Raw genomic sequence first — 130,528 nt, 5'->3', positions numbered from 1 at the left:
GTCTTCAACTCTGCATACTGTAATTCAGTGACAGAGTTCCCTAATTCCTCCTGTATGGCTTCAAGTCCAGCTACATCGCCGCTGTCTTCTTTACAACTTGCAAGATGATGCTGCTACTGCACTTATCTGCTGTATGAGATTTACACTTGTTTTAAAGCAAAACTTTATTTCACGTAGGCTAATGGCCAGGCAGGCTACACTAGTCAGTCAACAGTGAGACAGTTCCTCATGGGGGAAAGGCTAGGTTGAGGCTGAGGGTCCTTAATCCAGATGTATAACAGAGTTGCTACGAGGCAACGGAAACCACAGTGAGTGCTGCAGTGTTCTTATCTGTCTCTCTTCACCATTTTTAGCTGGCAGGATTTGAGCATTTTAGGGCTTGTGAACATTACTAAATCTACTGAAATATATCACTGATCCTTATAAGCTTTGGCCAGCTGTTGAGCAAAATAACTTCAGAACAGTTCTATATGGCCCCCCACATCTTAGAACCTGTCAGCTGACCCAAAACATCCGGGGATCTTTGTGCTTTTGACACTGATGACTATGCTGGTCTGTAGGAAGATGTGCCTATAACTGCTCTGGGTTATGTGACCATGGAGGTCACTTTATGGTGATGGGCAGAGTCTGGGATCTCTCAGGCTCAGTGCTTTAGGGCTTGTACGTGAATGCTGGACTCCCTGCATGGTGATGAACACCCTTGTGACTGAGGCATAAGTGCATGTCAGCATTGGGCCACACACCTGAGCTCATGTTTTGACTTTTTCATTCAGGAGCTCAAAAGCTGGGGCCACTCCCATTGGCCCTTCAGATTCTCCACCTGAGCAGTGAGGGTAATAAAAAGTGGCTGTGGCATGGGTGAATGAGTCATGTATAGAGAGAGTAGAACAGGGATGGATTTTACTTTTTAGAAGTAGAGACTGGCAATTGTGCTGTGTAAATGTAAAATCTCTCCTGAGAAAACACACAGCCTCCCCTATACTAAAACACACACAATCATATCACACGATGCAGACTCATAAGACACCAGGCAAGCACACAGCCCAGTGCCCCCATAGGAGTGCAGCTGCTTCATCAGATGGAGACATTTGGTCATAATGTTTGCCTGGAGAACTTAAAAAAAAAAAAGTCCACTACCCTTATTCCTATCAGAATCCCAGAATCAGGGTGGCTCTTCACATTGAAGCCAGCAAGGATGTCACACCTTTCTTGGCATCCAGACTTTTCTTTCTCAGCAAGTAATTCCAGAGTACTTATTGGAGTCACACCTCAGAGGGGCCGCCTGCACGACCTGCAATACAGGAACAAAGCTGTAGGAGGGGCACATTGAGCTGTGGCTTGTTTGCACATGGCTCTGTTTCTCTCAAAGCGCATTAAAAACTTGATCAGAAACTGTAGTCAACTCCAAGGCCCCCAAAACAACGGTAGAATGCACACTGGAAAAGACATGCGCTTTTCCTAGAAGGTGTATCTCTTAGGTCCGTTTAGGTTGGCAAGTGCAAAATGCTTAATCCAAGAAGACGTTGCTTCCAAGAACAAGGACCCCAGGGATACAGTCTATAACCTGAGGCCATCATATGTAAATGTCATTTTGGATTACATATCAGTTGCTAAGAATCTCTTCTTCCACCACCCCAGAAAACAGTATTTAATATCTATAATGCACATTGTTATTTTTTTCACATGTAAAGTTAATTGAAAAAGCAACCAAGAAACGAACATGTCTATTTTAGGGAAAGCAAGGCAACCTCACCCTCACATCGATCGGCCTCTCTTCATCTCCTCTGCCCTCGTAAGCTGAAAACTCCTGAGAAGCTAGAAGGACACAGAGCAACTGTCGGTCATAGATGCTTCTGTTCGTGATTTATTCAGGGAGCTCCACTGAATGTAGACAATAGGACAGTGTGTGTGGATGTGTTCGGTTTAAAGCACAGCTTGGACTGCGCTAGAAAATTTTTCCTCATGAAAAGACAGGCAAGAAAGAGGAGTATGAAAGGAGTAAGAAACTGAGTCCCTGGCATTTTGCTAATGGCTACTTAAGGCAACAAGAATAAGTCAGTCTACAAACAGTACTGAAGTACATGCTGTAATTTGATGAGAATCCCATTACTCACACTGCTGGTTTTGAAACCCAGCTAAATGGTTTTCTAAACCCCGTAAAACAATATTAGCTTGTAAGATTTACGTCCCAAGACCAATTTTATGTCTATGGATCCACATTGGCTGTCACTGCAGTTATTATGTGTTTTAGGATTTTGCACTTGAATAAAAGCAAAGTTTAATAGACAGATTGGATTAAATTCCAGGCAAAACAGTCTTTTGTATTTATTCACTAATCCTTTTGTTATAACCAATGACAGAATTAGAAACACTGAAATTATATCCTTTAAAATAACCATTATTAATAACACACTATTTTTTCATCCAGACCTCCTTTTGTCATGTATGCATATGAATTGAGTATGAAGAATATCTGTGCTTGTTCTGGCCAGCTAATGTTGGACAGTTTATTTCAGGAGAGGAGATGTGGGTTGAATACTGGTATGTTTTAACTCTGCAGTACAAACAGTTGCAACAAGTTTGGTGAACTAATCACCAAATGGCCCTTTGCTGCCTTGTCGTTGTGCCTTCCTAGCTTGCAGGATTTGATCACTCCTAGGTCTTTTGGTGATAATACACTCTACTGTTTCAAAAATATTTCTTCAATCTTACCCGTTTGGGGCCAACTGCTGAGGAGTGTCCTCAGCACTGAAAGAAGTTCATGAAAGTCTCCCAGTGCTGCTTCCCAGTGGCCAGAACTTGTGACCTGGCCATGGCATGAGAAGTATCTGGGCCCTCTCTGTACTGCCCACACCAATGGCTATGCCCAGTGATACAGTTACATTCACTGATGTCTGCCCTAAGCTATGTGATTACTGTGGCCACCCTGTAATCACAGCCAGTGCCTGGGATGTCTGCAGACTCACAGAAATCTAGGACACACATGAGTGAAGGAGCCACCTATGGTTACAACTCATGGCAGGGTTGAGAGCCACTCTTCTCGGAGTGATAACTGCAGTTCAACGACTCACTGCATCAGCCTTGGGGCCACATGTCTAGGTTCACATCTTGTCTCCTTCACTTAGGAGCCTGCAAGTTTGGGCACATTCATTTAGCACCTCAGTTTCTCCATCTAAGGAGTCCGGACAGTAAACTACCACAGCTTAGGTGAAGTTTGTAGTGAGGGTTGAATGGGATACTAAAAGTAAAGTGTGTGTTGTGTATGGTCAGCAAGGTCAATTAGAGGTGAACTGACTTGCCTGAGGTCTCACAACTTAGCAAGATTCAGAGCTGCTTTCAAACCCAGGAGATAAGCTTCCAAGTCAGGGCTGATTCCATAACACAGATCTGTTTTGTCTAAAAATAACCACTTCAGCTTAGCCCAAACTTGGTTTTGAAGGAATCAGATAGCTCTAGGTGTCAAAAATGCTTTTGGTCACATCCTGATTCCATGCAGTGGCTACTTCCAAAAAAAAATTTTTTTTAAGTGCGTGCTGTCTACAAAATGAGCCAGTAACCTGACAAAAAATCCACAGATACCTGGTCCAATGGGATGAACACCAGTTTACCTGGAGATGAGAATGACCTTCTATGTCATCTTGGTGTTCTAAACTCATGATATACTATTATCTCATATGACTTATTCCTCCCAAATGTAAGTGGCTCTGCCTGAGCCCACTGCCCAGCTACGGAGATGAGCACAGCCCAGCCTTGGAGCAGTGCTCGGGATGAAGTGACAGGAGAACCATTTTGGGCATCTCTTACCTCTGAGGAGGGCAATGGGTTGGGTGAAAGTATATTATTGATATGTCTGTAAGTAGAGAATTCTGGGTAATACACAAAAATATGTTTAGGAATCATGTTGTGGTAGATAAATGGACCTAGACACAGAAATTGTCATTAGATATTTGGGAAAACTCATGATATGAGGAGAAGCTAAAGCGACAGGCTCTCACATGTCATGAGCTCAGTACACATTTCCATCTCGGGAAAAGAAGGAAGCCATGTTAAAAGGAAGGTCAGGCTTCCTTCATTTGTGAAATGCTTCCCTGCACATTTCCTCCACTCCAGATTCACAGCAAATTTCTGATATTAGTAATTAAAAAGGTCATTAATGATGTTAAAGCAAAAACAAAATAGACATTGCCATATTCTTCCAGTTACTAGCTAACAGGGAGCCTTGGTGTGCAGAACAGAATGAGAAATACTACATATTACTAAAAGGAAAAAAACAAAGACATCATCATGAAGAAAGAACTAAAACTATAAATTGTGGAATAAGAAGACAAATTATTTTTTGAACAATCTAGGCCATTTGGAGGGACATCATTCAGTAGGGAGTATGAATTTAACTGTACAGTAGCAATATACATTTCATATCTTGAGAAAATAGATATGAAGCCAGTAACTTCTCTAACTTTTATATATAGAAAATATGAAATAATCTATAAGAATGTATTAGTGTTAACAAGTTCAAAGTTGCATAGTATAAGGTTGACACTCAAATGGCAGCTATGTTAATACACACCAACAATGAGCAGTCCAATAAGAAAATTGCGTATGTAATTCCATTTATAATCACATGTAAAATGATTATGTACTTAGTAAGATAGCTAACCAAGGAAGCAAAGTACTTATACCTCAATAAGAACAAAACATTGCTGAAATAAAGTAAAGAGGATATAAATAAGTAGAAAGGCACCCTGTATTCATGGACAGGAAGACTAAACATTATTCAAGTGCAATACTATACAAAGTGATGTACAGATGCACCACAACCCCTGTCAAACTGCTGACAACCATGTTTGCAAAAATGGATAAGAAAACCCTCAATTTTGAATGAATTTTCCAGGGGTCTCAAATATTCAATAATAACATTGTAAAAGAATAGTGTTGGAAGACACACATTTATGAGACTGAAATGTACAATACAGTTACATATACTCAAAAAGTATGGTCCTAGAATTAGGGCACCCATAAGGACCATTGGGATTGATAGACAGCCCAGAATTAAACACATACATATACAGCCAAGTGATCTTCAACAAAGTGCCATAAATATACAATGGAAAATGGAAAGCCTCTTCAGCAAATGATGTTGGTAAAACTGCACATTCTCATTCAGATAAAAAAACTGAATGCTTACTTTACACCATATAAAAAATTAACTCAAAATGTGTCAGAGACCTAAATATAAGAGCTAAAATTATAAAACTCTCAGAAGAAAATATTGGGATAAGGTTTCATAGCAGTGAATTTAGCAACCTTTTAATGAATATGACACTAAAAATAAGGCAATGCTTAAAAAAATCAATTTTTATCCCAGAACTTAAAGTATAATAAATAAATAGAAAAAAATCAATTTTATACAAATTAAGGAAGTTTGTACATCTAAAGTTCTAAACAAAGGGAGAAATATTTGCAAATTATACATCTTGTAAGAAATTAAAAATTAGAATATATTCTAAAACTCCTAAAAATCTACAACAACAACAAACAAAAGACAAAAGACAGCTCTAAAAATGGGCAAAGTACCTGAATATATAAGTCTCTAAAGCAGGTATACCCAGCAGAGGAAAAGCTGCTCGGCATCATTAGTCATCAGGGAAATGCAAGTGAAAAGCACAAACAGGTGCCAATATACAACTACTAGGATAATTTTCTTTTTTTTTTAGACGAAGTCTTGCTGTGTTGCCCAGGCTGGAGTGCAGTGGCTTGATCTTGGCTCACTGCAACCTCTGGCACCCAGGTTTAAGCGATTCTCCTGCCTCAGCCTCCGAAGTAGCTGGGATTACAGGTGCGTGCCACCATGCCCAGCTAATTTTTGTACATTTAGTAGAGACGGGGTTTCAGCATCTTGGCCAGGCTGGTCTTGAACTCCTGACCTTGTGATCCACCCACCTCAGCCTCCCAAACTGTTGGGATTACAGGTGTGAGCCACTGTGCCTGGCCTTAGGATAATTTTGTTTTGTTTTGTTTTGAGATGGAATCTTGCTTTATCGCCCCGGCTGGAGTGCAGTGGCACGATCTTGGCTTACTGCAAGCTCCGCCTCCTGGGTTCACGCCATTCTCCTTCCTCAGCCTCCCAAGTAGCTGGGACTACAGGCGCCCGCCACCATGCCTGGCTAATTTTTTTTCTATTTTTTAGTAAAGACGGGGTTTCACTGCGTTAGCCAGGACGGTCTCAATCTCCTGACCTTGTGTTCCACCTGCCTCGGCCTCCCAAAGTGCTGGGATTACAGGTGTGAGCCACCACGCCTGGCCGGGTAATTTTTTTTTTAAAGGAAAATAGTTTAAAATAAGTGTTTAAAGGAAAACAAGAAAATGTAACTGTGATACATTGCTGGTAGAAATGTATAAAGTTGCAATCACTGTGAAAAACAGTTTGCAGTTGCTCCAAAGGTTAAACATAGAATTACCATTGGGCCCAGGAATTCTAATAGTAGGTATATACCAAAAAGAATGGCAAACAGAACTCAAACAGATATTTGTACACTAATGTTGATAGCATCACTATTCACAAGGGCCAAAAGATGGAAATAATCCAACTATCAGTGAACAAATGAATGTATAAAAACAAAGTGGTATATACATGCAATGGTACATCATCCATCTGTAAAAAACAATTTTGATATATGATACAATGCGGATGGATACTGAAAACATTGTGCCTAATGAAATAAGCCAGACACAAAAGGAATATTGTAGGATTCTACTAAAATCAAGTGCCTAGAATAATCAAGTGCATACACACAGAAGATAGGATAGAAATTACCATGGGCTGCTGCCAACCAGTCTTGTAAGGTGCAGTTGGAAACCAGGGACATGGCAGCACCCGGCGCAGTGCTCTGCCTTTTGGATGTTTATGGGACCCTGACCACCCCACAGCAGAAAATTACCAAAGAAATGGATGACTTCCTACAAAAATTGAGGCAGAAGATCAAAATCGGAGTGGTAGGCAGGTTGGACTTTGAGGAAGCACAGGAGCAACTGGGAAATGATGTGGTTGAAAAATATGATTATGCGTTTCCAGAAAATGGCTTGGTAGCATACAAAGATGGGAAATGCTCGTGTAAATGGAATATTCAAAGTCACCTGGGTGAGGTCCTAATCCAAGATTTAATCAACTATTGTCTGAGCTGCAATGCAAAAATTAAACTCCTGAAGAAGAGGGGTACTTTCATTGAATTCTGAAATGGGATGTTAAACATGTCCCCTATTTGGAAGAAGCTGCAGCCAAGAAGAATGCATTGAGTTCTACGAATTCAATAAAAAAGAAAATATAAGAGAAAAAGTTGTAGCAGATCAAGGAAAGAGTTTGCAGGAAAAGGCCTCACGTTTTTCATAGGAGGCCAGATCAGCTTTGATGTCTTTCCTGATGGATGGGGCAAGAGGTATTGCCTGTGACATGTGAAAAACGACAGTTATAAGGCCATTTATTTCTTTGGAGACAAAATCATACCAGGTGGCAACGACCATGAGACCTTCACAGACTCCAGAACCGTGGGCTACTCCATGACGGTGCCTGAGGACACACGCAGGATCTGTGAAGAGCTTGCCTAATGTGTGAGTGGGAGGGGCAGGGGTGGTCCCGGCTGACTAGCCAGCAAGGGGCATTCGGTGGCCAAAGCCAAGGGCCCTCCCGCATATGCTCACCCACCCACAGCCCAGCCAATGCCCACCCACCCACAGCCCAGCCAATGCTCACCCACCCACAGCCCAGCCAATGCTCACCCACCCACAGCCCAGCCAAGCTCTGCGTACTGTGCCAAGTACATGTGGTCTTGACCTGCACCCCTGACATGCCATGCCTCCACCTCCAGTGCCAGAAGCTTCCAGAAGGGAGGAGAAAAGAGTTGTCAAGAATTGCTTAGAGGAATACCTCATATGAAAGATTTTCCCCACCCATCCGCGGCCCCCTAGTCTAATATACCCACCCCAATACATGCAATCACAGTACACATGGTTTTTGGGGAAATTTCCCCATCACTCCAGGGTGATACAGAAAGAAAAAATGTGCCTGGACCCTCCCTCTTTGTGGGTCCTGTGAAAACGTCAGCGATTTTAACGTCTGGATGCGTCAGCACCAAAAACGGGGATTTGGTGATGAGAAAGCAAGGACAGGCCATCTGCAGTGGCCCACCCCAGGACCGAAGTTTACAGACACCTCCTGGAACCAAGCTCCCGCCTGCAGGTTGCCTCGATGCAGGTGGTGGCTGTGAGCGGGGGCAGTGTGACGCCCAGTGAGTAGATGCACTCCTTCTGTTTTCCTGTTTGTGAAGCTGAGGCCTGCTGGACAGATGGCTGGCGGAGTGACAGCAAACCCCATGGAGTCTGCACCTCAGCTGGCCCTGCCTCAGCCAGCTCTGTATTTACTACACTAGGAATAGCCTGGCTGCTTTTCTGTATCCATGATGGGAGGCAGTGGGAACCAACAGCCCAGCTGGAGAGTTGGCACTGGCAAAACAGTCCTTCCCCTGGGGGCCGGTTCTCACCCAGGTCCAGAGAAACTAATGTAGGATGTCAGACTTCACCAAAAGGCCCTTCTGGTTGGCCCTGGCTGGGCTTCCCGGAGGCGTTCCTCTCTAGTTCCTCAGGGACGTGTGAGAATCTGGCTAGGGAAGAGGAACAGGGGCTGCCCTCCTGTCAGCACCTACCCAGCCCCTCCCCCGGACTTTATGACTGAGGGGCCTGAGTGCAGCTGCAGCTGGGCCTGCGTCCCGCACTCTTTCCACCTTCTGCACATTCTTTGTGAAACTGGAAGGAGCTCACGGACCTCATCCAGAACACGGTGGAAGAGAACTTGCCTAGGAAACAGTTCACGTCTCACTTTTCAGGATGTGGAAATGCTGGGACCCACAGACCCTACATTGGTTGGTGCCGGGGCCATGTGGCCTCCGCTGGGCACTTGCTGATCTGAGTAAGGGGCCAGGGGAGCCCAGGCTGCCCTGCACTCCCACCTCCCAGCCCACAGCAAGGTGCTTTCATCACAGCTAAACCTGGTTCCCTCCAAACCTCCCAGCCACTCGGGCCTGTAGCTGTCTGAGCCCCAGATCAGGTTGGGTGAAAGCAAGCAGCACCTCATCTCAGTGACTCCCAGAACACGGCCATCCACAGGCATCTTTTCTTGTTGAGTTTTGCAAATGATACTGTAATGACTTCAAAATGAAAAGCAGCACATTAAAGTGATTTTATTGTTTCCTAAAAAAAAAAGAAAAGAAAAGAAAAAGAAATTACCATGGGCTGGAAATAGGGGGAAAGGAAGTATATTGCTTACTGTCGTCAAGGTTTTGTTAGAAATAATCAAAATCTCAGGTGTAGATAGTAGTGTTGGTTATGCAACACTGTGAATATATTGAATGCCACCGAGTGCACACATTGGTTAAAAGGTTAAAATAAATATTGTGTTATGTATATTTTCCCAGAATAGAAAACATGCACAGCCAAGCCCAGATGCCAATCTTGCTAGGTGCTTTCCTTTACCTTCAAGAGTTGGCCAAGGCTCATCCAATCCCTCAAGGCAGCTGGGAAGTCTAAGACTGAAGTCTGCACTGGAAGAGAAATTAATGGAGGGAGGAGAAAACTTAAGAGTCCATACTACTTGCTCCTCAGGGCCAAGAACTCTCTCTCCTGCACTTTATTGATCCAGCTCAGTATCTCCTGTGACCACCTCCTTTTTTCAACTGAAGACTTTGCACCTGAAGAGACTCCCAGGTCTTTTGCCTTGGCCCTTGTCAGGGCTGATCCTCTCAGCTACTGTCCATTTAACCTCCATTCATGTCCATGCCACATCAGGCTGTGTTGTCTAGGTGGAATGAATCCACTGTGAGACAGGAGCCATTGGTGCTACCCCAAATGTCCCTTTCTGGAGGAAGCCACCATTATGCTGTACCTCCAACATGTCCACACACACCGAGGCATCTCATTCACGCAAGGTGTGTGTCCTTCGACGAAGTTTCACACTCTAAACCCAGATAACTTTTGCAACTTAAGTTTGTTGAGTCCCCTTACTTAAGTTGTTCATTTGTCTACAAAACACTGCCCCAATTAAACTGCCAAAAATGTCTTGCAGAATTTGTATGTTAATTCTGACATTGTTATTACAAGTGTTTTTCTCCCTGAAAATGTATGTCTTTGTTACTGATAAAAGTATATAACTACTAATGCTGTTTTCAGCTATGTTGCCAAGCACATTTATATAAAAATATATTCTTAATTATTTTGAGAATCTGACAAAGACAGCAACAATAATAATCTCATTTGCTTTATACTAATCTTCATATGTGTTACTTTATTCATTTCTTACATGCTGGGGCTTACCATACAGTGTACTATGAAATTGGTACTATGCAGCATGGTAGGACTGTACACTGGCACAGCTCATTTAGAAGATAGCTTTCTTGTTTCTTAAAAAAAATTAAATTTGAACTTACCATTTGGTCCAGCAAATCCACACCCAGGAATGCTCCAAGTGAACTGAAAGCATATTGTCCAAAGTCATTTGTACAGACATGTGTCTCTTAATGACAGTGATGTGCTCTGAGAAATGCATCATTAAGTGATGTAGTAATTATGCAGACATCATAGAGTGCACTTACATAAACCTGGATGGTATAGCCCCCTATACACCTAGGCTGTATGATACAGCCAACTGCTCTGGGCTTCAAACTGTACAACATGTAACTGTACTGAATACTGCAGGCAAAGGTAACAAAACGGTAAGCATTTATATATCTAAAATCTAAATATAGAAAAGCTACAATAAAATATGGTATAAAATATAAAAATTAGTACATCTGTATAGGGCACTTTACCATGAACAGAGCTTATAGGACTGGATGTTGCTCTGGGTAATTCGGTGAGTGAATGGTGAGTGAATGTGAAGGCCTAGGACCTTACTGTACACTACTATAGACTTTATGAACATCGTATCTTTAGACTACCCTAAATTTATAGAAATATATTTTTATTTATTCAACAATTAACCTTAGCCTACCGTAACATTTAAAATGTATAAACTTTAACAATTTTAAAAACAACTATTTTGTAATACCACTTACCTTAAAACATAAACATATTGTACAGCTGTGCAAATTTTTAAAATATTATTCTATATTTTTTCTATTTTAAAATTTAAGTTTTAAATTTTAAACTTTTTTTGTTAACAGCTGAGGCTCAGACACACACATCAGCCTAGACCTACACAGGATTAGGATCATCAATGTCACTGCCTTCTGACTCCACATCTTGTCCCACTGGAAGGGGCAGAAACACACATGGTGCTGTCATCTCTTATGATAGCAACACCTTCTAGCATACAACCTCAAAGCCCTACTTGAGGCTGTTTTACAGGTAAGTGGTTTGTTTTAATATGCAGATAGAATATATTCTCAAATAATTATAGAAAGTATAGCACAGTAAATACATAAACCAGGAACACAGTCATTTGTTTTCACTACCAAGTATTATATACTGCACATAGTTGTATGTTCTATACAGTACTTTAACATAACTGGAAAACCAGTAGATTCCTTTCCATCGGCATCATCACTGATGCCTGTGTAATGTGTTACACTACACACTTGTGACAGCTACAAGACACTAGGTGATAGGAATTTTTAAACTCTATCATAATTTTATGGGACTGCCATCATACATGCTATCCATCATTGACCAAAATGTTATTATACATTACATGATTGTATTATGAATGCTCAAAGCAGCATTATTCATAATACAAAAAACAGAAATAATTAAATGTCCATCAACTGATGAATGAATAAACACTGTTTATATATCCACACAATGGACTATGAAGCAATGAAAAGGAAAACACATGACCGGCACATGCTAAAGCATCAATTAACTTCAAAAATAGTATCTAAATGATTAAAGTCAGACCCCAATATAATATACTGTATGATTCCATTTCTATTACACAGATGGGAAATTTATACAGACAGAATATCAGAGCAGTATTGCTTAGGGCTGGAGATGGGAGTAGGGATTGACATGGGCAAGAGAGAACTTCAGTGAGAGAAACATTTTTAAGTTAGATCATGGTGATGGCTACACACAGTGTCAATTTAATAAATCATCAATTGTATACCTTTATAGTTGGGTGAACTTTATGATAGGTTCACACCCAATATGGTGTTATAAATAAATTAATGTTATGGAAATTCTTATCTGGTTTTTAACCAGCCAAGATACATGCTGTTTAAGCAACATTAATTCAGATGGTTGCGATAAGTCATTTAAAGTTTATAAGGTAGTTGTCCTGTAAATATATGGTGAATGTTATTCCATGAGTTTCCTGTATCTATTGCAATAATCATATTTTTTCTCTATTAACCTCTTATGGTGGCTAATTTTATTTATTGCATTTTCAATGTTAATCTACCACATCATATTTTGAAATCATATTGGTCAGAATTTATGGTATTTTTATTCATCACATACTTCAATTTACCTTATCTGATTCTAGTTTCAAAGCTATGCTGCCATTTTATTTAATTGCACAGTATAGAATTTTCTAATTTATAGAAAATTATTATGTCCTCCTTGAATTTTTTTTTAGAACTTAATTCTAGGAATTTATATGAGGTACAGTCCATACAGAACACCGCATGTTCTCACTCATAGGTGGGAATTGAACAATAAGAACACATGGACACAGGAAGGGGAACATCACACACTGGGGCCTCTTGTGAGATGGGGGGAAGGGGGAGGGATAGCATTAGGAGATATACCTAATGTTAAATGACGAGTTAATGGGTGCAGCACACCAACATGGCACATGTATATGTATATGTATATGTATATGTATATGTATATGTAACAAACCTGCACGTTGTGCACATGTACACTAAAACTTAAAGTATAAAAAAAAAGAACTGTTTTAATTTCTCATACATGTCTTCAGTGGGTATAGAATTGGTCATATTTTTCTGCTCAGATTTCAACAAGAAACTTACCTCTTACCCCCTTGGCAGGTAGGCAGACGTGACTTTTCCCGTTTTCTAAATGGAGACTATGTGGGCAAATGCACGTAAGTTCTTGGGGTATGTGAAGGGACCTCTCTTGCTCTCAAAAGACAACCTAAGAAGAAGGGCAGAAGAACTGCTATCGATGCCACCTCAGCTAGATTCCAGAACAGACATACACCTGTAGACAACTGAGGTGTAGGAAAACAGTGGAGCACCCAGCACCCAGCAGAGAAAGCAATGCCTGGGGACAGGGAGGCACTGATTGTAGCAAGGGGAAAAAACAGCTGCCAGAAGGCTGTTCACACAAGGGTCTCAGGCTGCACAGACACCCACACCTGCTGAGGGGTTCTGGTTTTCATAAAGGATGTGGCTCAGCCAGGCCACCAACAAGCAATTAATAAACAGTAACATGACACTTTCCAAAGATCTTACATGAGTAACGTGGTGATCCTCACAAATTTCCTAACAGGATGGTAGTACAATTCCTCCTGAACAGGGTGAGGAAACTGACCACAAGGTCATGGAGCCTGCTTGTGGCCACGTGGGGTGGGTGCAAAGCTGGACGTTGAACCTTCCGCCGGGACTGAGTGCTGTCCTCTGAGCTCTGTCTACTAGGTGCCTCTGTCCTGTCTGCTGACCACAGGTCAGAGGTGCAGACTGCAACGGGGAGTAAAAATGTCACCTTCTCAATGTTGGGAAAACTCCCTGCCAGAACTGCCAATGGCCCTTTCTAAGCAGTGGGCAAGCTCAGACCAAAGAAGGAGGCAGACCATGTCAGGCTGGCAGACTGCCAAAGATTCATTCAAGGAGAACCCATATCCTGGGCCATCCTGGGTTGGTGGCAAGATAAGCTAGATCACTGCTTTTGCAACACATCCCTGTCCAGCCTTTTCTACCATGAAAAGAAAAGGGAACAGGGAAAAAAAGACACAAAAGTCACTGCTGGGCTCGCTAACTCATCTGGCTACTTTCTTAATCTATTTGCTTTCTGCTTGAAAAGGTTGTTTGGGTATCCTACAATCTGCTCGACATTTCTAAGGTAAGGACAGTGTTCCAGGCAGCAGCAGTTAGCTTGGTCCTCAGGTCACTGTTTTAGGCGAAGATTTGCAGGTGTATCTGCCACTGTAGTGAAGGACTGCTTTGTGTAGTGTCTGTGGAGAAATGTTTTAAAGGACATAGTTAAAACATTGTGCTACAAACCAACACTTGAACACCAATTGTTTTGTCCTACCCCTCTGTCACAGGAGACGGGACTGTGCTCTTGGCAAAGGTCATCTCTCTGTCATGATTCTGGAGCTCCTTCTGTTCTCCTGATTATCTGTCACTCAGTTATCCCCACTCTCTCCCACAATTTTAACCTCGGCTTCTGTATTCTAGGAGACGCTTCTCTCAGGCTCAAGGCTCTCCCGCCCTCCACTGTTCCTCCCTCCACCCCATACACCCTTCCAGCATGTGTCCCAGCTGATCTATCCTTTAGCCAAACTTCCTCAGAAAGAGGCCTCACCCTGCTGTCCCTGCCCATCTCCTCTCTGATTCACTCAACTCCATGTCTGATTGCCGGTTTCTTTTCCTTGCCTGTTGTGACTTCCTGTGGACGTGGCCAAAAACCACATAGTCCTCCTGTTGTGCAGCGTCCCCTCAATCTTGAGATGTCCTCTCCCTCGGTTCCTATGTCACCACACATGCCTGGCTTGACTCCTCCCTCTAGTTTTTCCTTCCCTGTCTCCTGTGGACTCCTTGTTGTCTGCTCTCGCCACTTCAGTGTTCTCGCAGGGGCTTCCTTCCCTTCTCAGCTGACACCATCACCTGGGGGATCACACTCACCTGGCAGCCTGGGGCCTCTCTATCTCTATGCTGGTCATGCCCACGTCTGAGCTGCAGACCCAAAGCCATTTCCACTTGTGCATCCCATGCCCAGCACACACTTCTCCAGTCTCAAACACAGCTGTTTAGCCCCACCTCACCCCTTAGACAAGATCCCCCCTGTGGATCTTCTTTCTCATTGATTAGTACTGAGTTGTCCAAATCAGCAACCTGGAAGTGATCTAGACTCCTCACACATCCAGTCCATCACTCACCAAGTCTATTGATTCTGTCTGCTAAATATACCTCGATTATATTTACTTACATATATGCATATGTCCCCTTCTTCACTGCATTTCATATTGTGGGCCACATTTACCCTTCAGGTAACAACAACACTGGCCATTCTTGCCCTTTCAGTCAGAAGTGCCAAAACAACTGCTCTAAGATGCAAATCTGATCACATTACTCCTCTGGTGAAACCTTGCAATGGCTTCCTGTTGATCTTAGAATACTGTCTGGCCTCTCGTGTTCAGAGGTCCCCATCACCAGCCCTCTGCAGACTTTTCACTCACACTCCATGCTCTGGTGGTGGGGATCACTTCAGTTCCTGGAGTTCCTCTTCTCTTTCCCACTGCTCCCCTCAATATGCTATCTGCCTTTCTTGGAACACCTGTCCCTCTTCCTTCCTCACCTCCCCAGGTAATTGGGTTTGTCTTTCAGGTCTTGCCTTACACGTCACTTTCTCCAGGAAGCTCTCCTGGCCTCTCAAATTTGGGTCAAAAATGTCCCCTGGATGGACTTTCATGCCCGTTCTAATGCTTCTTATGCTCTTCTTATGCTTCTTCTCATGCTTCTTATGTGGATCTTTCTATTGGCACATCTCTGTCTCACGATGCAGTGAAATTTCTGTGGCAGCAAGATCAGGCTTTCTTGTCTCTCATGAAAGCACATTCCTGCCTATATCCCCAGCACATACCAGTGTCTGGCTCCCAGGATGATCTCAATACATTTTGGTGGACAGAAGAAATGAAGGGATGGGGGAAGAGAACAACCCGCCAAAGTCTAAGAGCCTATGGCTGGGCTACAGCAAAGTCTTGGCGTGTCCTACAATGTATGTCGCCACATTTGTGGAAACACACAACTGCCTCTTCTGTTCAAAGATGACCCTACTTATGGGAAACAGATGGAATTTTCTCCCCATGTGCAGGTACAGACACAAACACTGATGTCATAGCTGCCACCCTCTCCTCTCACTGTTGCCCATGCCCAGCTGGTGCTGAAGGGACATCTTAAGCTGTTGTGACTCCATGGCCCCCAAAGCCGTGGAGCTCAGAGCTGCTCCTTGAGGAATGTCCTCCCCATTTCCTTCTCCCTGGCTCCTCTCCTTGCTGGTGTCCACTGGTGTCTCCTCCTGTGGCTTCTCGAACATCATCCTCTGTTCCTCACTGTTTCAAACTTTACTCTCCCCATAGAAGGTTCTTTTCCACATCTCTGTCACTGGATGCTCATGAGAAGGCTGATAGGGTCATTTTTTGTCAGGACAAATAAACTGTATAAAACCTACCTGAAGCACACTAGCACTTCTGAAATGAAGCTTAAATATTTTGTAGCCCTGTGGAGTCAGATTCCTGGTAGGAATATGTACATGCATGTCCCATTTTTTGAGCTTTTTTCAGAAATTTAATGTCCCATATAAGCCAATGTTCTAGGTACCTGAGTTAAGCTCATAACGGCTGGACTCATTTTAACTATTTTGGTTAACATCCTTCAAAAATCTTTACATCGTTTTCCTACCTTCTTAGACCATATGAAAACCTAATTATATTTTTTCATGACAATGAAGAGTCATCATAATAGCTATTATTAGATCATGATATAAAGATGTCATGCTTTCAAAGTTTACAAAGGCAGGATAGACTCAATTATACAAGATCATTGTGCTTTTACAACCACAGGAAGATCATTCCTCACAGCACTATTTCTGCCCACTCTTCTCTAGATGGTCAAGTTTGTTTAAAATGTTGGTAAACACAAGAGTTATTGATTCACATGAATAAGTTGCAGTAGGCAAGGCCTTTTGCTCTCCTGACTCTGAAGTCAGAGGCTGTGTTAGCCACACCCTTCTGGGGGCTACTTCTCAACTACGCTCTTTGCAAGCTCTGGCTCAGAAAGTTGAACTTTACTGAACTTTCAAAAATGTAGCAACTATTTTTGCTATATTTTACAGCTATAATAACAACTGAGTGTGCTCTGTTTTGTTTTTCAAAATTTCTGTGGGATAAAGTTGCACAGAGATTTTCAGGGTTCTATGTTTAATTTTAATTTTCAAACATAGATTTTAACTACTTTTTTGCAATTATGATTAGAATGCACTCTCAAACATGTTACAGAAAGTTTAGTCCATTGAGAGATCTCTTGGAGGTTTACTCAATTTGGGTGCATGCTCTGGAGGACACCTTGTCCTGCCATTTAGGTTTAATTTAAAATCCTGTTTAATTTTTTTTTCGTTTTTGAGAAGGAGTCTCGCTCTGTCACCCAGGCTAGAGTGCAGTAGCACAGTCTCAGCTCACTGCAACCTCTGCCTCCCAGGTTCAAGTGATTCTTCTGCCTCAGTCTTCCAAGTAGCTGGGATTACAGGCATGCACCACCATGCCCGGCCAATTTTTCTATTTTTAGTAGAGACAGGGTTTCACCATGTTGGCCTGGCTGGTCTTGAACTCCTGACACCTCAAGTGATTCATCCACCTCGGCCTCCCAAAGTGCAGGGATTACAGGTGTGAGCCACCGTGCCTGGCCTAAAATCCTGTTTAATTTTTAATTAAACAGCATCCTGAGATTGAAAAGTGAACTATTGGGGGAGAATACAATTTGCAACTCCCTCACTATGTGTGCCTAAGTTTCCTCCACGCAAGGCAAAAACAAATTCTATTTATATGCTAATGAACTTCACTTGCTGCCCATTCCACTAATTTTAAGTCATCATTTCAGGAAAATAAATTATTCTCACCATTTGACTTTACAATCTGAAAGTCCTGGGGCCCCAGCCTGGTCATGCCTGCTTGCAGGGCAGCCTTGGGTCATAGCTTCTGTGCTGGTGGACCCTGCCTGACTGGAAGAGGGCTCCAGCACAGGGAGGCATCCATGGCAAAGCACCAGCCCACATACTCCCTCCCCAAACTGTAGTTTCCCTTGGGCCCACAGCAACTCCCCACATCGCTTGGCTGGAGCATGTCTGTGGGGACGGGTTTTGCTTTCCTTGTCCGACCCACATGCATGTGTGCATACACCCCACCCTGTCACTGCTGCAGCAAGAGTGCAGTCAGCCGCCCTCCCCCTGTGACCACCATTTAGAAAAAGCCTTGGTGGGCACACAGCCAGCGAGCTCCACTCCCACCACCAGTGCCCTGCCCTGCCCTTGCGCCAACACTGCCATGGGAGTGAAACTAGGTACAGAGAACAGCAGATCCTCTTCTGCCCTGAGTGACCACTCCTGCTCATGCAATACAGAGAAGGCACAGACCTGAGCCCACCAGTGCCCCCAAGGCAACACCATCACCAATGCAACCACATACACAGTCGCCAGCAGCAGCCCCCTACCCTTCCATGAGCTGTGTTGCCTCTGCCACTGTGGTGAATGTCCACAGGGAGGCAGGCACGCCGGCACCCACTAGCACCCTGCTGCAGTTGATGAGTGTGCACCCCACTATGCTGCTGCCACTGCTGCTGCTGGCACATGCAAATGAGAATCCTGCTGTCACTGCACTATAAAACTCTTTGGCTGACACCACCCATTGGAGTGTAGTGACCAACATTCTGCGAGCACCTTACACCCCCCAGAGCAGTGAATTCTTAACCTCAAGGAGCCAGAGAACAGTCTAGGCCCAATAAAAATTCCCCAGAGTTAGCACAGGTAGTTCAGGAGTTGGGAGCCGAACATTGGCCCCATAAAATCTTCCAGAAATGAAGCCAGTGGGCTGAAGCCACCTTATACCACACTCAAACCCTTAAGGTCATCAACTAGGATAAGAGAAGAAAATTCAAAGGTCAGCGGCCTCAAAGATTGAAGGAAAATAAGCCCACAAAGATGAGAAAGCACCAGTGAAAGAACCATGGCAACTCAAAAAGTCAGAGTGCCTTCTTTCCTCCAAATGACCTCATTACCTCTCCAACAAGGGTTCTGAACTAGGTTGAAATAGCTGAAATGACAGAAACAAAATTCAGACTATTGACAGAAATGAAAACCATTGAGCTACAGGAGTATGTTGAAACGTAATCCAAGGACTCTAGGGATCACAATAAAACAATGCACGAGCTGACAGACAAAATAGTCAGTATAGAAAAGAATGTAACTGACCTGATAGAGCTGAAAGGCACATTAAAAGAATTTCATAATGCAATCCCAAGTATTAATAGCAGAATAGAGCAAGTGGAGGAAAGTATCTCATAGCTTGAAGACTGGCTTTCTGAAATAAGACACTCAGACAAGAACAGAAAAAAAAAACAAGAATAAAAAGGAATGAACAAAACCTCTGAGAAATATGGGATTATGTAAAGAGACAAAATCTATGCCTCACTGAAAGAGATGAAGAGAATGGAAGCAACTTGGAACACATATTTCAGGATATTATCCATGAGAACTTCCCCAACCTAGCTAGAGAGGCCAATATTCAAATACAGGAAATGTACAGAATGCCAGTAAGATACCCCATAGGAAGACCACCCCGAAGTCACATAATTATTAGATACTCTCTGAGGTCGAAATGAAAGGAAAAATGTTAAAGGCAGCTAGAGAGAAAGGTCAGCTCACCTACAAAGAGAAATCCATCAGACAGGCCTTTCAGCCAGAACCCCTACAAGCCAAAGAGATGTGAAGGCCAATATTCAACATTTTTAAAGAAAAGAATTTCCAACCCAGAATTTCATATCCAGCCAAACTAAGCTTCATAAATAAAGGAGAAATAAGATCCTTTTCAGATAAGCAAATGCTGCGAGAATTTGTCACCACCAGACCTGCCTTGCAAGAGCTCCTGATAAGAGCACTCAATATGAAAAGATTGTTACCAGCCACTACAAAAACACACTGACATACACAGGCCAGTGGCATTATAAAGCAACCACATAAACAAGTCTGCAAAATAACCAGCTAACATCATGACGACAGTATTAAATTCACACATATTAATACTAACCTTGAATATAAATGGGCTAAATGCCCTAGTTAAAAGGCACAGAGTGGCAAGCTGGATAAAAACGCAAGACCCATTGGCATGCTGCCTTCAAGAGACAGATTCCACATGCAATGACACACATAGGCTCAAAATAAAGGGATGGAGAAAAATCGACCAAGCAAATGGAAAACAGAAAAAAGCAGGGGTTGCAATCTGAGTTTCAGACAAAACAGACTTTAAACCAACATAGATCAAAAAGGACAAAAAGACATTGTTGGTGGGAGGTTCCAAGATGACCGAATAGGAACAGCTCCAGTCTACAGCTCCCAGCGTGAGCAACAGAGAAGACAGGTGATTTTTGCATTTCCAACTGAGGTACCGGGTTCATCTCACTGGGGCTTGTCGGACAGTGGGTGCAGCCCACGGAGCATGAACCAAAGTAGGGTGGGGCATTGCGTCACCCAGGAAGCACAAGCAGTCAGAGAATTCTCTTTCCTAGCCAAGGGAAGCCGTGACAGATGGTACTTGGAAAATTGGGACACTCCCACCCTAATACTGCACTTTTCCAATGGTCTTAGCAAATGGCACACCAGGATATGATATCCCACGCCTGGCTCAGAGGGTCCCACGCCCATGGAGCCTCGCTCACTGCTAGCACAGCAGTCTGAGATCAAACTGCAAGGTGGCAGTGAGGCTGGGGGAGGGGCGTCTGCCATTGCTGAGGCTTGAGTGGGTAAACAAAGCCGCTGGGAAGCTTGACCTGGGTGGAGCCCACCGCAGCTCAAGGAGGCCTGCCTGCCTCTGTAGACTCCACCTCTGGGGACAGCGCATAGCTGAACAAAAGGCAGCAGAAACTTAAACATCGCTGTCTAACAGCTTTGAAGAGATCAGTGGTTCTCCCAGCACGGATCTGAGAACGGACAGACTGCCTCCTCAAGTGGGTCCCTGACCCCCGAGTAGCCTAACTGAGAGGCACCTCCCAGTAGGGGCCAACTGACACCTCATATGGCAGGGTGGCCCTCTGAGATGAAGCTTCCACAGGAAGGATCAGGAAGCAACATTGCTGTTCTGCAAGCCTCCACTGGTGATACCCAGGCAAACAAGGTCTGGAGTGGACCTCCAGCAAACTCCAACAGACCTGCAGCTGAGGGACCTGACTGTTAGAAGGAAAACTAACAAAAAGAAAGGACATCCACACCAAAACCCCATCTGTACTTCACCATCATCAAACACCAAAGGTAGATAAAACCACAAAGATGGGGAGAAACCAGAGCAGAAAAGCTGAAAATTCTAAAAATCAGAGTGCTTCTTCTCCTCCAAAGGAACACAGCTCCTCGCCAGCAAGGGAACAAAGCTGGACGGAGAATGATTTTGACAAGTTGAGAGAAGAAGGCTTCAGGTGATCAGTAATAACAAACTTTTCCGAGCTAAAGGAGGATGTTCGAATCCATCACAGAGAAGCTAAAAACCTTGAAAAAAGATTAGACGAATGGCTAACTAGAATAAACATCACAGAGAAGACCATAAATGATCTGACGGAGCTGAAAACCATGGCATGAGAACCACGTGACACATACACAAGCTTCAGTGGCCAATTTGATCAAGTGGAAGAAAGGGTATCAGTGATTGAAGATCAAATTAATGAAATGAAGTGAGAAGTTTAGAGAAAAAAAGGGTAAAAAGAAACGAACAAAGCCCCTAAGAAATATGGGACTATGTGAAAAGACCAAATCTACATCTGAGTGGTGTACCTGAAAGTGACAGGGAGACTGGAACCAAGTTGGAAAACACTCTGCAGGATATTACCCAGGAGAACTTCCCCAACCTAGCAACGTAGGCCAACATTCAAATTCAGGAAATACAGAAAACATCACAAAGATACTCCTCGAGAAGAGCAACCCCAAGACACATAATTGTCCGATTCACCAAGGCTGAAATGAAGGAAAAAAGGCTGAGAGCAGCCAGAGAGAAAGGTTGGGTTGACCCACAAAGGGAAGCCCATCATACTAACAGCAGATCTCTCAGCAGAAACCCTACAAGCCAGAAGAGAGTGGGGGCCAATATTCAACCTTCTTAAAGAAAAGAATTTTCAACCCAGAATTTCATATCCAGCCAAACTACATTTCATAAGTGAAGGAGAAATAAAATCCTTTACAGACAAGCAAATGCTGAGAGATTTTGTCACCACCAGGCCTGCCTTACAAGAGCTCCTGAAGGAAGCACTAAACATGGAAAGGAACAACTGGTACCAGCCACTGCAAAAACATGCCAAAGTAAAAAGATCATCGATGCTAGGAAGAAACTGCATCAACCAATGGGCAAAATAAACAGCTAACATCATAATGGCAGGATCAAATTCACACATAACAATATTAACCTTAAATGTAAATGGGCTAAATGCTCCAATTAAAAGACACAGACTGGCAAATTGCATAAAGAGTGAAGACCCATCAGTGTGCTGTATTCAGAAGACCCATCTCACGTGCAGAGACACACATAGGCTCAAAATAAAGGGATGGAGGAAGATCTACCAAGGAAATAGAAAGCAAAAAAAAAAAAAGTAGGGGTTGCAATCCTACTCTCTGATAAAACAGACTTTAAACCAACAAAGATCAAAAGAGACAAAGAAGGCCATTACATAATGGTAAAGAGATCAATTCAACAAGAAGAGCTAACTATTCTAAATATATATGCACCCAATACAAGAGCACCCAGATTCGTAAGGCAAGTCCTTAGAGACCTATAAAGAGACTTAGACTCTCACACACAATAATAATGGGAGACTTTAACACCCCACTGTCAACATTAGACAGATCAACGAGACAGAAGGTTAACAAGGATATCCAGGACTTGAACTCAGCTCTGCAACAAGGAGACCTAATAGACATCTACAGAACTCTCCACCCCAAATCAACAGAATATACATTCTTCTCAGCACCATATTGCACTTACTCCAAAATTGACCACATAGTTGGAAGTAAAACACTCCTCAGCAAATGTAAAAGCACAGAAATTACAACAAACTGTCTCTCAGACCACAGTGCAATAAAATTAGAACTCAGGATTAAGAAACTCACTCAAAATCACACAACTACATGGAAACTGAACAACCTGCTCCTGAATGACTACTGGGTACATAATGAAATGAAGGCAGAAATAAAGACGTTCTTTGAAACCAATGAGAACAAAGACACAACATACCAGAACCTCTGGGACACATTCAAAGCAGTGTGTAGAGGGAAATTTACAGCACTAAATGCCCACAAGAGAAAGCAGGAAACATCTAAAATTGACACCCTAACATCACAATTAAAAGAACTAGAGAAGCAAGAGCAAACACATTCAAAAGCTAGCAGAAGGCAAGAAATAACTAAGATCAGAGCAGAACTGAAGGACATAGAGACACAAAAAACCCTTAAAAAATCAATGAATCCAGGAACTGGTTTTTTGAAAAGATCAACAAAATTGATAGACCACTAGCAAGACTAATAAAGAAGAAAAGAGAGAAGAATCAAATAGATGCAATAAAAAATGATAAAGGGGATATCACCACTGATCCCACAGAAATACAAACTACCATCAGAGAATACTATAAACACCTCTATGCAAATAAACTAGAAAATCTAGAAGAAATGGATAAATTCCTGGACACATACACCCTCCCAAGACTAAACCAGGAAGAAGTTGAATTGCTGAATAGACCAATAACAGGCTCTGAAACCGAGGCAATAATAGCCTACCAACCAAAGAAAGTCCAGAACCAGACAGACTCACAGCCGAATTCTACCAGGGGTACAAAAAGGATCTGGTACCATTCCTTCTGAAACTACTCCTATCAATAGAAAAAGAGGGAATCCTCCCTAACTCATTTTATGAGACCAGCATCATCCTGATACCAAAGCCTGGCAGAGACACAACAAAAAAAGAGAATTTTAGACCAATATCTCTGTTGAACATCTATGCAAAAATCCTCAATAAAATACTGGCAAACAGAAACCAGCAGCACATCAAAAAGCTTATCCACCAAGATCAAGTTGGCTTCATCCCTGGGATGCAAGGCTGGTTCAACATACGCAAATCAATAAATGTAATCCATCACATAAACAGAACCAAATACAAAAACCACATGATTATCTCAATAGATGCATAAAAGGCCTTCAACAAAATTCAACAGCCCTTCATGTTAAAAACTCTCAATAAACTAGGTATTGATGAAACGTATCTCAAAATAATAAGAGCTATCTATGACAAACCCACAGCCAATATCATACTGAAAGGGCAAAAACTGGAAACATTCCCTTTAAAAACGCACAAGACAGGGATGCCCTCTCTCACCATTCCTATTCAACATAGTGTTGGAAGTCCTGGCCAGGGAAATCAGGCAAGAGAAAGAAAGAAAGGGTATTCAATTAGGAAAAGAGGAAGTCAAATTGTCCCTGTTTGCAGATGACATGATTGTATACTTAGAAAACCTCGTCGTCTCAGCCCAAAATCTCCTTAAGCTGATAAGCAACTTCAGCAAAGTCTCAGGATACAAAATCAATGTGCAAAAATCACAGGCATTCTTATACACCAATAACAGACAAACAGAGCCAAATCACGAGTGTACTTCCATTCACAGTTGCTTCAAAGAGAATAAAATACCTAGGAATCCAATTTACAAGGGATGTGAAGGACCTCTTCAAGGAGAACTACAAACAACTGCTCAACGAAATAAAAGAGGACACAAACAAATGGAAGAACTTCCCATGCTCATGGATAGGAAGAATCAATATCGTGAAAATGGCTATACTGCCCAAGGTAATTCATAGATCCAATGCCATCCCCATCAAGCTACCAATGACTTTCTTCACAGAATTGGAAAAAAACTACTTTAAAGTCCACATGGAATGAAAGAAGAGCCTACATTGCCAAGACAATCCTAAGCCAAAAGAACAAAGCTGAAGGCATCATGCTACCTGACTTCAAACTATACTACAAGGCTACAGTAATCAGAACAGTATGGTAATGGTACCAAAACAGAGATATAGACCAATGGAACAGAACAGCGGTCTCAGAAACAACACCACACATCTACAACCATCTGATCTTTGACAAACCTGACAAGAATAAGAAACGGGGAAAGGATTCCCTATCTAATAAATGGTGCTGAGAAAACTGGCTAGCCATATGTAGAAGGCTGAAACTGGATCCCTTCCTTACACCTTATACAAAAATTAATTCAAGATGGATTAAAGACTTAAATGTTAGACCTAAAACCATAAAAACCCTAGAAGAAAACCTAGGCAATACCATTCAGGACATAGGCATGGACAAGGACTTCATGGCTAAAACACCAAAAGCAATGGCAACAAAAGCCAAAATTGACAAATGGGATCTAATTAAACTAAAGAGCTTCTGCACAGCAAAAGAAACTACCATTAGAGTGAGCAGGCAACCTACAGAATGGGAGAAAATTTTTGCAATCTACCCATTGGACAAAGGGCTAACATCCAGAACCTACAAAGAACTCAAACAAATTTACAAGAAAAAAAATCAAACAACCCCATCAAAAAGTGGGCAAAGCATATGAATAGATAGTTCTCAAAAGAAGACATTTATGCAGCCAATAGACACATGAAAAAATGCTCATCATGACTGGCCATCAGAGAAATGCAAATCAAAACTACAATGAGATACCATCTCACACCAGTTAGAATGGCGATCCTTAAACAGATGCTGGAGAGGATATGGAGAAATAGGAATGCTTTTACACTTTTGGGAGTGTAAACTAGTTCAACCATTGTGGAAGACGGTGTGGCGATTCCTCAAGGACCTAGAACTAGAAATACCATTTGACCCAGTGATCCTATTACTGGGTATATACACAAAGGATTATAAATCATGCTCCTATAAAGACACATGCACACATATGTTTATTGCGGCACTATTCACAATAGCAAAGACTTGGAACCAACCCAAATGTCCATCAATGATAGACTGGATTAAGAAAATGTGGCACATATACACCATGGAATACTATGCAGCCATAAAAAAATGATGAGTTCATGTCCTTTGTAGTGACATGGATGAAGCCAGAAACCATCATTCTGAGCAAACTATCACAAGGACAGAAAACCAAACACCACATGTTCTCACTCACAGGTGGGAACTGAACCATGAGAACACTTGGACACATGGCGGGGAACACACCAGGGCCTGTCACGGGGTGGGGGAATGGGGGAGGGATAGCATTAGGAGAAATACTTAATGTAAATGATGAGCTAATGGGTGCAGCAAACCAACACGGCACATGTATACATATGTAACAAACCTGCATATTGTGCACATGTACCCTAGAACTTAAAGTATAATAAAGAAAAAATAAAATAAAATAAAACTTAGTATAACCTAAGAAAATAATATGGCACATGTACACCATGGAATGCTATGCAGCCATACAAAAGGATGAGTTCATGTCCTTTGTGGTGGCATGGATGAAGCTGGAAACCATCATTCTGAGCAAACTATCGCAAGGACAGAAAACCAAACACCACCTGTTCTCACTCATAGGTGGGAATTGAACAATGAGAACACTTGAACACAGGGCGGGGAACATCACACACTGGGGCCTGTCATGGGGTGGGAGTTGGGGGAGGGATAGCATTAAGAGAAATACCTAATGTAAATGATGAGTTAATGGATGCAGCAAACCAACACAGCACAGGTATACATATGTAACAAACCTGCACGTTGGGCACATGTACCCTAGAACTTAAAGTATAACCAATAAATAAATACTTAACTCATCAATGCCCAAACAATGATAAACAGCTACAAGTATCAAGACCTTTTAGGAAAAGAATGACCTCACCAAGTGAACTAAATAAGGCACCAAGGACCAATCCTGGAAAAACAGAGATATGTGACTTTTCAGATTGAGAATTTAAAGTGGGTGTTTCGAGGAAACTAAAAAAAAATTCAAGGTAACACAGAGAAGCAATTCAGAATTTTATTAGATAAATTTAACAATGATATTAAAATTATTAAAAAGAAGGAGAAATTCTGGAGCTGAAAAATTGACATACTGAAGAACGTGTAAGAGTCTCTTTTTTTTTTTTTTTTTTTTTCCTCCAAGTTAGAAACATGTTTATTGCTTTTTCTGGATTTACAGTAATAAATATCTGCTTTATGAAATCTAACACCAGAAAACAGTACAAAGCTATAAATGAAAGGCCTTTTCATAATCTTCCCTGAGCAGGATATTCACTCTTAGCCATTTTGTATGTACTTTTGGAGATATCTGTTCTACACAAACCTTAATGAGAGCATATAGCATGCTGCATCAGACTGTTTTTGTTTTAAGAGACAAAATCTAACTCAAACTAGCTTGAACATAAAAGATCTCACATAACTAACTCCAGGTGTACATCTAGCTAACTTCAGGCATAGGTTGATCCAGACTCAAATGGTATCACCAGGACTTGGTTTCTATCCATCTCTCACCTGGGCCATTCTCAGACTCCACATGGTAACCTCCAGCAGCTTCAGGCTCACAGCCCTTTGAATTACATTCCAGCAACAAAAGGCAGAGAATCTCTTCTTGCTAATTCTTTTTTTTTTTTTTAATCTTTTTATTATTATTATTATTATTATTATTATTATACTTTAGGTTTTATGGCACATGTGCGCAATGTGCAGGTAAGTTACATATGTATACATGTGCCATGCTAGTGCGCTGCACCCACCAACTCGTCATCTAGCATTAGGTATATCTCTCAATGCTATCCCTCCCCCCACCCCACAACAGTCCCCGAAGTGTGATGTTCCCCTTCCTGTGTCCATGTGTTCTCATTGTTCAATTCCCACCTATGAGTGAGAATATGCGGTGTTTGGTTTTTTGTTCTTGCGATAGTTTACTGAGAATGATGATTTCCAATTTCATCCATGTCCCTACAAAGAAGAGTCTCTTAATAACAGAACTGATAAAGCAGAAGAAAGAATCAGTGGGCTTCATGATAGGATGTTTGAAAATACAATCAGTTAAGTCAAAAAATTAAAAAGAATAAAGCACACATACAAGATACAGAAAATAGCCTCAAAAGGGCAAATCTAAGAGTTATTGGTCTTCAGTAGGAGGTAGAGAAACAGATAGGGTAGAAAGTTTATTCAAAAGAATAATATCAGAGAACTTCCCAAAACTGGGAAAAGATATCAACATCCAAGTACAGAAAGGTTATAGAACACCAAGCAGATTTAACCCAAAACAGACTACACCTCCAGGCATTTAATAACCAAACTCTTGAAGGTCAAGAATAAAGAAAGGATCTTAAAAGCAACAAGAGAAAAGAAGCAAATAACATACAATGGAGCTACAATACATCTCACAGCAGATGGAAAGCTTTCAGTGGAAACCTTACAGGCCAGGAGAGAATGGTATGACATATTTAGAGTACTGAAGAAAAACAACTTTTACTCTAGAATAGTATATCTGGCAAAAATATCCTTCAAGCATGAAGGAGAAACAAAAACTGAGGAATTTCATTAGCACCAGACCTGCCCTACAAAAAAAAGCTAAAGGGAGTTCTTCCATCTGAAAGGAAAGGACATTAATCAACAATAAGAAATCATCAGAAGGCCTCTCCCTCTCCCTCTCCCTCTCCCTCTCCCTCTCCCTCTCCCTCTCCCTCTCCCTCTCCCTCTCCCTCTCCCTCTCCCTCTCCCTCTCCCTCTCCCTCTCCCTCTCCCTCTCCCTCTCCCTCTCCCTCTCCCTCTCCCTCTCCCTCTCCCTCTCCCTCTCCCTCTCCCTCTCCCTCTCCCTCTCCCTCTCCCTCTCCCTCTCCCTCTCCCTTTTTTCGGTCTCCCTCTGTTATCGAAGCTGGACTGTACTGCCGTGATCTCGGCTCGCTGCAACCTCCCTGCCTCGGGCTCCGGTGATTCTCCTGCCTCGGCCTGCCGAGTGCCTGGGATTGCAGGCGCGCGCCGCCACGCCTGAATGGTTTTTGTATTTTTGGTGGAGACGGGGTTTCGCCGTGTTGACCGGGCTGGTCTCCAGCTCCTGGCCTCTAGTGATCTGCCCGCCTCAGCCTCCCGAGGTGCTGGGATTGCAGACGGAGTCTCGCTAACTCAACGCTCAATGGTGCTCAGGCTGGAGTGCAGTGGTGTGATCTCGGCTCGCTGCAACCTCCACCTACCAGCCTCCTGCCTTGGCCTCTTAAAGTGCTAAGATTACAGCCTCTGCCCCGCCGCCACCCCGTCTAGGAAGTGAGGAGCGTCTCTGCCTGGCCGCCCATCGTCTGGGATATGAGGAGCCCCTCTGCCCGGCCGCCCTATCTGGGAAGTGAGGAGCGCCTCTGCCCGGCCACCCATCGTCTGGGAGGTGAGGAGCGCCTCTGCCCGGCTGCCACCCCGTCTGGGAGGAAGTGAGGAGCGCCTCTGCCCGGCTGCCCCGTCTGGGAGATGAGGAGCACCTCTGCCCGGCCGCCCCGTCTGGGAGGTGAGGAGCCCCTCTGCCCGGCCGCCACCCCGTCTGGGAGGAAGTGAGGAGCGCCTCTGCCCGGCTGCCCCGTCTGGGAGATGAGGAGCACCTCTGCCCGGCCGCCCCGTCTGGGAGGTGAGGAGCGCCTCTGCCCGGCCGCCACCCCGTCTGGGAGGAAGTGAGGAGCGCCTCTGCCCGGCCGCCCCGTCTGGGAAGTGAGGAGCGCCTCTGCCTGGCCTCCACCCCGTCTGGGAGGAAGTGAGGAGCGCCTCTGCCCGGTTGCCCCATCTGGGAAGTGAGGAGCGCCTCTGCCTGGCCGCCACCCCGTCTGGGAAGTGAGGAGCGCCTCTGCCCGGCTGCCACCCCATGTGGGAAGTGAGGAGCGCCTCTGCCCAGCCACCCCTTCTGGGAGGTGAGGAGCGCCTCTGCCCGGCCGCCCCGCCTGGGAGGTGAGGAGCGCCTCTGCCCGGCCGCCCCGCCTGGGAGGTGAGGAGCGCCTCTGCCTGGCCACCACCCCGTCTGGGAGGAAGTGAGGAGCACCTCTGCCCAGCTGCCCCATCTGGGAAGTGAGGAGCGCCTCTGCCCGGCTGCCACCCCCTATGGGAAGTGATGAGCGCCTCTGCCCGGCCGCCCACTCTGGGAAGTGAGGAGCGCCTCTGCCCGGCCGCCCACTCTGGGAGGTGAGGAGTGCCTCTGCCCGGCCGCCCCGTCAGGGAGGTGAGGAGCGCCTCTGCCTGGCTGCCACCCCATCTGGGAGGAAGTGAGGAGCATCTCTGCCCAGCTGCCCCATCTGGGAAGTGAGGAGCGCCTCTGCCCGGCTGCCACCCCCTATGGGAAGTGAGGAGCGCCTCTGCCCGGCCGCCCACTCTGGGAGGTGAGGAGTGCCTCTGCCCGGCCGCCCCGTCTGGGAGGTGAGGAGCGCCTCTGCCTGGCCGCCACCCCGTCTGGGAGGAAGTGAGGAGCGCCTCTGCCCGGCCGCCCACTCTGGGAAGTGAGGAGCGCCTCTGCCCGGCCGCCCACTCTGGGAAGTGAGGAGCGCCTCTGCCCGGCCGCCCACTCTGGGAGGTGAGGAGCGCCTCTGCCTGGCCACTCCGTCTGGGAAGGGAGGAGCGCCTCTGCCTGGCCGCCCCGTCTGGGAGGTGAGGAGCACCTCTGCCCGGCCGCCACCCCGTCTGGGAGGAAGTGAGGAGCGCCTCTGCCCGGCTGCCCCATCTGGGAAGTGAGGAGCGCCTCTGCCCGGCCGCCACCCCATATGGGAAGTGAGGAGCGCCTCTGCCTGACCACTCCGTCTGGGAGGTGAGGAGCGCCTCTGCCCGGCCGCCCCGTCTGGGAGGTGAGGAGTGCCTCTGCCCGGCCGTCACCCCGTCTGGGAGGAAGTGTGGAGCACCTCTGCCCGGCTGCCCCGTCTGGGAGATGAGGAGCACCTCTGCCCGGCCGCCCCGTCTGGGAGATGAGGAGCACCTCTGCCCGGCCGCCCCGTCTGGGAGATGAGGAACACCTCTGCCCGGCTGCCCCGTCTGGGAGGTGAGGAGTGCCTCTGCCCGGCTGCCACCCCGTCTGGGAGGAAGTGAGGAGCACCTCTGCCCGGCCGCCCCCTCTGGGAAGTGAGGAGCGCCTCTGCCTGGCCGCCACCCCGTCTGGGAGGAAGTGGGGAGCGCCTCTGCCTGGCTGCCCCATCTGGGAAGGGAGGAGCGCCTCTGCCCAGCCGCCACACCGTCTGGGAAGTGAGGAGCGCCTCTGCCCGGCCGCCCCCTCTGGGAGGTGAGGAGCGCCTCTGCCCGGCCGCCCCGTCTGGGAGGTGAGGAGCACCTCTGCCCGGCTGCCACCCGGTCTGGGAGGAAGTGAGGAGCGCCTCTGCCCGGGCGGCCCCGTCTGGGAAGTGAGGAGCACCTCTGCCCGGGCAGCCCCGTCTGGGAAGCGAGGAGCGCCTCTGCCCGGGCGGCCCCTTCTGGGAAGCGAGGAGCGCCTCTGCCCGGGCGGCCCCGTCTGGGAAGTGAGGAGCGCCTCTGCCCGGCCGCCCCGTCTGGGATGTGAGGAGCGCCTCTACCCGGCTGCCCATCGTCTGGGATGTGAGGAGAGCCTCTGCCCGGCCGCCCCGTCTGGGAGGAGAGGAGCGCCTCTGCCCGGGCGGCCCCGTCTGGGAAGCGAGGAGCGCCTCTGCCCGGCCGCCCTGTCTGGGACGTGAGGAGCGCCTCTGCCTGGCTGCCCTGTCTGGGAGGTGTACCCAACAGCTCCAAAGAGACAGCGACCATCGGGAGCGGGCCATGAGGACGATGGCGGTTTTGTTGAAGAGAAGGGGAGGAAGTGTGGGGAAAGGAAGGAGAGATCAGATTGTTGCTGTGTCTGTGTAGAATGGGGTGGGCATAGGAGACTCCATTTTGTTCTGACTAGGAGAAATTCTTCTGCCTTGGGGTGCTGTTGATCTATGGCCTTTCCCCCAGCCCCATGCTCTCTGAAACATATGCTGTGTCAACTTAGGGTTAAATGGATTAAGGGCGGTGCAAGATGTGCTTTGTTAAACAGATGCTTGAAGGCAGCATGCCCTTTAAGAGTCATCACCACTCCCTAATCTCAAGTACCCAGGGGCACAAACACTGCAGAAGGCCGCAGGGACCTCTGCCTAGGAAAACCAGAGACCTTTGTTCATGTGTTTATCTCCTGACCTTCTCTCCACTATTATCCTATGACCCTCCCATATCCCCCTCTCCGAGAAACACCCAAGAACGATCAATAAATACTTCATAAATTTAAAAAAAAAAAAAAAAAAAAAAAAAAAAAAAAAGAAAGAAATCATCAGAAGGACCAAAACTCACTGCTAATAGTAAACACACAAAACCCCCCAGAATAGTGTAACACTGTAATTGTGGTGTGAAACTACTCTTATCTTAAGTAGAAAGACTAAATGACCAAACAAAATCAATAACCACAACTTTTCAAGACATACACAGTAAAATAAGACATAAAGAGAGGCAACAAAAAGTTAAGAACTTGGGAGATAATGTTACAGTGTAGAGTTTCTATTAGTTTTTTGTGTGTTTGTTTATGCAATTAGTGTTGTCATCAGTTTAAAATAATGGGTTTTAAGATAGTATCTGCAAACCTCATAATAACCTTGTATTGAAAAACACAATGGATACACAAAAAATAAAAGCAAGAAATTATACCACCAGAGAAAATCACTTTTACTAAAAGGAAGATAGGGAGGAAGAAAAGAAGACTTGAAAACAACTAGAAAACAAATAACAAAATGGTAGGTGTGTTTACCTATCAATAATAACATTGAATGGAAATGGACTAAATTCTCTAATAAAAAGACACAGAGTTGCCTAATGGATGAACAAGCAAGACCCAATGATCTGTTGCCTACAAGAAGCACACTTTATCTATAAAGATACACATAGGCCAAAAATAAATGAATGGAAAAAAATATTCCACGGCAAAGGAAACCAAAAAAGAACAGGAATAGCTATACTTATATCAGACAAAATAGATTTCAAAACAAAAATTGTAAGAGAAAAAAGTCATTATATAATGATAAAGGGGTCAATTCAGCAAGAGGATACAATGGTTGTAAGTACATATGCACCCTCCACTGGAGCACCCAGATATATAAAGCAAATATTATTACAGTTAAAAAGATAGACCTAAATACAATAATAGCTGGGAACTTCAACATCCCACTTTCAGCATCGAACATACATCCCAGACAGAAAATTCACAAAGAAAAATCAGACCTAGTATGGACTACAAAATAAATGGACCTAATAAATATTTACAAATGGAAATTAAACAATATGTTCCTGAAGAACCAGTGGGTCAATGAAGAAATTAAGAAGGAAACTGAAAAACTTCTAGAAACTTGTGATAATAAAAACATAACATATTACAACCTATGGGATACAGCAAAAGCAGTACTAGAGAGAAGTTTATAGCTATAAGTGCCTACATCAAGAAAGAAGAAAAACTTCAAATAACACAACAATGCATCTTAAAGAACTGGAAAATCCAGAGCAAACCAAATTTGAAATTAGTGGAAGATATAAAAATGATCAGAACACACATTAATGAATTTGAAATAAGAATACAAAAGATTAAACAAAAAGTTCTTTTTCTGAAAGGATAAACAAAATTGACAACCTTTAGCTAGACTAACAAAGAAAAAAAGGGAGAAGACCCAGGGAAATAAAATCAGAGATGAACAAAAAGATATTACAACTAATACTACAGAAACTTAAAGACTGCTAGTGGCTACCATAAGCAACTATACGCTGCTAACTTGGAAAATGTAGGGGAGGTGGATAAATTCCTAAGCACATACAATCTACAAAGATTGAATCATGAAAAAATATCTACAACCTACCAATAACAAGTAATGGGATCAAAGCCATAATAAAAAGTCTCCCAGTAAAGAAAAGCCCAGGCCCAATGGCTTCACTGCTGAATTCTACTAAACATTCAAAGAATTAATACCAATCCTACTCAAACCATTTCAAATAATAGAGGAGGGAATACTTCCAAACTCATTCTAGAAGGCCAGTATTAAACTGATACAAAAAGCAAAGAGGTGTCAAAGAAAGAAAACTATAGGACAATACCTGTGATATACATTGATATAAAAAATTTAACAAACTATTAGAAACCAGAATTCGACAATATATTAAAAAAATCATTAATCATGACCAAGTGAAATTTATCCCAGGGATGCAAGGATGGTTCAACATATGCAAATCAATCAGTGTGATACATCATATCAACAGGATGAAGGACAAAAACCATATGATCATTTCAATTGATGCTGAGAAAGCATCTTGTAAAGTTCCCTTCAGCATCCCTTCATGATAAAAACCCTCAAAAAAGTGGGTATAAAAGGAACCTACATCAACATAATAAAAACCATGTATAACAGACCCACAGCTAGTATCATACTAAATGAAGAAAAACTGAAAACCTTTCCTCTAAGATGTGGAACATGGCAGAGATGCCCACTTTCACAACAGTTATTCAAGATACTACTGGAAGTTCTGGCTAGAACAATCAGACAAAAGAAAGAAATAAAGTGCATGCAAATTGGAAAGGAAGAAGTCAAATTATCCTTATTTGTAGATGATATGATCTTGTCTTTGGAAAAACCTAAAGACTTCACACACAAACAAAAACCTATTAGAAATGACAAACAAATTGATTTAAGTTGCAGGGTGCAAAATCAATATACAAAACTCTGTAGCATTTCTATATGCTGACAGCAAACAATCTGAAAAAGAAACCAAAAAGGTAATCTCATTTTCAATAGCCACAAATAAAATTACATACCTAGGAGTTAACCACAGAAGTGAAAGATCTCTATAATGAAAACTATAAAACACTGATAAGAAGAGGACACAAAAAATGGAAACATATTTAATGTTCTTGAATTGGAAGAGTCAATGTTGTTAAAATGTCCGCACTACCCAAAGCAATCTACAGATTCAATGCAATCCCTCTCAAAATACCAATGACATTCTTCACCGTAAAAGAAAAAACAATTCTAAAATTTACATGGAGCCACAAAAGACCCAGAATAGCCAAAGCTATCCTAAGTAAACAGAACAAAACTGGAAGAATCACATTTCCTGACCTCAAACTATGCTACAGAGCTATAATAACCAAGAGAGAATGGTACTGGCATAAAAACAGACACATAGACCAATGCAACAGAGTAAAGACCCAGAAACAAATCTACGCACCTACAGTAAACTTATTTTCAACAAAGGTGCTAAGAACATACACCAAGGAAAAAGACAGTCTCTTCAATGAATGGTTTTGGGAAAACTAGATGTTGATATGCAGAAGCATGAAACTAGACCCCTGTCCCTTGCCATATACAAAAATCAAATCAAAATGGATCAGACATAAATCTAAGACCTCAAACTATGAAACTACTACAAGAACACAGGGAAACTCTCTAGGACATTGGATTGGGCAAAGATTTTTTTGAGCAATGCCCCAAAAGCACAGGGAACCAAAGCAACATGAACAAATGGGCTGGCATCAAGTCAAAAAGCTTCTGCACAACAAAGGAAACAACAAAGTGAACAGATAACTGACAGAATGGGAGAAAATATCTGCAAGCTACCCATCTGACAAGACATTAATAACCAGAGTATATACGGAGCTCAAAAAACACCATAGGAAAAAAATCTAATAATCCAACTTAAAAATAGGCAGAAGATTTGAACAGACATTTCCTCAAAAGAAGACATACAAATGCCAAACAGGCATACAAAGAAGTTCAACATCACTGATCATCAGAGAAATGCAATTCAAAACAACAGTGAGATATCATCTCACCCCAGTTAAAATGGCTTTCATCCAAAGGACAGGCAATAACAAATGCTGTTGAGTATATGGAGAAAAGGGAACCCTCTACACTGTTGGTGGAAACATAAATTAATAAAACTACCATGGAGCACAGTTTGGAGGTTCCTCAAAAAACTAGATCTACCATATGATCCAGCAATCCCATTGCTAGGTATATACCCCAAAGAAAAGACATTAGAATATCAGAGATGTCTGCATTCCCATGTTTGTTGCATCACTGTTCACAATAGCCAAGATGTGGAAGCAACCTAAGTGTCCATCAACAGATGAATGGATAAAAACATGTGGTACATATACACAACGGAGTTGTGTATATTCAGCCACAGAAGAGAGTGAGATCCTGTCATTTGCAAACAACACGGATGGAACTGGAGGTCATTATGTTAATTGGAATAGGCCAGGCAAAGAAAAACATTGATGTTCTCACTTATTTGTGGGATCTAAAAGTCAAAACGACTAAACTTGTGGAGATAGAGAGTAGAAGGATGGTTGCCAGAGGTTGGGAAGGGTAGTGGCAAGGAGGTGGAGATGGGAGTTGGTTAACGGGTACAAAAAATAGAAAGCATGAATAAGACCTAGTGTTTGGTAGCACAACAGGGTGACTATAGTCCATAATAACTGTACATTTTAAAAGGACTGTAAGACTATAATTGGATGGTTTGTAACACAAAAGATGAATGCTTGAGAAGATGGATACCCCATTCTCCATGCTGACTATTATGCATTGCATGCCTGTACCAAAATATGTCATGTACTCAATAAATATATATACCTACTATGTACTCACAAAATAAAAATTTATAAAAAGAACCGTTAAGGAAAATGGCGTATTATATGAGAGAATGAGATAAGCTGGAATTTTTTCCCTTGAATAAAAAAGGATGTTTAAAAATTTAAATAAAAATTTCCAAGAAATTTTGTAAGGTATTAACAATTTGCAAAAGTAATCCTATTTGCATTATCTTTTCAGGTGTGTAAAACTGTATAAATAAAAAAATACATCAAATGTTTTAAGACTCAGATGGTAACATGAGTGCATCAACAATTTTACACATTTTCACTGATTTCAGTTTGAGGACTGCCTGAGGAATCACTGTTTAATAGGTAGACACATTTTAAGATAGTACCTTTTTTACATGTTAGGGTAAATCTGGGTATTTTCTACCAAATAGAATCACTTAAGTAAAAACTTGTTAGTGTGTCATGAGCACTTTTCAGCATCAGCCACAGACATATCATAATTATAATTATCATGAGCCTGACATTCTTCCAGGATCTTCGGGTCTAACACGCTTCTTGAGCACATCTTCCTATGGCACTGAGGCATTGTCTATTCATGAATTTCCTTCCACCGCCATTTTTTGTTCTTAATTTTACCACTAATTTTCTTCCCTGTAGCACCTCCACAACTTACATATAATGCCTCTCTCTGGTTGCAAAACATCAATTTCATGATTAAAGAAATAAAGAAGGTGAATTACAGCAAGTAAATGGGGAATACCCTTCAGAAAGGAGCCTTATAAGAGCTGCTGATAGATAACATAAAAACAAAAAATGGATTATGATAATGTAGCCCTCTCATACATGAAATACAAGCCCCAGCTGAAAGGAGTTACAGAACCTCTAAAGGGCAGTCAGTAACCTGTCTAAAAACTTACCAAATTCTCTCTCTGGCTCGAAGGGTCAAACTACTTGCCCCCTGTTGATTTACTTCCTCAGCAGGACTCCATTGAAACTTCTCTCATATAAAAGGAGGCATTATCAAAGGCATTACATGGTAAACCTGACCTACCACACTATGAAATGCTTATCAGCTATTGGAACATGTCACCTAGATTTTGAATTATGGTATAAAAGGTGAGAAAGTAACACCCACCTACACATGTACATGCACACACACACATTGTTTAAGAAAAATATGAATATGAGCTTATGGTAAAGGCCTTACACTGTTGATGACACTGATCAAGGGAATATACAAACAAGGAAATGTGTGACATTGAGCAGCCCTATGATTTGTACCCCAGAACACCAAATGGCACTATTAATTACAGCCAAGAGGAACACAGGTAGATTTGGGACTCAAGTATCTAAGACATGATTATAGCCTGAAAAATATCAAAACTAAGTTTATAAGAAAACAGAATATTTGAAACACAAGAAAGATCACGTTCCATTCCTTTGTTAAAGGTACTAATAAATATTGTACCGATTAAAAATAATTAAAACCTAAAGAGTGGGTGAAAGCACAAAATAATTCCATTTCTTAAAAAATACCTACACAAAACTAAAAATGCAGTGTTTTATTCAGCTATATATTTTCCATAAAAACGTTATAGTCTCACAGATACACTTATGGTAAAAAATAATAAGCTAAATAAACTCTGAGAAACTAGTAACTAGTAATAATAATTATGAGAAACACCACCACCACTGGCATAATGATCTATGCTTAGCTCACGTGCTATCTAATGTGCTCAGGGCAGACAGTACTCATCACATTTCTCTGCAGAGTCCAGAAAAGATCCAACATTCTTCTCAACACAGATATCCAGGCAACTGCTACCAAACATCCTGAACCACAGGACAAATCTCTTTGTAACCTATACACTCTACTTATTGGACAATTCGCAGATTAGTTATTTCCTAACTTTCTGTACATAAAAGCAGTGTCAACTGCCAATCTAACTATTGGCCTCCACTATGGAATTAGAAAGCTATCCTTGGGGAGAGGGAGAAACTGTCTAATGCATGTCAATTTGTTAAGTACCAATTTTGTACATTAAATTCATTTAAATATGATTTTTCAGGATAGACAGAATGAGGGCAGGGGAGAAAATTACCCCCAAAGCACCATCTTTTACACCAGTATGTGTTAAAGAAAATGAACTAAATATCATGAACAATGTCACCTACTGTATCCCTGACTATTCTCCTCACCTCTTCCAAGCAATTCAAATCACTTTTCTTCCCTCGATACCCCAAAGCAGGGTCTAACTACAACATATATGCACTCTTTTTTAAATACACGTTTTCCTGGTCATTTATTATATAATTAAACTAAAACTCAATAGGTTGTTATACTTCTGCTGTGTTCAGTGTCTTGCATGAGGAGAAAGATGTCCAGCTTTAAACTTTTTCCATCACAGGTTAATAGCATAGGAAGAATTTTGTGGAAGGTCTCTGAACTAGGCCCCATATTTAAAAAAAAATACACTTATAACCTTTAAAATCATATATATTCACTTCCAACTCAAATGGCAAACGAAGCACTTCCCACTCAAAGCCCAACTGAAATATTTTTAAATGGGTGTTAAATAAAAATTTCTGGCCGGGCGCGGTGGCTCACGCCTGTAATCCCAGCACTTTGGGAGGCCGAGGCCGGCGGATCACGAGGACAGGAGATCGAGACCATGCTGGCTAACACGGTGAAACCCCATCTCTACTAAAAATACAAAAAAAAAAAAAAATTAGCCGGGCATGATGGCAGGTGCCTGTGATCCCAGCTACGGGAGGCTGAGGCAGGAGAATGGCGTGAACCCAGGAGGCGGAGCTTGCGGTGAGCCGAGATGGCACCACTGCACTCCAGCCAGGGTGACAGAGCGAGACTCTGTCTCAAAAAAAATAAAAAATAAAAAATTTCTAAAGCAATTTTGTAGGGTATTAACAATTTGCAAAAGTAATCCTATTTGCAATATCTTTTCAGATATTCACATACAGAGGAAGAGAGATTGTTTAAAATAATAAAAGCATTGATGGTAGAGACAAAAGAAGGAAGATACCTTAGCTGATAGTTAACAGACAGAAACACAATGATGAAAGAACACAACAGCCAAAAATACCAGACAGAAGGGGACTCTGGAAATGTCACCAAAGCCACAATGACCAGGCTATTCAAAGAGGTGTGATCAGCATCAGCTGGCTACTCAGGTCCCTTGCCTTCTCATTTACTACCTCTAAACAAAGCACGTTCCTCTGGCAGGAGAGGTATTTATACCCCAGCATGGACCTAGGCCTGTCTCTGAATAGAGTGAGCCACCTGCTTATGTGGGGACACACCTTGTCTTGTGGCCTGAGATGAGGAAGGCAGGCCTGGAGGTGACTTGTGGATCTCCAAACCTGACGCTGGAAGGGGGAGCCAACACTACCCAAGGGTAAGATGTTCTAAAGCTCATGACCCCCAGATACAGCCTCCCTGCTTTTGTTTGTTCCAAGAACATAAGGGGTTCACCCTAGCCACTCCCACCTACGCACCACAGGGAAGCTGGTCTGTTGACATCCCTGGCCACTGGCAGCACTTGTAGAAGCCCATAGTTGCCCATCCCAGCCAAGACCTTGAAGACCTGCTCAGGAATCAGACCTTTCCAGCTGCAGTGGAAACCCATTTGGCCACCTATACTATTCAGCCTCCTCCTTGTTCATAAAAATGAACAGACAGCCATTGACCACCCAGTCATTTAAGGAAATCCAACAGCAAGAAAGGAAAGGACAAAGATGTAAATAGAAAGCGAGGCAGAATCTGAGCCCAAGCGAACACACTAGCCCTGGGAGAAACAGATAATTCATGGATGAGAAACCTTCAAACAGATAATTCATGAACAAAAAACATTCAAAGGATATTACATCATATTATGTTAAATATTACAACACAGTCTAGTTCACCAAAGAACAAAAGTGGCAAGGCAAACAATGGAAATCAAAAATAATCAAAGACCTACTGAAGAAGTAAAAATAAAACCTGTTGAAATTAGTAATTTACATGGGCCAGGGGTGAGGATGGGGGCAGGTTCATCACAAAGGGGTCACTCTGAGTGATGAAATGTTCTACATTTTGATCATGGTCATGTTTACTTGACTACAGGGGTTTGTCAAAACTCATAGAACCATATTCTAGAAAGAATAAATTTTACTCTATAAAAAGTCTGAAAAGTGATTTTTAAAAATGCTTGTTGAAACAAATGCCCAGCAGAACAAGCAAAATATCTTTATCAGACATACCCTAGAGAGATTTCAGCATCCAAAAGTAGAACTTCAGAAAGCTTCTGGAGAGGGAGAAAAAAGTTTGCCTATAAAGTTATCTTGGGCTGGGCACAGTGGCTCTTGCCTTTAATCTCAGCACTTTGGGGGGCCGAGGCGAGCAGATTGCTTGCCTGGGTAACATAGTGAGATGCCGTCTCTTAAAAAAATGAGAGACAGCGAGCGAGAGAGGGCGAGAGAGTGAGAGAGGAAGTTATCATATATCTTATCAGCAAAACTATGCCTTTAAAATTTAGAGGAAAAATACTTTTCTACCCTATGAAGAGAAAAATGTCACATTTTCAGTCAAGCAATGACTCAAAGTTACAACCCATGTACACCATATTTTTAAAAATTAATATAGGATATTTTCTATGAAAACAAAGATATTCAAGAGAGAACTAAATGGAATAGCAAATTCAGTGACAGCTAAAAATGCCCTAAAATGGTGTTTTTAAAACTCTGATTACAGCCAACAGTAAGAGATGCATCTCCTCACAGCTTAGGACACACACAGATGTGTATAAAATGCAAGCTTCAGAGTAATATCTAGACTTATATTATGTGATGCTCTATAAGTTTTCCCATTCTATTCTAGTATATTCCTTTTTAAAAAAAACTGTTCTTTACCCACTAAATCAACGTCCTGACTCAGTAGTGGATCCAATCCATAGATTAAAGAACAGATTTCACAGAAGCAAGCAAGCAGAAACAAAACCATGAAGAATATGAGGATCTACTAGTCCATGACATGTGGGATACTCCTTCTGACTGGGAGAGGTTTAATGGATTATGGAGTTGGAGAATATTTTTGAAATACCTATTGTGTTAGTTCTTCTCATGTTGCTACAGAAAAATGCCTGAGATTGGGTAATTTATAAAGAAAATAAATGGGGCCGGGCGCGGTGGCTTATGCCTGTAATCCCAGCACTTTGGGAGGCCGAGATGGGCGGATCACAAGGTCAGGAGATCGAGACCATCCTGGCTAACACGTGAAACCCCGTCTCTACTAAAAATACAGAAAATTAGCCGGGTGCGGTGGCGGGCGCCTGTAGTCCCAGCTACTCGGCAGGCTGAGGCAGGAGAATGGCGTGAACCCGGGAGGCGGAGCTTGCAGTGAGCCGAGATGGTGCCACTGCACTCCAGCCTGGGCGATAGAGCGAGAGACTCCGTCTCAAAAAAAAAAAAAAAAAAGAAAAGAAATGTATTTGGTTTATGGTTCTGCAAACTGCACCGGAGGCGTGGCACCAACATCTGCTTCTAGTCAGGCCTCAGGAAGCTTCCAATTATGTGGAAGGCAAAGGGGGAGCAGGCAGGTGTGTCACATGGTGAGAGAGGAGGGAAGGAGAGAAAGGGAGGGAGAGGGAGGGGGGAAGGAGAGAGAGAGAGAGAGAGAGAAAGAGAGAGAGAAGGTAGTGTCAGCTCCTTTAAACAATCAGCTCTGGCCTGAACTAACAGAGTGAGAACTCACTCATTACCACAGAAGGGCAAATCTCCAACACTGGTGATCACATTTCAACATGAAATTTAAAGGGGGCAAATATCTAAGCCATATCACCAATTGACTTTTTCTTCCTCCCACTATTTCCCCCTTTCTATCTCCCCAATGTCTCACTGAAGGAAGTACTCTTTCCAGGGTTCAGTCTTAGGAGGGATGACAGTGTAGAAAATGGAAGTGGCCAGCTAGGTTCTGCTTTGGTATTTCCTAACACCTAAAGACATTAGGTAGAATATACTAGGAGCTCCTTGTGGGGAAATCATTATAAAGAAAATGGCTCTAAGAGATTACCATTGAGATTAAGAGAGGAAGGGAATAAAGAGAATAAAGAAAGGGGAACTTTGTACACCTAGGCCTGGCTCAGATCCCCCAAGCCCAGGCAAATAGGTCATTGACAGCCTCAAGAACAGTGGCCCATGGGGACCGGGAAGCACATGTCCACAGGAACTTCATGTGTGCTCCATGGCAGGAGTCTAGAAACACAGGAGTCAGAAAACGAAAAAGGCAATGGAAACAGGAAGAAGGAATCTTTCACAATAAACTATGTAGGCTTGGGATTGAGAACCAGGCAATAAAGCCAAGATGTGGCCTCCTGCAAGGTCCTGGCACCATGCAAGTCCCCAGTGATTTAGCCACTATTTAAAGGAAAAGGATGTGGAGACTCACATTTACTCATATTAAATTTTCATAAAACAAACTTATGTTAAGTTTTCAAGCCAGAATAAGCACTAGAATAAAAATTGTTATGGGAAAATAAAATTACATTTCTGATACATCTTAGTCCAGGACTGAGAGTTACACTTCAGACAATTACATTTTCTTTTGTTGTTGTTAACATCTATTTTAGGTTCCAGGGTACATGTGAAAGTTTGTTACACAGGTAAACTTGTGTCACGGGGGTTTCTTGTACATATTTCATTACCCAGGTATTAAGCCTAGTACCTGATAGTTATCTTTTCTACTCCTCTCCCTCCTCCCACCTTCCACTCTCAAGCAGATCTTAGTGTCTGCTGTTCCCTTCTCTGCGTTCATGAGTTCTCATCATTAGGCTCTCACTTATAAGTGAGTACATGTGGTATTCAGTTTTCTGTTCCTGCATTAGTTTGTTAAGGATAATGGCCTCCAGCTTCATCCATATTCCCACAAAAGACATGACCTTATTCTTTTTTATGGTTGCATAGTATTCTGTGGTGTATATGTACCACATTTTCTTTGGTCAATCGGTCACTGCTGGGCATTTAGGTTGATTCCCTGTCTTTGCTATTGCTAATAGTGATGCAATGAACGTTCACATGCATGTGTCTTTATGGTAAAATGCTTTGTATTTCTCTGGGTATGTACACAGTAATGGGATTGCTTGGTGGAATGCTAGTTCTGCTTTTAGCTTTCTGGGGACTCACCATACAGCTTTCCACAATGGTGGAACTAATTAACACTCCCACCAACAGTGTATGTGTTCCCTTTTCTCCACAATCTTGCCAGCATCTGTTGTTTCCTGACTTTCTTATAACAGCCATTCTGACTGGTGGGAGATGGTATCTCACTGTGGATTTGATTTGCATTTCTCTGATCATCAGTGATACTGGGTTTTTCTTATATGCCTGTTGGCTGCATGTAGGTCTTCTTTTGGAAAGTGTCTGTTCATGTCCTTTGCCAACTTTTTAATGGGGTTGTTTTCTCTTGTAAATTTGTTTAAGCTCCTTATAGATGCTGGATATTAGAGCTTTGTCAGATTCATAGTTTGCAAATATTTTCTCCCATTTTGTAGGCAGTTTGTTCTGTTGATAGTTTCTCTTGCCATGCAGAAGCTCTTAATTTTAATTAGACCCCATTTGTCAATGTTTGATTTGACTGTCATTGCTTTTTGTCTTTCTCATAAAATCTTTGGCCATTCCAATGTCTGGGATGGTATTGCCTAGGTTATCTTCTGGGATTTTTATAGTTTTTGGTTTTACTTTTAAGAGTTTAATCCATCTTGAGTTGACTTTTATGTATGGTGTAAAAAAGGGTCCAGCTTCAATCTTTTGCATATGGCTAGCCAGTTAGTCAAGAGACATTTACTGAATAGGGAATCTTTCCCCCAGTGCTTGTTTCTGTTAGCTTTGTCAAAGAACAAATAGTTGAAGGTGTGTGAGCTTATTTTTGGGTTCTCTCTTCAGTTCCCTTAGTATATATGTCTGTTTTGGTTACTGTAGCCCTATAGTATAGTTTGAAGTAGGGTAACCTAATGCCTCCAGCTTTGTTCTTTTTGCTTAGGATTGCCTTGGTTATTCCAGCTTTTCTGATTCCATATGAACTTTAAAATCGTTTTTTCCTTTCTTTTTTTTTTTTTTTTTTCCAGACAGAGTCTCGCTCTGTTACCCAGGCTGGAGTGCAGTGATGTGATCTTGGCTCACTGAAACCTCAGCCTCACAGGTTCAAGCGATTCTCTTGCTTCAGCCTCCTGAGTAGCTGGGGTTACAGGTGTGCACCACCACATCCAGCTAATTTTTATATTTTTAGTAGAGATGGGATTTCACTGTGTTGGCCAGGCTGGTCTTGAACTCCTGACCTTAAGTGATTCACCCCGCTTGGCCTCCCAAAGTGCTGGGATTACAGGCATGAGCCACCATGCCTGGCCCGTTTTTTCTAGTTCTGCAAAGAATATCATTAGTAGTTAAACATAAATAGCATTGAGTGTACAAATTGCTTTGGGCAGTATGGCCATTTTAATGATACTGCTTCTTCCTATCCATGAGCATGAAAGTTTTTTAGCTTTTACATTTGTTTTGTCATCTCTGATTTCTTTAAGCAGCGGTTTGTAGTTCTCCTTATAGAGCTCTTTCGCCTCCCTTGTTAGCTATATTCCTAAATATTTATTTGTGTGGGCATGGTGAATGGGATTGAATTTCTGATTTGGTTCTCATCTTGACTGTTGTTGGTGTATGAGTGCTAGTTATTTTTGTACACTGATTTTGTGTACTCGGACTGCTATAGTTGTTTATCAGCTTAAGGAGATTTTTGGCTGAGACTATGGGGTTTTCTTTTCTTTGGAAATGGAGTCTTGCTCTGTCACCCAGCTTGGCGGGCAATGGCACGATCTCGGCTTCAACTATGGGGTTTTCTAAATATAGAATAATGCTGTCTGCAAACAGGGATAGTTTGGCTTCCTCTCTTCCTGTTTGGATGCCCTTTATTTATTTCTGTTTGATTGCTCTGGTGAGGGCTTCCAATACTGTGTTGAATAGGAGTGGTGAGAGAGGGCATCCTTGTCTTGTGCTGGTTTTTGAGGGGAATGCCCCCAGCTTTTGCCCATTCAGTATGATCTTGGCTGCAGATTTGTCATGAATGGCTCTTATTATTTCAAGACATGTTCCTTCAACATCAGTTCATTGAGAGTTTTTAACATGAAGGGTGTGGAATTTTGTGGAAAGCCTTTTCTGCAAATATTGAGATACTTGTGGTTTTTGTCTTTGGTTCTGTTTATGTGATTAATCACATTTATTGATTTGCATAGGTTAAACCAACTTTGCATCCCAGGGATGAAGCCTACTTGATTGTGGTGGATTAGCTTTTTGATGTGCTAATGGATTCAGTTTTCAAGGATTTTGTTGAGGATTTATGCATTGAAGTTAATCAAGGATAACAGCCTGAAGCTTTATTTTCTGGTTGTGTTTCTGCAGGTTTTGGTATCAGGAGAATGCTGGCCTCATAGAATGTGTTTGGGAGGAGTCCCTCCTCCTCAGTTTTTTTTTGGAAGCATTTCAGCAGAAATGGTATCAGCTCTTTTTTGTGCATCTGGTCAAATCTGGCTGTGAATCCATCACGTCCTGGGCATTTTTTTTTTTTTTTGGTAGCTTATTTACTCCTATTCAACTTTGGAGCTCATCATTGGTCTGTTAAAACATTCAATTAGTTCTTGATTCAGTCTTGGGAGGGTGTACGTGTAGAAAAATTTATCTATCTCTTCTAAGAAGGTTTTCTAGTTTGTGTGCACAGAAGCATTTAGTAGTTACTCATGTTACTTGTATTTCTGTGGGATCAGTGGTCACATTGCCTTCATCATTTCTAATGGTGTTTATTTGGATTGTCTCTCTTCTCTATTAGTCTAGCTAGTGGTCTATCTATCTTATTAAATTTTTCAAAAAATCAACCCCTGGATTTGTTGAACTTTTGGATAATTTTCTGAGTCTCAATTTCCTTCTTCAGTTAAGCTCTGACGTTGGTTATTTCTTGTCTTCTGCGAGCTGTGAGGTTGATTTATTCTTGCTTCTCTAATTCTTTCAATTGTGATGTTAGGTCGTTAATTTGATATCTAACACTAATTTTTATTGCGTTGTGGTTCAACAGTATGTTTGGTATGATTTCAGTTCTTTTCATTAGCTAAGGATTGTTTTATATCCAATTATGGGGTTGATTTCAGAGCATGTGGCATGTGGTGATGAGAGAATGCATATTCTGTTGTTTTCAGGGACAGAATTATGTAGAGGTCTATCAGACCCACTTGGTCCAGTGTTGACTTCAGGTCCCATATATCTTTGTTAATTTTCTTCCTCAGTGATCTAACGTCAATGGAGTGTTAAAGTCTCCCACTATTATTTTGTGGGAGTCTATGTCTCTTTGTAGATCTCTAAGAACTCACTTTATGAACCTAGGTGCTCATGTGCTGGATGCATACATATTCAGAATAGTTAGGTCTTCTTGTTGAATTCAACACTTTACCATTCTTTAATGCCCTTCTTTGTCTTTTTTGATCTTTGTTGGTTTGAAATCTGTTTTGTCTGAAATTAGGATCGCAAGCCCTGCTTTTTTCTGTTTTCCATTTGCTTGGTAGATTTTCCTCCATCCCTTTATTTTGAGCCTATGGGTGTCATTATGTGTTAGACATGTCTCTTGAAGACAGCATATGATTGGTTCTTGTTTTATATCCACCTTGCCACACTGTGCCTTTTTAGTGAAGGGTATTTCACTCATTTACATATAAAGTTAGTGTTGATATTTGTGGATTTGATTCTGATGTTGTGTTGTTAGCCAACTGTTATGCTGGCTTGCTTTATAGTGTCAGTGGTCTGTGTATTTAAGTGCATTTTTGTACTAGCTGGTGGTGGTCTTTCTATATTTAGTGCTCCTTTCAAGATCTCTTGTAAGGCAGGTCTGGTGATAACAAACTCCCTCAACTTTTGCTTGTCTGAAAAGGATCTTATTTCTCCTTCAGTTAGGAAGTTTACTTTGGCTGGATATGAAATTCTTGGTTAAAGGATTTTTTTCTTTAAGAATGTCAAATATAGGCCCCCAATCTCTTCTGGCTTGCAGGGTTTCAGCTAAGAGGTCTACTGTTAGCCTGATGGGGTTCCCTTTGTAGGTGACCTGCCCTTTCTCTCTTGCTGCCTTTAACATTCTTTCTTTCATTTGGACCTTTGAAAATCTGATGATTTTATGTCTTGGGGGATGGTATTCTTGTGTAAAATCTTGCAGGAGTTCTCTGTATTTCCTGAATTTGTTTGATTCTCTAGCAAGTTTGGGGAAGTTTTCATGGACAATATGCTGAAATACGTTTTCCAAGTTGTTGGCTTTCTCTCCGTCCCTTTCAGGAATGCCAATGATAAATAGACTTGGCCTCTTTATATAGTCCCATACTTTTCAGAGGTTTCGTTCATATCTTTTGGTTGTTTTTATAATTTTTTGTCTGACTGCCTCATTTCAGAGAGCCAGTCTTCAAAAGCTCTGAAATTCCTTTCTCAGCTAGATTTATTCTCCTGTTAATACTTGCAATTGCATTGTGAAATTCTTGTATTGTGTTACTCAACTCCGTCAGGCCTCTTAGTGGTGGTGTTTTTTTTTTTTTTGTATGGTGGCCATTTCATCCTTCAGCTCCTGTATTATTCTATTGTGATTCTCGGTTTCCTTGCATTAGGTTTTGCCAGCTTCCTGAATCTCAACGGTCCTCATTCCTGCCCACAGTCTGAATTCTATTTCTATCATGTCAGCCAGCTCAGCCTGGGTAAGAACTCTTCTTGGAGAACTGTTGTGGTCATTTGGAGGGCGTATGACACTCTGGCCACTTGAGTTACCAGAGTTCTTGCATTGGTTCTTTCTCATCTCTGCATGTGGGTGTTCCTTTAACTTCAGTGTAGACTGAGTACAGTCAATAGACTTCTTTTCTGGATGTTTTCACAGAACTGACACTTTATTCGGGTCTTGATTTGAAGCTGACTTCTGATCTTTGGTTTCAGAGGGGAGTATGTTAGCAAGGTACTTTTGGTGTTGAGGTTCTAGGGTGTGATCCAGTAGGTGGCGCTTAGGAATATTGGTCAGTTGGTAAACTCTTGCTCGCTTGTGTGGCCCCTCTATGTTGAACCACACTTGCAGCCCTGTTCCTTCCCAGTACTCTGAAAGCATGTGTTCCTCTCCCCCTTGAGTGCTGGCTGTAGATTGTGGCTTGGCACTCCTGGGCTGCCCACCGCAGCTCTGGGGCGATCTCAGTGTTTATGTTCCTTCCCCAACTTGGAGGCACAGAGAAAGGGACCTTAGCAGTGGTTGTGGCCAAGGGTCTTTCGCATTGTCTCCCGGGGGCTCCACCCAGAGAGAGGCAGGTCAGCATTCACTCAGCGCAATCAGCCCAGGTTGGAGGGTCTGTGCTGTGGGACCAAGCCGGGGGTTCCCTGTCTGGTAGTGAGCAGAGGGGAGCGTGTGGGGCCCATGGGAGATGGACTGGCCTCCTCTCCTTGGGTCAACTGCAGCTTATTGGAGGTGTGGATCAAGGACATAGGGTCTTTGCTCCTTCACTAGTCCAAGGGTAGCAAAGGCAGTTCCACTGCAGAGGCAGTGGCAGAGAGGCTTTCAGTTGCCCCTGGAGGCTGCGTCAAGGGAGTTGCCGAGCTGCCACTGGCTCCATAGGTCTGGCGAGGGGTGGCTAGAGGTCCAGGCCTGAAGGACCTGCCAGGTGAGGAGTTTCGGGAATGGACATCCATGTAACAGTGTGGCCACTTTCTGTAGGGCTGCTGCAGTATGCTGGGGGCCTGCTCCAGTCCCTAGTCACCTTGGATTTTTCAGCACCTGGAGGTATGAAGTTTACAAAACCAAAGATGGTGGCCTGCCCCTCCCACTGGGAGCTCTGTCCCAGGGAGGTATGAAGCTGTTGACGGCCTGAATGCATCTGTAGGAGGTAGCTGGAGAGACCTCGGTTGACAGGTCCCGCTGAGTGAGGAGAAGCAGTATTGGGGCCACTTTTCTTTTTTCCTTTTTTTTGAGACAGAGTCTCACTCTGCCACCCAGGCTGGAGTGCAGTGGCACAATCTGGGCTCACTGCAACCTCTGCCTCCTGGGTTCAAGCTGTTCTCCTGCCTCAGCCTCCCGAGTAGCTGGGACTACAGGTGCACGCCACCACGCCTGGCTAACTTTTTGTACTTTTAGTCAAGAGGCCGTTTCACCATGCTGGCCAGGCTGATCTCCACCTGCTGACCTCATGATCTGCCCACCTCAGCCTCCCAAAGTGCTGGGATTACAGGCGTAAGCAATTGTGCCTGTTTTTAGAAAACAGCACTACGTTTTTTTCAAAAACCAGTCTGTGCATCGTTCTGTTGAGAAGCTACGCTGTGCGCTGCGCTGTGCTGTGCTGTGCTGGGGGTGTGCTTCCATCCCCGATCTCCTTGTTCACTCCTGAGCCCGAAGGCTGGAAGGGCTAAGTTGCCCAAATAGAAGAGATGGTGGCCTACCGCACTGCCTGGGAGCTCCATCTCAAGGAGGTTTGGGACTTCTGTCAGCCAGAGAACACTGGCAAGGGTGGCTGGACACCCCAGTTGAAAGCTCCCACCCAGTGAAGAGGAACGGGATCAGGGACCCACTTGAAAAAGCAGTCTGACCACGTTTTAGTAGAGCAGCCCCCAGCTGACCCTTTTAAGCGGGTCCCTGATCCCAGTGTTTTCCACCTGACAGAGATCTGAAACCTCCCCAGGATGAACCTCCAAGAAGGAGAGGCGGGCCACCATCTTTGCTGTTGGGGCAACTTAGCCATTGCATCCTGCAGGCTTTAGAGGGTTCAAGCCGATCGGGGGTGGCAGCGCCAGCCTAGCCCAGCCACACGCCATCCTCACTGAGCGGGACCTCCCAACTGCAGTCTCCAGGCACTCTTGCCAGTGCTCTCCAGCTGACAGAGGTTTGAGGCCTCCCTGCGACAGAGCTCCTAGTGGGAGGGGCAACCTGCCATCTTTGCAGTTTTGGTGGCTTGGCGGATCCAGCTTTCTGGCTTGGAAGTGAACCCCGTGACCAGGAATGGGAGCGTACCCCCAGCATAGCACAGCTGCTCGATGAAAATATGGCCAGACTGCCTATTTTTTTTTTAAGCATTGAGAGATGGACTGGCCTCCTCTTTTTGGGTCAACTGCAGCCTGCTGGAGGTGTGGGTAAGGCAGGTAGGGTCTTTGCTGCTTCATTAGTCCAAAGGTAGCAAGGGTAGTTCCACTGTAGAGGCAGTGGCAGAGAGGCTTTCAGTTGCTCCTGGAGGCTCTGTTCAGGGCGTTGCAGGGCTGCTACTGGCTTGGTATCTCTGGTGGGAGATTGCTGGAAGCCCAGGCCCAGAGGACCAGCCCCCTGAAAAGATACGGTAACGGGCATCCACGTGACACTCTGGAGACTTTCCTGTAGGGCTGCTGCGGTATGCTGGGGGCCCGATCCTGTCCCTAGCCAGCTCGGATCTTCCAGTACCTAGAGGTAACACGAGTGAAGGCTGTGAAACAGCAAAGATGGCGGCCTGCCCCTCCCTCCAAGAGGTCTGTCCCTGGGAGGTATGGACCTGTTGGTGGCCCAAACACACCTGTAGGAGGTGGCTGGAGACCCCAGTTGGGAGGCCCTGCCCCGTGAGGAGGAACAAGATCGGGGCCCCCTTTAAAAGGCAGTCTGGCCTCGTTTTTGTAGACCAGCTGCGCTGTGCTAAGGGTCCGCGCTTCAGCCCCCAGTCACCTAGAACACTCCAAATCCCACAAGCTGGAATGGCTAAGCCACCCAAATGGCAAAGGTAGCGGCCTGCCTCTGCCTCTGGGAGCTTCCTCCCAGGGAGGTTGGAAACCTCTGTTGGCCGGCAGACACTGGCAGGGGTAGTCGAAGACCCCTGCCAGGAGTTCTCACACATTAAGGAGGAACAGGATCGGCAGCTCACTTTAAAAAAGCAGTCTGGGCTGGGCACGGTGGCTCACCCCTGTAATCCCACCACTTTGGGAGGCCGAGGCGGGCGGATCGCTTGAGATCAGGAGTTCGAGGCCAGCTGGGCAACATGGTGAGAACCCGTCTCTACTAAAACTCCAAAAATTAGCTGGGCATGCTGGCCTATGCCTGTAGTCCCAGCTGCTCGGAAGGCTGAGGCTGGAGAATTGCTTGAACCCAGGAGGCGGAGGTTGCGGTGAGCCAAGATTGTGCCACTGCACTCCAGCCTGGGAAGCAGAAGGAGATTCTATCTCAAAACACACACACACCCCAAAAAAAGTCTGGCCCCATTTTCATAAGCAAGTGTGCTGTGCTGGGGGTCTGCTCCAGTCTCCAGATGCCTCTGACTCTCCAAAGACTGAAGGCGGAAATGGCTAAGTCATCCCAACAGCAAAGATGGCGGCCTGATCCTCCTCCTGGAAAGTCCCACAGAGTGAGGTTTAAGATGTCTGCCGGCCAAGGAATACCAGTGGAAGTGGCTGGAGACCCCGGTTGGGAGGTCCCAGAAAGTCAGGAGAAACAGGATCTAGGACACTCTTAAGAAAGAAGCCTGGCCATGTTTTCATAGAAGAGCTGTGCCATGCTGTGCTGTGCTGTGCTGGGGGACCACTTCTGCCCCAGGTTGGCCTGCACTCTCTGAAGGCCGAAGGCTGGAATGGCTAAGTTGCCCAAATGGCAAAGATGTGGCCTGCCCCTCCTTCTGGGAGGTCCCACAGAGCAAGGTTTAAGATGTCTGTCGGCCAAGGAACACTGGTGCGGGTGGCTGGAGACCCCATTTGGGAGGTCCTACAAAGGGAAGAGAAAAGGGATCCAAGACACGCTTAAGAAAGCAGCCTGGCCCTGTGATGAGAAACGGGATCCAGGACACATTTAAGAAAGCAGCCTGGCCAAGTTTTCGTAGAGCAGCTCTGCTGTGCTGTGCTGTGCTAGAGGAACACTTCTGCCGCAGGTTGGTCTGCACACTCTGAAGGCCAATGGCTGGAATGGCTAAGCCACCCAAATGGCAAAGATGGCCTGCCTCTCCCTCCGGGAGCCCCATCCTAGGGAGGAGTCAAATCTGTGTTAGCTGGAGACCACTGGCAAGAGTAGCTGAAGACCCCAGTTGAGAGCTCCCTCCCAGTGAAGAGAAACAGAAACAGGGACCTGCTTACAAAAGCAGTCTGGCCTCGTTTCACAGGGCAGCTGTGATGTGCTGGGGGACCCCATCCACACCCACCTCTCTATAGGCTTAAAAAAAGCAGCCTGGCCATGTATTTGCAAAACAGCCCCTTGTTGACTTTTTTTAGTGGGTCCCCAGTCACGGTATTCTCTGGCCAACAGAGATCTGAAACCTTTCTGAACATACCAGAAGGAGAAATGGGCTGACATCTTTGTTGTTTGGGCAGCTTAGCCATTGCATTTTTTCGAGCTTTGGAGAGTCCAAGCCCATGTGGTGGGGGGTGGTGGCAGAGCAGTGGGACCTCCCAAAAGGAGAGGCAGGCCAACATCTTTGCCATTTGGGCGACTTAGCCATTCCAGCCTTTGGTCTTCAGAGAGTGCAGGCCAACCTGGGGCAGAAGTGGTCCCCCAGCACAGCACAGCACAGCACAGCACAGCACAGCACAGCACAGCACGACACAGCTGTTCTAAAAAAACATGGTGCAATCTCGGCTCACCGCAACCTCCGCCTCCTGGGTTCAAGCAATTCTCCAGCCTCAGCCTTCCGAGCAGCTGGGACTACAGGCATAGGCCAGCATGCCCAGCTAATTTTTGGAGTTTTAGTAGAGACGGGTTCTCACCATGTTGCCCAGCTGGCCTCGAACTCCTGATCTCAAGCGATCCGCCCGCCTCGGCCTCCCAAAGTGGTGGGATTACAGGGGTGAGCCACCGTGCCCAGCCCAGACTGCTTTTTTAAAGTGAGCTGCCGATCCTGTTCCTCCTTAATGTGTGAGACCTCCTGGCAGGGGTCTTCGACTACCCCTGCCAGTGTCTGCCGGCCAACAGAGGTTTCCAACCTCCCTGGGAGGAAGCTCCCAGAGGCAGAGGCAGGCCGCTACCTTTGCCATTTGGGTGGCTTAGCCATTCCAGCTTGTGGGATTTGGAGTGTTCTAGGTGACTGGGGGCTGAAGCGCGGACCCTTAGCACAGCGCAGCTGGTCTACAAAAACGAGGCCAGACTGCCTTTTAAAGGGGGCCCCGATCTTGTTCCTCCTCACGGGGCAGGGCCTCCCAACTGGGGTCTCCAGCCACCTCCTACAGGTGTGTTTGGGCCACCAACAGGTCCATACCTCCCAGGGACAGACCTCTTGGAGGGAGGGGCAGGCCGCCATCTTTGCTGTTTCACAGCCTTCACTCGTGTTACCTCTAGGTACTGGAAGATCCGAGCTGGCTAGGGACAGGATCGGGCCCCCAGCATACCGCAGCAGCCCTACAGGAAAGTCTCCAGAGTGTCACGTGGATGCCCGTTACCGTATCTTTTCAGGGGGCTGGTCCTCTGGGCCTGGGCTTCCAGCAATCTCCCACCAGAGATACCAAGCCAGTAGCAGCCCTGCAACGCCCTGAACAGAGCCTCCAGGAGCAACTGAAAGCCTCTCTGCCACTGCCTCTACAGTGGAACTACCCTTGCTACCTTTGGACTAATGAAGCAGCAAAGACCCTACCTGCCTTATCCACACCTCCAGCGGGCTGCAGTTGACCCAAAAAGAGGAGGCCAGTCCATCTCTCAATGCTTAAAAAAAAAATAGGCAGTCTGGCCATATTTTCATCGAGCAGCTGTGCTGTGCTGGGGGTACGCTCCCATTCCTGGTCACGGGGTTCACTTCCAAGCCAGAAAGCTGGATCCGCCAAGCCACCAAAACTGCAAAGATGGCAGGTTGCCCCTCCCACTAGGAGCTCTGTCGCAGGGAGGCCTCAAACCTCTGTCAGCTGGAGAGCACTGGCAAGAGTGCCTGGAGACTCCAGTTGGGAGGTCCCGCTCAGTGAGGATGGCGTGTGGCTGGGCTAGGCTGGCGCTGCCACCCCCGATCGGCTTGAACCCTCTAAAGCCTGCAGGATGCAATGGCTAAGTTGCCCCAACAGCAAAGATGGTGGCCCGCCTCTCCTTCTTGGAGGTTCATCCTGGGGAGGTTTCAGATCTCTGTCAGGTGGAAAACACCGGGATCAGGGACCCGCTTAAAAGGGTCAGCTGGGGGCTGCTCTACGAAAATGTGGCCAGACTGCTTTTTCAAGTGGGTCCCTGATCCCGTTCCTCTTCACTGGGTGGGAGCTTTCAACTGGGGTGTCCAGCCACCCTTGCCAGTGTTCTCTGGCTGACAGAAGTCCCAAACCTCCTTGAGATGGAGCTCCCAGGGAGTGCGGCAGGCCACCATCTCTTCTATTTGGGCAACTTAGCCCTTCCAGCCTTCGGGCTCAGGAGTGAACAAGGAGATCGGGGATGGAAGCAGACCCCCAGCACAGCACAGCACAGCACAGCACAGCGCAGTGCAGCGCACAGCGTAGCTTCTCAACAGAACGATGCACAGACTGGTTTTTGAAAAAAACGTAGTGCTGTTTTCTAAAAACAGGCACAATTGCTTACGCCTGTAATCCCAGCACTTTGGGAGGCTGAGGTGGGCAGATCATGAGGTCAGCAGGTGGAGATCAGCCTGGCCAGCATGGTGAAACGGCCTCTTGACTAAAAGTACAAAAAGTTAGCCAGGCGTGGTGGCGTGCACCTGTAGTCCCAGCTACTCGGGAGGCTGAGGCAGGAGAACAGCTTGAACCCAGGAGGCAGAGGTTGCAGTGAGCCCAGATTGTGCCACTGCACTCCAGCCTGGGTGGCAGAGTGAGACTCTGTCTCAAAAAAAAGGAAAAAAGAAAAGTGGCCCCAATACTGCTTCTCCTCACTCAGCGGGACCTGTCAACCGAGGTCTCTCCAGCTACCTCCTACAGATGCATTCAGGCCGTCAACAGCTTCATACCTCCCTGGGACAGAGCTCCCAGTGGGAGGGGCAGGCCACCATCTTTGGTTTTGTAAACTTCATACCTCCAGGTGCTGAAAAATCCAAGGTGACTAGGGACTGGAGCAGGCCCCCAGCATACTGCAGCAACCCTACAGAAAGTGGCCACACTGTTACATGGATGTCCATTCCCGAAACTCCTCACCTGGCAGGTCCTTCAGGCCTGGACCTCTAGCCACCCCTTACCAGACCTATGGAGCCAGTGGCAGCTCGGCAACTCCCTTGACGCAGCCTCCAGGGGCAACTGAAAGCCTCTCTGCCACTGCCTCTGCAGTGGAACTGCCCTTGCTACCCCTGGACTAGTGAAGGAGCAAAGACCCTATGTCCTTGATCCACACCTCCAATAAGCTGCAGTTGACCCAAGGAGAGGAGGCCAGTCCATCTCCCATGGGCCCCACACGCTCCCCTCTGCTCACTACCAGACAGGGAACCCCCGGCTTGGGGCCACAGCACAGACCCTCCAACCTGGGCTGATTGCGCTGAGTGAATGCTGACCTGCCTCTCTCTGGGTGGAGCCCCCGGGAGACGACGCGAAAGACCCTTGGCCACAACCACTACTAAGGTCCCTTTCTCTGTGCCTCCAAGTTGGGGAAGGAACATAAACACTGAGATCGCCCCAGAGCTGCAGTGGGCAGCCCAGGAGTGCCAAGCCACAACCTACAGCCAGCACTCAAGGGGGAGAGGAACACATACTTTCAGAGTACTGGGAAGGAACAGGGCTGCAAGTGTGGTTCAACATAGAGGAGCCACACAAGCGAGCAAGAGTTTACCAACTGACCAGTATTCCTAAGCGCCACCTACTGGATCACACCCTAGAACCTCAACACCAAAAGTACCTTGCTAACATACTCCCCTCTGAAACCAAAGATCAGAAGTCAGCTTCAAATCAAGACCCGAATAAAGTGTCAGTTCTGTGAAAACATCCAGAAAAGAAGTCTATTGACTGTACTCAGTCTACACTGAAGTTAAAGGAACACCCACATGCAGAGATGAGAAAGAACCAATGCAAGAACTCTGGTAACTCAAGTGGCCAGAGTGTCACACGCCCTCCAAATGACCACAACAGTTCTCCAAGAAGAGTTCTTACCCAGACTGAGCTGGCTGACATGATAGAAATAGAATTCAGACTGTGGGCAGGAATGAGGACCGCTGAGATTCAGGAAGCTGGCAATACCTAATGCAAGGAAACCGAGAATCACAATAGAATAATACAGGAGCTGAAGGATGAAATGGCCACCATACAAAAAGAAAACATCACCACTAAGAGGCCTGACAGAGTAGAGTAACACAATACAAGAATTTCACAAAGTCTATAGCTCCCAGTGTGAGTGACACAGAAGACAGGTGATTTCTGCATTTCCAACTGAGGTACTGGGTGCATCTCATGGGGTAGTGCCGGACAGTGGGTGCAGGAAAGTGGGTGCAGTGCACCATGCGTGAGCCAAAGCAGGGAGAGGCATTGCCTCACCCGGGAAGTGCAAGGGGTCAGGGAATTCCCTTTCCTAGTCAAAGAAAGGGGTGACAGACAGCACCTTGAAAATCGGGTCACTCCCACCCTAATACTGTGCTTGTCCAAAGGGCTTAACAAACGGCATACCAGGAGATTATATCCCGCACCTGGCTCGGAGGGTCCTACACCCATGGAGCCTTGCTCATTGCTAGCACAGCAGTCTGAGATCAAGCTGCAAGGCGGCAGCGAGGCTGGGGGAGGGGCGCCTGCCATTGCTCAGTCTTGAGTAGGTAAACAAAGCAGCCGGGAAGCTGGAACTGGGTGGACCCCACCACAACTCAAGGAGGCCTGCCTGCCTCTGTAGGCTCCACCTCTGGGGGCAGGGCACAGACAAACAAAAGAGAGCAATAACCTCTGCAGTCTTAAATGTCCCTGTCTGACAGCTTTGAAGAGAGAAGTGGTTTTCCCAGCACGCAGCTTGAGATTTGAGATCTGAGAACGGGCAGACTGCCTCAAGTGGGTCCCTGACTCCCTAGTAGCCTAACTGGGAGGAACCTCGCAGTAGGGGGCGGACTGACACCTCACATGGCCGGGTACTCCTGAGACAAAACCTCCAGAGGAACGATCAGGCAGCAGCATTTGCGGTTCACCAATATCTGCTGTTGTGCAGCCACCGCTGCTGATACCCAGGCAAACAGGGTCTGGAGTGGACCTCCAGTAAACTCCAACAGACCTGCAGCTGAGGGTCCTGACTGTTAGAAGGAAAACTAACAAACAGAAAGGACATCCACACCAAAAACCCATCTGTACGTCAGCATCATCAAAGACCAAAGGTAGATAAAACCACAAAGATGGGGAAAAAACAGAGCAGAAAAAACAGAAACTCTAAAAATCAGAGCGCCTCTCCTCCTCCAAAGGAACACAGCTCCTCACCAGCAACAGAACAAAGCTGGACACAAAATGACTTTGATGAGTTGAGAGAGGAAGGCTTCAGAAGATCAAACTACTCCGAGCTAAAGGAGGAAGTTCGAACCAATGGTAAAGAAGTTAAAAACTTTGAAAAAAAATTAGACGAATGGATAACTAGAATAACCAATGCAGAGAAGTCTTTAAAGGACCTGATGGAGCTGAAAACCAAGGCATAAGAACTACATGACGAATGCACAAGCCTCAGTAACCGATGCGACCAACTGGAAGAAAGGGTATCAGCAATGGAAGACGAAATGAATGAAATGAAGCGTGAAGAGAAGTTTAGAGAAAAAAGAATAAAAAGAAACGAACAAAACCTCCAAGAAATATGGGACTATGTGAAAAGACCAAATCTACGTCTAATTGGTGTACCTGAAAGTGATGGGCAGAATGGAACCAAGTTGGAAAACACTCTGCAGGATATCATCCCAGAGAACTTCCCCAATCTAGCAAGGCAGGCCAACATTCAAATTTGGGAAATACAGAGAACACCACAAAGACACTCCTCAAGAAGAGCAACTCCAAGACACATAATTGTCAGAGTCACCAAAGTTGAAATGAAGGAAAAAAATGTTAAGGGCAGCCAGAGAGAAAGGTCGGGTTACCCACAAAGGGAAGCCCATCAGACTAACAGCTGATCTCTTGGCAGAAACTCTCCAAGCCAGAAGAGAGTGGGGACCAATATTCAACATTCTTTTTTTTTTTTTGAGATGGAATCTTGCTCTGTCGCCCAGGCTGAAGTGCAGTGGCGCGGTCTCGGCTCACTGCAAGCTCCGCCTACCGGGTTCACACCATTCTCCTAGCTCAGCCTCCCAAGTAGCTGGGAATACAGGTGCCTGCCACCACGTCCGGCTCATTTTTTTTGTATTTTTACTAGAGACGGGGTTTCACCGTGTTAGTCAGGATGGTCTCGATCTCCTGACCTCATGATCCACCCTCCTCAGCCTCCCAAAGTGCTGGGATTACAGGCGTAAGCCACCGTGCCCAGCTTTGGCATTCTTAAAGAAAAGAATTTTCAACCCAGAATTTCATATCCAGCCAAACTACGTTTCATAAGTGAAGGAGAAATAAAATCCTTTACAGACAAGCAAATGCTGAGAGATTTTATCACCACGAGGCCTGCCCTACAAGAGCTCCTGAAGGAAGCACTAAACATGGAAAGGAACAACTGGTACCAGCCACTGCAAAAACATGCCAAATTGTAAAGACCGTCAAGGCTAGGAAGAAACTGCATCAACTAATGAGCAAAATAACCAGCTAACATCATAATGACAGCATCAAATTCACACATAACAATACTAACCTTAAATGTAAATGGACTAAATGCTCCAATTAAAAGGCACGGACTGGCAAATTGGATAAAGAGTCAAGACCCATCAGTGTGCTGAATTCAGGAAACCCATCTCATGTGCAGAGACACACATAGGCTCAAAATAAAGGGATGGAGGAAGATCTACAAAGCAAATGGAAAACAAAAAAAGGCAGGGGTTGCAATCCTAGTCTCTGATAAAACAGACTTTAAACCAACAAAGATCAAAAGAGACAAAGAAGGCCATTACATAATGGTAAAGGGATCAATTCAACAAGAAGAACTAACTATCCTAAATATGTATGCACCCAATACAGGAGCACCCAGATTCATAAAGCAAGTCCTTAGTGACCTACAAAGAGACTTAGACTCCCACACAATAATAATGGGAGACTTTAACACCCCACTGTCAACATTAGACAGATCAACGAGACAGAAAGTTAACAAGGATACCCAGGAATTGAACTCAGCTCTGCACCAAGTGGACCTAGTAGACATCTACAGAACTTTCCACCCCAAATCAACAGAATATACATTCTTTTCAGCACCACACCACACCTATTCCAAAATTGACGACATAGTTGGAAGTAAAACACTCCTCAGCAAATGTAAAAGAACAGAAATTATAACAAACTGTCTCTCTGACCACAGTGCAATCAAACTAGAACTCAGGATTAAGAAACTCACTCAAAACCACTCAACTACATGGAAACTGAACAACCTGCTCCTGAATGACTACTGGGTACATAACAAAATGAAGACAGAAATAAAGATGTTCTTTGAATCCAATGAGAACAAAGACACAACATACCAGAATCTCTGGGACACATTTAAAGCAGTGTGTAGAGGGAAATTTATAGCCCTAAATGCCCACAAGAGAAAGCAGGAAACATCTAAAATTGACACCCTAACATCACAATTAAAAGAACTAGAGAAGCAAGAGCAAACACATTCAAAAGCTAGCAGAAGGCAAGAAATAACTAAGATCAGAGCAGAACTGAAGGACATAGAGACACAAAAAACCCTTCAAAAAATCAATGAATCCAGGAGCTGGTTTTTTGAAAAGATCAATAAAATTGATAGACCGCTAGCAAGACTAATAAAGAAGAAAAGAGAGAAGAATCAAATAGACGCAATAAAAAAATGATAAAGGGGATATCATCGCCGATCCCACAGAAATACAAACTACCATCAGAGAATACTATAAACACCTCGCCGCAAATAAACTAGAAAATCTAGAAGAAATGGATAAATTCCTCAACACATACACTCTCCCAAGACTAAACCAGGAAGAAGTTGAATCTCTGAATAGACCAATAACAGGCTCTGAAATTGAGGCAATAATTAATAGCTTACCAACCAAAAAAAGTCCAGGACCAGATGGATTCACAGCCGAATTCTACCAGAGGTACAAGGAGGAGCTGGTACCATTCTTTCTGAAACTATTCCAATGAGGCCAGCATCATCCTGATACCAAAGCCTGGTAGAGACACAACAAAAAAAGAGAATTTTAGACCAATATCCTTGATGAACATTGATGCAAAAATCCTCAGTAAAATACTGGCAAACCTAATCCAGCAACACATCAAAAAGCTTATCCACCATGATCAAGTGGGCTTCATCCCTGGGATGCAAGGCTGGTTCAATATACGAATATCAATAAACATAATCCAGCATATAAACAGAACCAAAGACAAAAACCACATGATTATCTCAATAGATGCAGAAAAGGCCTTTGACAAAATTCAACAGCCCTTCATGCTAAAAACTTTCAAGAAATTAGGTATTGAAGGGACATATCTCAAAATAATAAGAGCTATCTATGACAAACCCACAGCCAATATCATACTGAATGGGCAAAAACTGGAAGCATTCCCTTTGAAAACTGGCACAAGACAGGGATGCCCTCTCTCACCATTCCTATTCAACATAGTGTTGGAAGTTCTGGCCAGGGAAATCAGGCAGGAGAAGGAAATAAAGAGCATTAAATTAGGAAAGAGGAAGTCAAATTGTCCCTGTTTGCAGATGACATGATTGTATATCTAGAAAACCCCACTGTCTCAGCCCAAAATCTCCTTAGCTGATGAGCAACTTCAACAAAGTGTCAGGATACAAAATCAATGTGCAAAAATCACAAGCATTCTTATACACCAATAACAGACAAACAGAGAGCCAAATCATGAGTGAACTCCCATTCACAATTGCTTCAAAGAGAATAAAATACCTAGGAATACAACTTACAAGGGATGTGAAGGACCTCTTCAAGGAGAACTACAAACCACTGCTCAACGAAATAAAAGAGGATACAAACAAATGGAAGAACATTCCATGCTCATGGGTAGGAAGAATCAATACTGTGAAAATGGCCATACTGCCCAAGGTAATTTATAGATTCAATGCCATCCCCATCAAGCTACCAATGACTTTCTTCACAGAATTGGAAAAAACTACCTTAAAGTTCATATGGAACCAAAAAAGAGCCCGCATTGGCAAGTCAATCCTAAGCCAAAGGAACAAAGCTGGAGGCATCACACCACCTGACTTCAAACTATACTACAAGGATACAGTAATCAAAACAGCATGGTACTGGTACCAAAACAGAGATATAGACCAATGGAACAGAACAGAGCCCTCAGAAATAATGCCGCATATCTACAACTATTTGATCTTTGACAAACCTGACAAAAACAAGCAATGGGGAAAGGATTCCCTATTTAATAAATGGTGCTGGGAAAACTGGCTAGCCATATGTAGAAAGCTGAAACTGGATCCCTTGCTTACACCTTATACAAAAATTAATTCAAGATGGATTAAAGACTTAAATGTTAGACCTAAAAACCATAAAAACCCTAGAAGAAAACCTAGGCAATACCATTCAGGACATAGGCATGGACAAGGACTTCATGACTAAAACACCAAAAGCAAGGCAACAAAAGCCAAAATTGACAAATGGGATCTAATTAAACTAAAGAGCTTCTGCACAGCAAAAGAAATCACCATCAGAATGAACAGCCAACCTACAGAATGGGAGAAAATTTTTGCAATCTACTCATCTGACAAAGGGCTAATATCCAGAATCTACAAAGAACTCAAACAAATTTACAAGAAAAAAACAAACAACCCCATCAAAAAGTGGGCGAAGGATATGAACAGACACTTCTCAAAAGAAGACATTTATGCAGCCAAAAAACACATGAAAAAATGCTCATCATCACTGGCCATCAGAGAAATGCAAATCAAAACCACAATGAGATACCATCTCATGCCAGTTAGAATGGCGATCATTAAAAAGTCAGGAAACAACAGGTGCTGGAGAGGATGTGGAGAAATAGGAACACTTTTATACTGTTGGTGGGACTGTGAACTAGTTCAACCATTGTGGAAGTCAGTGTGGCGATTCCTCAGGGATCTAGAACTAGAAATACCATTTGACCCAGCCATCCCATTACTGGGTATATACCCGAAGGATTATAAATCATGCTGCTATAAAGACACATGCACACGTATGTTTATTGCGGCACTATTCACAATAGCAAAGACTTGGAACAAACCCAAATGTCCAACAATGATAGACTGGATTAAGAAAATGTGGCACATATACACCAGAGAATACTATGCAGCCATAAAAAAGGATGAGTTCATGTCCTTTGTAGGGACATGGATGAAGTTGGAAACCATCATTCTCAGCAAACTATCGCGAGGACAAAAAACCAAACACCGCATGTTCTCACTCATAGGTGGGAATTGAACAATGAGAACACTTGGACACAGGAAGGGGAACATCACACACTGGGGCCTGTTGTGGGGTGGGGGTAGGGGGGAGGGATAGCATTAGGAGATATACCTAATGTAAATGACAAGTTAATGGGTGCAGCACACCAACATGGCGCATGTATACATATGTAACAAACCTGCACATTGTGCACATGTACCCTAAAACTTAAAGTATAATAATAAAAAAAAAGGAAAAACAGATGAGAAAGGCAGGGACTATAGTTATGTCAACAGGGACAAACACTGCAGTTTTAGTCAAATACGTGCCATCTTGGTAGTAGATTTTGACAGGTAAATTCTAAATTATTTTCTTCTTGATAAGTAAATGTGATGCTTAATGACATGGCAGCTGTTAGTATCTTACGCCATTTATTAAAGGTCTACTAAATCCTTTCAAGGCATGTGAACCAGTGCTCCTGAGGAAAGCAGTGACATACATGCTTTCTCCTGATGTCTCCAAGTATGTAAAATTCATTAAAGCTATTCCTGAACAATATAAAGGAAGTTCCCTCAGTAAGATAAATCTTCCCAATCTTTTGCCCAGGAGAGAATGTGGATTACAGAAAAATAGTGGGTGTGAGTAAAGTGGGAAATTATTTGGGTAATGAGAATATATTTTTTTCTTTGGGGCAAGGAAGCAAATCATGAAAACAAGACTGGAATACAGAAATATGATACTAATATATATGGTAAATTCTTGAGAAAAGAGGCTGATAAAACAAAATTTTAAAACACAGAAACAATAAAGAATACAAGATTTAGTACAAAGTTTATGAAAAAAGTGTAAAAAAAAAACATTCTTGTTCAGAATATATAAAGAACTCTTACAAATCAACAACAAAAAGGCAATCAATTAAAACATGGTCAAAGGATAACGACCAGGTTTTTCATCTAAGAACATAGACAATGGCCAGTAACCACATGAAAGGATGGTCAAAATCAAAGGGAAAGGCAAATCAAAACCACAATGAGGTACCACTTCACACCACTAGAATGCCTATAATAAAAAAGATGAAAAATAAATACTGGAAAAGATGTGGACAAATTGGAACCCTCATACACTGCTGGTGGAAATGTAAAATTGTACAGCTGTGTTGAATAACAGCCTGACAGTTCCTTGAGATTAAACACAGTTACCATTTGACCTCGATTCCCACTTGAGTATTTACCCAAGAGGAACATATGTCCACATATGTGTCCACAGTACATTATTCGTAACAGTTAAAACCTGGAAACAATCCAAATGTCCATCAACTGTTAAATAAAATGTGGTATTTCTCTGCAATAGAAAATTAATTGCAAATAAGAGGAAATAAACTACTGATACATGATGTATGATATAGATGAGCCTTGAAAACATTATGCTAAGTGAAATAACCCAGACACAAAAAGCCGATGTTTTATGATTTCACTTATATAACATACCCAGCATAGGTAAATTCATAGAGACAGAAAGTAGAATACAGGTTACTAGGGATGAAGGAAGGATTATGGGAAGATATTTAATGGGTACAGAGTTTCTATTAGGGATGATGAAAAAATTCTAGAAATGGATAATACTGATTGTTGTATGACATTGTGAATATATTTAATGCCACTGAACTATGGAGTTAAAAATTGTTAAAATGCTAAATTTTATGTTATGTATATTTCACCAGAACTTTCAAAAAGAATTGACAAAGTTTAGAGCATTTTAAACAGAATACAAGATTTGAACTAAAAAATTCAAGAAAAAACTACATTTAAAAATTATTTTAAATTAAATATCAACTTAACCTTCTCCCCCAAATCAATTAATCTTATAATTATATTAACAACATAAAAACCATATGATTATGTATTAGATGCAGAAAAAGCATTTGAGAAAATTGAACATTTTTCATTAAAGAAAAAGTCTCAGCAAACTGGAGATAAAAGAGAATTTCCTCGACATGTCAAAGGGCATCTTTAAAAAACCTAATGCTAACATTCTATGTAATGATGAAAGACTGAATACTTTCCCCTAAGATCGAGAAGGCATGTCAGCTCTTACCACTTCTATTCAACACTGTAGTGCAAATTCAAGCCACTGTAATCACTTTTTAAAAGGGAGTTGGGAGAGGGAAGAAAGGAAGGAAGGAAGAAAAAAAGGAATAAAGAAGGGAGGAAGGAAGAAATGGAGGAAAACAAAAGGCATCTAGACTGAAAAGAAATAGGTAAAACTATCTTTATTCACAGACATAATCATCTATGTGGAAAACCAAGTGAAACCAATTATGTTACTGGCACCAATGATCAATATATAAAACATAACAATTATGTTACTGGCACCAATGATCAATATCCTGATTGCAGGATACATGATCAATATATAAAAATCAATTGTAATTCTATATGTTAGAAATAAACTGCTAGGAATTGAAATTTTAAAAATAATACTATTTATAACAGCATTAAAATATAAAATTCTTGGGAATATATCTGACACTATGCAAAATATCTGTACGATGATAACTAAAAAGTATCATTTGAGAAAAATCAAAGATCTAAGAAAATACCTTATTCACGAGTTGAGAGACTCATCATTGTTAAGATGTTCATTCTTTCTCATGACATAACGCAATCACAGTCCAAATCCAAGCAGGTATTTTGTAGAAATTGACAATTGACTTTAAGACTTTCATGGCATGTAGATGACACAGAAATGCTCAGTAACTCTGAAAAAAACAAAAGAATAAATTTAGAGGAAAAATACAACCCAGTTTGAAGAATTATTACAAAGCTACAAAAATCGTAGCAGTGTGATTTTGGCATAAAGATAAAGAGATCAATAGAACAGAACAGAGTCCAGAAACCAAGTATACATAAAACACATACACACAGACACACACGCGCGCGCGCACACACACACACTCTCTCTCTCTCTCTCTTAAAATGACTGGTCAAGTGACTGCTTATGAACTGTAATTGCTTGATACATGAGTCTAGCATCTCTTGGCCTTAAATCACTACCATAACCTTGAGAAGCTGATGATACTTTTGTTTTCTGAGAACAGTTTCAGTGGGCAAGCTGACAGTTCCATAGAGATGAAACAAGTGTAGAGCCAGAAAAAAAAGGGATACACACAGACTTCTTAAGACTTTTTTTAAAGCTATGGAAGATGATAAACTAATGAGGCATAAATATACTTTTCGTTATGTTTACGTTTTCACATCTTTCAGTAATGTGTATAAGAAAACGTATTTAATGTGGTATTTGTTAACCAAGTAACCCATTCACTATTTATATTTATTTCAGAAATCCATGATTTAAATTTAATTCATAATTTTTGGCAACATACCTTCATCTACTTCTGCAGTTATGTTTCCTTGTATACCTGCTGCATCTGAAACAGTCAAATATTATTAATAATGTTTAAGTTAAACAGGAGACATTATCATGTAGCCCTATAGTATGTCAAGGAGGGTTGATCAACACTAACTTGAAAATCTGAAATCCAAAATGCTGTACAATTTGAAACTTTTTGAGCACACGCATGATACCACAATGGGAAAGGTCCACACCTGACCTCATGTGACAGGCTGTGGTGGAAACAGTTAAAACTTTGTTACATGCAAAACATTTTTGTAAAACACTGTACAGGCCAGATGTGACGACTCACACCTGTAACCCCAGCACTTTGGGAGGCTGAGGCAAGTGGATCACCTGAGGTCAGGAGTTCAAGACCAGCCTGGCCAACATGGTGAAACCATCTCTACTAAAAATACAAAAATTAGCCTGGTGTGGCTGCACGCACCCATAGTCCCAGCTACTTTGGAGGCTGGGGCAGGAGGATTGCTTGAACCTGGGAGGCAGAGGTTGCAGTGAGCTGAGATCACACCACTTCACTCCAGTCTGGGCGACAGATCAAGACTCTGTGCCCCACTGCACCCCCCAACCTCGGGCAAAAAAAAAAAAAAAGCAAAACATTGTGTAGAATCATCTTCAGGCTACATGCATAAGGTATATATGAAACACAAATGTATTTCATGTTTACTCTTGGGTACCATCCCTAAGGTATTTCATTAGGTGTATACAAATATTCCAAAATCTGAAAAAATCCACTTTTGGTCCTCCCAAACATTTTGGACAAGGGATATTCTAGAAAAATAAAATTCCTTTTCAGTGTGACAGAAAATAAGAGATTGACTTATTGAACTTGAACTTACCAAAATTTTCTGAAGCTGCTCAATTTTGTCCACTCGGTTTTTCATTCTAATTTTTAACATGGCATTTCCTATTTTAAGCCTAAAATATATATTTTAAAATAATTATTCTCAGACATAATTTTTTTTTTAAATCATATAAATTCTGAACAAACACCTGAAGGAATAATTATATAAATTCTGAGACATTTGAAAAGTAGAAAATTGAGAAACTGTTGTTATTTTTCTACCTTTGTTTTGTGGATGATGTGTAAAATTAAAAATAATGTGGAAAATTTATGCATTTCAAAATAGCCTAAAGCTGAAATTTTTCCTTGGCTTCACATAGACATCCTTATTATCTTAACGGATGCAATTCTCCTACTACACTACTCATTTGCTTTATAAATACTCAAGATATTTTGTATGTTGCTTTAAATTGTACTTTTGCATGTGGTCTGGCATCTCCTCAGCACATCTTAGAGTCTCTGTGTGTTGATCCCGCATTTCTTGCAACTAAAACAAAGAATTAAAAACAACCTTTAGGTGTGGAAATAACCCAAATGCCCATCAATAGGTGAATGAATGAACAAAATATGGTTACATATAAAATACTGTTTTTAGACTACCACAATCTATTTTATTAAAAAATGATAATCTAGGACAAATCGACCTATTACCTTTTTTTTTTTTTTTTTTTTTTTTTTGAGACAGAGTCTCGCTCTGTCGCCCAGGCTGGAGTGCAGCGGCACCATCTCGGCTCACCGCAAGCTCTGCCTCCCGGGTTCACACCATTCTGCCTCAGCCTCCCGAGTAGCTGGGACTACAGGCGCCTGCCACCACGCCTGGCTAATTTTTTGTGTTTTTAGTAGAGACGGGGTTTCACCGTGTTAGCCAGGATGGTCTCGATCTCCTGACCTCGTGATCCGCCCATCTCGGCCTCCCAAAGTGTTGGGATTACAGGCGTGAGCCACCGCGCCCGGCCCCTATTACCTGTTTTTTAACTAAATTTTACTGGAATGCAGCCACACCCCTTCAGTCTGCATACTGTTTACGGCTACTTTTGTGCTGTAACTGTAGTGTTGAGTTGTTGCAACAGGGATCTTATGGCTCACAAAGTCTCAAATAATACTACTTGGCCCTTTACAGAAAAGTTTACTGCCTATGCTCTAGGATTAAAACACAATATTTTTCTTTTTTAATTTATATTTTATCAGATACTCAAATTTACAAAATTGGTAAAATGGGGAAACATAGGAAATTATAGTAAGCATTTATATTTTTCAATTCCAAACACCACTATATCAACTATAATTTCATTTCTTTTTTGTCTGTATGCACTTAATTTTTGTTGTAGCAAGAAAACTTGCACTTTTTTTTTTTTCTTTTTTTTTTGAGACGGAGTCTTGCTCTATGGCCCAGGCTGGAGTGCAATGGCACGATCTCGGCTCACTGCAACCTCCGCCTCCCGGGTTCAAGGGATTCTCCTGTCTCAGCCTCCTGAGTAGCTTGGGATTACAGGCGCCTGCCAACACACCCGGCTAATTTTTGTATTTTTAGTAGAGATGGGGTTTCACCATGTTGGTCAGGCTGGTCTCGAACTCCTGACCTTGTGATCCACCCGCCTCGGCCTCCCAAAGTGCTGGGATTACAGGCGTGAGCCATCGCGCCCGGCCGCACTTTTTTTTTTTAAGACGGAGTCTTGCTCAGCCACCCAGGCTGGAGTGCAGTGGCACCATCTTGGCTCACTGCAACCTCCACCCCCGAGGTTCAAGCGATTCTCCTGCCTCAGCCTCCTGAGTAGCTGGGACTACAGGCGTGCACCACCACCATGCCCAGCTAATTTTTGTATCTTTTTTAGTAGAGATGGGGTTTCACCATGTTGGCCAGGATGGTCTCAAACTCCTGACCTCAGGTGATCCACCCGCTTCAGCCTCCCAAAGTGCTTGGATTACAGGCGTGAGCCACCGCGCCCGACCCATTTTTAACATTTAAAACTAAGCATCATCTTTCCTTTCCAGGGAAACCACAAGAAAATTTTAAAATAAACAGAAAAATAATTAAAATAGATAGATTATCCTATTGAGTGGCAGGGCTCGTGTCATCATTAGGAGAGAATTTATTTAAAAGTGTCATCTTAAAATGCAGAGATGTCCATTGACATGCCAAAGGAGAAACCACGTTGTCAAAATGCCCACTTGACCCACCCAAACATCTCAAACCTACCCTTTGCTGACCTTCTATAACCCAATTTGTAAAGTTTTTTGTTTTTGTTTTAAACAAGAGAAAGTAGACACATACATGTTGGCAAATGCTAACTGTCCATAGTCACATGACTATGACTATAGCCCGATATAAAGTCAGAGTAAGGATTTTCATCAAAATACTAATTTATTCTGCAGAATGGCCTTTCTGTACCAGTTAACCAGAAACCCATGAAATAAGTAAGCACAAGTCTTTATTCACACAGAAAAGTAGAGATTAAAAAAAGAAAATTTTCTGAAATATTCCATTAGACATTATCCTCTGAATTAATCTGGCTTGTCTCCACGTGGCAATGAAAGAAATCACTAAAAATATACTGTAAAAAGAAAAAAGAATTCTCTAATCTTCTGTGAGAAATGATGTGTAATTCTCAACTTTCATAAGGGGAAATAATGTAAGAAAAATATTTATAATTATAAAACATGGCAGAGATTGAGAAATGGGTGTATTATAAAGATAATTAAATTTTAATAAAATTAATTATAATGAAAATACAAAAGAAAGCTCTCCACTGAAACTAGTGTCCTGAAACACTTGATATTATTTAACCAGCTACAGAGTAACTGTTGACATGCTAAGTTTCATACATACTTGACTTCTGATCTGGCCTAATTTCCTCTTTGAACTTCGCATCTCATCTTCTAAATTAACACGACTTTGTGATGAAATCTCTAGCATAGCTTCTGACAGCAATTGTTTGTTCAGGGCATCATCCACTTCTCGTTGAAGCTGTCTCACGACTACCTGGTAAGATGTTATTTTTGTTACTGATTTTACATATCACCTTATTATTAAATTTTGTTAATAATATTTAACTCTAATATATACACTTTGAAAAATACCACCACACACTGATTCTTCTTCTCCTCCTCATGTGAACACACTCCTGTTTATTACGGAATCCAGTTAAGGATAAAGAAGGTGTTATCTTTGTGCCAAACTGGTGCTGTGTTACTCATACAACACATTCAGCGCACTGATGAATGTGCAATGCTTAAAAACCTTCTGAGGTCTCAAAAAATACAGGTATGTGGGTGGGACTGGTGGCAGTGAATTTTACACTGCAATATTTTCCCTCTTTTTTATAAGCAGCAGCTCAAAGCAACCTCAGAGTTCCTCACATATTCAGTCACCAGCTCAAATCCTTCCAATAGATTTCCATTTCAGAAGAAAACTAACATTCCAATGGCCTTAGAGGCTCTAGTTAACCTGGCTTCCACTTCCCTCACTGACCCCAGCTGCTGTGTCTCTTCCCTACTCCCACCGTTCCTACCACCCCTCATTAGTCTAAAATGAGGATCCAATGTGAAACTAACAAATCACAGACAGCTAAGCTGATCTTTGTACTGGACAACCTTATATCCAAATGAGAGTCATTGAGCCTTGAAATAAAAATTATGACCATATTTTTGACTGAAAAATTGAAAGTAAGTTATAAATGCCAGAGGGAAGATTAAATCAAATATGGTTGGGCTAACATTTACCACATTTTCCCCATATTATAATGTAAGAAAGATGTCTTTAAAGAATGGAACGGTTGTATCAATATATAATTTGAGACTGAATTATTTTCAGATTTAAGTCACATTGACGTGAATAAAAATACAATTATACCAACGAAGATACTTTAAAAGCTATTGAGGAAGAATAATTATAAAATAGGAAATACACTTTAGTTCATCTGGGAAATCTGGAATTAACTGTCAAAGTATTCTAATTAATTGAATCTATTTCAAAATAACACTTTAGGTATGAATATTTCTTTATATCTGCTTTATCATAATCCTAAAATGTGGCAACATACAGACATTAAAATTATTTCAGCAGTGTAAGACTACATTATAAATATTAGTCTATATTAACATTTTGTAACTGAAACGTTTAAAATTTCCTAAGTGTCACATTGTCTTTACTCAAAGGAAAGCATCTCCTAGCTCTAACTTTTATTTGCTGGAAACAAATTCCGTTTCTAAGGTGATATAGCAGAACTGTTTATCATGTATATATTTTGATATTCAACTAGATTCAGTGTTTAGCCATAACCAACTATACTTTAAATTTTACTTCAGGAAGTTTGAAAAATACTTATTTTTCTTGATACTTACTTCTCTTTCTTCTTTCTCTTTTTCATATTGGCATTGTCTTTCTTTTAAAAGAGTGCATTCCTTCATCAACACCTTATTGTTCTCTTCTAGCTTTCTACACTCAGCTTGAAGTTTTTCTATAGTATCTTCACATTTGACTTGGATATTAATTATTGTTTTTTCCTGATTGTCAGCTTTCTTGTGAGCATCATTACATTGCTGTTGATACAACAGATTTTGGCTTTGTAGTTGAAATAGTCCATCCTCTACAGATTGCTGCTTTCTCACGTATTTTTCCAAAATAGGTTGGTCATTTTGGTACATGTGTTCAATGTCCTTCAATCGACACTGTGTTCGGCTTAGGACTCCTTGCATGTGTTCTATATCCAACGTCTTTTCTTTGAGAGCCTCTCTTTCATAACGGAGCTCAGTTTCCAGGCCACTGGATGTACTCTCAGCTTCAGAAAGTTGCTGAGAAAGAATCTGAATGTGAGAATTAGTATTTTCTTGTAAATGACACCATTCATTCACTGTGCTCTGGAAACCAAGCTGTAGGTCTCTTTTTGATGACTGACATTGATCATGATCACATAGGGCTGCAGCCAGTCTACAACGGTATGATTCCATTTCTGTTTCCAGTCTTGGCGTGCTTTGTTTTTCCTTCTCTAGCTCAAAATTGAGCATTGTATTCTCATCCATCAGAACATTAAGCTCTTTACTATACCGGGTTATCGTTTTTGTTAATGTTTCCTCATTCAACTTTAGAGTCTTTTCAAGGTCTTCATTGTTTTCCTTTATAATTTCAATATCTTTGAAATATTTATTTTCAGTTTCCTGGTTCTGATGTTTTATTGTGTCTATTTCCAGCCTGAGTCTGGCAATTTCATCCCGCATCAAGTGATTTTCCTGCCACGGGTCTCTTTCTTTTTCATGAGTATGAGAATTCTAAATAAAACAAAGAAAACTTTCAACTAGCAACCAATAAAATGACATATTATGATTTCTTCTGAAACTAAATAAGTAATAACCTGTACATTTATACAATGAAAGAGTTGCTATCTGGATATCCAACTGGAAAAAAAAAGTTGAATCAAAACCTCAAACCTTTTAGAGCGTAAATTCTCAAAAGTTCAAAAACGTATTTGAAGACAATGAATCTATGAAAGCAAAAAAAAAAAGAAACCACTAGAAATTCTTTAAGAATCTGATTTTTTTTAAAAAAAGGCTTTTACTGAATTTCAACAAACCCAAAAACATAAATGATTAATAACTATGATTACATTTAGAAACTGGGTTTACACACTAACATCTAACCTTTACTTTCCCTATAGTAAGAGCCTTAGCTCTGCAGATATCTGGACAGATAAAATTTTCCAAATTCCTTAAGTTTCTTTTTCGTGTGAATATTTTATAGATAATTCTACTTTTCTTACATTTTTAGAGTCAGTTTTAACAATGACATGTATTGATAAATGACAGATCTAGGCATTGTACTAAGCACTTTTGTATGCATACATCAATAAATTCATTTAGTTATCACAATTCTGCAGGGAAAGGTTAAAAATAGAAGCAAGCTGCTGGATTTTTCCTAGGTCCTCTAACTCTGCTTCTAGTGCTCCTCCACCAGATCACAGTTATTTCCATGGGGGTAGATATACAAATACAATAGAAACCTTTTCTTTCAAAACACCAAAGAAGATAAAATTTATAAAGCTCTTCTTAGGAAATCCTGAGATTATATACTATTATGATAACTTTTATTTCCTTTTCACAATGTTTGAAACCATAATTAATGCAAAATAGGGAAAACTACACTGAACTATGTCACTAGGAACAAATTACTTACCAACAAAATATCACTAAGTATATATATTATGGGATATCATTGTTTTCCAAAGGTCTTTGAGCTGAAATAAAATATAACTTTGAGGCCAAGATTTATAATAAATAATTGTAGCTATAAGTATCATTTATTTTTAAGACGAAATAAAATTTGTGGTTTGTTTTAGAACTAAGTCAAAGGGATATTCTAAGTAATATTAATTAAATAAAATTAGAAATGTAAAATTTTACCAAACATTAATTTACCTGATTTGAGTTACTTCTTACGGTCTTCAATGCCACTTCCAATGATTTGAGAGTCAGTTTAAGTTGTTTTTTCACTTCAGTTTGTGTCCTATACTGCTCTTCCATTATTTTTAACTCTTCTGTATCCTTTTCATACAACTCTTCAGCCTTTATTCTTTCTTCTTCTTGTTGTTGTAAGATGAATCTGTAGTTAAATATACTTATCTTAAAATCCTTGAAAAACAAAACACTCATATGCTGGTTTATTATCCTAATAAAGTGCCCATGTTCTTGAATATTTTTTCTTTCTAGTTTTCATGTTAATTTCTCACTTCGATGTCTTCCAAAGAAGACATATAAATTGAAAGGTAGTAAGGAATGAACATCCTGCTAATTGATTAGCTTCTGTTACTAGTAATTCTAGTAAATATTATGGAAAAGGATGTTGAAAATTATTAGGTAAAGTTACAAGTTAAAAATTACCTTTTCTTCACACAGTAATAATTACTCCTCAGTCAGGATGAATCATTTAGAGTTAGCTAATTTAAAAAAAAGTTATTTTTTATAAACAAGTTGATACCTTCACCAGAAATAAATTTTCATCTTCATAAAATACTGCAGGTATCCCTAAAGATGATTTACATTGTAAGATAGCACCTTCAGATGCCTTCTTGCAATGTGTATCTCCAGATGACAATAATCCAAGACTAAGCTAAGGAATCTAAGATGTTACCCCATACCTTTTATGTTTCTTTTTCTGCTAACACTTTTGACTTATTCTGTTGATTACTATGTATTTTACAAACAATTTTAAAATCCATTCTCAAACAAGACAAGATCTAATATCTAAACAATAAAGAATAATATCTGCCTTCTGCATAGAAGTCTGAATTAATTTAAACTCTGTAGCAGAGACAGATGTTCACTAAGCTAATCAGTAATCACTTTCCATTTTACTTTTCATTCGCTGCATATTAAGAGTAAAACTGGGCCAGGCGCGGTTGCTCACACTGTAATCCCAGAACTTTGGGAGGCCAAAGCCAGCAGATAACTTGTGGTCAGGAGTTTGAGACCAGTCTGGCCAAAATGGCAAAGCCTCATCTCTACTTAAAAAAAAAAGAAATTAGAAAGGCATGGTGACGTGTGCCTGTAATCCCAGCTACTTGGGAGGCTGAGGCACAAGAATCGCTTGAAGCCGGAAGCAGAGGCTGCAGTGAGCCGAGATTTCGCTGCTGCACTCCAACCTGGGTGACAGCGCAAGACTGTCTCGAAAGGACAAAAAAAAAAACTGGTTAATTTTAAAAATAATTACTCTGGGTGGAGAAAAGTATACATTTCATACTCAAATTATAAATTATAAACTTTCTTAAGAACAACTTAGTAATAGTAATCAAAGATCTCTTTTAAAAAGCTCCTATACTCTAACCAGATAGCTCTATTTTGAAAAATTTATCTGAAGTAAAGAAATAGAAATGTAGAAAGCTATGGATATGTAAGATGTTTCTTACAGCATTAATACAAAAAATTAAAAACCCCAATTTCAATTTATTAAATAATGAAATTTCCATAGGGTGGAATTCCATATAGCCATTAAAATAATGATTTAAAGGAATATGTAATTAATTATTAGAGAAGTATTCACAATTAACTTGTGATTTTTTATCCAAAAATTTCACATTCCACAATTTTAAGAGGTTTTCTTCTCTATTAAACCCTAGAAGGTAAGTCAGCTATTACAAAAATTATCCTACATATCCTTAGTATAAATAGTTCAAATATTTCTTTAAAACTAGAATGTGATACCTCAAATTACAGAGCTTTTTTTTCCTTTCAAGATTCTGATGCTCTAACTGTGATTTGGTTTTGTCTGTTTCAGATAGTACCTTTTGTAGTATGCTAATATTATTTTTCATTTTTTGAAATTTTACTTTAAGTTGTTCACAGTAACCTTTTTTATCCTCTATTGATCCTTCACATGCAGCTGTTGCATTCTTGATTTTCAATAGGCTAACAAAATCTGTAAGCGGGAGAAGACAAAACAGAGATAAAATACATGAGTAGGTTTTTAAATATAAAGGACTATGCATTTCAACATGGCACTCATTCATACACTGAATGAATATGTACATATTAAGTGCTTGCAATGTGGAAAATATTTCAGAAAGCTCTTCAGATAAAACAGAAAACACATCTGATCTTGTTTAGCTTCAAGTGTAGTAAAGAACACAGACAAAAATGTGACAATTACAAATTCGGAGAGATGCTATAAGAATACATAGTTGTTTTAGTCACGTAAGAGAATCTGACCTATACTTGGCTCAGGGGAGATTTCCCTGAGGAAGAGAAGGATACACTGAGAAATAAAAAATGAGAAGGAAGCGGTTGAGCAAAGGAGGAAGCAAAGCACTCTGGCTAGTCTGCTGCACATGCTGGAGCTCTGCGGCAATCTGCTTACAGCCAAGAGGGAGCAACGGGTGCTGATTTTCCTCCTTACCTGAAACAACCAAAAACAACACAGACAAAATATATTCAACAATGATTTTCAACACAGTGGACTTCAGATAATGAAGATGGTCATCACTAAAAGACAGGAAACAAATGTAGGCCTTTTTGTTGACAGAGCTTCTTTTGTTGACAGAGCTCCCAGGCCATGACAAAGCGAGAAAATCTGACATAGATTCCCTGAGCTGGGGCGGTGACCCTAAGAATCCGGTAAAACAAAAGCAGAGAGAAATCACAGGACAGAACACTGGAGAGGAGAAAGCAGCAGAGGAAACAAACCCTGGAGATCTGCAGAGGTCCCCTCTGAAGTATTTAGTGGAATAATGAAAAAAATGGATGTGTGCTAGGAAACTTCCTAAGACCAAGGGGTGGCGAGCGGTGGGGGGACACGCTAGAGAAAGATGAGGAGAAACCAAGCCTGTTGTTCACAAAGTGCCCAGAAGAGGGTCCAATCCCAAGAGCCAGGCCCAAAACACTCATACTTCACAGGACAATAAATAATCCGAAAACTCTTGCCTCAGGAGTGGCAAATTACTCAAAATCTAAAAGCAAGAACAAAAAGAATTCTGTTTATAAGTAAATCACTGTACCCCAAACAAAGCTCAAGACAATAAGTGGAGGCATGAAAGGTATTTCTTTAAAAATCAAACCACACTTGCAGAAATGTAAATTACAATGTCAGAGGTAAAAACTACAGTGGAGGAAAAGAAACACAGATCACAATTGTAAATCTGTCATGATGAACTATGAGAAACCTTCAAGCAACTAATATATAAATCCCCAAATAGAAAGGAACAAAGACAGAAAAGAAAATTGAAAAATAATTGGCCAAAAACATTCTAAACTTGGCAAAATCCATATTCCCACAGATTCAGGAAGGAACTGTCTGGGACAAAATAATTAAATAAAAGTGTACCATTCTCATTTTCTTATACCATCTATGATGTGGTATGACATTACTTGAAGGTAGACTATGATAGGTTAAAATTACATACTATAAATCCTAAATAAACCATTGAGATAGCAAAGAGTTATATATAAAAAACCAAAAAAGAAATATGAAATTAAATCATAGAAAATAGCTGATTAATCTAAAGGAAAGCAGAAAAAGAAGGGGAACAAATAATAGCGAGACTAACAGCAATCAAACAGCACAATGACAGACAAACTTAACTATATTGAATATCACATTATAAATGAAACTGGTCTACAAGCCTCAATTAAAAAGCAGACTGACAGATTCGATAAGAAAGCAATACCCAATTACATGCTGTCTATAAGAAATGTACATTAAATGTAAAGACATAAATCGGCTGCAAGAATAGAAAAAGATATGTGCTAATACTTGACAGAAGACTACTGAGAAGAAATGGTTCAATTAATATCAACGTAGATTTCATAGCAAAACAATTTCCAGCAATAAATAAGGTCATGTCACAATGATACAAGTTTCAGTTAATCAAGAAGATATAATAGTCCTAAATGTTTATGCCCCTAATAACATAAGAAATTCAAAATACATGAGGCCAGAGTAGACAGAACTATAAAAAGAAATAGACAATTTCTAGGTAATCTGAGGTTTCAATACCCTTTACTCAGGAAGTGATAGAACAAGGAGGCAGAAAATTAGCAAGAATAGAGCAGACTTAAACAACACCATGCCTTTCTTTTTTTTATTTTTTATTTTATTTTATTTATTATTATTATTATTATTATTATTATACTTTAAGTTTTAGGGTACATGTGCACAATGTGCAGGTTAGTTACATATGTATACATGTTCCATGCTGGTGTGCTGCACCCATTAACTCGTCATTTAGCATTAGGTATATCTCCTAATGTTATCCCTCCCCCTTACCCCCACCCCACAACAGTCCCCAGAGTGTGATGTTCCCCTTCCTGTGTCCATGTGTTCTCATTGTTCAATTCCCACCTATGAGTGAGAACATGCGGTGTTTGGTTTTTTGTCCTTGTGATAGTTTACTGAGAATGATGATTTCCAATTTCATCCATGTTCCTACAAAGGACATGAACTCATCATTTTTTATGGCCGCATAGTATTCCATGGTGTATATGTGCCACATTTTCTTAATCCAGTCTATCATTGTTGGACATTTGGGTTTGTTCCAAGTCTTTGCTATTGTGAATAGTGCCGCAATAAACATACGTGTGCATGTGTCTTTATAGCAGCATGATTTATAGTCCTTTGGGTATACACCCAGTAATGGGATGGCTGGGTCAAATGGTATTTCTAGTTCTAGATCCCTGAGGAATCGCCACACAAAGTACCTATGGAACACTTACCAAAATAGACAATGTTTTAGGCCATACAATAAATCTCATTAAAAAGATTAAGTAAAAAGAATGTAAGCCATACAAAGTACATATCCTAACCACAAATCAATGATATTAGAAACCAATAACAAAAATAATGCTAAGAAATACTCAAATACATGAAAACCAAGAAACACACATCTAAATAACCCTGGTTCAAAGAGATGATGAAAAAAGAAAATATTTTGAACTGAATAAAAATGAAAAAATAACATATCGGGGTTGGTAGAATGCAGCAACAACTGCACTTAAATACAAATTTTTAGCATTAAATGTCAATATTAGAAGAATCTCAAATCAATAACCCTGACTTCTACCTTAAGAAAATGAAAATAAATAAATAAATAAATAATAGAATAAAATCAGAGAATTAAACCCAAAGCAAGCAGAAGGATAAAAAACAAAACCACCTGCTGTGGTCTGAATGTTTGTGTTCTCAAAAGTTTATATGCTGAAACCTAATCAAAAGGGCAGATTTTTAGAGGTAGTCATATCATGAGAGCCAAGCCCTCATGAATGGGATTAGTGTTCTTATTCCATTAATTATGGGATTAGTGTTCTTACAACACACCCCAGAGAGCTCCTCCGCCCCTTCTGCCATGTGAGGACACAGAGAAAAAGAACACATCTATGATCCGGGAAGGTTCCTTACCACACAGCAAATTTGACAGCACCTTGACCTTGGACTCTGCAGACTCCAGAACTGTAAGAAATCATTTTCTCCTGTTTAGAAGCTACCCAGTCTATGGTATTTTGTTATACTATTGGTTTCAGAACAACAACAAAAAAGGAAGATCAGCAACACCAAACACTTTGGGAGACTGATAAATGTGAGAAATCTCTATTTACCCTGGCTGATCAGGAAGAAGAGAAGATACAAATTACTCATTTCAGAAATGAGTAAATGTCACATGATTACAGACCGTACAGATACAAACAAAAAAACAAGGTGACATTATAATTTTTATGTGTAAACATAACAAAAGAGATAAAATTAAGAAATTCCTTAAAAGGGGAAATTACTAAACCTTAACCAAGAAGCAATAAATAACCTGAATTGCCCTAAATATAAAAAATAAACTTCAGTCATAGCTGAGGACCGTCCTAGCAAAAGAAATTCAAACTCAGCTAGCTATGGCAGTGAACTCCACTAAACATTTTCAGAAGAAATAATACAACTCAACACTAACTCTCCAAAAAGAAACAAAAAAGAGTACACCCCAATTCACTCTTTAATGTTAGCATTACCCTGAACCAAAACCAGACAATGATATTACCAATAAAAACTCCCTCATGAGCATGAATGTAAAAATTGAACCAATCTGTGAAACAACCAAGACATCCTCCGATACGTGAATGAATAAACTGTGGTTAAACAGCCAAACAATGGCATATTACTCCATGCTAAAGAGATATGACAAATCAAACCATGAAAATACATGAAGGAACCATACATGCATATTACCAAGTCAAACAAGCCAACCTAAAAAGGTTACTTTCTTTTTTTTTTTTTTTTTTTTAAGACAGAGCCTTACTCTGTCTCCCAGACTGGAGTGCGATGACGCAAGCTTGGCTCACTGCAACCTCTGCCTCCCAGCTTCAAGCGACTCTCCTGCTTCAGCCTCCTGAGTAACTGGGATTAGAGGCGCCCGCCACCACACCCGGCTACTTTTTGTATTTTTAGTACAGACAGGGTTTCGCCATGTTGGCCAGGCTGGTCTTGAACTCCTGACCTCAGGTGATCCACCCATCTTGGCCTCCCAAAAGTGCTGGGATTACAGGCGTGAGCCACCGTGCCCGGCCTAAAAAGGCTACTTTCTGTATGATTCCAACTATATGACTTTCTGGAAAATGTAAAACTATGGATATGGTAAAAACATCAGTGGCTGCCAGAGGATGAGGGACACCAGGAAAGGATACACAGGCAGAGTACTGAGGATTTTTAGGGAGGTGAAAATAATGTATATGACACACATACATGTCAGTGTACCTTAAGACCAAACCCATACGATGTACAGCACCAGTGTACAATGCACACTACGGGCTGCAGGTGATTCTGATGTGCCAGTGTAGGCTCATCCATTATAGCAACTGCACCACTATGGGGAGAGCTACTGATAAGGACGGAGGCTACATATGTGTGCAGGTAGAAGGTATTTGAAAAATCTCTGTACCTTCCTCACAATTTTGCTGTGAACATAAAACTGGTCTGATAAATAAAGTCTTTATAATAAACCAATAAAGACTTTATCATAACTTCTTTAGCAAATTGAATCCAACAGTATAATAAAAGGACAGTACATCACAAACAAATGGGGTTTTTTCCCAGGACTGCAGGGTTGGCTTAACATTCAAACATCGTTGTTGTTTGCCAGATTAACAACGGAAAACAGTAGATCCACAGAATCATCTCGACAGATACAGGCATTTGATACAATTCAACACTCATTTCTGATTTTGTAAAAATGAAAAAGTCTTAGCAAAATAAGAATCCAGGAACCTTCTTCAGCATGATAAAGAACATCTATGATGAACCTACAGCTAACATGTATGATGGTGAAAAACTGAATATGTTCTCCAGAAGATGAAGAACAACACAGGAATGTCTGCTTTCACTGCTTTTATGCAGCATTGTTCTGAAGATTCTAGCTAGTGCAGTCAAGCAAGAAAAAGAAATAAAAGTCATCCCAGTTGAAAAAATAAATGAAACTGTCTTTGTACACAACCATGACCACACAATAGGTTTGGGTAAACTCTAACCTGTGGGCCAGCTTCTTGTCTTCGTCAATGAGCACAGCTGTGTTCATTAATTATACAGGTTGTCTATGGCTGCTCTCATATTACAATGGCAGAGTCTATCAGCTACAACAGAGACCCCTTTTGCCACAAGTCTTTAATAAGAGGGTACTTTGAAAAAGAAAAGGTTCGAAAATCTTTGGTCTATGTAGAAAATCTGATCAAATCTACCAAGAATTAATAAGTGAGTATTATTAGTACCAGGACTAATAAGTGAGTTCAGTAAGACTGAAGTATGCAAAACCAACATACAAAAATCAACTGTATTTCCATACACTCGTGATAAACAATCAGACTAAATTTTTAAGCATATGATTTACAACTACATCAAAAACTGAAACAGATAAATCTGATAAACTACAGAAAGACATACACTAAAAACTACAAAATATTACTGAGAAAATTAAATATGACTTATATAAATGCAGACATCCATTTTTTTTAAAGAGTACAAGGATTCATTATTGTTAAGAAGTCCATTCTCCATAAATTAATCTATAAATGCAACACAATTCTAACCTAATGTCCAACAAGCCAGCACTTGCTGGACATTTTTAAATGACGAGGTGATTCTAAATTTTTTTAAATTGACAAGCTGATTCTAAAGTTCATGTGGAAATGCAAAATCTAGCATAAGCAAAACACAACGAAGAACAGAAAAATCAACTTCAACAATTATTATACATCAACAGTAACCAAAACAGTTGGCCACTGGTACAGGATGAATATCCCTTATTAAAAATGCTTGGGACCAGAAGTGTTTCAGGTTTTGGATTTTGGAATACTTGCATCTACATAATGAGATATCTTGGCGATAGGACCCAAGTCTAAACACAAAATACTATTTCACAAAGACAGATGGTAATTAAAAAAATTCTTTTAATAATTTTGTACATGAAACAAAGTTTGGGTATATGAGGTGAACATGTTTAGTCATTAGGATCATGCATATTAACCACACCCATAAGAACGGCTACAAATAAATACCGCAATACTTAGTGTGACAACACAGTAACCGCAACTGTCCTGTTGTGCTGATCAGATGGAAATGGTACACTTTTTTTGAAAACAATTTGGCAGCTTTTTCTAAAAAGGGAACATAAAGCAGCATAGGACACTTTTGTGGATTATGGATAACTATCTTGATTATGGTGACACTTTCACACGTGTATGTATCTGTCAAAACTTATCAAACTATACACTTTACATATGTGAACTTTAACATGTATCAGTTATACCTCACTGAAGCTACTGACTGTAGGAGCAAACACCTGGGGCACTGGCTGTGACACACAGAGAAACAAGGGTATGAAATGAAGCAGTATAAAGCTAGAGCATTGTCATCTTTACCTTATAGCAATGACAAGTGGCAGTTGGGTGTTAAGCAAGCAGGTAACATGATCAGATGTGAATTTTAAAAATGTATATAATTATGATTGCAGAATAGACCATGGCTTTGGAAGGTGGGGCAGTAGGGAAAAGAGTTGTAAGGTTATCACAGTATTCCAGGTACGAGATAATGACAACCTGACCCTGGGTAAAGGCATAGAAGAGAAGCAGAGTCAACAAATAGATTGGGAGTGTCATTCACACTGAGAAAGGTACAGTGGAATGATCACAGCTCTTTGGCTAAGAGTATACAAGATAGAGTAGGTCTCATTCTATGTTCACAAGAAGCATATTTCCGAGATGAACATCCCTATTAACACATCAGTGTTCTATGGTACAGTGCTAAGCAATATGTGCATAAATTACTATAGGATAGGGAAAGAGTCTTATATTTATGCATTGGTCCTACCTTTACACTCCTTTTCACTTTGTTCAATGAGTAACATAAAATTCTTATCATCAGAGTAAGGCAACTCATCATCCTCTGAGGTTTTTTCAGATGACCCAGTTATGTCATTAAGATCATCCCTGAAATATATTTGGCTTTTAACCTATAAAATAAATAACACTGTTTCAAAATGCCCTCAAAATATTTATAGCATATACTAAATATACACCAGCGGGAATTATTCATCTTTTTACATGAGCAAAAACACAGGTACTTCTTAAAATAACTGACTTTGGTTAAAAGGGTGCTTTTATGAATGGTTACCGCTGCTTTATCAAAGTCAATGTCTTTACAGCAAAAGATTTTCTGTTTTTTACCGTGATCTTTTTTAAGGTATGTTCAACAGCATTCTTGACAATTTACTTTTATAATACCTTGCTCTTTTCATTAGAGGTTTTCCTTGCAAGCCTAAAAAAAAAAACAAAAAATTCCAATCAGGCAAATAGTAAATATGTAAAATACAAAGAATACCTAAAACTTTTTTATATAAAACCTCTGTGTTTGTAGTTTCTCTCTCTTATTTATAATGTTTACAGGTAATGCTTTTACAGGTGATGCAAAATACAATTTTTTTTTTACAAGGGGAAAAACTATAAATGGAAAGGGTAGCACTACAGGACAAATGAAATATACTAATATCAAAAAATTGAGTTTAAATCAAGCTTTCTGATCATCAAAGACAGAAAAAAACATGTTATTTGCAGTATTTGATAGAAAAATATGTATCCTGGGGTTTTCTCTCATCGCCCTTTTCAATACAAACAAAGTTTTACTGGTACTAAGACCTATTTGATAAATATTACTTACGTAACCAAATCCCTTTTTTAATGATAACATTAGCTAGGCTTTTCAGGACATACTGTGCAAGTCTCTACTGTGCACTATTCTAAACACTGTACACGTATTTAAGTCATTTAAATCCTCCCAGCAATTCTGTAAAGTAGGTAACATACTAGATATTTTATAAAGAAAGAAACTAGGCACAGAAAGGCCACATAACTTGCCCAAACACATAAAACTGTTCAATAGCAGACTAAGCATTCAAACCCAAGAACTCTGGCTCCAAAACATGTGTTTCACAATATGCTATGAAAGTAATATTTACTTTCAAGTAATATGATAGCAGATGAATTCATATTATCTTTCCATTTCTGAATATAAGTAATAATTTCTGAATCTTGCAATATTTTAAAAATAAGATTTTAACCTTGGCATTTTTTTTAAGTTCAGTGGTACAACTGCAGGTTTGTTATGTATGTAAACTTGTGTCACGGGGGTTTGTTGCAGATTATTTCATCACACACGTATTAAGCCTAGTACTAATTATTCTTCCTGATGCTTTCCCTCCACTCATCCTCCACTCTCCACCTTCCAAAAGGTGCCAGTGTGTTTTGCTCCTATCAATGTGTCTATGTGTTCTCACCATTTGGCTCCCATTTTTGAGAGAGAACATGTGGTATTTGGTTTTCTTTTACTGTGTTAAATTGCTAAGGATAATGGCCACCAGCTCCATCCATGTTCCAGCAAATGACATGATCTCATTTTTTATGGCTACCTAATATTTCCTGGTATATATGTACCACATTTTCTATATCCAGTCTATGAGCGATAGGCACTTACTTTGATTCCAGGTCTTTGCTATTGTGAATAGTACTGCAACGAACATATGCATGTGTCTTCATAACAGAATAATTTATATTCCTTTGGGTATATACCCAGTAATAAGATCGCTAGGTTGAATGGTACTTCTGTCTTTGAGGAAATGCCACACTGTTTTCCACAATGGCTGAACTAATAATATACACTCCCACCAACAGCCATACGCATTCCTTTTTCTGTACAACCTCACCAGCATCTGTTATTTTTGTACTTTTTTTTTTGAGATGGAGTCTCAGTCTGTCACCCAGGCTGGAGTGCAGTAGCATGATCTTGGCTCACTGCAACCTCCGCCTCCCAGGTGCAGGCAATTCTCCTGCCTTAGCCTCCTCTGTAGCAGGGATTATAGGTGAGTGCCACCACGTCAGGTTAATTTTTGTATTTTTAGTAGAGACGATGTTTCACCATATTGGTCAGGCTGGTCTCAAACTCCTGACCTCGTGATTCATCTGCCTCAGCCTCCCAAAGTGGTGGGATTACAGGCGTGAGCCACCATGCCCAGCCTGGACTTTTTAATAATAGCCATTCTTACTGGTGTTAGATGGCATGTTAATAGGGGTTATGATTTGCATTTCTCTAACGATTAGTGAAGTTGAGCTTTTTTTCCATGTTTGTTGATCTTGTGTATGTCTTCTTTTGAAAAGTATCTGTTCTTGGCCTGGAGCAGCGGCTGACATCTGTAATCCCAGCACTTTGGGAGGCCAAGGTGGGCAGATTACCTGAGGTCAGGAGTTCGAGACCAGCCTGACCAACATGGCAAAAACCCATCTCTGCTAAAAATAAAAAATTAGCAGGGTGTGGTAGGGCATGCCTGTAGTCCCAGTTACTCGGCAGGCTGAGGCATGAGAATCACTTAGCCTGGGATGGGGAGGTTGCAGTGAGCGGAGATCACGGCACAGCACTCCAGCCTGGGAGACAAAGCCAGACAAAAGAAAAAGAAAAAAAGAAAAGTATCTGTTCATGTCGTTTGCCCACTTTTTATGGGGTTTTCTCTTGTATTTAAGTTTCTTACAGATGTTAGATATCAAACCTTTGCCAGATGCATAGTTTGCAAAAACGTCTTCCCTTGTGGAGGTCGTCTGTTCAGTTTGATGACAGTTTCTTTTGCTGTGCAGAAGCTCCTTAGTTTAATTAGATTCCATTTGTCAATTTTTGCTTTTGTTGCAATTGCTTTGGCACCTTCATAATGAAATCTTTGCCGGTGCCTATGTCCAGAATGGTATTGCCTAGATTGTCTTCCTGGGTTTTTATAGTTTTTGGTTTTACAGTTAAAACTTTAATCCATCTTGAGGTAATTTTTGTTTATGGTGTAAGGAAAGGGTGAAGTTTCAATCCTCTGCATATGGCTAGCCAGTTATCCCAGCACCATTTATTAAATATGGTCCTGTCTTTGTTGCTTTTTGTCAGGTTTGTTGAAGATCAGAGAGTTGCAGGCGTGCGTTCATATTTCTATTCTGTTCAACTGGTCCATGTGTCTGTTTTTGAACCAGTGCCATGTTGTTTGGTTTCTGTAACTCTGTAGTATAGTTTGAAGTCAGGTAGTGTGATTCCTCCAGCTTTGTTCTTTTTGCTGAGGACTGCCTTGGCTGTTCACACCCTTTTCTGGTTCCCTATGAATTTTAAAATAGTTTCTTGTAGTTCTGTAAAGAATGTCAATGGTAGTTTAATAGGAAGAGCATTGAGTCTACGAAATGCTTTGGGCAGTATGACTTTTTTTTTTTTTTTTTTTTTGAGATGGAGTCTTGCTGTTGTCGGTCTGGGCTGAAGTGCAATGGCATGATCTCTGCTCACTGCAACCTCCGCCCCTGGGTTCCAGCAACTCTCTTGCCTCAGCCTCCCGAGTAACTGAGATTACAGGCGACTGCCACCACGCCCGGCTGATTTTTGTATTTTTAGTAGAGGCGGGGTTTCACCATGTTGGCCAGGCTGGTCTCGAACTCTATGTCTGAGCAGTGTTTTGTAGTTCTCCTTGTAGAGATCTTTCCCCTCTCTACTTAGCTGTACTCCTAGGCTTTTATGTTGTTGTTTTGGTGGCAATTGTGAGTAAGAGTTCGTTCTTGGTTTGGCTCTTCACTATTGTTGGTCTATGGGAATGGTACTAATTTTTGCACATTGATTTTGTATCCTGAGACTTTCCTCAAGTTCTGTCAGCTTAAGTAGATTTTGGGCTCACACTATGTGGTTTTCTAGGTATAGGATCACGTCATCTTCAAACTAAGATAGTTTGACTTCCTCTCTTCCTATTTGGATGCCTATTATTTCTTTCTCTTGATGGATTACCCTGGCCAGAACTTACAATACTACGTTGAAAAGAAGCGATGAGAGAGGGTATCCTTGTCTAGTGCCACTTTTCAAGGGGACCGCTTCCAGCTTTTGCTCATTCAGTATGACATTTGCTATGGGTTTGTCATATATGGCTCTTATTATTTTGAGGTATGTTCCTTCAATAACTAGTTGAGAGTTTTTAACATAAATGTTGAATTTCATCAAAAGACATTTCTGAATCTATTGAGATGTGATTATCTCAATAATAAACAGAATAATTCTGTTTATTTGATTAATTACATTAATTGATTTTTTTTTTTTTTTGAGACGGAGTCTCGCTCTATCACCAAGGCTGGAGTGCAGTGGTGCAATCTTGGCTCACTGAAACCTCTGCCTCCCGGGTTCAAGCGATTCTCCTGCCTCAGCCTCCTGAGTAGCTGAGACTTCAGGTGTGCGCCACCACGTACAGCTAATTTTTTGTATTTTTAGTAGAGACAGGGTTTCATCATGTTAGTCAGGATGGTCTCAATCTCCTGACCTCATGATCCATCCACCTCAGCCTCCCAAAGTGCTGGGATTACAGGCATGAGCCACTGTGCCTGGCCTATTGATTTGCACATGTTGAAACAATCTTGCATCACGGGGATGAAGCTAAATGCTCACATCAAAAAGAAAGATCTTAAGTTAACAACCTAATGTCACAACTAAAACAACTAGAAAGGCAGGAGGAAAATCTAGGTGAGTGACTGACATTCTGAAAGCCAAGTGAACAAAGTGATATGGTGGAGAAAGTTCTCCATGGGGTCAAATATTGCTGATAGGTTAAATAAAATGAGATCTAAGAAATTATGTCTAGATGTATTACAGTGAAAAAATGACAAGTTTGAGAATAACAATTTTGGAGGAGCGGTGACAGTGAAAATTACGGCAGTGAGTTCAAGAGTGAATGGAAGGGAAGGTTGAGTCCATGAGTACAGACGGTTCAATTTCAAGGATATCATACCTAAGTGGCATTATCGTGGATGACCTAATTTTCTTCTTGTTCAGCTGTATTTCCCAATCCTTTTATAATGATTAATTAGCTAGTATGTTTTAACACCTTAAGCATTTTAAAAATTATACACATATGGCATTTTTATAAGCCAGACCATGGTATAAATGAATAAAGCCATAAAATTATAGAACCAGAAGTCCCCTTGAGCATTTCTAGATTATATAAAAGTGATTATCATTTTGCTCATGCTTATAAAGACCACAGAAAGACTAATGATTTCAAGGACAGTATTTCTTACTTGAGAAAACTCACCCAACTCTGAGACATTTTATACTCATCAAATACACAAAGCAATTAGTCATACTAAAATACTCAATTCTGTAACAGGAATAAAAAGCGACAATGCAAAAATATCTTATTTTGTAAACTTAATTTTTGTAATTTATACAATATGAAGTCACTATTGAAAAATATTGTGTGGTGCATACTTTTCAAAGGAAGAGTAATGACATGCATTGAGAGTGCCTCTAAACAGGAAATACACTGCATTGGCAGCACCTTGGTTTTAAGCACACAGGTCAGCAAATTAATAGTGTGTGCCAAATTCAGCCTACTACCTGTTTGTGTTTTTCTTTTTTTTGTAACAGTGAAACCTATTCTTTTACTGAACGACAACAAAACCTATTCATTTATTGAATGACAGTAATTCATTTATCGAGTGACAGAGTGACACCTATTCATTTATTGTCTATGAAAGATGTTGGACTACAACAACACAGACCCTCTGGTCCATAAAGCCTAAAATTGTTACTATCTGGTTCTTTACATAAAAAGTTGGCCAACTCCTGGCTTGGTAGATCAAAGGTCCTTTGATATACTTCAATAACGTTTAGCAATATTGTAAATATTTATATAAAATATGGATCCCCATGTGCAATCCCTTGGCAATATTCAGATTATTATAAAGGTCCAATATTTGAGCACTTTTGCATTGAGAAAAACAATTTTATAACTAACGATTATGTTGGTAACAAAGTGAAGTGCCAACGTAGCATGTAGCTTCCTTTTCTAACTCAGTAAACACTATAAGCATTAAGATCATACAGTATTGTATTCCGACAAAATTTGCTTAAGAGAACTAGTACTTGCAGAGTGGGGTACTGCTATAAAGATAACCTGAAAATGTGGAAGAGACTGCAACTGGGTAACGCACAGAGGTTAGAACAGTTTTGAGGGCTCAGAAGATGACAGGAAGATGGAAAAGTTGGGAATTTCCTAGCGACTTGCTGAATGGTTTTGACCAAAATGCTGATAGTGATACGGACAATGAGATCCAGGCTGACATGGTCTCAGATGAAGATGAGGAAGTTATTGATAACTAAAGTAAAGGTCACTCATACTATACTCTAGCAAAGAGACTGGTGGCATTTTGCCCCTGCCCTAGAGATCTGTAGAACTTTAAACTTGAGAGAGATGATTTAAGTATCTGGCAAAAGAGATTTCTAAGCAGAAAAGCATTCAAGATGTAACCTAGCTTATTCTGAAAAGCATTCATGTGGTCACAAAGATGGTTTGGAATTGGAACTTATGTTTAAAGGGAAAGCAACCACAAATGTTTGGAAACTTTGACGCCTGACTATGTGGTAGAAGAGAAAAACCTGTTTTCTGGGGGAGAAATTCAAGCCTCCTGCAGAAACTTTCATAAGTAACAAGGAGCTGAGTATAGCCAAGACAATGGGGAAAATGTCTCCAGGGCACGTCAAAAATCTTCCCAGAAGTCCCTCCCATCACAGGCGCAGAGGCCTTAGAGGAAAAAATGGTTTCTTGAGTTGGGAACAGGGCCCTGCTGCTCTGTGTAGACCTGGGACATGGCACCCTGCATCCCAGCTGGTCCAGCTCCAGCCATGATAAAAAGGGCCAAGGCAGAGCTCAGGCTGTTGCTTCAGAGAGTGAAAACTCCATACCTTGGCAGCATCCACGTGGTGTTGGGCCTACAGGTGCACAGAACACAAGAGGTGAGGTTTGGGAACCTTTGCCTAGATTTCAGAGGATGTATGGAAATGCCTACATGTCCAAGCAAAAGTCTGCTGCAGGGGCAGAGCCCTCATGAAGAACCTCTGCTAGGGCAGTGCAAAAGGGAAATGTGGAGTTGGAGCCCCCACAAAGAGTTGCCAATGGGGCACTGCTTTGAAGAGCTGTGAGAAGACAGCGACCATCTTCCAGACCCCAAAAAGCTAGATCCACTGACAGCTCATACTGCGCACCTGGAAAAGCTGCAGGCACTCAACATCAGACCATGAAAGCAGCCACAAGGGCTGAACCCTGCAGAGCCACAGAGGCAGAGCTGCCCAAGGCCATGGGAGCCCACATTTCGCATCAGTGTGCCCTGGATGTGAGGCATGGAGTAAAAGGAGATGATTTAGGAGCTTTAAGATTTAATGACTGCCAAGTAGAGTTTCAGACTTGCATGGGGCCCATGGCACCTTTGTTTTGACTAATTTCTCCCATTTGGAATGGGAACATTTACCCAATGCATGTACCCCCACTGTATCTTAGAACTAACTAATTTTTGATTTCACAGGCTCACATCCTTGTCTCGGATGAGACATTGAACTTGGACTTTTGGGTGAATGCTTGACTGAGTTAAGACGTTGGGGGCACTGTTGGGAAGGCAGTATTGGTTTTGAAATGTGAAAAGGACATGAGATTTGAAAGGGGCCAGGGGTGGAATAATATGGTTTGGTGCTGTGTCCCCACCAAAATCTCATCTCAAATCGTAATCCCTCCCTGTCAGAAGAGAGACCTGGTGGGAGGTGACTTGATCATGGAGGCTGTTTCCCCCATGCTGTTCTTGTGATAGTGAGTGAGTTCTCACAAGAGCTAATGTTTTTAAAGTGTGGTACTTCCTTGCTCTCACTCTCTCCTACCGCCTTGTGAAGAAGGTGCTTGCTTCTCCTTTGCCTTCTGCCATGATTGTATATTTCCTGAGGCTTTCCCAGCCAGGAGGAACTGTGAGTCAATTAAACTTTTATTTATAAATTACCCAGTGTCAGGTAGTGTCTTTATAGCAGTATGAAAATAGATTAATACAAGATGTGTTATCAAACCAAATGTTTTAAAGATACTTTACTGGTGAAATAATCACTACACTATAAATGCAACTTCATTTTTATAAGAGGGTTGCATAGTACATTATTTAATGGGTATGACTATTTCCTTTAATATACTTTTACACAATCTCAAACATTTTGATATGACAATACTATAATGAAAGTTCTTACCATATATATGTATGCATGCAACAATTTCATATAAAGAAATAACTATATACACACACACATATATATGTTGGCCTATTGCACGTTATATATATGATATACAAGGTATCTTGTATATCATATATATAATAAATATATAATTAATGACCTTAAACTGCTTGTGTGTATGTGTAAACTCATGTTTTCCTGTAGAATCTAGTCCCAGAAGTAAAGCTGTCAGGTTAACGAAATGACATATTTAAAATTTTGATGCATGCTACTGACTACCCTTCAATAAAGATTTACCAATTTCATTTAGCAACAGTGTATAAGAGCATGTCTTTCTTCACATTTGTCTAGTTATTTTTTAAATAAAACATCAATATGATTGGAAAGACTGTATCTCCTTGCTTGTTAATTTGCATTTTATGATTGCCAGGCAAGGCAGAATATTCCTCATGAAAGTATAAAATTTGTTAATCATACATATTAACCTAAATTAGAATTCATTTTATAGTACAATTAACAATGATCTGCTGTTAAATCGCTACAGGATTACCTATCAAACTTGTCATTCTCCTTCCTGGGAAACTGATGACTATCAGGTTTTCTGTTCTTTATTTTGTGAATTAATTCATCAACATCATCATTATAATTGTCACTGTCATCAGCATGTACGTTTCTTGACACTTCCATTTTCTTATTTCTGCATTTCTTCATTTTTTCTTCAACCTTCAATGAAAGTTTCATACTTAGAATAATTGTCATTATTTTATCCAATAGAAAGAACTTTTCTGTGTTCATGCATCACTTGACTCAGTCTGTCATATTAGTCATGACATGATAAAATACCTTGTGCTTACTTTTTCATTATATATAATTATATGTTGTATTATAATTTTTATTGAAATTCATATAAAGTCTGATTTATTTCTGTTTGAGCGAATAAAATTTTCAAAACTTTCAAAATGGGCCCATTCCAAATTTGTGCTTTTATTCCCATTGCTGTCTAATATACATTTTCACCCCCTGGTGCCCTTGTGACGAGCAGAAATAGAGAAATAAAAAGACAAAGCCATCAAATCTGTCCTCTTCTATCTTTACCTCCTGGAGTTTACACTAAAAGGCCAGATTTAGACGATGTGACATTGTGGGGCTTCAAGAATAGAAAGGAAGCTTTCCCGTTTCTGCGGTAAGCTGTCTTTTCCCACTGTCTTTTATTTTACTTTTTCCCGTTGGATCCTAGGATATCGAAAATGTGAAGGTGCTTGCTGAAGTACAAGAACCAAAATTTGACACCACAAAAGAAGCAGAGTGAAACTGCTGAGATGCTACTTTAGAGTTCCGGAAAATGAGATGCTTCCCAAATTTCACATTCAGTAACCATGACATTCTATAGCTGGAGGATATACAGTGTAAGCAATTATCTATTTTGGCCCCATTATCAAAAAAGATTAAATGATTCATCTAAAGCGCCTGGCATTTTCTAGCATTTTATTGCACAAAACCTGATAATACTGTTTCATAATGCTGAATCAGATAAATTACCGATAAATTCATCAAATTAATCAAAAGAATTAAAAGTGTAACTCTGGGAAAGTAACGTAATGCCTCAGAAGGGGCTGAGAGGCCTCATCTACTTTTACTTTTTAAGGTGAACGTCACCAGATTTTTATCTATCTTTAAAACTCGACGTACCGAAATCAGGTTTCTACTTTGGAGTCAAATACTAAATTTTTGGCTGACAATCCATGGTACTGACATAATAAAGTTATACATGCTAAAACTTATGCTCTATTAAACAAAATCACATTAAGATCTGCTTTGACAGAAACATGTGTAAGTTGTGATTAAAAAATAGATGGAGATATCTATATACATTTGTTTTCAAACATACTTAAGGTTGTCATGATGAAATTATAAGCCTTAACATTGAGTTAAATGGATCAACTTGCACACCTGAAAGCATAACATACAGCTTCCTTTGCCCATGAATATTTGTTTCAACTCTCAAGGACAGATACATTTCTATAGCACTTCTCAGTCATTGCTTCTTTCCCATTGATTTCCCACTTTAAGTAAGTGCAATTCATCTTTAAGTCAATAGGGAAAAATTAAACCCTAGAGCTTATTAAATTTTTAAGCAATTTCCTATAGGCTAACCCTAGTTTACAAGTGTCTATATCCATGATATACGAATAGATTAGTTTTTTCCCAGTCCCTATTGCCACTTGTAAAATGGACAGACAGACTTGGGTTGATTAAGTAATGAAGATTATAGAATGTTTTCCTGAACTCCTATCATTTAAATTGAGAAATAATCTATTTCTACACACAATTATGTATATAGATGACCCGATTTTATATAAGTGCTTTTCATAAGTAAAAAAATTAGAATGCACCAAATACTTGGTCAAGAGAAAAAAAACAAGTAGCAGCAAGTGACCCTATAAATCTTTCTGAACTTTTCTTTTTTCTTTCTAAGAAGAGCTGTGAGAAGAGAGCAACCATCTTCCAGACCCCAAAAAGGTAGATCCACTGACAGCTCATACTGTGCACCTGGAAAAGCTGCAGGCACTCAACATCAGACCATGAAAGCAGCCACAAGGGCTGGAACTCTAGTTGTAATATGCGTGCCTCATCCTTAAGTCTTTGTATATTGTGCTGTAACTATTCTTCTAGATGTACTTGTGATGCTCTGTCACTGTGTGGTGGAGAAGAATGAACATTTTCTAATCCAAGTTCTATTCTTTTATAGTTATTTGTACTGTAATTACGATATAATGGTTTCTGGAACAAGTCCTGTATTGGTTTTGTATTCTTATTAAGTGTCTGTAACAACAGAAACACTATGGTTTTTTTTTCTCACATACTTAATTTCTCTGGAGCAGGTAAGCCACAAATCTAAAAGGTTTGTTGGATCACTAAACTGAGGCACACTTCTGATGTCCAATTTGCAATTAATGTTATGTTGGTGATTTTTTCATCATGTACCTATAACACTCTTGGTCTTCTTTTATTTCAACGGTAACTACTTCTGGGTTCCTTGCTTTTGTACTTTTTGTGTCATTATAAAATTCTCCTGGTCTATGTTAAAAGCATGTTCTTTGTCTGGTTTGTTACTATTTTCACAGTATACTTTATTTTCATTTAAATAAAAATCAGAAGATGACTGGCAAGCAAATTCTGGAAACCAAGAGTATAAATGAGATCAAAAGACATTTATGAGGCTGCACTATTTTTAAACAGGAAATATTAGGAATACATATTAGATGACCACTCCAGATACAACTTTTCCTGACAATCAGGTGCATTATTTGTCAAATTTGAGGGCATTTTCTTTGAGTTTGCTATTCCTGTAGAGTTATCATGGAGTGGCTCTTCCTAAAAACAAGGCAGCAGTTTTGTATTCTTCACAAATTTCACCCTAATTCTGCTTTAATTCAATTTTGATGAGTTTTAAAGTTTTTTTCCACCTCATTTGTCTTGTTTGATCCACATTTTCCTCATACTTTTGCACATAAGGGAATCTTGTATATACAGATATATGCTATTACAATACTTGTTCACTTCTGTTTGTTGAGACATTTTTTGCAGATGTGAAAGTGGAAGATTATGAGTTTTGTTTGTCAGATGTCTTTTCTGTCAGGGTATATGTTTTAAGGATAACTTTGTCTTTAAATAATGAAGTATGAAAAAATGAAAATTTAACTGTTATATTTCTTAATCTATGTTTACCTAATCCCAAATTACTGTCTTGTAACCAAAAAGTGAAAAACAGTTTGCATAAGCCTAAAATATAAGAAAAACACAAACTATCAAACTTTACTTTGACAGTGTTTGGAGTAATATTAATTCATTGTGTGATAGATTTACCGAAAATGAAAATAAGAGATTTTTAGTAGTACAAAGCCATCTTCACTTAACAAGATTTTATCTCACTGCACTGGAAATAATGATACCCGATAGTGCACATTTGAGTGTTTTTTCCAAAGATTACTAACTGGTGAGTAGGCAAACTTTAAATTATTAGGAGTCAAAATCAACACCAATCAAAAGAAAAGCAAATTCTTACATTCTAATTCAAATTATATACCGTAATATGATAGTGTTATATAGCTATATAAACTAGAGGCTTAAATCAAGTTCTAATAAATTTTCAGGTCCACAAATGACAGTTGATTTTAAAAATTTAACAATATTTGCAGATTTCCTATGTTGAAATAAATTGGGAACATTTTTGCTCGAACCCAAACACCAAAAGTGCCATTTTGCAAGGTCTGATTCTCTTGATAGGTAGAGTTGGGTTGATTTTATGACCCCATTCTGCCCTGAACATAGATATTGAAATTAGTAAGAGATCACAATGGATAATACGTTTTTAATATTGGTATTAGTCACCAGTAATATAAAACTGCAAATTTTGGACCACTGGCAATGATTACTTCTTTAACAAGAATCCAACTCAGCAGCCATCAGTGTTAAATTATTCATAATTTTTATTGCTTAAAATTATAATTCAATATTTGATATTACCTTCTTTATTATATTAGGTTATAAAAATGGAACAGCAAACAATACTCAGGAACTTTTTGCCTCAGTTCCGAGGTTAATATTAGCTGTAAATCACTGTAGATTCTTAGAACGCTTTAAGTTTTATAAACAGTTAAAATGTTATTAAAATTAACTATTAAATTATATTCAATTGATTCTAAAAGGCTAGTCCAAAAGTAATTTCATTTGGATTATGCTACATTACCAAAGAAAACCAGAAATTTGAAATTAAATTTTTACATACCTGGGGCTGGCTACTTTCACATCCTTCAAGCCTTTCTTGCTCTCCCTCTGATGTCATTTCTAAGTCTTGTTCTGCTCACAAATCCGTATATTTAGTTAAAATGAACTACTTAGAATAATTAGATAAAAACTTTAGTCTTTATAAAAATAGAAAATAACATACATTTTTCTTCTATAAATTGAGAATTTTAATGAAGCTTAATCTTTAGCAATATATCTACTTCTTAAGAATTACTTCTAGTTCTCCAAAACTTCAACAAACTACTTGGCAAGACACAAAATGTCACCAGATTCAAGCCATAGACCAACATCTCAAAGATTCACTCACAAATGAATCCACCCAATATAAATGAACAAAACCATCAGAAAAACAAAATTTGAAAATCCAGTATTAACAGATAAACTAACACTATATATTGTTCTTTGCTTCCTAATATTACCTTTATAATAACACACTAAATCTGCTTCTCATTATGAGTAACTTCCAATATGACTGTTACTGCTTATACCTTCATCCACATACACCCTGTTCATTATATCTGAAATGTTTTCCTCTACTATTCTGACAAATTTCATTTTTCAACAGCTGTGTAAACTCTTCTTTGATTCTGGCTCTTTCCCCAGATAAACAGTTTTATACAATACAGGTTTCATAAAACATGCAGTTAAGGTTTCAAAAGTGAGTTTATGTTTTGACTGACTATAACTAATATAGAAAGTGGGGGTTGGTGGATGTCCTTGAGTTTTCAGGAATGAGATGGCGGTTCTCTGGAGACTGAGTACCCTTTGCGGTGCCCAAGGAGGCCAAACTCTGTTGCTGCGAACCCCAGTGGTCAGACCTGCTCATATCTCAGCATTACTTCAGAACCGACCTACCCCAGAATGGTGTGGAGTGCAGTACATTGGCTTGTCACCGAGCCACCATTCTGGTTCCCAGGTTGCGTCTCTCCACTGGACTAGTGAGAGGGTCGTCAGTGTTTTGCTCCTGGGCCTGCTTCCAGCTGCTTATTTGAATCCTTGGCTCTGTGATGGACTCTACTCCTGGCTGCAACCCTCACTCTTCATAGTTACTGGGGCCTTGAACAAGTTGTTACTATGTTCATGGGGATGCCTTGCAGAAAGCTCCCAAGGCAGAGCTTCTGGTACTTTCAGCTTTAACCTTTGCTGGGCTTTGCTATTTCAACTATCACGATGTGGGCATCTGCAAAGCTGTTGCCATGCTGTGGAAGCTCTGACCTTTCTGACTTAATACTTTGAAGAACTGATGTATGCCTCTTTGCCTCTGCTTTGTCATGCCATTCAACTCACAATAAGGAAGAAATAACAGGGTAAATCCATTGGTGGACAGCCTTCTTCTCTTAATCACAAGATTGTTTTCCAAATTTAATATTTGAGGAAAAGGTTTGAGAGGAATTATGACTAAGAAATCTTGACACTGAGTTTTGCATTGCGGTGAGTTAATGGGGTTGCCTCGCAGCTTCTCATTAAGAGTCACAGTATAACTAAACATGATACAAGCTTTTGCCTTTTATCAATCTCTTAAAGAGAATTCAGCTTTATTACTATTAATATATGATCAAACTTCTGTTTTTGCCCTGGGAATAATGGACAAAGGGAAATACTGTTAATTCATGAATAAAAACGTTGCAGAGTGTTCAGTTTTTGAAACCTTCCCTCTCTATTCAGTAGATACCACCAACTGATGGTTACATATACTAGGGAAATTTTAAAATTAGGAAATGCTGATATCTCACATTATGAATTTCTAAATCTTAGGAAGAAAAGCTTGGAGTGCTTCTGAATACAGAGAAGTTCCATTTAACGGCAAGGTTCCCCTGTAGACATATCATCAACATATTACAAATTCTAAACTGAGACTCAATTCTCAAAAGTGTTTTACTTGTTCTGAAACAATCTGTCCATGAATATGAAACTGTAAGTAATACATTGTTATTTTCCCACTATGGGAATCTCTAATGTGAAAATGTATTCTATGAATTGTTTTTAAATAAAATGTTGTATAATTTTAAAAAAAAAGAAAAGTACACATATTCCAAAATGAACCTAACGGCTTGCAAAAAAAAAGTGTTTTTCAGTAAGAATAGCAAATCATGATCCTGAGGGGATAAATGTCAAAGCTTATGGGAGAGTGCTGTGGCATATCTTTAATGCAACACATCATACTTAGATATACCATTATCCTACATGTATTTTTAAGTTGTGGGGCTATGTGGCAGAGCATGTGTCCTACCTCGAAGAGGCAGCCCCTGGTCTGTTCTGGTAATGGTTGCTGTACTTTTACTACAATGTGCTGAGCCTAGAGTTGGGCTATTCGATTATTATTATAATAATCTTTTAGCTAATGGTAACAGAGTGTCTTCTAACAAAATTGATGTTATCATGACAATTAACTAGCAGATAGAACAAATCTCACCCTAACGAAGTAAATATATCTCATTTTATTTCCACTTGGGGGGAATTAAGTCAATACTAGTGAGACATTCTTGGTATAAGAATATGTAACATGGCCTGTGCTTCTCAATAAGGAATTTATTTTCTGACTTCTCTACACAGTAGGTATCTTTAAAAAATAACATCCTGTTAGTATTGGTACAGTTCTTATTGATGTTTATTCATGGTACCAGAAAGGTCTCATTGAAATTCTTATTTTAAAGACAGTTACTTTTTGAGTGACACAAATCACTATGTCAGAGTTGATCTCTCAACAACACAGGTTTGAACTACAAGGGTCCACTTATCTGCAGACTTTCTTCTGCCTTTGCCACCTGAGATGGCAAGATCAATCTCCCTCTACCTCCTCCTCAGCCTAGTCAACTTGAAGACTCTGAGGATGAAGAGCTTTATGATGATCCACTTTCCACTGAATAAAAATATATTTTCTTCATTGAGTTTCTTTGTAAGTTTCTTTTCCTCTAGCTTACTTTATTGTAGTAACAATACAGTATATAATACATATAATATGTCTTAATTAACTGTATAATCAATAAGGTTTCTAGTCAACAGTAAGCCATGAGTAGTTAAGTTTTAGGGGGGAGTCCAAAGTTATACACAGATTTCAAACTGAATGGGGGACTGGTACCCCTAAATCCCACACTGCTCAAGGCTCAGCTGTAATATGTATTTACTAAATGCAAAGCATTTACTTTATAAATTAAAATATCCAATTTTATAATAAGTCCAATTCATCATATGGTGACTATAAAGAAAACATACCACATACTAACTTAATGTTTTTTCTTATTTACACAAAAATATCATCTAGAATTTCAGAAACTACGATAATGAATTTTTTTCAGATAATACTGCTTGAGATTATAAATTGCCTACAAGTAACTTTTTAAATAATTCTGAAATCTAGATTACTAAGAAAGTAATTTAAAAATATACATTCAATTTACAGTGGTTTTTTTAAACTGCTGTTTTGTGATCAAAACTTCCTTCCTCTTACTTTTTTATCTATGACAGGACCATCGAGAGGAATTCACTATCAGAAGTCATACCTGGATCACTATTTTGAAGACTTTTACGTCTCTTGTTTGCTTTATATTCAGAAATTAGTCCACGAATGCTATGTATCAAAATGCAGTAAATACAATTACTATTTTAATACTGATAAGAAAAACTTTACCAAATACATTAAATTCTTAAGAGTGTATCAAACAATATCAGAACTTTAATTACACACTTTTAGTTTGTAAGCTCTACAAAACTCTTATTAAGCTTCTAATTAAAGAAAAAAAGTATTTATGAAGTGAGGACAGTATAACTCAGTAAATTAACTCATGTAAAGTTGACATAATGGAAAATGATCTGACTCATAATAGGACCAACGGGTATTTGTTCTTGATCAAGTCGCTTCTCTTAGGCTCAATGTCTTCTTCTAAAGAATGAAGGTTTTACTACCTTATTCACTAGGTTATTATAAACGTTTAATGAAACCACATTTTAATGTGCTAAGAGAAGATAGTAAAGCAATGGAATAATTTGTTCTTGAACTTTTTTGCTGAAATTATTTTGGAATCCCAAATGAAACCCAATGTGTATTTTCCCATATGTTCTAATATTAAAATGTTATGATCTTTTGAAAATGTTAAGTCCTAATTTTGCTTGTTACTTGTTCTATTATTTGTAGCTTATGATTCAGGACATCTCAACTATTTCACAGTTTGTAACTAAATTGATAAATAGATTGTCTCATTAAAATAGATAACATGATTATCCATTGTTACTTATGTCATCAATCACACCAAAGGAAGAAAGCTAACAGACGTCAAGACCTGGCTTGGACTACTACTATTTTTCCTCTATAGACTCTAACTCAGAACCAGTAGATCTTTGTTAGAATGATGCTTCCCCTCCACGGTCATCTCCAACTGATATGGAAGACAAAAACCCTCATATTTTTGAAGTGTCATGAAGGAGACGCAAGTGGTTATTTTCTCATTTCTGAGATATATACTAACAATATATTTGCACACAACACACCACGAGTTACTCAGCTCCATTCTCATTTCATAGATTACCTTACCCCAACGTTTTTGTAATGAAAATGTGTAATTTCATTATTGGCTAGCACCTGTTTTGCTTTGACTCACACTGTTTTCTGGGAACTTGTCAGCAAACTAGTCAAATGGCCTTCTTCTAACTGTGTAAAATATGGACTGCTTCACAGATTAGTGTGTCAAGCTTATGCAGGGGCCATGCTAATTTTCTCTGTATTGGTCCAACTTTAGCATATGTGCCGTGAAGCAAGCACAAAGCCCTACTTTTATAAATGATGCTGATCAGTCATGGATGAAGCTTGGCTCTGTTCACTCCAACTCACCTACTTAAGACTGAGATAATTCTGACTAACGTCTTCCTATGAGGTAATATTTGAAGATATTTAAAAAACTTCAGGTAGAGAAGCAAGTGGGCTGGGAGATTTTTATTATTATAGAAAACAGATCACTCAAGGGGCCAACCACAAGTTGGTGCCCACTGCGGATAACATGGGACCTTCCTCTATCTAATAAAAGCTGCTACATAAGATACAAATGGGCCTGGGGTAAAAATCTGGTAACAAATAAGAAAAAACTTTGGTATCTTCCTGCAACACTATCTGAACGTCTCTAACAGCTTAGAACTATCCCAACTAGTATTTGCTAGAGAGAAGACAAACAAGGGACTCACAGAATAACTTACCACGAAGGTCTAGGATTCCAGGCTAAGATGTGGGCTCCACATGAGGTTTTGAGTATAGGGGGAAGGGTCAATTTGCTCACTATGTGTGTGGGTAAAGCTAGGATGTCCAGCAGCCAGAGCAGGGTACTAGTGCTCTGGAAACAACGGCTGGGCATATAAGCATATTTAGGTGAACTGTAAGTTGTGACTTGGAAGCCCATGTATAGATTACTATAAAGACTGAGGATCTGAATCAGAAGGGGCATCCTGGTGGCAAAGGTCAATCTTTACCAGACTGCAGGAGCAGTTTCAATGGCAAAAAGCAGTAACAGATTCCATAGACAGAACAGAATAATTAGAATGCCCTTTCCTCCCGCCACCGCCCCCCACTGACTTGTAAAACATGATTGTCTTCTTCAGACTTAGGGAACCTCTTTGGTTCTTGAAAAATTCAAGGTGGAGGGTATAGGAGATAGCTCCCAGGAGATAGTCCAACATTTTCTGATACACTGGACATTTCAAGACTCAAAACTAATTATAAAAATCATTTTATCCCATGCGTACGGGTTATACTTGGAATGAAATGGAAAACATTAGGATCCCTAAGCATAAAAGTCTGAAGAGTTTTGAGTTAAAGAGTCCTAGACTCATTGCTACTTCTAACTTGTCTAGTCTTATGCTTGATTTCTGGCTGATGAAGTGGACTAACTCACTGCCACTCCAAAACTACCTGAACCAAACTATGAAATCTCACGTGATGTATAAGATGCAATGGTTACAATTACTTTAAATCTCAATTTAGTGTTCACTAGCCTTTTAAACACTTACGCTTGAAACTTAGAAGCAGCAGCGTAGTCTTCTGCAGTCCATCCAGATATATCTTGGCAAAAGACGTCAATATTGTGCTGAAGAAGCTGGTAGACTACACTTGTTGATCCGTTACGAGCAGCAAGTATGAGGGCTGTTCTAAAATAAGAGAGATAATTTCATGCTTAAGAACTTTAGCAAAGTTATGTTAAAAGCTAAATTTATAAACTTTACCAATTTAATATGCCTGTCCATGTAGAATTAACCAATTATGTGTACTAATAAACACAAACATCTTGGGTGCTCAAGGGTTCATCTTTGTAAATTGCCACCAAAGCCAAACAGAAGGAACAACAAGGAAGCCTCTTGTCCCACTGGGAAATGACACAGCAGAAGTTGCTAAAATAAAGTCCTTTGATGGGCAGAATACTATGCTCAGGTCACTTATCTAAAGTAGCTAAAAATTTAAGTGAAAAATTATCCATTTCTTCCCTAGTCTGATATAATATATTGTAATTCAAAATGAGCATGGGGTCAATAACAGCTATCTGCAGATTTAAAACAATAATAATAATGCTAATAATAACCACAGGAGTTTCAGTTAATAATGCTGATAATCATATGCGAGGCACTGGATCAAATGCCATATATACATATATTACTTACACACAACCAGCCTTGAAGGATATATTATTATCCTCTTTTTTCATAAAAGAAAACATAGCTGGTGATAAGTAATGTTCTCAAGGTCACACATCTAGCAAGCAGAAAAGCTAAGAATTAAACCCAGTCTTGTGTGAATCTACAGCCTATCTCTTTTTTCTCATTGTCACCCATGGCTTGTAGTCATTAAGTTGAAGCTATCCTTTTTCCCTCCGCCCATACTAATTAAAAATAACATCAAAATACACTAGAAGTAAAAAGAAGAAAAAACCCAATGAACCCACAGTATCTGGCAATAGCAATTAATAGTCACTTAGGAATAACCTAACATTAATATTCTTGAAAGAAAGCAACCTAAAGCAGAGTCATCCGAAAGACAAAATGATTTTCAACTCTAATTTATCTTTAACATAGTATTTTTAAAGGAAAAGCACGTAAGAAGCAGAGATTGAAACTACTATAAAAGAGTTAAGCAATTTCAATATTGAGTCACAAAGTAAACTAAAAGTTGAAGTCTACACTTTTAAAACAAGTAAAACCAATATGAAATCCCTTTAGTTAATGTAAGACCATATGACTCAAAGTATCACCTCATCCATCAACAAACATCAGTCAATATAATAAGAGAAGACAAATCCTGCAATACACTATTTTTTATGTTGCCCAGTCCAAATAATTGTTTTTCTACCTGATGACTTGTGTTGGTATTTCTCTCTATCCCAATAATAATAAGTTAATCTTATCAATTTAATATTTCTGACAAGTGACTGTTACCACTCTAGAACACGACTCAGGTTTAAAAATGAACAAAAAAAGAACTATTGTACCTTCCAAAATTATCTATTGCAGTTAAATCTGGTTTTTTCTTCAACAAAAATGCCACCATTTCCTCTTTTTTCCTATTTACAGCGAGTAAAAGTGATGTATGTCCACCCTGCAAAACAGCAAAAACAATTTATAATTCACAAAATTACACACTTCCCAACTGAACTGAAAACCTTATATTAAGATCCTATAAACTTAAACATGAAGCAGAAAGTAAATAAAAAGCAATCCCTTCCTTCTGACTCCACTGTGCTTGCCCACATGCTGCTCCTTCCCTTTCAGATAACCCTCGTGGGGTGTCTGGAACGCACAGTAGCAGACTGGAGCACATATGCCTCACATAAAGGGATAACCGCTGCACAGCATACTCAACAGTGATATGAGCTCAAGGGAATCCAGATGTGATCCTTTAAGAGAAGCCTAAAATCTAGACATGTGTATGAGTTTCCTAAATTTTACATGTTGGCACAACTTATGGAGGTAAACTAAACTAAATCTATGGGACACATTTAGACTACAGACCTCGTGTTTTCATATTTGTTATGAATGTGTTTTTAAATAGTTGTATGTAAAGCAAATATTTGCATGTAATATATTTCCTTCTAGTTTCAGATGTTTTACTAAAAAAAATCATATGTCAACGGTAAAACAAATATACTTGAAATACTTTGAAAAGAACATTGGTTGATCATACCTGGCTTCTTGCTTCAATATCTGCACCATATGCAAGCAGTTTTCCTGCCATTGATATATTCTCATTATCAATGGCATAGTGCAGAGCCGTGTTGCCATACATATCTCTAACATTTGGGTCGGCGCCATGTTCCAGCAGGATGGATGCACAAACTGCTTCTTGACATTGTACAGCCTGTCAGTATTAGACCAAGAAATAGACTGTAAATTCTAGGAAATCTTCCACAGGATTCACCAAATAGTTATATTTCAGTGAGGTGAATTAATTTTATTCTGTGAATTTAAATTAAATCCATCCCATGCTGAAAGAGTTGGCTACCGTATACCTTGATCAGAGCTGTCCTGTTTTCACTGTCAGTGAGGTTAAGCCGGCATTTTCTGGCCACCAAGTCAGCTACCACTCCCGGACGGCCATGGGCACACGCCAAATGTAGAGCAGTCCTATGAGAATGAGAGGTCGTTTTCGGCAATTGTAGTGCACAGTCCCAAAACATACGACGACACATGTAATTGTAAACATCAAATAGTATGTTATCCCTCTGCCTTCAGAACAAATAGTAACTTTTCTTGTGAAAAAATGCAAGGTTTCCACATCCCAGGTGCTGCTGAGCCTGCCAGGGTAGAAAGCCCAGTGCCCTTGGTGACAACACTCACCCCACCCCCACCCCCATCCTTGCATCGTACCCACATCCTACCCAACTCTATCCTCTACCAGTTCCCTCACTCCATCCAACCCCCCTCCTTCCAACCCTCACTCCACTCGACTCCCCACCACAGTCCCTCACCCAACTCTACCCCCACGACAGTCCCCCATCCCACCCACCCCCACACCAGTCCTGCACTCCATCCAACCCCCACCCAACTCCACTTCCCACCAGTCCCCCAACCAACTCTACCCCCACCACAGTCCCCCCAACATCCAATGCCCCCAGCCATTCCCAACCACAGTCCCCCACCCCATCCCACCCCCCACCAGTCCTCCACCCCATCCAACCCCACTCAACTCCACTTCCTAACAGTCCCCCACCGAACTCTACCCCCACCACAGTCCCCCACCCCATCCCACCCCCCACCAGTCCTCCACCCCATCCAACCCCCACCCAACTCCACTTCCTAACACAGTCCTCCACCCCATCCCACCCCCACCAGTCCTCCACCCCATCCAACCCCCACTCAACTGCACTTCCTAACAGTCCCCCACCCAACTCTACCCCCACCACAGTCCCCCCAACATCCAACGCCCCCAGCCACTCCCCACCACAGTCCCCCACCCCACCCACCTCCACACCAGTCCTGCACTCCATCCAACCCCCACCCAACTCCACTTCCCACCAGTCCCCCACCCAACTCTACCCCCACCACAGTCCCCCACCCCATCCCACTCCTTACCAGTCCTCCACCCCATCCAACCCCCACCCCATCCAACCCTGACTCCACTCCCCACCACAGTCCCTCACCCAACTCTACCCCCACCACAGTCCCCCACCCCACCCACCCCCCCCACCAGTCCTCCACCCCATCCAACCCCCACCCAACTCCACTTCCCACCAACACCCCCACCCAACTGTACCCCCACCACAGTCCCCCATCACATCCAACAACCCCTGCCCCAGCTAGTCCCCACCAGTCCCCCACCCCACCCATGCCTTCACCCCGCACTGTATCTCCCCCACCCCGAAACCAGGAACAGGGGCTTCTCCCATATCCCCAGGCCTCCTTCCGCAGCCCCCAGCCCCGGCTTCCTGTTCCCCTTACCTGTTCTTCTTGTCCCTGTCATTCACGTCATTCAGCCCGAGCAAGATGCTCTCCAGCAGCTTGTTCACATCACCGGCGATGGCAGCTTTGTGGATCATGCCCAGATCCTTCTGCCGGACTCGGTACCCGGAATTTGAGAAGCCATCCTTGTCACGATTCTTCCTCCAGGTAGCCATGCGTCTCCCGCAGGCCGCCAGGAACGACCCCCTGACCCCCATCCTGAAGCCACAGATCTTCTCCCAGGCTGAGGGACCGGCTTCAAGACACCTCAGCTCCCACTCGCTTTCTGCCGCTCTGGAGCACAGCACCAGCACGTAACCAGGTCCAGCCGCAACCTCCGTCAGAGACACTCCAGTCTCCAGCCGCTCGGAGGAGCACCTAGCCCAGCAGAGCCGTTAAGCACCAGCGCGCATGCGCACCTCAGCCGGCCCACGAGGCCATCCGCGGAGAAACAGCCCTGAGCCTCGCGCCCTCCACTCGCGGGCGCCACCTGCTGGTGACGCCCCCCTCCCCCACCACCCCGCAGAACCGTTAGGGACAAGGGCACATGCGCACCTCAGCCTGCCCACGAGGCCCTTCGCGGGAGCTGCGCACTCTCGCGAGCGCCGCCTGCTGGCTGGCTCACGCCTGTGATTCCAGCACTTTGGGAGGCCAAGGCAGGCGGAACACGAGGTCAAAAGATCGAGACCATCCTGGCTAATACGGTGAAACCCCGTCTCTACTAAAAATACAAAAAATTAGCCAGGCATGGTGGCGGGCGCCTGTAGTCCCAGCTACTTGGGAGGCTGAGGCAGGAGAATGGCGTGAACCTGGGAGGCAGAGCTTGCAGTGAACCGAGATCACGCCACTGCACTCCAGCCTGGGCGACAAAGCGAGACTCCGTCTGAAAAAAAAAAAAAAAAAAAGGGCCAGGCTTTCGGTGCCCGGCAGGGACTCCGAGGAGGAAGCCGCAGAGCCATAGATCTGCCTTGGTTGGTCCTGCCCTAACTTCGCCCTGTGCTACTCTGGGCCTGTTCTACCCTGCCCTGCCCTGCCTTTGGCTCTGCCCTGATCCTGCTTTGGCCCTCACACTGGCCCTAGTGCAGACCTGGCCCTAGCCCTAGCCTTGGCCCTGCATGGCCATAGCCCTAGCCCCCTCAGGTCCCCTCCCCAGTGCCAGCTGCAGGCCCCAGAGATGCTGCAGTGAGCCCAAGAGTACAACGCTCTTCAGCCTGGTGTGGCATGGCACAGCGCAGTGCCCGGGCCCTACTCAACTATGGTGTCACCACAGACGCCCGCGCACTGCTGGCGGGACAATGCCACCTGCTGGAGCAGGACGAGAACAGAGACACGCCACTACACCTGTCCATCATCCATGGGCCGACCAGGGTCATCAAGCACATAGCCCATGTCATCTACCACACCCAGCACCTTGGCATCGTCAACCTCACCAACCACCTGCACCAGACACCCCTGCACCTGGCAGTGATCACCAGGCAGATGAGGGTGGTGAGCTTTCTGCTTCAGGTGGGTGCAGACCCAGCACTGCTGATCGGCATGGAGACTCAGCCATGCACCTGGCACTGCAGGCAGGTGCTAATGCCTCTGAGCTGCTGCATGCACTGCTTTGGAGTGGAGCTCCCGCTGTGCCTCGGCTATTGCACATGCCTGACTTTGCAGTACACCTGGCTGCCCAAGCCCAAAGCCCCGAGTGCCTGGATCTGCTGGTGGACAGTGGGGCTGAAGTGGAGGCCACAGAGCGGCAGGGGGGCCAAACAACCTTGCATCTAGCCACAGAGATGGAGGAGATGGGGTTGGTCACCCATCTGGTCACCAAGCTTTGGGCCAATGGGAATGCTCACACCTTTGTGGGAAACACACCCCTGCACCTGGCAGCTGGACTGGAGTCCCCAACCCTCACCGTCCTTCTGAAGGCTAGTGCTGACATCTATGCTGAGAACGAGGAGCCCCTGTTCCCACTGCCCTCACCCCCTACCTCTGATAACGACTCGGACTCAGAGGGGCCTGAGAAGGACACCCAAAGCAGCTTCCAGGGCCACACGACTCGACCTTATCCACAGCACCAAGGTGAAGACCTTGCTGCTAAATGCCACTCTAAACACCATGGAGCTAACTGCCCCTGACCCCACCCAGCCTGCAGGGCCAGGGCTGTCACTTGGTGACACAGCCCTGCAGAACCTGGAGCAGCTGCTAGATGGGCCAGAAGCCCAGGGCAGCTGGGCAAAGCGGGCAGAGCTGGCAGAGTGGCTGGGGCTGCATAGCCTGGTGAACATTTACCAACAGATGGCCTCGCCCAGTGACAGCCTCCTGCACAGCTATGAGCTTGCTGGCGAGGACCTAGCAGGTCTGCTGGAGGTGCTGTCTGGCATTGGCCAAGAGGAGGGAGTGAGGCTGCTGAGGGGTCCAGAGACCTGAGACAAGCTGCCCAGCACAGCAGAGATGAAGGAAGACAGGGGGTACAGGAGCCAATCAGTGGAGCAGGAGGCAGAGAAGCTGGCCCACCCCCTGAGCCACCAGAAGGGCTCTGCCATGGGCACCCCCAGCTTCAGGTGCACTGACCTGCTGCCTGGCCCCAGCCCCCTTCCCGGACCCCCCTGTACAGCATCCCCACCTATTTCAAATCTTAAATTTAACACCCCACACCCACCCCTCAGTTGGGACAAATAAAGGTTTCTCATGGGAAGGGAAGGACTCCTCCTTCCCAACTTTGGAAAAAAAAAAAGCCAGGCGTTTCCCCAACCCCTCGTGCTCTGGCCAATCCACCTGTGTTCGTCAATCAGCCCGGGCTCCTGGAACACAGCCTGCTCTGCCTGCGCGCAGGGGCAGGGGCCTCCTGGAGCCTCCTTCTCCACCCCGCCCCCTGTCCCTAGACAGACCTTTCCATCAGGCAAAGCTCCACCGGGCAGGAGAGCAGAGCCCCAGCTCTGGTTACCAGAGATGGGGGGGTGGAAGAGAAGACTTGAACAGGGACTAGAAACAGGTACAAAGTAACACTCAGATGACTGGGAGGAATTCTGCTCTTCTGTCCACAGCAGAGTGATGACGGTTCATGGCATCATTGCACCTCTTTCCAAAAAGCTTGAAAAGAAGGATTTAGAATGTTCTCATCACAAAGAAATTTTCTTTTTCTTTTTTTTTTTTTTTTTTTTTGAGACGGAATCTGGCTCAGTCACCCAGGCTAGAGTGCAGTGGCCAATCTTGGCTCACTACAACCTTCGCCTCCCAGGTTCAAGTGATTCTGCTGCCTCAGCCTCCTGAGTAGCTGGGATTACAGGCGTGCACCACCACACCTGGCTAATTTTTGTATTTTTAGTAGAGATGGGGTTTCACCATGTTGGTCAGGCTGGTCTCAAACTCCTGACCTCATGATCTGCCTGCCTCGACCTCCCAAAGTGCTGGGATTACAGGCGTGAGCCACTGTGCCCAGCCTCCACAAAGAAATTTTCACAGCGGTATGAGGTCATGGAGACACTCAATAGCATGATGTCATCATTCCACAGTGTACACGTGGACCAACATGTCCCAATCTATCCTCGCAGTGTAATCATTTACTATTTGGCAAATGCGATTCAAGAAATATGAATAAGCAATGGCAAAACTCACGTGAGACCATGAAATTTCCTAAATTTCCAAAGCAATCCTAAGACATCCAGACTCCATCGCATGCGTCACACTCCCCGATTTCCAATGTCAGGGAAAAGCTAGGGACCCGTTTCCACCACACAGACCAGTGGAACAGAAAAGAGGACTCACAAGTACACCCACACACCAAAAACCACCTGATCTTTGATAACATCCAGGAAGATAAGCCATGCGGAAAGGACTCTCTATCGAATCAATGGTGCTGGGAAAGTGCACAGCCACGTGCAAAGGAATATCCCTGGGCCCTTACCTTCACCCTATACAAAAATCAACTCAAGGCAAATGAAGGATGCCAATGGAAAGTCTTGAGCTATAAAAATCCTACAAGAAAACCTGAGAAATACCCTTCTTGACATGGGCTTGGGCAAAGAATTGATACGGCTGAGTTTCCCAACAGCAACGCCAAAACAACAGGGCTTAACAAGTGGGATCTAATAAACTTCTGGAAGAGGTGACTCAGAGCAAAAGCCATCACAAAACAACTGAACAGACAAGCTACGGAATGGAAGAAAGTGTGTGCAAACTGTGTATCTGACCAGTGTTTTATAACCAGAATCCTATCAGGAACGTAAACAAATCAATCACCTATTTTTGTGCATTTTTAATAGAGACAGGGTTTCACAATGTTGCCCAGGCTGGTCCTGAACTCCTGAGCTCAAGAGATGCGACAGCCTTGGCCTCCCAAAGTGCTGGGATTACAGGGGTGAGCCACTGCGCCAGGCCAAGTATTTAACTTCTTTATGCCTGTTTCTTACATTTGGAAGTGGGGATGCTGTAAGTACCTAGCCTATAGAGTTATTGTGAGAATTAATGCCTCACATATATACAAATTTATACAGCTATACTCTTAGAACAGTACCAGGAGCAAAGAAAGTACTGGTTAAAATTTTAGCGATTATTAACTACTACAAATACTATTACTGTTATAAATAGCATATGGTATGTTATTACTACTATAATTATCTTAAAGATCTAAAATAAAAATTTTAAATAATATTCTAATGTAATCTGTCAGGGTTAGGGTAGAACCAGTTCAGGGCCAGGGCCAGGGCCGTGGCAGGACCAAGGTCAGGAGCAGGAGTCAATGCCAGGCCAAGGCCAGGGCTAGGGTCAGGTCTGTGCTAGGGCCAGTGTGAGGGCCAAGGCAGGGTCAGGGCAGGGCCAAACTCAGGGCAGGGGAGGGTACAGCAGGCCTAGAGTAGCACAGGGCGAAGGCAGGGCAGGGCCAACCAGGGCAGGTCTATGGCCGGGGGCAGGGCCAGGGCCAGAAGCAGGGTAGATGTAGGGCCAGGGCAGGGCCAAGACAGTGGCAGCTCCAGGGCAGGGCCAGGGTTAGGACTACGGTCATGTCCAAGGCCAGTGCCAGGAAAAGGGGAAGGGCAAGGGCAGGGCCAGGGTCATCTAAGGGCCAGGAAAAAAGCTAGGCCCAGAGCAGGGCCAGGACAGGTACCTGGCAGGGCCAGGGTCTGGGACAGGGCCATGGCAGGGCCAGGGCCACAGCCAGGTCTGTGCTATGGCCAGGCCCAAGACAAGGCCCAGACAAAACTAGGGTGAGGGCTAAGGTAGGGCCAGGGCAGGGTCAAAGCCAGAGTAGGGCAAGGCCAGGGCCAGGGCAGGGTGATGACACAGCCAGAGCACGGCAGGGCAGGGTGGTGCCAAAACCAGGGGCAGACCAGTGCCAGCTCAGGGACAGGAAAAGGCCAGGGCCAGGACAGAGCCAAGAAAGGATCTGGGTCAGGGCCAGGAGCACAGCAGAGCAGGGCCAGGGCCAGGGCCATGGCAGAGTCAGGGCAGGTCCTTGACAGGGCCAGAGCCAGGCCATAGTGAGAGCAGGGCAAAAGCCAAGGCAGGGTCAGGGCAGGTCCAGGGAGAGGCCAGCGCCAGGCAGGGCCAGGGCACAACCAGGGCAGGGTAAGGCAGGGTAATGTTACCACTGGGCCATGGCAGGGTGAGGTCAGCGCCAGGAGAGGGCAGAACACGCAGGGCCATGGTGGGGCCAGGGCAGAAAAGGGCCAAAGCAGTGCCAGGACAAATCAGGGCCAGGACATGTCCGAGGCCAGGTCAGGGCCAAAACAGGACCAGGACCACGACCATTGGCAGGACCAGGGTCATGACAAGAGACAGGGCCAGAGCCAAGGCAGCGTCAGTGCAGGTTCAGGGAAGGTCCCGGCCAGGGCAGGGCAGGGCCAGGACAGGCCAGGTAACAGTAGGGCAGGTCCAAGGCAGGGCCAGGCTGAAGGCCAAGGCCTTGCCCAGAGCAGAGCCAAGGCAGAGGCAGGGCCAAGGTAGCACAGGGCCAAGAAAAGGCCAGGGCAGTTAGGAGCCAGGGCAGGGCCAGGACATTGCCAATACCGGGGCAGGGCCAGGAAATGGCCAGGGCAGAGCCAGGACCATGACCATGGCAGGGGCAGGAGCAGGTTCGGGGCAGGAGCAAAACATGGGCAAGGATAGTGCAGGTTCATGGCACAACCAGGGTCCAGAACAGGGTCAGGGCAGGGCCAAGGAAGGGTCTGGGCCACGGCAAGACCAGCGACAGGGCTGGGGCTAGGACAGTGACAGGGCCAGAATCGGGGAAGGGCTGAGCAGTGCAAAGCCAGGGTAGGGCCAGGCATTTCAGGGTCAGGGCCAGGGCAGAACCAGGGCAAGGTTTCAAGCAGGGAAGGGCCAGGGCCAGGGCAGAACCAGGGCAAGGTTTCAAGCAGGGAAGGGCCAGGGCCAGGACAGGGCCAGGGCAGAACCAGGGCAGGGCCATGACAGGAGCAGGGGCTGGGGTAGGGCAAGGGTAGGGCCAGAACAAGGGCAGGGCCAGAGCAGGGTAAGGGTCAGGGCCAAGGCCAGGTTAGGGACAGGTCCAGAAATATGACAGGACCAGGGGCAAGGCCAAGGCCAGGGCTGAGTCAGGGCAGGGAAGGGCATGGTATGGCCAGTGCAGGACAGGACCAGAGCTGGTCCATAGAAAGGACAGGGCCCATGATGCCAAGGCAGGGCCAGGCTAGTGCCAGGGCTGAGGCAGTGTCAGAGGATGTCCAGGGCACAGCCAGGTCCAGAGCCAAGCCAGGGAACGGCCAAGTCAGGGTAGGGCAGGGCAATGGCAAGGTTGGGTCACTGCCGGGACAGGGCAGAACAGGGAAAGGTGATGGTAAGGGCAGGGCAGGGACAGGCCAAGGCAGGGCCAGGTCACTTCAGGGCCAGGACATCTCCACCTCCAGTTCAGGGCCAGGGCCAGGGCTATGGCAGGACAAAGGCCAGGGCAAGGGCCAGGGCCAGAACCAGGTCTGGGCTAGGGCCAGGTCCAGAGCATGGCCTAGCCAAGGCTAGTGTGAGGGCCAAGGTAGGTCCATGGCAGGGTCAAACCAGAGTAGGACAAGGGCAGGTCCAGGGCAGGGTGATGACACAGCCAGAGCACCGCAGGGCGTGTGGTACCAAGACCAGGGGCCAATCAGTGCCAGCTCAGGACCAGGAAATTTCGACCATGGCCAGGGCAGAGCCAGGAAAGGGTCTAGGTCGGGACCAGGACTAAGGCAGAGTAGGGTCAGAGCCATGGCAGAGTCAGGGCATGTCCCTGGCAGGGCCAGGTCCCAGGCCAGGGATATGGCAGCAGCAGGGACAGGGCCTGGATAACAGTCAGGGCCAGGGATATGGAAGGACCAGGGTCAGGGCCAGGGCCTGGACGGGGCCAGGACAGGGCCAGAACCAGGCCATAGTGAGGGCCGGGCAAAAGCCAAGGCAGAGTCAGTGCAGGTCCACGGAGCGGCCAGTGCCAGGAGGGGCCAGGGGACAACCAGGGCAGGGTAAGGCAGGGCAATGGCACAACTGGGCCATGGCAGGGCGAGGTCACTGCTGGCAGAGGGCAGAACAGGCAGGGCCATGGTGGGGCCAGGGCAGGGGCAGGCCAAGGCAGGGCTGGGACAAATCAGGGCCAGGACATGTCCAAGTCCAGGTCAGGGTCAGAACAGGACCAGGACCATGACCTTTGGCAGGGCCAGGGCCATGGAAGGCCCAGGGTCAGCACAAGGGGCAGATCAGAGCCAAGGCCAGGCCAGTACAGATTCAGGGAAGGTCCAGGGCAGAGGCAGGGCCACGGCCTGAGCCAGGGAAGGGCCAATGCAAGGGTAGGGCCAGGGCAGGGACACAATAACACAGTGCTAAGACAGGGCCAGGGTGGGGCCAGGGCAGGGCAGGGCAGGGCCAAGACAGCCAGGTAACAGTAGGGCAGTCCAGGAGAGGGTGGGGCCAGGCTGAATGCCAAGGCACCGGCCCTCCCTACAAGGCTCCTGCCACCTGGCCACCGCCACAGCTCTGCCACTGCCATAGGCCTGCCCCCACCCTGGCTGCTGCTGCCTGCCCTCCTAGTGTTGCCACCCTCCTACCTCTCTGGCAGGCTGCAGTGAGGCGAGCTGCAGTGTTGCAACCTTCAGCGTATGGCAGGTGTCTCCTCCTCCTCCTGGCACAGAGCAGCTGGGCAGACAAAGCCAGAAGAGCCTAGAGGAAGATGCAAGGGGTGGTAGCACCAGAGCCTCACCTTGTCATGCCAGCCACTGGGTGGCAGAGGCCAGTTTCAGCAAAGGCACTCACACTCAGCCTCCAAAGTCCAGCCTCTCCTTTTGGCCCAAGCTGGCCAAGAACTGGGGCCTAAGGTGGGTGATGGAGACACCACAGAGCCCAGCTCCCCACTCCACAGGAGCTGCTGGGCCCACCGGGGCTGCACTCCTTGGGGAGCAGGAGCAGCAGAAACTCAGAGATCAAGCCAACCCTCTGCATCCAGGTGCCAGTTCCCATTCTGGATGCCTCCACGCACAGGGCCCTGTTCCCCATGGTGTCTGCTACTCCATACCCAGAGATGCCAGGCAGTCTCTGTGGCACAGACCCAGAATGCATGGGCCCAGTAACCATGGCAGGTGTGGGCTCTGCCATGCTCAGGATTCCCACGGAAACACTGTGCACCTGCCACGCTCCAGTATGAGCAACAGGAGGTCGCCCTCTGGAGTGTGGAGTCCAGGGAGAGGAGAACTGCTCCTTCCTTGGATGCCACCACTGTTGCTGCCACCTCTGCCGACCACTGCCAGCAGTGCAGCCCCCAACAGCACCCAACTAGCCCCCTCCATGGCTAGTCTTGCCTCAATAGCGCCCCCCACTTCCACCCCCAACAAAGCCGCCAGCAGCATAGTACCTGATTAGTGCCCCTAACCTGTCCTCCTCCATGGGCACTGCAGCCCCAGAGAGCACCCATAACCCACTCCCTGTCATGGGCAGCGCAGCCCCGTATAGTGCTACCAACAGGTACCCCCAACGCAGTCAGTGACACCTCGGAGAGTGCCCCCAATGCACCCCCCACTGTGAGAAGTCCAGCCCCAGATAGCCCCTGTCCAACCACTCTGGTAGTGTTGCAGTCTCTGTCGCCACCACCACCAACCGCAGTGAGGCGAGCTGCTGTGCCGCAGGCTGTAGCCTCCAGCAGCCGGGCACAGAGCAGCTCTTGCTGACGGCCGCCTGCTACCACTTCAACCATGCTGCTGTCTCCATGGCCATCTTCTTTGACTACAAAGGAATAAAACTAGATATAAATAAGAAGAGTGATTTTGGAAACCATACAATCACATGGAAGTTAAACAATACATTTGTGAATGAATGACTAGTGGGTCAGTGAAGATACTAAGATGGCAATTGAAAAATTTCTTGAAACAAATGGTAATGAAAACACAATATACCAAAACTTATGACACACAAAAAGCAGTAGAAAGGCAGAAATTTATAGCTATAAGTGCCTACCATCCAAACAGAAGAAAAACTTCAAATAAACAATACATCTTAAACAACTAGTAAAGAACAAACTAAACCCAACATAAATAATAAAGATCGTAGCAGAAATAAAATTGAAATAAAAAAATACACAAGATTAAACAAAAAGTTGGTTTTCTGGAAAGTTAAACAATATTGACAAACTTTTAGTCAGGCTAACTAAGAAAAAAGAGAGAAGATTCAAATAAATAAAATCAAGAGATAAAAAAAGGAGACATTACAACTGATACTTCAGAAATTCAAAGGATCTTAACTGTCTATTTAATAGGCTAATAAATTGGAAAGCCTAGTAGAAACTGACAAATTCCTAGACGCATACAATCTACCTAGGTTGAACCATGAAAACATCCAAGGCCTGAACAGATCGGTAACAAATAATGAGATTGAAGCCATCAGAAAAAGTCTCCCAGTAAAGAAAAGGCCAGGAACTGATGGCTTCACTGCTGATGGCTTCATACCACACATTTACAGACCTAGTACCAATCCCACTCAAAGCTATTTTGAAAAACAGGAGGGCAGACCTAGTACCAATACTACTCAAAACTATTTTGAAAAACAGGAGGGAATACTTCCAAACTTATTCTATGAGGCCATTATTACCATAATACCAAAATCAGACAAAGACGTCAAACAAGGAAACTACAGGCCAGTATCTCTAATACTGATACAAAAATCCTCAACAAAATACCAGCAAATCAAATTCCACAATACATTAAAAAGATAATTCATCATGATCAAGTGGGATGTATCCCTGGGAGGCAAGAGCCATTCAACACAAAATCAGAGGGATACACCATATCAACCGAATAAAGGACAAAAACAGTACAATCGTGTCAATTGAAACTGAAAAAGCATCTGATGAAATTCAATATCCCTTCATGGTATAGGTCATCAAAAATCTGGGTACAGAACATACCTCACCATAATAAAAACCGCATGAGAGAGACCCACAGCTGGAATCACATGGAATGGGGATATATGGAAAGCTCTTCCTCTAAGATCTGGAACATGATAAGGATGCCCACTGTCACCACTGTTATTTAACATAGTACTGGAAATCCTAGCTGAAGCAAAATCCTAGCTAAAGCACACACCAAACCATCCCCCTCCCCGCACCCCATAGCGCCCTCAACCCAAAACATCCCACCCGCCCCCATGGGCAGTGCAGCCCTGGATAGTACCCTTAACCCACCTCACTGCTGCCGGCAATACAGTCCGGGATAGTGCCCCCAACCCGCTCCCCGCCGAGGGAAGTGCAGCCCCGGATAGGGCCCCCAATTAACCAATAGTGACATTTTACTTTGCCAATATTAAGATGATCTTCTGTTGAAATTCAGCTGAAATCTGTTTAACCCCAGAAATGGCTGCACTAAAACTGTAGAATTGATTATGACATATGACGTGATGAAGCTGACCTACGTAGGGATAAAATGACATAGTATCTGAGATCTTCTTTAAAATATTTCAGCCAAAATAAATACATAAAGTAAGTGTGGCAAAGATTTATTGGAGCTGGGGAGTGGATAGGTGACCTTTTTCTGCTATTATCTCTATTTTTGTGTATGTTTGAGATGTTTGATAATATGAAAGAAGGATCAAGGGAAAGATGCTTTGGAAAAAGATTTCACATGGAACTGAAGCTGTGCATGACTTTCCATTCTTTAAGTTGGCCTGTGGGATCTGACCACCCCAAATCAACTTCCCCCAATACCTTAAGAATTATGAGCACTTACTGAGACAGCAAACAGCGATGGTGCTGATGTGACTGGAAGTGTAGGTAGAGAAATAAATCATCCTTGAATCATGTAACAAATGGCAAAGAAAGTGCTACCACAGTGGGTCTGGTGATGTGCTATTCTCTATTGCTACAAGAGAAATAATGCATTTTCAAGTACTTTATTATTTCCTTTATATCCTTTAAGTGCTCTGTCAGCTTGATCAATACAGAGAAAAACACATTTTCACTATGATAAAAAGAACTAGTCAAAACCTACTGTGAGAGTAAAATAAAATTAAAATGACTTTTTTTCTTTCAATAGCCATATTTCCATTGAAAGCTTGAGATAAGATGCTACATGTCACTGGTAGAAAGCTGTGCAAAATATGCTGCCCTTCAATTCCAAGGGCAGGTGGTTTAGAAACTGCATTGACTGGCCAGGTGCAGTGGCTCACACCCGTAATCCCAACACTTTGGGAGGCCGAGGTGGGCAGATCACCTGAGGTCAGGAGTACAAGACCAGCCTGGCCAACATAGTGAAACCCCGTCTCTTCTAAAAATACAAAAATTAGCGGGGTGTGGTTGTGGGTGCCTGAGATCCCAGCCACTTGGGAGGCTGAGGCAAGAGAATCACTTGAACCCGGGAGGCAGAGGTTGCAGTGAGCTGAGATCATGCCAGTACTCTCCAGCCTGGGTGACAGAGCAAGTCCCTGTCTCAAAAAAAGAAAAGAAAGAAGGAAGGAAGGAGAAAAGAGAAAGGAAAGAAAAGAAAAGGAAAGGAAAGAGAGAGAAAAAAGAAAAGAAACTGCATTGACCTACCAGCACATTTTCTGATGTTTTAATGAGTCTATTTTTGTTTCTTTTGGGGAGATGCTGGTGTAGAGATGCTTTTAGCTAAGAAAAACATCATCTTAGATTTTCACTTAAAGCTAAAAAGATCTAACAATTTTAATAATTGGGAAGACATCAATACAAATATAAACTTTTCTGTTCTAAAACTATAGAATTGATGATGGCATATGAGGTGATGAAGCTAGGGGAGAGTCAACCATTTCCTGGGATTCTCTAATTCTGTAACTTACCTTGTGTACTGTTTCACAGTTCAAGAGGCGTTTTCAAATCAATTGCCCCATTCCATCTTTATTTCCACTCTGTGTGCAGGCAAGGCTGTATAAAGTAATGCTCTACAAAGAAATTCAGACTCGGAGGGGGCAAAATGATGACTTGATCAAGGTCATATAGTTACCAAAAGGGTGATGACAGGACTATTGATTTATAATCAATAAATTACTTAGAAGAAATTACTTAGAAGACAAGAGTAACGAAAATGGAGACATGCTAACCCTTGCTTACCTTTCAAAGCCGATCTGCCGGAATGTCTTTTCCCATGTTGAGCCTATAATGGAATGGAGAGACAATCAGTGCACATCAAGGACTCAGATAGTTTTGTTCGGCTTTTCCACACACGCTAGATATTTGGTTTTATGTTTAGGTAGGATGACTGGTTTTTCTACAAATGCATTACTCCCCACCTCCAGTCCCAGATGGCCTTTGTAGAGTACAGAAGATTTAATAAAAAGTCTGCATTTACAGAAGTTGAGTCCACATAGGGATTTAAGGGCATATAGCCTGCAATGTGGCCAGGTGCAGTGGCTCACACCTGTAACCCCAGCACTCTGGGAGGCCAAGGCAGGCGGGTCACCTGAGTTCAGGAGTTCGAGACCAGCCTGGCCAACATGGTGAAACCCTGTCTCAACTAAAAATACAAAAACCAGCCGGGCATGGTGGTGGGCACCTGTAATCCCAGCTACTCAGAAGACTGAGGCAGGAGAATCACTTGAACACGGAGGCAGAGGTTGCAGTGAGTCAAGATCGCACCACTGCACTCCAGCCTGGGCGACAAGAGAAAAACTCCGTCTCGAAAAAACAAAACAAAACAACAAAATGTGCAATGTGACAGAACTCACTATGCCAACCCCTCTGGTAAAGCATTAGGCCACTCCAATAATTCTCTAAAAATCTAAGTGTGTCCTGCTCAGAAAAATATGGTGGAACTCTCCTGTTAAACATAATCAAATAGCTGTAGGTTCTAAAATTCAACTTGTAATTTTGTGGAGCAATCTGGAAAGCCAGGTGACACCGAAGTTCCAACACATCACCCACCACGCCTTTATCTTACCAGTGTTGAGCACAGAATTCACATTTTCTTTTTTTTTAAGCTAAACATGTTAAATCAGAAGAACACAAAAATGCTATTCCAACTGATATCAAGAACAGTATATCCAAATCCATAAGAGAAGGACAGCTGGGTATAAAAAAGATGTTATACAATTTTTCTATGTAATCTTTCTTCCCTACATCACAGGCATATAATAATTTTCTGAGTACCTGATATAAAGAAAAGTACTCATTTTTAGCAAAAAGCATTTTAATAAAAATTCTACATTTACCAAAATTAAGGATTTGTGCTAACCCGTGGCATTTTTTTACATTTTCCTGATGCTTAATCAATGGTAAACATATTTTGATTTCAGTAACTATTGCAGGTAAATACCCACCTAGCCCTAAATTCATAAATTGTGTTGTGCACTAGTTGCTTGATAATCACAGCAGGTAGTTACTGATAATTACTGCCTTTCTGATAGAGTTACTTCTGTCAATAGGAAATGGTGGGTTCAGCACTGAGTCCCCAGCTAAAAGGCAGCTGAAAAGCTACCTGGCTTCTTTTTCTAAAGTCAAATTAAACTCGTACGGTGCTTAGGTTTATTTTTTGAGAACTGCCTCAAAGGCTTCATCTTCGGATGGCCACTCAGTGTCTCCTAGACATTAGGCTTCCTCAAGAGGAGTAGGAGGCCCCAGGGCCAATTCTCTGGCCTTCTCTAAGGACTGAACTGGTCCCAGGAGATCATGATCATGAGGTTTTGCCAGGGGACTGGGTTCATACTAGTTGGTCATGATGAAGTGTTTTAAATAATTTTGATAAATAATAAAGGACTAAATTTTGGATATGGATTAGATATGCACACACAATTTAAAGCAGATTCGGGCTTATATTCTCACATGAAGTCACTCTTCTCCAGCTGAATGCCAATATGTTTTGCTGAGTAGGAGTAAAAAAAACACAGACTTTCAGCTAACCAGTCCAGGAATTTCTCTTGGCCCCTGGCCCAGGGGAGTGGGTCCCATGTGAATGTCTTCTGTCCTGTGAGTCACATGCAAAACAATGAAGAATCCCTTTCTCGGGAATTCTTTTAAAAAATAGTGTTATTTTTAATTGACACATAGTAATTGCACATATTTATGGGAACAGTGTGATATTTTGATACATGTGTACTATGTGTAATTCTCAGACAATTATTCTGCCCCTGAAATCCTAGCAATTAAGACTGGCGGAGAACCTGTGGAAGCCACAGTGTGTTCAAGGCCAATGGCAACTGCCTGCTTAGACTACGAGGTGGGAGAGATGAAAGTCTCCTACCAAAGTGAGAACAAGATGGCCACGCAAAGGCCAAGTGTGGAGGGTCCCCAGAGTGAGGGAAGGATTGGACGGTGAGGAGGTTGAGATGCTGCTCGCCTTGACTTCTCTTGCTTCATGGAAGAAACAAAGCACCTTTTACATTTTTCTGCATTTCCATTGTTTTCTCAGATATTTTCAGTATTATTCCTATTTTTTATTTTTAATAGGTTCAATATTTTTCTTAATAGGTTCCATTTATTATTCAGGTAAATTTTTAAATTTAAATGATTTTGCTATACTACATTGTCAGGCTTTTTTAACAGAGAGTTTTAATTTAAAAATAAGCCCCACCTTCCTATTTCTGTGAAATGTAAACTTATTCAAACAGGCAGGACAAGTCAAAAGGTTTCGGGGCAAGACGCTCAGTACTCCTGAGAATAAACATTAGGCCACTCAACCAGGCACAACAGCAGTGGCAGAACGACTTCTTTCTATTCACCAGAAATCAACTTAATTAATAATTATAGTATCCGACATATCACAGGCTCATCATTTTTTGCCATTGATACTTTTCTAACGATCTTAATATGCTAGGTATGAGACTAGATATATTAAAATATGGTTTCTGCCCTCAAACTCCACATACCCCAGAGATTTGGATTTTTATGTCTTTTGTGAGCACTTAGTCATGATGAAACAAGAAGCACACAATAAATGGAACAGACATGTCCAGATCCTTTGGCACCAAGAATATTTCTGGCAGCCCGTTATTCAGTTGCTGGGGAATTCTTTTAAAGCCATTAACCATGCTTTACATGGTAAGGTAATACTACTCACTTTCGCCAAAGCAGTCCAACACAGGGAAAGAAGTAGCTGACAGACTTCCTTGATTCAACACTTTTTAAATGAGATTTATAATATAGAGAAGTTTAAAACATGTTGTATTTTTCAGGGAAACCGAAACAGCAACAATAATTAAAAGGAAAACATATAGCATGGAGAATGGAGGTCCAGTCATCTCTCAGTATCCACAGGGAATTAATTCCAGGACCCCTGTGGACCCCAAAATCTGCAAGTGTTCACATCCCTGATATAAAACAGTGTAGAATTTGTATATAACCTTGTATCCCCTGCATACTTCAAATCATCTGTAGATTAATTATAATACATAGTAATATATATAAATGCTATGTAAATAGTTGTTATGTTGTACTTTTTTTACATTTGTATTGTTTTTATTGTTGTATTTTTTTCAAATATGCTTTTTCAAATACTTTTGATCTGAGATCAGTTGAATTTGTGGGTGCAGAACCCATGGATACGGAGGGCCAACTGTAATTCATAGAAGGGATTTTTTCCTTTCAAATCTTAGATGAAGCAGTTAGAAATAATGAATTGTGATTCTTCACTTTCAGAAACTGTCCTTTGTAGATCCAGTATCCAGTCAACAGAATTGAAATGCAGAGCAGAAGATGGCAGAGTCCAGAGACAGTAAACAAACCTTGGACTAAATTGTGTTCAGCTGCAGAGCAGATCCCAGTGTCTACCACGTGTGTCCAGGGTGACAAACCAGCCTTTAAGCTCCTTCCAGGTAGGATGTTTCCTCCTCAATAAGTAAACCAGCCATTGCCCCCTTACGAATGAACCCAGCTCTGCCTGTCCATTCTCCTCTCACCCTCCCTCTTCCACCCTATCTACCTATCAGCCTCTGTGGCTTCCACTTTCCCTCCTCTCTGATAACATTGCTGCACCACAATTAGCTACATGGGGTCAAGATGGAACCTCTGCCAGTTTCTGCACCTATCTGGTAGGAAGCTCTCTCTCCTCAGCTGCCAGAAAGCCAGGCTCACTCATGACCAAGTTTGCTACCACATGCAACAGCCTGTGTGTAAGAGGGAAGAATGGGTCAGGTGTGCAGAGGGAAGCAGGGATGGAGGGAGGAGGCTGACTCCACATGGCATCCCCATCTGCCTCTGTGCACTCCATCAGGATGCCCTCGCCTTCCCTCACTTCCCAGTTACAGGCAAGAAAAAATAACCTGGGTCACCTATTCTCATTTTAAGTCGGGGCGCTGATACCTGTATCTCAAAGAGCACTCAATATAGACAATGAAAATAAGAACAATTCCCTGAGCATCCAAATTTTAGGTTGTGAGGAAAGCATGTTTAACAATTTCTAGGCCGGGTGCAGTGGCTCACGCCTGTGATCCCAGCACTTTGGGAGGCTGAGGTGGGCGGATCACGAGGTCAGGAGATTGAGACCATCCTGGCTAACACAGTGAAACCCCGTCTCTATTAAAAATACAAAAAAATTAGCTGGGCGTGGTGGTGGGCGCCTGTAGTCCCAGCTACTCGGGAGGCTGAGGCAGGAGAATGGCGTGAACCCCGGAGGTGGAGCTTGCAGTGAGCCCAGATTGCACCACTGCACTCCAGCCTGGGCGACAGAGCGAGACTCTGTCTGAAAACAACAACAACAACACCACCAACAACAACAAAAACAATTTCTAGCCATCTTTAGTCCTATTTTAAATCAAGAGTGGCATTTCCCCCAGATTAACACAGTAATAAAATAGTTTACAGTTATTAATCCCTTAACAAGTAGGTGCTAACTTCCTATATATTAGCTAACTTAAGCTTCTCAAATACTCTGTGAAATTAGTACTATTACTACATCCCCTTTTCAGGTGAGGAAACCAAGAGTTAGAGATTAGGGACCCCAGGGCCAATGTTCTTATTTACTCATTGGATTGTCTTATCTTGGGGACTGTGTTCTAGTCTCCCCTTCCTTCTCTATATTCCTGTTTTTATTCTCCTCCCTATCATGCTTCTTCTTCCTTCTGCAATCTGGTTATAATTTTAAAAAAAAAAAACCACGTTTTTTATTCCACAAGGTTTTAGTGTCTGATGATGAATTCAGGAAGCCTGTGAATGCCTATAGAAGTTCTCTGTCATCAAACCTTCTTGCACACGACCTTCCATCCAGGCCCTGAGAATTCTCCTGTGTTAATTTTGTTTAACACTCCACAAGCACAGGGAGAGTTCGTTCTGTACAAATATACATAGACAAAAGGTCATTCACCAATATACTCTCCACAGCTGATGGAAGAAGGACGATTATTTTTTATTTCCTCTAATTTTTCTGTAATAGTGGTTTAAAACCATAGGGCTTTGCTTATTACTTGAAATCACACATCTGAATTCTAGTAACAGCTCTGCCTCTGGTTATCTTTATTTCTTTAGAGAAGTTACTCTTCAGTCTTTCTCCTCCCTTAATACAACACAAAAGGGTGTTTTTTTTTGTTTTTTTTTTTTTCGAGACGGAGTCTCACCCTGTTGTCCAGGTTGGAGTGCAGTGGCGTGATCTCGGCTCACTGCAACCTCCGCCTTCCAGGTTCAAGCGATTCTCCTGCCTCAGCCTCCCGAATAGCTGGGACTACAGGCACATGCCACCATGCCCAGCTAATTTTTGTATTTTTAGTAGAGACGGGGTTTCACCATGTTGGCCAGGATGGTCTCGATCTCATGACCTCTTGATCTGCCCACCTCGGCCTCCCAAAGTGCTGGAAATACAGGTGTGAGCCACTGCACCTGGCCACAAAAGGGTTTTTAACAGGCTCCTTTCATTTTGCAGTTTTATATTTTCATGAACATCATCACTGGAAAAGTAGACATCTCTGTCTTCATATTGTAAATTCGTTATTCACTTGGTCATCATGTTTCTTCATTGATTACTTTTACCAATCATTCTTTCAATGGATTCACTGCTCAATTTTTACTACAGAAAAAAGTAACTTCGTTTTCCCTCTAGGTTACCTAATGTAGTGATAAAACTGGTGGTCAAAGGAGGCACAGTTTTCATCTAATTCAACAGTTTTTCATGAAGCATGTCTCAGCCACTGAGAGCCACCTGAATGTGGACCTGCCCGTCTGCTTCTTCAAAATAATCAGCAGAAAAAGATTAATAATTCATGAAAGTGGTGGTTTTTTGCTGGCATATTCCTATAAAAAGGGAAATATTTTCACATACTGTAGGGGCTGCCAAGCAGCTGAACATGTGGCCTGGCATGGAAATTGGTGATGAAACTAAAATATCTGGAAATTGTATCACTCATAACTCTTCTGCCAGAAGCTTCATTTACATTATTTTTAACTCTTCAGAGGAAGAGATTTTCATATCTAATCAAAGGAGTCAAGATTTTTTACCATGCATTGAACATTGAACATAATGTGAAATTCTAAGAGAAAAGTAGATTTTTCTTCTCAATTGACCAATAGTGACATTTTACTTTGCCAATATTAAGATGATCTTCTGTTGAAATTTAGCTGAAATCTGTTTAACCCCAGAAATGGCTGCTGTAATGGATGATATGTACCTGAGTAACACAATTTTCTCAGCAAATGAGTAATTTCAGCCTTTTAGGTTAAATGGTGAGATCTATAAAATTTTCCAAGTCCTATTTCCCACACGAGATTTATCATTAATAGATTAAAAGTAATTGTAAAAGATAGAGGTAAGACAAAACATTATTTATCATCCCTTAATTCATAGTTTTCATATTTAATGACATATTATTTTTTAAAATATCATTTTCACATCTACCTAATTCCCTTGCAATGTCTATTTTCCCCTGATCTGATCATAAATATCTAGATGGCACCCCCATAAGTATATGACAATTGCTGTTGTTTATATTTTGCTTTTTATCAACCATGTATCCTTTGTCAACTTTCATAATGTCTTAATATTTTGTCATCTTATATGATGGGTGGGTGATCCCTTCATAAAAGACAAAAGTCAGAATTCATCAGTTTCACTATCAACATATGTTCAACAGTGTGCTTTTCAAAATAAATAGCTTTATATTTTGCTTTATTTGTAAAATATCATAATGATTTACAAAACATGAAAATACTAAAAATCTTTTATTTCTGCATAGACACTCCCACACACTAAGACCAGCACATATAAAATACAACTACTCTGTTTTGAATCCTGCTTTAATTACATATTAATACATAATTAACTCTATGTCTATAAATATAGCCATGTAATCACTTTACTGCTTATATAGTGTTCCATAATTTAACAAAATTTAATTTCTGATTAATATGTAAATTTATATCTACAGTTTTGCTATTATACATAAGAATGCGATGAGCAACTTTACCTATATCTTTGAACATTCATTCAATTATTCCTTTAGGGCAAATTCCTAGAAGTATAATTACATGTATATGTAAAATTTTGATTAACACTATCAAAATTCTAACCCTCAAATTTATTCAAATATATGTGCTCAATTGAATTGAGTTTTTATAAATCTGTTTTATCTTTTCAAAACATTTTATTTTAGCTTATATTTTTATAATTAGTAATAAACTTTCTTACGTTTGTCAGCAATTTTAACATTTTATTTGTGTGTTATGTGAATTGTCTCTTCTATTAGATGTTTGTCTTTAATCCTTTAATCCCAAATATGGCATATGTGCAGCCAAGACATTTGCCCTTTAGGTTAAAAATTTCATATACTAACTTCCCTGAACAGAACTGATGAATGTTTATCATTATTAATTTCTACCATTTTAGCTTTTGAATTTTTCAATTTTCTTTCGTTGTCCCAGTAAGTGCAAACAAATATTATATTTGTTTCTTTGGCCCTTAGCAATTTTTTAATATCCAAATAGCTCAACTCCAGAAGATACTGAATGAGCTCAACACATGTGTTATGCCCTCATTTTGGGTTGACCAATCAGGCTGAAAAGACCCTGCCACACCCACTCACTCTTTGTAGAGACTAGGGCAGGTCTGTTCACAAACATCCATGCTTCAACACTCTCATCTATGCACAGAGGGCGCTGCAACACCTTAACATTGATTCTTTCCAAAACTTACTTCCATATTACTCTCAAATGAAACATGAATCCTAAATAATTAACTCCATCATCAAATAACGAATTTTCCAAGATAATCCTTGACTACAAGATTTCTGGTTTAAGATTGGTTCTGATTGGCAGTCTATAACGCTTTCTCTACCAATTCCCACTAAAGTAGATGTAGACACACTGGAAAGTAGAGACACACACACACACACACACAGAGTAAGTTGAGCTACTAGTAAAAATCCCTTTAGGAATCTTAAATAGAATCGTAAAGGAATTTTCACTAGTAGGTCAATTTAACTGAATTGCAAAACTCAAATTATAGTGTTGTATGTATATGTCTCCCATGGAAACCAAGAGAACAAGCCAGCCTTAAAAAAGACACGAGTATATTTCATTCTTTCCCCACAGTGTTCCCCCTAATTCAGAAACACAAGATTCGCACTAAATAGAAACTGTGTCCTTCCTGAATAGAAGCCTCCTTCTGAGAAAGCCAGATTCTTGCTCTTATCATTGTCATGATCACCCCATCTTCCCCTGACTTCTATTATCTTTCTACATCTAGTCTCACTCTCAGAAACAACAGGGCAATCGGGCGGTAAGAGAGTGTGTGCATAACGTGTGTGCTGGGAATCATAGAAAGAAAGAGGCCAACCCCCACAGCCCAGTGTCTTTTAGGAGATACAGCACTCATCAGTAAAAAGTTATCGGAACAGTTAGGGACTGAAAATTCCTGACAATATCCAACATGAACACCGGAAATAGCCTAAATATGCAGTAATTATAAAATGTTTATATATGCTATTTAAATATAGTGGGTAGTATGTGACATTAAAATTAGATTTTTGATAAACTGTGATGAGAAGAAAAAAAGCCACCCTGCGGCTGGGGCTGGAGCTGGAGCCGCCGCTGCCGCCGTCCGGAGCTCCCCCGCGCGGACGATGCCCGCGGTGCCCTCCCGGGGCTCGGGGCTGTGAGGCCTGGGGCGCGGGGTAGCTATGGCGACGGCGAGCTCGGCCCGCGGCGCCGCCTGACAGGTGTGGGCCCCGGCGGCGGCGGCGTGGAGCAGCATGTACGCCAAGGGGGGCAAGGGTTCGGCCGTGCCCTCCGACAGCCAGGCCCGCGAGAAGCTGACTTGGGATGCCCCACCCCTCCACAAAGATGACTGTCCCCTCTGCCCAGCCTCTGGGTCATTTTGGAGAAGAGGCTCTTGTGGCCGGAAGGTGGTTGGCGCTGTACGTCTATGAGTACCTGCTGCACATCGGTGCCCAGAAGTCAGCCCAGACCTTCCTGTCTGAGATCCGATGGGAGAAGAACATCACGCTGGGGGAGCCCCCCCAGGTTCCTGCACTCCTGGTGGTGCGTCTTCTGGGACCTGTACTGCGCAGCGCCTGACCGAAGAGAGGCCTGCGAGCACTCCGGCGAAGCCAAGGCCTTCCAGGACTATAGCGCTGCAGCCGCCCCCAGCCCTGTGATGGGGAGTATGGCCCCAGGTGACGCAATGGCCGCAGGCCCCATGGCAGCTGGCTTCTTCCAGGGCCCCCCCGGCTCCCAGCCATCCCCCCACAACCCCAACGCCCCCATGGTGGGACCTCACTGTCAGCCCTTCATGTCACCGCCCTTCCCAGGGGGCCCCCGGCCCACCCTGCGGATGCCGAGTCAGCCTCCCGCAGGCCTCCCCGGCTCCCAGCCCCTCCTCCCTGGCGCCATGGAGCCCTCCCCACTAGCCCAGGGGCATCCAAGCATGGGCAGCCCAGTGCAGAGGGTGACGCCTCCTCGCGGCATGGCCAGCTTGGGGCCCCAGAGCTATGGAGGCGGCATGCGACCCCCACCCAACTCCCTTGCTGGCCCAGGCCTGCCTGCCATGAACATGGGCTCAGGAGTTCGTGGCCCGTGGGCCAGCCCCAGTGGAAACTCGATCCCCTACTCCTCCTCATCCCCTGGCAGCTACACGGGACCCCCAGGAGGAGGTGGGCCCCCTGGAACACCTCATCATGCCTAGCCCTGGAGATTCTACCAACGCCAGTGAAAACATGTACACTATCATGAACCCCATCGAGCCGCGCGCCGGCAGGGCTAATTTCCCGCTCGGCCCTGGCACGGAGGGCCCCATGGCCGCCATGAGCGCGATGGAGCCTCATCACGTGAGCGGATCCCTGGGCTCGGGCGACATGGACGGGTTGCCGAAGAGCTCCCCCGGCGCCGTGGCCGGCCTGAGCAACACCCCGGGCACCCTGCGGGACGACGGCGAGATGGCGGCCGCCGGGGCCTTCCTGCACCCGTTCCCGAGCGAAAGCGTAAGCGACTGCTTCGACTCCCCCCCTCCCCCGGGGCGGCGTCGGGCCGGAGGGGCCTGGCGGGCAGGCCCCGGCGGGGCGGCCCGGGGGCCAGAGCAAGACCGTGACCGCGGCGGGCCAGTACTCGCCAGGGATGACCATGAGCGTGTGATGGGGCGGCAGCCCCGGGCCTCTGCGGGCCTAGGCTTCTGCCCAGCGTCCCCGCTCAGGGTGAGGGGCTGAGGTCACACCTCGGGCACCTGGACTGCTGGCCAATCAAGGCTTGCCCGGCTGGGAGGCCCCACACGAAAGACTCTTACCATTTTATTAAAAACGCAAGGACCTCAGAGACGTTCTTTTCAGTATGGACCCTTCCTGCCATTTGTATTTTGTCCCAGAGAGAAAGGCTCTTTGGGGGGCCCCTCTCCCCAGGACGTCGCGGGGTGGGGCCCATCAATAAATGGAAGCTGGTTTTGGTTTTTGGTTAAAAAAAAAAAAAAAAAGTGATGAGAAAACTCAGACACAGGCTTCATGCAATTTTGTTGAAAATATAGTGAACATGCTCTTACAACTCATTCACACCCAGGTTTCCATGACTTCAAGTTTTGTGTTCTTTTTCTGCTACTTCAGTAAGAGTATTTAGAGACACAAGATGGCCAATCATAGAATCTGGGGGAAATTAACAATATTTAAAGAGCAGATCAAGAAAGAGGAACTACTTAAGACAACAAAAGGAGGTATGAGAATGTGCAGGCTAGGCACGGTGGCTCAGGCCTGAAATCCCAGCAGTCTGGGAGGTGGGGGGCGGGGGCAGGCGGGGCGGAGCACCTGAGGTCAGGAATTCGAGACCAGCCTCGCCAACATGATGAAACCCTGTTTCTACTAAAAATACAAAAATTAGCCGGGCGTGGTGGTGGGCACCTGTAATTCTAGCTACTCGGGAGACCGAGGCAGGAGAATTGCTTGAACCTGGGAGGCAGAGGTTGCAGTGAGCCAAGAGGTTGCACTGCAGCCTGGGCAACAAGAGCAAAACTCCATCTCAACAAACAAACAAACAAGCAAACAAAGGATGTGCATAGAGGAGTTTTAAGAAAGAGAGAGTCAAATCTAGGAGCGGCCAGCTTTGATTAGAGGTGATCATTCATCACAGGCCTTTTGGAGAAAATTGGTGATGTGTATCAAAAAAGTTTCAGTGGAATTGTGGAAAAGATAAGTGTGACGGAGCAGTGAGTTGTGAACTAAATGGAAGGTAGAGAAGGGGAGACAATGAGGACAGACTTCTGTTTTAAAAAGCCAGAAAAAAAACGGAGATGGAAAGGGATGAGAATGCAGGTGGGAGGTGAGACAGACAAACTGGAAGATGAGGTGAGGCCAAAGGACAAGGTGGTCCTTTAACACAAGACCCATGGGAGTCCTTATAAACTAAAGGGTAGGAACCAGGGGCTGAGCAGAGGCTGACAACACAGAGGAAAGGACATTTCAAGATTCCTTAGTAGCTGAGTGAGAAGACCCTGAGCACTGGTAGAGAAGCATGGCATGAACAGACAGAGGACTCTGAGAGCAGAAGAAACAGAAGACGACTATCCTGGGGCCAGATGTGCAGCAGGGGATGTGCAGCAGGGGACGGGCAGGAAGGCAGGGAGTTCAGACAGGACTCATAAGCTGTGAGTGCATGGAGAGGCAAGCTGGCTGACTGCGTATGTGCGTAAATGCCGTTATTATAAAATCCATACATAGATTTTACTTTTCAAAGAACTATAACACACAGAACACCAAACTATACAAAATAAAGCCATCTGTTTTAGACAATTTAGAAAATGCTTAAGCA

At 42.5% G+C, this 130,528-nt stretch overlaps 1 protein-coding gene, 1 non-coding gene and 4 pseudogenes across 4 annotated transcripts; 4 read left to right on the top strand and 2 right to left on the bottom strand.

The window, feature by feature from the left end:
* Positions 1-6,864: 6,864 nt before the first annotated feature.
* On the top strand, positions 6,865-7,602 carry LOC129019167 (phosphomannomutase 2-like; annotated as a pseudogene).
* Positions 7,603-60,307: 52,705 nt separating this feature from the next.
* Positions 60,308-106,300, bottom strand: LOC129018678 (ankyrin repeat domain-containing protein 62). Of its 3 annotated transcripts, XR_010124144.1 has the most exons (19): positions 105,931-106,300; positions 104,502-104,616; positions 104,177-104,350; positions 103,485-103,591; positions 102,016-102,153; positions 99,525-99,592; positions 96,005-96,075; positions 91,766-91,938; positions 83,409-83,442; positions 82,996-83,137; positions 75,369-75,582; positions 73,587-73,770; positions 71,520-72,443; positions 70,006-70,158; positions 67,595-67,665; positions 67,174-67,252; positions 66,306-66,350; positions 65,523-65,681; positions 60,308-60,691 (listed from the first exon to the last, which is right to left on the bottom strand). XR_010124144.1 is itself a non-coding variant. In XM_054460372.2 (14 exons), the coding sequence occupies exons 1-14, from the start codon at positions 106,146-106,148 to the stop codon at positions 69,967-69,969; spliced, it is 2,754 nt and encodes a 917-aa protein (XP_054316347.1). In that variant the 5' UTR covers positions 106,149-106,300; the 3' UTR covers positions 69,030-69,966. The 3 variants fall into 3 exon arrangements, 1 of the variants encoding a protein (XP_054316347.1); XR_010124145.1 differs by lacking the exons at positions 60,308-60,691; positions 67,595-67,665 and having other exon boundaries at positions 63,618-65,681; XM_054460372.2 differs by lacking the exons at positions 60,308-60,691; positions 65,523-65,681; positions 66,306-66,350; positions 67,174-67,252; positions 67,595-67,665 and having other exon boundaries at positions 69,030-70,158.
* LOC129018680 (succinate dehydrogenase [ubiquinone] cytochrome b small subunit, mitochondrial-like) lies at positions 96,761-97,383 on the top strand (annotated as a pseudogene).
* LOC129019250 (U6 spliceosomal RNA) lies at positions 100,675-100,780 on the bottom strand. The gene has a single exon (XR_008495581.1). It is a non-coding gene; the product is annotated as a U6 spliceosomal RNA (small nuclear RNA).
* A 41-nt stretch (positions 106,301-106,341) lies between the features above and the next one.
* Positions 106,342-108,512, top strand: LOC129019166 (nuclear factor NF-kappa-B p100 subunit-like; annotated as a pseudogene).
* Positions 108,513-127,585: 19,073 nt separating this feature from the next.
* Positions 127,586-128,985, top strand: LOC129019165 (single-stranded DNA-binding protein 4-like; annotated as a pseudogene).
* Positions 128,986-130,528: the final 1,543 nt, after the last annotated feature.

The sequence above is a fragment of the Pongo pygmaeus genome, chromosome 17, assembly GCF_028885625.2.
Source record: "Pongo pygmaeus isolate AG05252 chromosome 17, NHGRI_mPonPyg2-v2.0_pri, whole genome shotgun sequence".
NCBI classification, from domain to species: domain Eukaryota; kingdom Metazoa; phylum Chordata; class Mammalia; order Primates; family Hominidae; genus Pongo; species Pongo pygmaeus.
This window is presented reverse-complemented; position numbering and strand designations above follow the sequence as displayed.

Excerpts from the sequence above, each read along its gene's own strand:
- LOC129018678 (XM_054460372.2), bottom strand. The coding sequence starts at position 106,148 with ATGGGGGTCAGGGGGTCGTTCCTGGCGGCCTGCGGGAGACGCATGGCT. Across the intron at positions 104,351-104,501 it reads ACAGGACAGCTCTGATCAAG|GCTGTACAATGTCAAGAAGC; the intron begins GTATACGGTAGC and ends TAATACTGACAG. Across the intron at positions 73,771-75,368 it reads AAAAAGCTCTGTAATTTGAG|ATTCATCTTACAACAACAAG; the intron begins GTATCACATTCT and ends ATTTAACTACAG.